At 40.4% G+C, this 112,073-nt stretch overlaps 2 protein-coding genes across 7 annotated transcripts; one reads left to right on the top strand and one right to left on the bottom strand.

Moving 5' to 3' along the window:
• Positions 1–7,282: 7,282 nt before the first annotated feature.
• On the bottom strand, positions 7,283–29,694 carry WRNIP1 (WRN helicase interacting protein 1). Of its 2 annotated transcripts, XM_057399369.1 has the most exons (7): positions 29,008–29,688; positions 20,370–20,561; positions 19,115–19,359; positions 14,736–14,965; positions 9,390–9,545; positions 8,523–8,602; positions 7,283–8,063 (listed from the first exon to the last, which is right to left on the bottom strand). In XM_057399369.1, the coding sequence occupies exons 1-7, from the start codon at positions 29,539–29,541 to the stop codon at positions 7,797–7,799; spliced, it is 1,704 nt and encodes a 567-aa protein (XP_057255352.1). In that variant the 5' UTR covers positions 29,542–29,688; the 3' UTR covers positions 7,283–7,796. The 2 variants fall into 2 exon arrangements, with proteins under 2 accessions (XP_057255352.1, XP_057255353.1); XM_057399370.1 differs by lacking the exon at positions 8,523–8,602 and having other exon boundaries at positions 7,858–8,063; positions 29,008–29,694.
• Positions 29,695–39,878: 10,184 nt separating this feature from the next.
• Positions 39,879–97,616, top strand: MYLK4 (myosin light chain kinase family member 4). Of its 5 annotated transcripts, none has more exons than XM_057399368.1 (15): positions 39,879–40,140; positions 76,354–76,420; positions 76,913–77,369; positions 78,195–78,214; positions 81,010–81,115; positions 81,949–82,042; positions 83,151–83,260; positions 84,406–84,547; positions 86,940–87,010; positions 87,745–87,873; positions 88,388–88,540; positions 88,894–88,966; positions 90,886–90,961; positions 93,235–95,403; positions 95,486–97,616. In XM_057399368.1, the coding sequence occupies exons 1-13, from the start codon at positions 40,003–40,005 to the stop codon at positions 90,931–90,933; spliced, it is 1,608 nt and encodes a 535-aa protein (XP_057255351.1). In that variant the 5' UTR covers positions 39,879–40,002; the 3' UTR covers positions 90,934–90,961; positions 93,235–95,403; positions 95,486–97,616. The 5 variants fall into 5 exon arrangements, with proteins under 5 accessions (XP_057255351.1, XP_057255348.1, XP_057255349.1 ...); XM_057399365.1 differs by lacking the exon at positions 39,879–40,140 and adding an exon at positions 64,889–65,732 and having other exon boundaries at positions 90,889–90,961; XM_057399366.1 differs by lacking the exon at positions 39,879–40,140 and adding an exon at positions 64,889–65,732 and having other exon boundaries at positions 90,889–90,972.
• Positions 97,617–112,073: the final 14,457 nt, after the last annotated feature.

Here is a 112,073-nt window from a genome sequence, read left to right as displayed (position 1 = left end):
CACTTGGTCTGTACATTAGTAAACATGTTCCCAAGTGTTGGCAATACCTCAGTTGCAAAGATCCTGGTGAAGATGTAAAGGAGAGTGTGTACTGCAGAGTGCAGATGTGAATGTAACTGTTTTTGAGTTGAATGCTGTGAAAACCCAGTGCTTTGCAAATAAGTCAGAAAAAGATTAGCACAAAACCCATGTGAAAATGTGGAATGCTTTGACATTTGCATTAGTATGGGGTTTCTGGGCATTTGTCTTCAGCCTTTTAGCACATAAGGCTTCTGCTGCCATAGACGTTTTTTTTACTTATGGCTCAAAAGCTCTATTGTAATTACATCCTTATCTTTATGTGCTTAAACTTGATTAATGCATGCAAGACACATGATGTCTGAAAGCTTTTAGGGCTGTGATTACTAGGAGATCAGAAGAAAGGTAAAACCTTGTGTAATAGTACAAATCACAGGAGCTTTATATACTCGTGTATTTCTTTATTACATTGGTCTCAGTATTCAGTACCTCAACTATTATACTGAGTCAAATTTGGCTTTCTTACAGACAGGATGCACAAAGTAAAATATCAGCAATTAAGACTCTCAGTAAATTCAGCTTCACATTCAGCTGTTAAAAAAAAAAGACAACCCAAACAACAAGCCTACTGACAAATATTACTCTCCCATAATTCAAGTCCCGCAATAAGACAGCTGTGAATGTTTTCCTTAATAGTTCTTTCTTTTCCTGCACTTCTGTCAGAACAAGTGACTGACAAAGGCTGACTCCAGCAGGGAAAACTGGAATGTCAAATGTACTCACATTTCTAAAAAATAAAATGCTGCTTCAACTAGCTCATGTGAAGGACTTTACAACAGGCTTTATAACAATCCAGAACTCAGAGCAGTATTTGCTTACTGTGGTGTGATGAGTAAGCCAGACTTTGTACAACTGCTTACATAGACTCTCTACCACAGCCCTTTGATTTCAGTAATTTAAAACAAAAAAAAACTTGCCATCCACCACCTCTTGGCTGCTTTCTGTCTGATTCATACAGTTTAACTTGCTCTTTCTAGATAGTAAATACCATAGTGCGGATAAGGAGGACAGATATTGCTGGGGTTTAAGTCACCTTGTCCTAGAGAAAAATTTACATAGATGATTTACATACTCAGGGGATGATCGGTGATACTTTCACTGTTAAATGGTTTTATGTATTTATATATGACCAAAATCCTGGTAAAGTACATAAACCTGATCAAGTGCCCAGGTGTCCTAGAGACAGATATTTGTCTTGATTTTTTTAATATGTTTTCATTAGAAAGGATAAGGCCAGTTTAATTCACTTGAACCTATTGAGAAAAAAAGGTACTGTTGAAATCATAAACAGGCTTTTGAGTTGGTTGGTTGGTTGTTTTTTTTTACTGTAGTGAATCTGTCCAGCTCTGTCATGTCACCTTATGGTACATATTCTTACCCATATTTATTCACGGGCATATGCAATCCCTGACGACTTAATAACAATAGAAGTCAAAAAACACAGCCAAATCCTGGAGAGCTCAGCCTGTCTGGAAACATGCTGAACATGCACAGTGGCTGCTGGCAATTCAGGTGATGAATTCATCACGTCAGCCAGAGAATGCTATACCTTCAGGTTAAATGAAACTCTAAACAACCAGCTTGTACAATCACTTTTATTTTTAAGTCATGTCATGAGAGACAATAGACAGTCATTTTGGCTGAGAACTCTTTCTCAACACGAGAGAAGACACTCACAGAAATAGATGCAACCCAGTGGTTAACAAGAATTTAAACTCTTTGTACATGAGAAAACAGTACAAGAATCTTAGAACAGAAGTCATGATTTCATGTAAATATTTAGTATAAAAGCCTGGACAACTCCATACCAGCCATATCATCCAGTTTTTTATCTGCGAGAGTCAAACTGACTAAATAATGGAAGCAATATTCATTAGAATCTCAGGCTGTTTCTCACGTGCACTGAATTGCCCAACATGGGCTATGGCATGGCCTTTCTCATGGTCTGCATTATTCCTTGGTGGAATGCCTTGTATAAGAGAAAAAGAGATTACGGTACGGCAGATTTTGGTGGTGCTCCTTACAGTGGAAGCAACTGTCACGTGATGGGATCCAAATCTCATCCCCAAGTTTGGGTGGCACTACAATATTTGTTCTTTCTTTAAAGCTCTACAAGCTGAAGATGAATAAACACACTGGTATTATGACTCTTCAGAAGTGACCATTCTTGCCCTGAAGTGAACTTCAAAAGGTAAGTGCCAGGGACTCAAAAGTTAGAAAACAAAGAAATATACTTCATTATTTATGGAGACTTTATACATCATCCTGAGAAGAAATTGACAGTTTTGCTTTGGGACTGTTCAGAGGGACTGGAAATGGTGCAGGTTGAAATGTCCATTTGTGAGTGCATCTGGTGCCAATGGACTTTTTAATGGGGCATGGAATTCCTCCAGCAGTGGAGGTGACCCTCTTTAGAGGGAGTATGAAAGAGATGAACATCAGCGGGAGAGAGAGAGCAGAAATTAGAAAATAGTACTTTGCTTTGAAAGAGGCCATAAAGCATGATGGGTTTGAAACTTTATCTTCTTGTTGCCAGCATTTTAGTAGGCCATTAGACTGGACTGTCTGATGGAGCTGTCCTGAGGGGCACAATCTCTTTTCATTCAGGACTGAGAAAAAACCGGGGGCCAAGGAATGAAAAAGCGCCTCTGAACATGTTGCCAAGCTGTGCTGCCCTCTGAAGGTGAGCACACACTACTTGGATTTACTTCAGCAGTGGAAAAGATACCCTGACTAATCCTGCTCTGAAACTGGGGCATGAGAGGAGACAACTGATAGTTTCCAAGGAACAGGAGGAGTAGGGGAAGGAGACGAGTACAAGGCAAACTACCCAGCATATGCAGTAAACTTAGTCACAGGGGAAAGTATTAGCCTGCGTCCACCTCATGTAACAGGTGACCTATTGGCTTACCTGCTGGCAATTGCCTGTGGCCTAGGACACATGCAGGCTCCTGTATCCTGTGTGTTAGCCACCCCAGAGCACTTGGTGAGATCCCTTTAACACTTTGGCTCGTCTTGTAACGTGGCAGAAAACCTGCAGAGCCCCAGCCATGCTGCATGACCTTCTGGTGATGGAAGAGACCAGGGCCCACTGGGGAGTTCATTGGCACAGTGAATAAAACTGACTTGGGTTCCTAGCCAGACTATTTCTGCTACTGGAAAATTATTAATGAAGTCTCCATAGTAAGGCCACCAAGTTCTATTTATTATTTTTTTATTTCTTCCTGTGGGAAAAAAAAATGGGAAACCATACAAAGAACCATGGGAAACACCATATACATGGAAAAAACAATTGTGACCAACGCAAGAGTCGCTTGATGGAACCTCCTTCCCCTCTTGCACATGAAATACACAACAGACAAGTTTATGGAAACCCAGGACTCTGTCTCACCCCATGCTATGCCTACTCAGCTCCCTTCTTGCAGGCTGAGCTCATCTCAGCAGTAGGCACAGGGATCAGCACTCCTGTTCTGCCCTAGTCCTGAGCGAGCTGCTTTGTGGAGACCCGAGCTCGCATCCCAATTCTGTGATTGCGGTGTCATGGTCAGTGCTGATCATAGTCCTGGCTGCTTGGATTATTCTGGACCAGTGTTTCAGAGGCGCCTCCTCACGCTATTACTCCTCCATGTAATTTCAGCTACATCTTGGCAATCAAGAGTCATCTACCCCTACTTCTACCTCAACCCACGTATTCCTCCACACAGTGCTCAAAAGCTCCAAGGTAAGCACTAGACAAGATCCCTAGCACAAATCTACAGGTTATCAAAACTCTCCCTAACCTGGACTTGTATACGAGTCAAAGCCCATTAACTTTTCAAGGTGACCCTATCATGACCACATCTTGCCTTATTTCTCCATGTGCCTTTCAAAAGACTACCAGGGTAAAAATACTACTCTAATTAATTCCTGTGTTAATTCAGACAACAAGAAAGTTCTAACCAAAGAGCAAAAAGAAGTGAACTATGGGTTAAAAAGAAAAACATGCAAATATACATAAATGAAGCTTATAAGAAATGTACTCAACTTTAGAAAGACACTTTGCTCACAGCTTTCAAAAGCTATCGGTACTACTGGCTTCTGGGCCTCATCACATGCTGCGAAGACATACCAAGCCTACTGTCAGTTTTATAACCCACTGCTTAGACAAGACAGGGCAGCTGTTGACCAAAACGTTTGACAACATGTGTCCAACCCCAGAATAGAATAGTTGTGACATATTTTACAGCTGAATTATCTTGGTAATTGCAACTTCTTGCAATACATAAAAGCTAACATTACCAAGAATAAGAGTCTGAAAAGTCTTGCTAGTAATTCTAAACCTGTCTTCACACTTCACGGCTATTCTTCATCACTAAATCCCCTGCCTAGCATCCTCCATAAACATGCACCCAGAATGTCCTCTAATACCTGACCCAAATAGCAACATTTTATGTCCTCCAGATACCAGCCGAGCAAAGCAAAATAAACCCATGTTTTTGATGACTGTCTTCAGTGTTTGTTAGTAAATAAATCCTGAGGTAAACTGGTCTTGAAAAAACAATTATAGCCCACTAGTGGTCTATAACTAACCAATGTGGCCTCTCTTCTAGACAATGACTTCTCATAGGCATGCCACAGAATGGAAATGGTAGTATCTAGGCCCTTGCAGATTTGGAAAGCCTTACTTCTAACATGCCACCAAGTCTTTGCTAAGTGCAGACCACCACAGAGGATTTTCATCAGGTCCACTTTGAATACTCCAAGCTGCTCCGAAACCGGAGTACTAAACATGCGAATGGGGCAAAACACAAGATTGCTGTTCTGTAAAACTTCCGTGCAACATTTGCTGTAACAGCTGGGACACAATTTGTTGCAACAAAGGAACTTTTATCACGTCTTAGGTAATTAAAGAGCTGTAAACAGAAACTGAAGGGTTTGAGTGAAGATTCCTGTCACCTGAAGGCAAGAAACTACCCTCTGGGGTTTCCCTTGGGTAAAACTTTATAGTGGATTGGATTTAGGCATTAGTAGGTTCTCACAAAGTTAAGAACAGCTGGTGAGGTTATCCCATTCTTTTAACTAACAGAAGAAAATAGGAATGGAAAAATACCTCAGACTTCATTGGCCCAACATTTCTAACTGTCAGTTGCATCAAAGGGAAGCACAACAACCTGCGGTACACCCGTAAGACAAAAAACATGTTTAAATTTACCAATGCATTGATTTGATTTGTTTTTCAAGCTAGGGTCAGCTTACAAATCATGGGCCACTTAAACATCTACATCAATTCTCTGTGTCTTAAGAATTAGAATGAACATTGACTGATAGCACAAGTAATTTTGCCAAGAGATTATGGATTAATGTAACACCCGTTTTCATCTCTATTCCCATCTTTCTACGTATCTTGACAGACAGACACAAACTCGGAGGAATAGTTCCTAGCCTACAAAACCATCCTACTGTGAAGAATAGTGGCACTTATCTGAGGAAGAACATGTAGAAATGTTTAAAGAATCTGACTCAAACCCTCTAACAGTACACAGCCATGCAATTGGTTTAATTTCTGAAACATTTCAGTTACACCATAGTCTTTGGTTTAAGTCCTACATTTTTGTCATGCAGAAGAACTTAATATGATCACTACCAAGCTGGAAGCCTCACAACAGAATGAATCTCTAATACAATTACCCTTTGGTCAAGAGAAGACAGTAATCAGAATGTTTTGCAGGTTGTATATTGAAAACCTTTGATCAAGGTCAAGGTCCAGCAACCTATCTTGAAATACAAGTAAGTCATCAGCTGAATTTCCTGCTGCAGGAAAGTTAAAAGTTGGTTTCTGGACTTGGAACCACATTCTCAGACCACAGACCTCCTGCTCTGTGAAAGTTGCTCTGAATAAGCTCCAGATGTGTGGGCTGTGGCAACCCCTCCGCACAGCACCAAATACCTCCGCTGTCAAAAAGTACCTGCCTGCAATTTGTGCGTACCAGGTAGCTGGCTGGATCATATCACAGGTATAGCTCCAGGGAGCTGCAAAAAGCCCCATACTGCTCCAAAGCAAAGCAGTTTTCTTTTGCCAAAAAATTAAATATTTATTTACAAATTAAATTAGGTAGCTGAAATTTTTAAAAGCTGTTAAATGCAATACTGTAAATGTGAAATGAAGCACCAGTTCAGGAAATGTAACACAGGAGAAAAAAAACGAAATGATTCAATACTGTAAAGAAAAAAATAAACCTGTGATATGTAGTCCTTTTGGAGGAGAGTTAGTAACCTTTTAACACTTCGCAGGGAAGTCAGCACAGCCACCTCCTTCTTTTAGCAGGTATGTGGCATTTTCAGCCGATCAGCAAAAAATCAGATGCTATACATAAAGCACTGTAACTTTTGGCCTCATCGCATTTCATAAACTAAGCAGGATCAGGACAGGAATCCTTGCAGTCCATCAGCTAATCAGTATAAACCCAGTAAAAATGTGTATAAGACACGAAGCAAGCAAATCCTGAGTAGTTACCAAGCAAATCCAACTGTAACTGCACTGCTGTACTGTGTAGGTGGCAATTTTCAGCCAAGACGCGTATCCTTATCACTAGTGGCCACTATGACAAATGCGGACAGTTGCCCCAGTGGCTGTCCAGCATGTCATTAACGAATATCTTCTCCACTAATTATCTGCTGTAATTCTAGCCAAACATAGTCCTATTCTGCTTCCCAACTGCTAGTTAGCACAGTCGCAGGCGGTTTTAGCAGTTACTGGCTTTTCAGCACACTGGACCACAGCACACTTAAGGAGGACTGAGGCGAAGAAAAGTAATTGCCACTTAAGTGAAGGAATGTTGTCAACATTAGGGACACTGCCATGACTGTACATTCTGCTTGGTGAAATGTTCAGCCAGCAGCTGTCTTGGATGGGGATATATTTTCAGTAGGAAGAGGAAGCTAAACTCTCCATTATAGCAACACATCAATTTGTTTCTCAGCCTTCCAATTCAAAGTTAATAGAATTCCCACTGCATAACTGAAAACGTGTGTTTTCACTAACAAGAATTTCCTTTGCGAAAGCACTTCCCAAAATGTCAGCACACAATAAAAAGTGTAAGTTCAAAAACTAACATAATTCCACTTCCAAAATCATTTAAAATTGCTCTGGGAGGTAGGGATGATAAAGGAACATTAAACTTTCAAAACCACAACACTGTCATACAAATATTTAAACAAATGCATAGACACTATGTTTAACAACTTTACTGGTTTAATCAATTTTGTACAAAACTTATCTCTGGAACATCACAAGAACAAGAATTACACTGTAATTGTATTTTGTTTGCTGTATCTTAGCAGAGGGGATACAATTCACTACTTTTCCAGAAAATAAACATTCACAAAACCTGAAGCAGATACTGACTTTAAAAAGCAGCACAATGATACCCCTCGTCTAACAGCAAGAGCCAAAGCCACAAGCCTTTCTTTTTCTCCATTTTCTTTGAATCAGAGGGTGACAGCACTGTACCGATAAAGCTTATTTTTGTACTCTCTGTTGCCTAACTGCAATTCTTTACAAAACACCTAAAGAATAACAGCAGCAAAAACAGAAGGATAAGAAAGTATCTGAAAGGCTTAGTGGCTTAATACGTTCAACCACAATAATAGATGGCTGAGACTGTAAGGGGAATTTCCATCCCAAACAAAGGTATGAGTCATAAAATCAAAACCCATTCTGAGCAAGGTGGTCATGTTTTTCATTCCTTGAAGAAGTCTGTTCCTTTCAACTCTTCTGGTAGATAGTCTTGCTCTACGGGTTCCTTGTATGCGGGGTTATATTTACAGCCTTTGCCATAGCCCAAGTTCTCCATGAGCGTTGTTGGGGCATTTCTCAGGTGCAGTGGAACAGGTGGCAGAGGTCCCGTGTGCATTCTCAGGCGTTCTTTGACTTTGTTATATGCCCTGTACACCTCTATAGACTTGGGTGCTCTGGCAAAGTACACTACACATTGTGCTAGAATCACCTGGAAACAAGAAAAAGGAAATTGTTAAATGTCTTTTTTTAAGTTGCTTGGGAAAAGATTGGTTATTTAGGTTTGTGTAGCATGACAGGGATTATGTGTTTAAACTGATCTCTGCCTGCTACTGTAGTTTGATTATTATTTAACAGCACAGCTTTTAATGATTTTCACTACTGGAAAATAACAGCAACTTTAGAATATCAGAATATATTATTTTATTTATAACAAAGAAAAAACGGATAGAGCAAAATGACATTAGTTAACATTTTAACAATAAATATGCAGTGAATTTTATTTCAAAACTACATCTATTTTAAGAGCTACAATGTTCTTGTCAAAAAAGGGGCATGCTGAATGATCAAGTAATTAAATTCACCTTGTCCTTACAATCTCTTTTTATAATTACAGATAAGTTTTACAGTTTGCAGTACTTCCAAATCAGTGAATTAACGAAGCCTTTACCTCACATTCTGGCATTCCAATAAAGTGACAACCTTGATAAGCAGCAACTGCTTGTGTTAAAGCCAGAGGATCTGCCAGCCCTACAAAAAGGGATCAGACAAAAGTGCCTTAAAGTCAGTTTAAAAGTCTCTCCTTTTTTTTTAACTTCTGTAAGATGGAAAGTTATTCATGCAACATTTCAAAGTTCGTTTCTCAGATGCTGGAACTTCTCTACAATACTTTGTAGTACATAAGATATACTCACTCCATCCACAGCCTTCCTTTTTCTTTCCACCCTCTCCCTCCTCCTCCAAAAAAGAAAGGTCTAAGTCATGGGTATGATTTGCAGACTGAATCTGTCGCCACATGGTGGCAGCCTGAGCAGTAGCTGCCCGTGTGTGATTCACTTTTTGGAACTGAGAAAGAAATGGGGAAATACCGCTATATTTTATCACGCAACTAGATGCAACTTTTCCAGACCTCATAACTCTTCACCCATGACATAGATGCTAAAAGTGTTGCTGCATCTGTTATTTTGGGTAAGTTGGTGTCAAGATGCCTTTACAACCAGGGAGCCAGTTACAAAGCTGAGGTTTGCAATTCAGGGTAGGCATTCACCCTCCAGAGTCATTAAAAAAACCCAGACATCCCTGAAATACACGTACACAAGTTTACTGGTGACCAGAGTAACAAACGCCAGAGCTTAGAAGAATCCATATCAATACACAGCCAAAACCTGACCTCAAAAATATCTTTTTCACACGTACGTCTCTATACATACAATGTTTTTGTTAGATATTATTTTCAAAAGCCAGTTTTTGAAAATCAGAAGCCAGAGAAATCTTCACTCAACATAATATTCCAACATGAAATACTGTGAATACTGACCTATATCTTCACTTGCAAACCTCACCAGCCTCCTCGCCACATAGAGTGGATCCTCACCACCTTCAAGCATTCGACCAAGCCAGTAAAGGGAAGCATTTTCATCTGAGCCTCTCAGAGAATGATGCAGGGCTGAGATGCAATTGTACTGTTCTTCTCCTATTTAGAATGGGAGGGAAGAGATGCAGAAAACCATTAGGAGGAAATTAAGTGAAATGCATTTAAGGGAACAGAATATATTTTACTGGATCACAACAGAAAAATATAACCTCCTTTTTCAAGCTTTTTTTGTGCATACATGATTGTGGAGTTCATTTAATGTTTTCAGCACCTTCATGCTTTGCCACACGGATCATTCCACTAACCATGTGAGCATAATAAAGCAACTGCAGATGAAAAGGAGGTGGTTTTTTTTTTTTTAAACACTGCAAGGAAAACAATTTCCATTTAGTACCCTGATACTCTTCCTTCAAAAGAAAAAAAAAAATAAAATACAGGTATTTTAAGCAGTTAGGAAGAGGACTGTATAAACATCTCCTAACTGACAGAGTAAAGTACAAGCACATACAAACCACTGACCGTTGCTTTTGGACACAGAGTTGTTGAAGATAACAGAAGAATCACAGAAATCCAGTACTATACACCAGTGGTATTTCAGAAAAACTAATTTCACACCAACTAAAACTCAAAAATAAGGAGTGTAGTAAATCAAACATGAGTTTGCTGTATTATAAAGGGAAAACATGAAATGTTGAGGTGGATATACAACGGTGGCACATTACACAATTTGAAGGAACAGCACTGCAGCACATAGCCCTGGCAAACCCCTAAGAAACATCGAGTTCAACACCTGTCCCCCTGGAAGGGTCCTGGAAACTGTAAGCAGCTGAAACAAACAAAACCTGAAACGCCAGACTGCTAATACGGAGTGGAAAGAGTGAACAGATTACAAGGAATATATATATTTTTTACATTAAAGTTTAATGTAAAATCTGATATGGACTCCAAGGAGAAACAAAGCCATTCCGCAGAGCTTTTAGCGCTACAGTCAACAGAAGGTCAACATTACAAATACTGAACGAGATCCTTCCTGCTTGCAATTTTTCTCTCTTCAGCTGGTTTTGATTCTTATGCATTTCTCTTAAACTTCTAAGAGTATTTTGCAGCAATATTGTTAAACTTTCCACATATTCTGCCCTTTTTATTTTTTAAAGTGCCTGGCATTCCTTGGCTCACAGCTAAGCATGTCTTATCAAGACAACTGGCTGCATGCACAGCCATCTGTTAATATTTCTCTTCTTCCTACAGCTAAAAGGATTTACAGCCAGAGGGCCAAAACAGAACACATCACTGTCACTTGTAAACCGTGCAGAATAAAAGGCTGCATGCATGAGTTTGAAACCCAAGGCCCAGATACCGCTGCAACTGTTCCTTTGATAGCCAGCAAGACCTCCGCTTCCCAGGTCAGAAACTGGGTCCATCTTGCTGCATCACTGTTCACGCTGCAGTGTGGTTCTCTTGGGAATTCAACACACGCGCTGCTGGTGTACGCAGGCTGGCAGACAGCTATTTTTGCTAGAACTCCACACAAAGAGCCGTGTGGTATGCAGTCATTACTCGTGCCAACACAAACAGTGTGTCTGTGCTCCGTCATAACACTTGAGTTAGTAGCAATAAACCCAAGCAGCTGAACTCATATAGTCCTCTTGGAAGAGGCGCCTCTTGGTCTCTTAAAAGTAAGGAAGATGGCCTTTAAATATCTCCAGAGCTTGCACTCACCTAGAGTTTTTTTTTCTGGAGTGCTTTTATACACTGTCTGGGCTACTGTAAAGTGTCATATTTGGGGAAACCAACTGAAGAGGAAATCCAGCAGATTGGCAGGGATGGCATATCTCTAGACCCAACCTGTGTTCAAGGCCAGGTTGGACGAAGCCTTGGGTGAGATGGTTTAGTGTGAGGTGCCCCTGCCCATAGCAGGGGGGTTGGAACTAGATGATCTTAAGGTCCTTTCCAACCCTAACTATTCTATGATTCTATATAAACCTGCAGGGGACTTCAGAATATGTAAGGTGAGAAAGGGGACAGCTTTCTCCCTTTATCGCCTTTTCTCACAAACCTAATGTTGGTGACCAAGTCATTGACATAAAGACAATACTTACACACTAGAGTAGGACTTCAACAAAATCGCAATTTTACCTTAAATGCAATTTTAATGAAAGGCAAAATAGTTACATGCATTGGACAAAGATGTCTTATGTGTTGTTTTTTTTCTATAGTATAGTTTACATATATTCAATGCGAGATACCAGAAGCAGTGAAAAAAAAAGTAGAACTTTTTAGAGACCTTTACTTACTAGCTCTGTCTCTCAGGCTGGTTAGCCAACACAGATTTTGGCCTTACTGATTCAGTGGAGAGGCAGACACATGCAAACTTATCTATAACTGCTGTTATGCATCCCAGATGCCTCTTGAAATCAAAACTCTAATAAATTTTTGGACTCGAAATACATTTACTCTATGCAGCTTCCACAAAGGCAAATACTTTCCTGAAGAGAAACAAGATAGTACACAAGAGGCTTTGTGGAGGACAGGCTTTTCTCATGTGTAATGCATAAATCTTGTTGATTTATCCCCCTAAACTGCTCTATGCGCTCACAAAGGGTTTTCCAGTTAATTTAAGATACTGATTTCTGTAAAGTCTTATTGGTAGAAGATGGGGAAAAGGCCTCATTCACTGACCATAATTAGTATCTGGACTCCTTAAGCAATCCATATTTACCAGATAGTGGGCAAAAGTAAAATCACATCCCCATCTCATTATTTCTGTCTTAGCCAAAAGTAAACATCAGCTGCTCATCGATAAAAGACAGAAAGAAAGCCTTGGAAGAAAGACTAGAGCAATGACATGGATAAAAAGACTTCTGCAGAAAACAATAAAGCTGGCAAAAAATATCATGGCATGAGATACCTTCCCTTTCCTCCTCCATAGAAGTGGAAGCAACAACCATGTTCCAGATTACAGAACAAATTAACCTCACCTTAACATATTTCCAGTCTTTACCATAAGTGGTAACATATGTTTACCATAACTGAAGTTATGTTACTGCACAGACAGCAAGACAAAATCCTACAGTTGTTTTGATATTTATCTTTGGTATTTTCTATAAAATCAGTGTTAGCTGATTTTATACACAAGAGGAAGAAGAGACAACACATCTCTATCTTAAAAACCTATCTGCTGTCCGTTTGCAGTTAAACTTTAATTTGGTTGCTGTGTAACTTTCTCCAAAAATTAAAATTCTAAAAACTGCAATTAAAAGCTAAAGTATGAATAAAGAGTTTTGTTTCCTCTCACACTGCAAGGGCTGCAGGCCGCTGCTGGCAGTGAAATTTGACAGAGCTGTTTCTTTGTCCTTTCAGCTAAAATGCATAGATTATCTGCAGAAAGATCTTGTCTTTAGGTGTTTGCACGCAGATCAGAACAATAGCCTATTGACTGGATTACAAATCATTTCTTTCCCAGACTACTTGGTGAAAGTACATAAAAGAATGCCCAGCTACGCTTACCTGGCAACTCTTAAAGAATGTTACAAAAAATAATTAATTATATAAAAATCAAAATTCCATATTTACACAACTCTGACTGAACACTAAGCAATTATTTGGTGCTTTCTACGTGAACACACTACACTCAAATGTACGCTGCTACTATCACGATTAGTCAGCATCATGTTCCTGTTTTTCAAGGTTGAAACACTTTATATTAGAGGATTGTAGACCCCACCACCACAAGGGTGATTCGAAACGTATTAGCTAAAACACGCTACAAAGATATTTACATAGTAGCCTCTATCCAGAAGACCTCTGCACATAAAAGGACAAACAGCTATCTCAGCCACAGACAAAAATCTGTTATCCAAGACATGACTACTCCAGGGAAGAGAGAAATTTTGTAAAGGCATGTACTTGGGCAACCTGTCACTGTGCCAATATCTGTGGCAGGCTCTCTGGCATTCATACCATCAAGAAAAACAGAACTGTCACTGCTCTCACCCATCTCTTGAAAATCTCTGACAAAAACCCCAAAACCAAAACACACTACACAGAACTTGAACGATTTCTGTTATGGAGAAAGAACTGACACATACTACCTACACTTGATATAAGCCTCAGGAAGAGGCAGTCTGTCCTATCTCTAGCAAAGCAAACAGTGGTAGGAGGGCTGAAAGCAACAGACACAGCCGAGAATTCTGTGTAACAGTGGACACAAGGCGACAGCAAACGCACAAGGGACATAACACTGTGCATGATGTTACTCGCACCAATAAACTGGTCAGATTTTCCTCTTCATCCTAATCTGAATTCTTCCTGCCACAGACCCCATAAAATTCTTCTTCTCCCTCCCCCTGCCTACTCTCAGCTTCTCAGCTGCCATCATACCAGTATCTGCCTGGCTGACTTTCCTGACAATGAGCCATCATTTCCTCTCTGTAGCAAGAGGGCTGCAAGCACGCATATGTGTTACAACCAACCTTGAGAGATGCCTCAGCACAGATTTTGAGTAGTGACAGTTAACTAAGCGTATCAGATACAGTGGCAGAACACAAGTCAATCAGTTCTCCAAATACTGCTTGACATAATCATTTGATACTACACTGCATGGTGATTCACGTGTTGCTGAAGAACTAGCATATGCATTCAAGCGGATTCACCTACTCTCCAAAATTCACTTCCCGATTTTTAACACTCACACAAAATGGCATAGCGGCCAACTATTTTGATGCCTAACATTGTTGAGTCACTATTTAGCAAGTGTGGTTATCACATTAGGAAGCTTTAAATGCAACTACGTTTATGTGACCTGCCCTAAGCAGGCTACAAAATTCACCACCTTAAAAAGCAACTCTAAAAGCAAACTGCTCAGGTTTTCACATAGCATTGTTGCAAAAGTAAGCACTTCCAAGACTTTCAAAGTGCAATGGAAGATTTCCAACCCCCCAAGAACAAATCACCTCATCCAATTACTTCTTATTCTTTGCACTGCAACCCTTGAAGATAATATTCTAATAACCTTGAAGAACAAATAATTTCACATGCAATTGTTTGCTGGGCAGCAAAGGTCTTTCACCCAACCCACACTTCCTAAAACAGTAAGTGGAAACCCTGTTCAGAAGGAATTTCTGGGTAAGCCCGCTACACCATAAAGGAAAAAGTAATTTTTAGTCCAAATTTCAGTACAACCACTGTTTCATCAGAGGAGCTAGTAGGAAAGGGGGAGAAGAAACAGGAATTATAGAGGTTATCAGTTCTTGAGAATGGTGCACATCAGAAACTGTATCAGGTACTCACCTGCTCGGTCATACAGGATGTGAGATTGCTGTAGCCCTTCCTTTACATCCTCTTCTGTTATCAGAATGCCATCTGTAGAACCACCTTTGGGAATATTCAACGGAGTGGTCTTCCCCATTGCTAATCTGGCCTGAACTGCTAACTGGAGTCCATTCAGTCCAGTCCTTGCATCACCGTCGCACAGGTAAGGTAGGGTTTTTAGAGCTTTCTCCTCTATGTACACTGGGAGTCTGCAACAAAATAACCATATACTGTTATTACATTCCTTGAAAATCAGGGAGCAACATTCACACCTCAGCACTACAGACAGGCACAAGATTTCTCTATATGCAATGAAAGAAGACAACAAAGAAAGCAAAGGCTATTTTTAAAAACCTGGCAGGCACTACACACAGACATCCTGCTACTAATACCTCCATCAGCAGGGAACAAAACCAAATAATGCTGCACACTGACCAAACACTCTGGATACAGCAGCAGGACAGAGTGAAGCGAAGGCTTCACCTGCAATGACTACGCTCTTTGCTTGCTTTTTCCAGAACACCACGTGCTTGAGGCTTCCATACACTGATACGCACAATTGCACTCAGCAACTGCAAGTGGAGGGGAAGAGTTGAGAGCACTAAAAGTCAGGTACTGTGCTTCCAAGCAACTAAGAACAGTCTTCTGTCCCAAAGTTGAAGCCTCAGGGTACTTTTACCGTTTATTTGACAATTAGAAGCTGGGAAAGAAAGTTGAGTGGTATTCCTGTCTCTTCAGTTTCAATCTAGGACTCTCCAAAATTAACACTGAACATCCACTGGATGCCAGTGTTCAATGTTGGTACTTGTAATTGGTGATACTTGGAGACAAAAACATAAACAAGCCACAAGGGATGCCATGGGATCCATCACTCCCTTGAGCTTAAGGAATGGAAAACGACCACTACAAGATAATACATCCTTCTTCCAGTTCCTTCTTATCGCCAAACCCTCAAGAGAGTTATGTGCCAAGAACCAACATGAAATCTATGATGAAGTACCCAGAAAACCTGTATAACACTGCAGTATTTGAACCAGTGACAAGAAAGTGTAAGCAATATCAGACAGTAAACAGAAGGAGGTCCAAGCAAGGAGAACCTGTACGATGAAAGATTTAAGAATAAAGAGCAGAACATGAGATAAAGTACCCATTGTTTCTTTTTCACATATAAATCAGTACTTTCTTACTTTCTCAGTACAATTATTCTCACACATTCACTCAACAGACTGCAACACTTTTACAGGCAAATACAGTTCTACACCTGAAATACTGCAGCATGATACGCATTCTTCCCTACCTTACAGCACTGGTTTTGAATGTTGCCTCTCATCTCAGCAACTCTATTTAATGCAAGGAAATTGGATGGATGTTCCAAAAACGGAATAATTTTCAGAATGGTATTGAATGGTCAACACCCAAAGGAAGCCCATCTTCAACACTGTGATTTACAAAATAGCGAATTTAAAACCTGTTAGTACTTGTAATACAGCCACTAACAAGGTGAACTGCATGATATTTGGGCTTGCCAACAGGAAACTAGGGATCCTTTCATTTCCCTCAGTTGTGCACCTTCTGTGCTATCTAACTTCAAATACTTTAATCCACCATCCAGTTTACTGTCCAATTTGAATTAGAGATACCACTCTTGAGGGCAGCACTTGAATGATAAAAATAAAAAGCCAAGAAAAGAAGAATTTTATGTCCTCCATTACTACCACAGTACAAGTGTAGTGTATCAGTGTACAGCTGGTACAGTTTGTGCTATTACCGAATGTAAAACTTCAGAAAGCACAAGCAAAGTTTCAGCAAAATAAAGAATATTTAACACTGACTTTTCCTTACTTCTTCACGAGTATGTTTCTTCCTTTCAAATTCCCCCATCTTGCTGCAGGCTTTGAAAAGCACAATTTGCTGGCAGTAAAGTTGAAAATACAACAAAAAGTGCATCTTATGCTAATGAAATCAAGTAACTAATACAAAAACTGTCAGAGAAGCTTTGGGAGCATGATGACATACAAAAGACACAGCATATAAAGTAGATACCACCTGCTAGTTCTATTTTAGCTTTCCAGAAAGAAAAGGCCACAGCAGGATGAAACAGAAGCCAGGTGACCTAACCTTATCAGAGACCTGCAGCAATGGTGGAAAATCAGGATAAGAAAAAGCCACCAAGAAAATGTAAGGGAAGAGATTTGGGTAGAGTACACTTTCCTTTTGATAACTGCTGCGTGTACACGGAGTGCAGAGACAATGAAACCTATTGAGTCACTCAGTGATAGCTGCATTCTCTTTGAGCACAGAAGATGCCTGTAGAAACTACAGAAGATTCACCCCCACTTATTCCTCAAGGTAACAGAAGAGACCACAAAGAATTATCCTCTTCAAAACCTCATGTAGATCAGCCATCATATCAGACAAGTGATGTGATACTTCAGTGATAAACTGAAGCCAAGCAGCACATTCACGACTTCATACAACACTTCCATGGTTTGGGATGGGAGATTCATATGTGAAATGAAACACAAAATTCAATGTACACATCTCTTGTGCCTTTTGGTTATATCCATGCAGCATTTTTAAAGTGGACATGCCACTTTCCAACTCTGGAACAAAGGTAAGCACAGCGAACAACCAGTTCAACTGTAATTGGCGACTTTCGTTCCTCACGACAACATAAACACTGTTACCTGTCTGCATGCAATGAAAGCACCGCTTCATAGAGGCAGAGAGGTAAAGAGGTAAAAAACAAAACACAGCTGCTCCTACAGAGTAGTAGGTGGAGCGGAAATGAAGGAACAGAAATGGTATGTACAGCGAAGCAAGGAATTAATAAAGAGCTCAAAACCAGAACCACAGCAAGGGACAGGATGGCTTATAAAAATACAAACTTACCAGCAACAATATAGATCAACTACAGACCAGAATCACGGGCAGGAAAGACAAGAAAGACTTAACACACAACAGCAACAAACGCTCCAAATTCTGAACAACCACATTTTTATTTTTAAATGGTTGGCTCCCATGTTATCCATTAGAGTGGGGCCCTCTCTCTCCATGGATAGATTTCTGAAACTGTGCTAGTCTGACAGTGTGACTGCCGTATTTCTTTCAGTCTGATGAAGCACCACACTGGGCTGTTTAAATCATCCATAGCTAACGGAAGGTTAAAGATACTAAGAGTCTAGCGAAACCCAAACCCAAACAACTGCATCTGAAACTATGCCTTGCACTCTAATCCTGTACAGAAAGGAAAGTCTCCGAACCCCAGTTAGGGTGTAGCCACAACCACAGCTGTGCCATTACATTAAGGCTGACATGCAGTACTGGCCTCCCTTCTAAAATTCACATTAATGCAATATGTAAAAGCTACAAATGAGTAAACCATGAGGCAGTGTACCCTAAAAATAAAAATGGAATAGCTTTCCTTCCCTGCCCTGACCTCTGTGTTCAGGTTAGCAATTCTTAGGGCTTCCATTCTGTGAAAAAGTTAATTACCTCTCACTTATTTCATATGGAGCACCCACCCAATTACCACCATGTCAATACACTACATTACCAGGAGTACAGGCAAGCAACAACATCAAGGAAGTATAACAACTTGCATGAAAGTAGCACAGTACCAAGCATTATTCTTATTTGGCAGCTAGCCATTTCAGAAGGAAGATAACATCCTTTACAGACAAATCTGGACCTTGCTTTTTCTAGAACTCTCCCAAATGTTTAACATGCCTTTATCTGGCTTGGGCAACAAGGAACTGAGAAAAACAAAGTCTCTCTTAAAACAGTCTACTAACACCTCACAGCAACAGTCCCCTCTTCCCACGGCATACTGTGAAACATACCACAGGACTTCTCCTGCAGCTAAAGAACAGTAGAATCCTTCTTGATCGTACCAAAAAAAAGCATTCTCAGGAAACAACACTTTCGTCAGGCACTTCCAAATTAAATTAAAAGGGGATGCCCCATCCACCACTTAATAGTAACATGATGCTTTTAAAACCAGTAGCAAGAAGTAACACACATTAGAATATGAAAATAAATAGTTAGAGGCTTCCTCAGCAAATCCTCAGCAGCAGAACAAATTTAAATATCCTAGGAGGGTGAGTCAGGAGCTACAGATCCAAGTATACAACTCTCTCCTAATCCAGACGGTGAGATTATGTTTTGGATGGAGAGAGCCAGTGCTTTGAATTCTCTCTCTCCTGTCACCCCCTGCCATATGCTGCCACTTTTTTTCTTTACTATCAGAAGTGGCTAGGGTTTCTCTTCCCACCCCCAACTGCTTCATTCTCTCCCTGGCAGGCAGTCAATTCCTCAGGCTGTGTGCATTAACACCCTGCAGCCCATAAAGTACTCACTCTGAGCTCTCACTGCTGCTGCCAGTCGCAGAGCTGCTGTGCTGATCACCCTGGCCCAAAATCTGGACCCCTAAGGACCTGACAGCCCGCATCAGAATCGCCTCAATCGCTTCAACTGAGAGCTTCTCCAGGACAATCACCCGGCATCGACTCAGAAGAGCTGCGTTGACTTGGAAAGAAGGGTTTTCAGTGGTCGCTCCTATCAGAGTCAACGTCCCACGCTCAACGTGAGGAAGGAAAGTGTCCTGAGGATGGGAGGGAAGCAGAAAAAGCTGATCTCCATCAATGACAATCTGAAACATACCATGTGAGTAGGCTGCATTTTTTGTGTCTTGAGTCTTTGGGTTCCCTATTGGTATGACAAATAACCTCACTGACAAGGCAGCTCATCAGCTCAGCTATCTAAATGATTTAATTTCATACACACAGCACATTACGGGCTGTTCACCTTAATAACTCACATTTGTACTGAGAATGACTCTACCAGAAACAGCATAAAAATCCGCAAATTTTTAGTTTGTTTTTGTGACTTTGGTTTATTGCTTGACAAACAAGATATTGTGAAATTGTCTTATCAAATATAACGAATAATAGGACTACTTCACCTTTAGGGCTACAATTCCCTACATAATTCTACAGCATGGCTCAGAAAACTATAGGAAGATTGCAGTATAGTTCAATAACCGTAACTTGTAATATAGAATTCAAGCTTTCCATGGTATGACTAAAGAAAACTTATACTTAGGAAAGGAAAAAGGAAAAAAACGAACACCCAAGTGATGGTTGCAGCAATGCGTTTTCCTGAAGTTCCATGCCATGCCTTATTTTTCTCACAGAGAAGAGGAGACAACATTAAAACACATACCCACTCCAGCACATTCACATTCCAGACCTTTTTTAAAGTAATGCAAAGTGCTACCCCCAGAGTGGAGGCTGAAATGAAGAGGTGTGCAGAAAACATTACCAACATGACTTCGCAGAAATAAATTTCAGAAAAACTTCATGTAAAGCCTGGCACATAAGTCAACTACAAGAATAGCTCAGCCTTCCATGTAAACCTTTGAATCACAGTAATTAAACACAGGCTGGGAGTTAGTTACGGAACTTAATTTTTATGTTTCTCCCCAATTCATCTACTAAAATACTTCACATTAAAGTCAAAAGCCCAAAGTAAGCTTTCATATTAAGGTAAAGGGAGAAAATTTTACAGCAGTGCTGGCAAAGGCTTTTTTCAAAAAGCAGTGTAGTACAATACCTGCTGAGATTTATTGAAACGATGGATCTCATCAATAAAGAGGATGGTTTTTCTTTTGAAGAGTTTTTTTTCATTCTGAGCTTGGCTGATGACATCTCGAATATCAGTTGTCCTGGCATTGGTGGCCGACAATGTCACGAACCACGTGCCGTTCTTTCTGCTGCTGTTGGCTATGATGTGTGCCAGTGTAGTCTGAAACAGCAACAGGACAAAGCTCTGTAAAAATCTTTTTGGACACAGAAAGTACTCATTTGAAGGAAGTATGTGAAGAACAAAGCTCTATATTCTGGACATAAGGGACAGCATTGACAGTTTATAAGTTATTTTAGTTCATACCATTCTAGAACACAGAAGACTTAAAAACTTCCTGCTAGAGCTAGCTGCCAATTCCACTGCTGCATTTCTAATGCCTGCACTTTTACGTACCAAACCTATTCAGTTTCAATACTGAAAAGGCCAGCAATGACAGCTGTCTCCTTTACCATGGAAGAAGAAATCTTTGCCAAATACATTTCTGTCACAGGAGACGGGCCGACTGTAATTCACAGTGCAGATATTCTGTCTACACAATACGTTAACAGATAAAGAGCTGGACTACCCCAGGACACCTGTAGAAGAGTTTACAGTGCAACCACATTTAAGAAATAAAAAGCCACAGTGTTGTTAACAAAAGTCTCTCCTATTTCCACTGCAGATAAAAATGAAATTAATCAAACAGCAATTCTGTACAAAAGCATGAGAATGTTAGCACTGAAAAATTATATGCATCCTTAAGAAAATATAACCCTCTAAAGTATCAACAGCAATTAAATGCTGGCCTAGGGAAGTAAAAGACAGCTGACTTAACAAACCACTGGCAGGTTTTAGTGAGCAGCTGTGTTGATTTTCTTTCCTTAAAGATAACTTTTGCAAATTAATTTATTTGTAGAGAATTTCACTAAGCCCACCAAAGCACAGAAGCAACCTTACATACTACCTCCTGGGCAGGTTTACTATACCTGAACGCTTCACAGGTGTAATTTTTAGACTTTCCTTCAAAACCTGAGTAAAGGCAGGCATATCTGCATCTCCCAAGCAGCGCACATCTCCATTGGAAAGTACTGCTAGAGAAAAACAGGCCATTTTGCCACTGAGCTCACTCTAAAGGAGCTGACCTGGAAGACTGAAGACAGGAGAGCCTCAGAAGATGAGAAGAGGGACAGGTGCTGACAAACCACTTCAGAAGATATTCCAAGTACCGTGGTTAAAGCAGCAGGTGCTGCTAACCTGATCCTCTTGCAAGGAGGCCGCAGAAGCAACCACCTACTACATAGCTACCAGTAGTGTTTGCAGCACTGCTGTCTCTTCAATGTATCTCCTCATCCCTGGAATGGCAACCAGCCCAAGATGAGAAAAGGGAGGCTAAGGGGGAGGATGTGTCACTATTTATTCTTGCTTTAGTTTTAGCAAGGGCTTCCTGATTGTGTTCAGAACAGGTGCCATTTCACATCCCAATACAAGACTTGCATCCTGTGTTAGATCCTCTTTCACCCCCTGGAGCTCAAAGCACCAGTCCTTCCCCTTCATATATATTGCTAGGAAGACATGACAGGAAAGACATGTTGGAAAGCATTTGCAGCAAAGCCTACAGAAATCAGGAAGATCTGGGAAAGTGAAAACCAGAAGTGAAATTATTTCTGAAACTAAACTATCAAAATAAAACCAAAGTTGGTGTTTCCTTACAAAAGCACCGAGATTCAGAATGCAGCCATGCCTTAAAAATCACTGAAAGCATGGAAACCCCCAATACATCAATTCTGAGGATGAAAAAGGAAAAACGTACTTCTTACTTCTCTAAAAGTGGTGGCGAATAATCAAGTGATTATTCTTGTAGCTAAGCCCAAACTGATAGCTCATACTGCATCCTGGCCCTCATTCACCAGGTCACAGATAGATTTACTGTTTCAAAAAGGCAGCCAGGAATGGTTTTTAAACATATGCACAGAAGTAAGTATTTCTACTCCTAATTTAGGAACAAAAAAAAAAAATGCAAAGAGGTTTGTTTGAAAGTTACTATTAGACCAAAAACCTACTTGAAAACCACTGCATAGCTCCCAACCAGCATGTACCTTCTGGGTCAACAAAGGTTGTAATAAGAATAACATACATTGCCTTTCAAAAGCAGTGCTCAACATAGGCATGTTCATGACCTCTATCTTCTGTTCTGCACAATCAGCTATTTAGCAAGTCAAACTGCCCATCGCATACAGGCTGAACTTTCCCTAGTCCTCTGAAAGCCTTTTATTTTTCATACACTCCATTTTTTTAATGCTGTTTTTTCTCCTACTACCTCAAGCAACGCTGTTTTCTTCCTTTTTGTTACTATCAGGTTACAACCTAGGGAACATATAACCCAGTGGAGACTTAAGCAGGATAGCCTAAGCAGGAAAGCACTAGCACAGAAGAAACACAAACTGTATGTTAAAACCCTAGTTTCTCTCCCTATATTCAGAAGCATTGTGTGTGAGGGATAAGAAGAAAACTGAAAATCTGATATGGAATAAGGTGTTCTGAAATGCAGAAACATAGCTACCAAGAAACTCATGAACCATTACTCACCAATGAATTAAGTCTATAGTCACTTATTTTCAGATCCATTACACAAACACTTAACTACCAATACTCTCCTCCACCATCCTGCAAACTTCTTCACGTCAGCCTGAATAAGAATATTCTTTCCCAAAGGCTGCAACTGTCCAAGATGTACAAAAACCCGCCAAATGAAAAACCAGCCCACTCCCAGCAACTATGCTCCCAGCTCTTCCAGGCTTCGATGGATCTGTGGATCAAACAACAGTAACTCACAGTGTGATTGGCTCTACACACCTCCTGCTGTCAGGGCGGTAAATTGATCATTTTGTTGTGTTTCGTTGGATGTTTGTGCTAGGAGACAAGAATTTTCTGTATATCCACAAGTTCCCCTGATTAAGCAACTTTGAGTGTAACGTATTTCCCTATTCTCTGTGTTACCACTAGTCAGTGCAATCTCGCACCAACAGCTGGAAGAAAACAGTAAGAAGGAAGTATAAACTAAGCCTGTCCTTCTGACGCTGATGTTCAATGACTAGCATTAACTGTAAGGTGGTCTTTTCATTTCTGCACCTCTTTACCAGGCAATTAAACTGCATCAGCTCACCAAAGCCCCTTCCAGGAATAAAGAGCTGTATTGCCTATCTGTCTTCAGAAAGGGGAACTGAAAAAACTGGGAAGACATTAGCGCATATGATCAGATCACAGTCAAGAAGACTCCAGTCAAGAAGCTGACTGTGAAACCTGAGGTCCTTCTTACCTCACTCTGGTGGAAGATCAGGTAGACCAGGTTTAGGGATCTATGTGGTTGCCTGTTCATGGAGACTTGTCTTATTCATTCTTAAAATAAAGAAATTTAGCAAAATTGCTGTTCTAGATATCAGCCACAGAAAACGCATGGTCTCTTAGCTTACATCTCTACTGTGCTCAGCAGTCATGTCGGAGAGCTCCTGCAATGTGCACAGGACAGCTCACAGTCATTCTGGTCCAGCCTCACAACCCTTTTCACCTCTCACAGCCTTTTTATCAGGAGCTGATGTTCATACCACACTTCACAGGAACACAGTGGTGTAAAAGCTGTCCTGGCACCTGCATGGGCCCTTCCAACATACATGCTTCTCCCAACAAGTCTGGAAGGTTGTATGGTCTGCTACCTTTAAGTGACCAAACCAGAACTGACACAGATCTGCACTAGCGCATAGACTGCGGCTCAACGTGAGTTAGTCCTGAGCGGGATAATATAGTTGCCATCAAGCTTCCCCAGCAAGCAACTTTGCTGGTTTGTTCCAGAGCAAGCCACAGCGTGAATTATGTTTGTGGCAGGGTTGATAAAAACTGTCAGCCTAGTGCAAAACACAAGCCCAATAAGCTAGCTATACCTAAAGACTTGTAGCGTCTAAATTACATTACTAGAGCTGTGAACTGGCATCCTGCTTTCTTCTGCTGCCCTCTGACCATGACTTTCCCTGTGTTTTTCCCTCTTCCCTCTTTTCCCTCTTCCCCTTTTCCCTCTTCCCCTGGCCAGAGCCAGGATTTCTGTATCTTTAGTTACACGGTGTTGCCTCTTCTCAACCTCAATCCTCCCTTTGAGGGCATTAGGGCCACACCGTGGCTGACAAGCAGTCAGGAAAGACCACTCTCTATCTCACAGCCTTCAGTGAGACACCAACAGCGCCATCATCCTTAGATGCGAGCCAGGGGAGCAGTTTCCAGGATGCAGCTTAAAAAGCTGGAGTCTGTCTTACACAACAGTGCTGAGCTGACTTCAAGCTACCACACTGCATCACAGGAGATGAGACACACTGTGTCTAAAGGAAACTGTCAAGATAGCTGATGGACAAGGCCCAGGGACACTCTCTATAGAGATAAACACAATCAAATGCGGCAGCAGTTGGCATTTATATAAGGGCAGATGCTATTCTTACCCATCCCGTTTGGTTCCTCACACCCCAAATAGCCCACTGGGAGACTACTAGAGGAATAAGGTGTCACTGAACAACAGCAACAGCATGTGGTTTACTGCACTTGCAGAATCCAAGTCCGACCAAGCATAAACAGATGCAAGGTCATTGCATAACGTTTACTGAAAGGGAGCAGTACCTCCGTTTGCTGTATCTAGATTCACCTCTTTTTATTCTAACTGCTTTGTACAATTGTAGTTGCTCTCACAGTTTTCTCCTCCTACAGAGCTACTGTAAGTTATTCTTGATTTAGACTGGCATAAACAGAATCAAGCATACCGATTCGAAGACTGCTCCCAGGCAACTGCAAAGACAATCACATTTTTCAGAGTTGTTCTGGACGTTCACTCTATACTACTGTAAAAGACGTTATGCTTTCTCAGTTAAAAATCTCATGGTAATCAGAGGAACTCATTATTTCAAATAGTTCAAATCAGGCCCCAAGCTATATGAGTAAGAGCAGATGAAATATACTCAAATAATCAAATAGCTATTTAGGTTGTCTCTTGAGTCAGCAAAATGGAAAACTCCGAAGGGAACAGATGATAAATATGCAAGAAAAAATATGTTAAGTTGGACTTGCTGTTTGTGTTTCAATGTGTCATATAACAAGTCTTCAATAAAAAACAAAGAAAAGAAATACAAGGGCATCCTAGAAATAAAATATAAACTCAGTGGAGACTTCATAGCAACTGCAGACCACCTACTGGGTGTTTTAATGTTATACACTCATATCAACCATGGCATATTTTACCTTAGTACTAGACTGCAGAGTGGACCCCAGGAAAGTATGCATGAATATTCTTTGGCTTATCTTGTGTAGGGTTTTGTAGGTTGCTGCCTACATGTTTTTCTTGATAAACAGCAAACGTAAAAGGGAATGTTTACAGTCTTTAAATACAGAATGTTCGGGTTTATAAGTCTTAAACCGTATCTGTGTCAGCAAGATTATTCAGTGCTCAAGTTTCACTGTGTCCCCTCTGCTAACTCTTTACTAAAATTGGTGCCCCACAACAGACAAGCAAAAATCTAAATCCCTGTATTAAGGCATCATAAATCACAGTATGGCTTACTCAGATTACACTAGGATTCATACAGGCTTTTAAAAACCTGCATAGTCAGTATGAACAAGGTAACTTTTCCAAAGCTAATAACCACAGCATCTCTTTGAGGCAGCATTTCTTCTGGCCTGTGTCTAGTCAGCTTCTTAAAAGCAGAAAATACGTTCTTGTGTTCAACACTTAATAGTGACAAAAGTAAAAAACAAAACCAGAGTCAAAACCTTTTCACCTAAAACACTTTGGCTTCCTAAGAAATCAGAATAATGAATTAAAAGGAAAGATCATGCTCCCTTAAAATGAGAAGACTCAATACAGATGGAAACTTTGAAGAAAATAAACCTACAACAGAAGTACCCGAATTTTGTCTTAAAAATTTTGATTGTGGTTCTTGAATATTCAAGTGCAGTTGCGACTGAAATCAGTTTGGACAGAGCAGTGCAAAGCACATGTATTTTTACTCAGGTACTTCTGCTTTATTACTTTCATAATAAAAATTCTCCAAAAGCACTCTTGACCTACAAAATGAAATCCTACATTTATAGCAATTTAATGCCCAAGATTAATCTCTTCTTTAGAAAACATCTGCTGAACTATTATTTCTTATAAAGGTTCAGACTGATAAGTAATACATCAATTAACCTGAAATTTAGCCAGAAGAATTAATTTCATCTCCAGCTATTATATCTTTTTTACTTAACCCTGCTCTACCTTTCTCAAAAGAAGGATTGGTTAGCATGGCACTTGGCTGTAAAAATGGAAGAAGACATAGATAGGCTGCAATAACCCGATTCCATGGGTAGCAAGACTGTGAAGAGGCTTAAGGAGACTATGACTATCTTATACAGCACTTCTGAATTTAGACCAACATACTTGCTTACATTCCTATTTTAGCACCTACCCTGTAATACAAGACAATTTTCTTTGATCAGCAGAACTTAACATGTGAGCTTTTTACATTTGAAGCTATGTAAAATGCAATTATTTCTTAATATTTCTCCCACTGAAAAAGACTGCACTTAACAGCAGTAGTTTTTGATTATCAGTCTAGCCATAGGTCCTGAGGAGGTGAGAATATTTCTTTCTCCTTCACAAGATCTTCCAACTTTCAAGCACTAAGTTTTGTGAATCTTCACATCAGAACAGAAATAGGCTTCCTTTTCATCTGCCCATCCTCACAGGCTACTTCCTCATGAAAAGCTTTCTTAGACACCTTATATACATGACAGTAAGTGAATGAGGCAGGCAGGCAACCACAGACTTCTTCCATCTTTAGGGAACTATGTTGCCTTGCATGTTAAATCTGTAAGGACAGAAATTTAACAAATGATACCCAAGTAAAAGATAGAGCCTTCAACTATTTACTCAAGACAGACAGTATGATTTACAGGATAGAAGGCCTGAGATGAAACCATACTCCAGCACCACCCTAGAAATACTGGTAAGTATAGGTGAAAGGGAAAATTCAACTTTTACAGTAGGAATTGCTGGTTCAGACAGTAATGGATAGTCTGTCAAGAGCTAGCTGAAAGCATGTAGCTTCAAGACTGTTCGCTAAGAAGGAGTAACCTAGAATGGAGGTAAGTTACCCAACACTTGAGTACGCAGAGAGAGAAAACGTAACCGATAAATTGTGGAAGTGTTCCTTGATGGGGCAAATGGCACAATCTTGATGCAAATCACATGACTGATGACAGCAGAATTTAAATTCTGTGAGAAGCGAGCTTACAACTCTACATTAGGCATATGGGTGAGCAAGACAGGTCACGAGAGAGTGAAACCTGTGTTATCACAGGCATAAAACAGATCACCTCTTATCCAAAGTCACAAAAGAAGACCTAAAGAAGACCTAAACCACAATCACAAGCTGGCACAAACTCACGAAAAAGCATTTCCATAGCCAAAAAATGAGTTCATCAGATCATAACCCAAAGAACACCAAATTCAGTTTTGTTATCACTGTAACATTTTTTCCTAAGGAAAAAGGTCTTCAAGAAAGAGCAAGCACACACTGTTGACACAGATAAAAAGAAAGCAAAGGCAGAAGAACATGGATAAATACAGTAGCAGGCCCCTGAACATGTTATTCATTCAATAAGGTTTATTCAAATTTATTAGAGAATCCAATTATACTTCTCTCTCTGGCCATCTATCTTCTGTCAATCCACCTCCCCTTCACAGAGTTTTTAGGAATAGCCCTCACCTCCTCTGATATCTTTCTTTCTAATATTACCTTATTATTTTAAAGGAAGCGGCAATTATGTAAGTTCACCAGCTGATTCTTTTCAGGTGTATGCTATCTAGCCCAAACAACCCACTGCATCATTGCTAACAGTACTAATCTATCAATTATTCTCATACCTGGTCCTTATCAACTGTGATTAACTGGCATTATTATTAAATATCATATATAGTCTCTTTCTATCTTTAAGTAAGAGAAGTACAAGGTATTGCTGTTCTCAACTTTTCTGCTAGTTGTTATTCTCTTCCCCATCCCAGATAACCCACACATGCTCTCACATATAGCAACTATATATATATATATACATATATACAGTATGCAAAACTCTGCACTGTGCACATACTGGACTGGCAGAGATAACCATGTATTTTGCTTGCTTAGTTTCCCCCACCACCTCCAATCTGAAATACAGAGAAAAAAAGACAATATAAAGGCAAGATCTTTGAGTGCTCCCTCCTCATCACACCTGAGGCATTTGGTTGGTCCTTCCTTCACTACAGCTGCGGATCCCTTCATTGCTGTGCTGCAATTACACTGCCTTTTGGGGTTCACCATTCTGCTCCTGCCATCTTAAAAGAGGCAGAACAAGACAGTACATCAGTCAGATCCTGCAAAGACTCATCAGTTTCAGAGTGTATGAAGATAAACAGGTCCCACTTTTTAAGTCCATCAGCCTCGAGAGCCACATGGAATAGAGAAGGGCTGGAGTATCCAACCCCACTGCACAGCGTGCACCCGTGGCTGGTCGCCAGTCGCCGCCGGCCCGGGCAGAGGAAGCAGCGGCAGCAGGGCCCGGCGGCGTCACTCACCTTGCCGCAGCCCGGTGGTCCCCAGAGGATGAGGGAGGGGATTTCATGGGATTCCAGCAGGCTCCGCAGCAGGGTCTGCGCTCCCAGCACCCGCTCCTGCCCCACGTAATCCCCCAGCGCGCTCGGCCGCAGCCGCTCGGCCAGAGGCTTCTCCTCCAGCTTCTGCGCCAGGCTTCTGCGCGGCGCCGGCCCGCTGCCCGCCGAGCCTCCATCCTCCGGCTTCACCGCGGCGGCCTCCTCCCGCCCCGCCCAGCTTTTCCTGCTAGGAGCTCCGGGGCTCTGCCCGCCGCCGCGGCCCTTGTGAAAGAAAGACGAGATGGTGGCCTGGCCGACCTCCTCCGGCTCCCCCTCCACCTGGCTGCCCGACGGGGCAGAGGTGAAGCGCTGCCGCTTGCAGGTTGTCGACGGGCCCGGCTCCACCTCATCCTCCCCGCCCTGCAAGCACGAGTCCAGGTGCGAGTTAATGTGCGCGCCGGGCAGCTCCCGCAGGCACACGGGGCACCGCACCAACTGCTCATCCTCAGCAACCTCCATCGGGAGCCGATGCGCCGCAGGGCCGGAGCAGGAAGCGAGGCCGCCGGCCCTCAGCTCCCGCAGCCCTTCGGGAGCTGTAGTCCGCCCGGCCCCGCTCCCGCCCCTAGCCGCGTGAACAGGCGGGTGCGGTTTTCCCGCTCCGCAGGCTTCGAGGTGAGGAAGGAGACGGTGTCACCACCGACATGGCGTTCTGAGGGGAGGCGGCCCTCTGCCCCTGGATTCCCAGAGTGTTCCTATGCCAGTTCCTCAGAGGCAGATGCTTTTTAGCCCATGTGTAGCCCATGCTACTGGTTTTCCACCTCGACATAAGACGGTGAAAAACCTATTTGGGATGTGCAGTGTCTCTGTGATTCTAGGGGAGTGGAGGTTGACACTGTGGCTTTCCGGTATGCAGGTTTCCAGGCAGTGTGGTGCCTCAGTGGTGGTGTGCAGGCAAGCCTGGGGAAGGGGTGGGAGAAGAGTGTGGCCACATTGGCCTGATTCAAATGGCCTGAAGTGTGGTGCAGCTACTTCGGGGTCACACTGATCAATATTATTAAGGTCTGTGTATTTGGGGGTCCACCTGGTCATTTGTTCATTGAAATACGTGGAAACTTCATTCTCAGTTGAAGACCTACCAGTACATTGTTTTAATAAAGAAAAGACATCTCTTGTATTACACAGAATGCAGGGCAGGTTGTATTTGAAAGAAAAGCATAGTGGTACCATTTGCATCCTTATTTAACACCTGAACGCTACCCACTGGCAATTCTTTCCACATTACAACTTGTTTTCTTTCTTAAACTGTATATTTAGTTTTAATTATATACTGTGACATCATTGTTTCCAGCTTGTAAAATTCAGGTCAGACTAATGTCAAGATGTATTAGGAGGTAAATAAGTCTGGCTACTGGCTAACAGTACTTGTCCCCAGGCTTGAATTTTGAAAATGGCTGTTTTGCAAATGGCCAATGGGTCAGAAAGAAAGTTTTTATTTGAAGTGGAGTCCAAAGGACCAAGCTTTGTGTGAAGAGCTTTACAGCCTGTCATGTAAACCTAGTTCTCGCTGTGAAGGGGTTACGGTCGAAAAACAGCTGATGAAAGAAAAAGGGGTTATATGTAGGTTCTTCTTTTTGGCTGATACTATTTGCCTGCCTGTTTTCATTTCTGACCAGTTTTAGAAACATTTACTGCATTGTCTATTTTTTTTTTTTTATTGTACAAATCTTGTTACTTTATATTTTTATTGTGCAAAAATATATATTTTTCCTGCTCTTGGGTAGCAAAAGCAGTAGGACTGTAGATATATACCCCTTGTGCATACAGCTGGGCAAATTTCTATGTTTTTATGAAGTGTCTCTGGTTTCTGAGTGTGTAAGTGCAGATGTATTTCATGAAGCAAGCTGTTTTGCTTAAAGAGAGAGATTGGCTTGCTGAAGACGGCCCAGAAGAAAGCATGTCCCAGGCCAGAGCTGGGGAACCTAAATGATGGGGGAAGGTTTTCACCCACCTTTGGGGAAAACAGAGCTCAACACCCATTTGAACTTTTTTTTTTTCCTTTTTCCTTTTAATAAGGTAGAGGGCCATAGCTTCCCATTACTCAGTGGCACATGACCAGGGTGGGTTTGCTTCTCTACGACTGTGAAGGACACACTTGCAAACAGATTTTGCTGTGTTTATCTCAGAAAGTTTCTGTTATTTAGCTTATTGTTTCAGGGATATATTAAGGTAATGATGGGGGAGAGGGCAGTCATGTTTGGACTCAGTCCTTGTCTCTGCTTGGTGACAGAGCCCAGTAATACCTTCAGGCTTTCCATCCCATTAATATTTTCCCAGATAACTGACCTATTGGTCAGCTTGAAGGAACAACATGTCCTTTCAGTAGGACATGTCATTCTCCTTAGATGGATGGCCGCATTTGGTGATCATAACCTAGAGGATGAAGTGCTCTTTGAAGAGTTATGGAAAGCCTGAATCAACTTTCCTTGGTTGCAGTCATGCCAGGGCAGTAGTAGCTTTCAGAGCCAGGTTGCTCTAAAACCCTGTGAGATTTGGGTAGCTGGAGTCGTGGAGTCAGCGAGCAAGCATCTGGAAACATCACGTGTTTTTTCTGACAGTTTTGGAGTCACCCCTGTGTGTGGAGTAGGTCAAAGGATCTGTAGAATAATGGCTGAAAGGTTAGACTGAGCTCTTGTGGTATGTCACCTGCAATTGTCAGTACATTTAAGATAACTCTAGAACCTGCTCTTGAGAAATGGGAAGAAAATCTTGTAAAGTGTCTTTTCACCTGAAGGGGATGGAAAGGGATGTCAGAGCATGAAAGCTGGTGATGGAGGATGGAAGCAGCAAACCTGGCATTTTAACATACCGGGTGCGTGACTTCTCCACATGATGGATGTCTTCAGACCCATGCTGGTGTCCCTGCCTTTCATATTAAAAGCATGCTCTAGGGCTGAAATAACATAATATCAGGAATCCTTCTGGAAGGCTCATTTGGAAGCTGCAGGGTTGCACTGTCTTTTGCTGTCCATCATCTATAAACATCACCGCTAGCAAGTCACCTCCTCTATCACATGTGATGGCATGTGGGAAGAGTTTGGAGGGCTAACTATAGGCAGTGCAGTTAGCTGATGTAGGTATACATCTAATCTGTTACATGTGCACACAGATGTGGGGTCAAAACACAGGAGCATTTTCTGTTGGAAGGTGTTCAGGTAAAAATAACTGATTTAATTGGGTCTCTGGTTGTACACTGAAAGCTGTTTCTCTGTGCTGCTAATGACTGTAAGGCTGTATATACATTCTTAATTAAACCACATAGTTTATGGTATTTATGCAAGTTAAAATGAAAAACAAGAGCTGTGTTATGAAATTGACCAGATTCAGCTTTATACAGCTAAAGCATTAGTACCATGCTTTTGTAGCTGGGTTTCCAGTACTGTAAAAGAAGGATTGCAGTAACAACAAAAATATTTTTGTCCTCTATTTCCTGGGTCTCCACAGAGTTGTTAAGTGAAATTTTAGAGTAGTTTCTCTTTTAAAATTAGTTGTGCAAAAGGACATATATTCCAAGTGTAACCAAGTGGTTACTTGGGCAGAGGAATCCACCTTGCTGTGGAATAAAAGCCCTTCTACAGAGAATTAATCGAAACTAACAGCTTGACTTGCAATAACTTTCTAGACAATCTTACCATTAGACAAGCCTTGATAATTCTACATCATAAAAGTAGTCCCCAAATCTTCGTTCGTGAAGTCAAGCTATAACAGTAGGAAGGAACCCACCTGGAGGCTTCAGTCTTTTGCAGCTTTTAACAGAGGACCGAAAATAATCACCATTTTGGCAATTACCTATGCCCGTGGTATAAGATAGTGGGAAGAGAGGGAAGGACTTGTGTTCAGGCCTAAACCACTTTGTTTAATATAAAAAGTCTTAGTGGACTTAATAACTGAGTCCTCACATGTCAACTTGCTGGAACTGCATCAGAGGGAAGAATACATTGAGCAACAGAGAACCACCGAAGTGTTTAAAAGGTGGTGCTTGATCCATGAGCAAGGTCTGCAATTGAATGTAGGTGAGTAGGTAGAACAGCATCTATGAACAGCTGATGCTGTTAACTCTGTGTTTGGGCATTGGTTCAGAAAGTATAAGGAAGGACAGTTGAAATACAAATTAGAGCAACCACTGGTTTTCTAAACTAAAATGCATGAATAACACTGGTACCTCTTATTTGTCTTTCTTTTGTACAGCCAAGAAGGAGGAGAAATCAGAAGTTATGAGTGTTCACTGGTTTACGCATCTAAGGTAGAGAGGAAAACAGAAAGTACATTAACTGGGCATAGTATGAAGCTACTTAAGATCAACAGGCTGGAAGAGATCAATACACGATACAACAGAAACCGACTGGAAAAAACAGCCTTTTTTCAGAGCATGGAAAAAATGGAGAGAACTAGCTTCCAGGAAGAAAAAGTCAGTGAATCAGATCCTGGAACAGAAGATGAAAAGGTAACTAACTAATTGCATGATTAATTTTGTCTTCCCAAAACACTGTCCCTTTCTTCTTTATGCTACTTAAAGAGCTTACTGTCTGTGTTTCCCAGTAGAGTTAAATTTTTCATTATCATCTGTGAAAATGTGTTGCAGCTGTGAGAGACTGGTCAGCATATTTTAATCTTTTGGATTCATAAAAACAAGCACATGTGCTTTTATTCTGGGGGTTTATTTATAGCTGGACATGTTCAGAAACTTTGAGGAAGCTGTGTGATTCTGCAGCTCTTCAAAATCAGAAGGTAAATACGAATTTTGTTGGATTCATGTTTTGAAAACCTTAGTCCTATCTAACAGCTCTGGAGTTAGTGGGTACTGAATGAATCCCATGGAAAGAGCATATTTCCCAGAGGAAGTCAGGCAACTTTGTCCTTTGCTCCCCATTAACTGGGAAGAAGGGCATGGTTATGTGCTTGTGCCATCCTTGCGGGGCTAAGTGTTGTCTGTGCTACACACACCTGTGTCCAGTAAGAACAGTGCTGGGCACCACAGTATGGCATCTCTGGCAGGGAAATGACCCTGTCATCAGCCAAAATATGTTTAGAAATAGCAACACATCTTCTTGTATTATGCTTTTTCTATGGGAGAGTTGCAAGGATCCAGTATTTTTATTGACACATCATTTAGATAACTGAGAAAATCTGCTTGCAATAGGGCAATGGTAAATTAACTTTAGACAGCAATTCAGTAAAAGACTTGAAAAATTGGTGCTGTGGCTGTTTGTACTGATATAGTAGAGTAGTTCTTCAAGTATTCTGAATGTTTTTGTGTTCAGATGATACCATGGAGCATTAGTATAAAGTAAATTTCATGATGTTTTCATTTCTATTCACAACTGAGGAAGTTGAACTTTTGGTATTTCTTACACTGCTGGTTCACTTTTGTACAAAATTATTCCAGCAAGCTACTACAACATTACAGTGTAGATAAAGAAAGTGATCTATATATTAAAACAAACTGAGCATAGCATGTCTCATCTAAGTGGGACATGTTAAGTCTAGAGAGTTTCATTTAGTGTTACAGTGAAAAAGAGAATTAAAAATAGATAAATCTGGGTGGTTGAGGTTTGGAGGGCATTACTGGCTCTTTTAAGATATTTTTGTTCCAGTGTGAAAATCACAACTTGCACAGGTAAGAAAGTAAAAACTTGTTGCTGTCAAGTAGCTCTCTTCCTCTGGGTTTTGTCACTTTATGGTCAGGGAAAAGGCTGTGAGAGCTACTTTGCTTTTGTGTTAATGTGTGTCAGTTTGGTGATGAATTGCAGGTAGTAGCTGAGGTGGTGGGATTCCCCCCACTTTTGCTGCAGAATCTCTAACCCATTGTCTTGATATTTGTTTCTTCAGTCTAATGGTTGGAATTTGCTGTTTGTTAAAGAGTCTGGTAAGAAAAGCCAGGGAGAATCTGGAGGTACAGGAGGAGAGAAAGGAATACACTTGGAAGACAGACAGCTGGTGGCTAGTTGCAAGCTGGAGAAATAGCCCTGTATTCCCATTTTAGCTCATCAGTCTCCTGGGGGCAAGACTTCAGAGGTGAAAGGCAGTCCCATTGGACTCTGGTAACGTACCTCACTGGAATGAAGTTTTGAGATACATAAACATCAGTTACATGTCTACTAAGTTTTTTGGAACTTAACTTTCCCAAAAGTTTTTAGGAATTGCTCAGTGGGATACAGAATTAGGCCCTGACTGTGCTGTTAATGTTTATGAAGGGAAAACCAAGACCTTCCTTTGAAAAGCCTCAGCTTGGTCTGCTTCCCTGACAAGCAGTTTTATTGTACGATCAGGAGAGGAAGGAAAAGAAATTGTACTGGCAGAAAATGCAGTAAACTTTGCTTAGGTGTAAGTGTTTACATGTGTATGCTTGGCATACGTATGTAATTTCTGTGGATGAAGTCCTGCTCCCTTTGAAAGTATTGACAAAATATCTATTTACTTCAGTGAGAGTGGGCTACAACTGAAGGGACTGTCTAAGAGAAAGCAGTCAAAGTGTGTACTTGCTGGAAGAAATAATGCTGTCTGAAACTAACTTATTATAATTAAAGAAGAATATTATCCCCTTCCTCAAAAAGTTTTCTAGATATATTTTTTTTTAAATAAGTAAAATATTTTTCATTTTTCAGCACAGTATATTCTGTAAAAAAAAAAAACCAAAAATCTAATCTAAACGACAACAAAAAAAGTCTTTCAGAGCCATTAAAATGCAACTACGGAAAGCAAACCCAGCACTTTACAGTGTAATTAATGTCCGTCTAGCTACTGTCAAGGAGCTGGGGTGCCTCTGTCCTCTAGATGGCGCTCTTTGCCACACCAGCTCTCCACCACGACCACTTCGCTCTTGGAGGCAGCGTGTCGAAATAGCTCATGACAAAACCACTCTTTCCCAGTGTTACATGTGTTTTGTTCAGAATGTCCTCTTGCCCCTCTTTTGTATAGTTGGCAGCACGTGCCTTTGTATCTCGGGTAAGTTCTGTCTTCAGGAACAAACATGAAGTTTTGCTTCAGATTATACATGAACAAGTGAAAGATGTTCTGTTTTATAGGAATGGTTTTCATGTGTGAGAAAAAAATTAAAAAAGGAATCAAAATCCAGCTCTGTCCTGACCTGTTGCACTGTGCTGGTCCAAGGGAAGGGATGGCACAGGGTAGGAACAAGCAGGTATGAGAAGGTGAAACCATCTCTTCTGACAACAGCACCAGTTTATGCAAAGGTGAATTGATAGTGAAACTCCACACAATTTGCCCAGCTGTATTACTTCCCAGTGAGCTCCACATTCGCCACCTAGACTACTTCTAATGGCTCAGCCAAAGCTGCATGCTGTTGGTCAGCACACCAGCAGTCTTTTCCTTCTAGCTCTTAGCTGGTTAATGATGGGTATAAGAATGCAATTCAGATTGTCCAATTTTGAATTGCTGTTGAAATTAGGACACAGACTCCCTCTCCTAAATGACTGTTCAGTTTTAAATGCTGTAAAGTTGTCTTCCTCACAGTCAGTGACTTGTTTTTAAACCCTGGTTCCATGATTCAGATGCATGCTGCTTGATTTTTTTCAGTTAGCAATGTTCAGAACTATAGAAGCTCCTAGGCTCCTGTTTACTTAGTTAATAACAAAAGTAACCCACTCATGTTGGAGAATAATTACATGACCACTTTGTCAGGAGATCAAAATTAAATAAACGTTTGACAAATCTTGTCCTAAGCAAAGTTTCAAAGCTTTCTGAACTCTGGAAGACCACCCAGGGAAACAGATTTGAAATTCAGAATCTTTCTGTAAATATAATGCCACTGTTCTTAAAGTTCTCACAACCTAGTGAGTTACAGCTACAACTGTAGTTCCTGTCGTTGAGGTTATTACTAGTTGATAGTGTAACCATAGGATTTCTGGATCTTACCATTTTGCATCTACAAGGCAAATTACCATTACCTTGGCTTACTGTCCATCTTTTTTCCTTATTTGCTATGTGGTGCCAGTACGTTCCTTTGGGCAATATGCTGTGACAGTAGAGATGCTCGCTGTGCCTGTACATGAGCAAGCTTTCCTTTGGAGGAGTAAGCATTGCAAAGGACCTTTAGCTAGAGCTCAGATTCAGCTGAACTATTGTGGGCAATGCATTACCTGCTGTCCACAGAGCGGAGTCGACTGATTGTTTGCACACTTACAGTCTGCTGCAAAATGGAAAGAAAAGCCACTGGTAAAGCTCATTGCTTTAAATGCTTCTTTTATTATGATTTTAGCTTACATTTGCAGAGTTGTACTCTGCTCATTTACTGCAGCTCAGTTCATAAGCTGAGATGTATTAAATTAGTTAAATCACAGTCTTATGTACCAGAATCAAGTTTTTTCCATTATTAGAAAACATAAATGCAAATCCTAATATTTGCTAAAAATGTGACTGTTATTTGCAGCTTACTGTTTCATAAGCAATAACCTCCAGTAGCTCTATTGCCCTTGCAGCCCTCCTTGAAAGGACAGAAGTGGCAAGAAGCAGAGCTACTCTTCCCTTACTGCTGTGTTTCAGGGCTTCTGTCCTGCTCTTTTAATGAGGATTAAACCTCCCACTAGCTAGTTTTATTTGAATAGGTATTTGGTGTGCCAATTCTTTCTTAAGTTCTGGAGACAGATAGAGACAATTTAGTTCAGGACAGGTATTAGTTTCCCTAATTTTTTTTTTTTTTTTTTAGGTGAAAAAATATTTTTTTTTGGTATTTTGATTCTTGAGTTGGAAATACAATTTTCCATGCAAAAGTATTCCTTTGGTGATATTCTGAAAGCAGTTTAAGGATCAATTATAAAATACATAACCCACCTGGAACTATTGGATATACTCAGTATTTGGTGTTCAGTTAAGCTAGTCCTGGGGATAGGTAATTGTCCACTATTTCATTGTCTCCAGTTAGAATGTGATCAGCCTTGTCTCCTTTGAGCACAATTCCTCTAGCAGTTACTTTCTCTGCAGCCTGTGTTGGTAACGATCGTGGTGGTAACAACACCTTTGTGAGTTCCTTTTGCAAGGGGAGGCCAGAGTCATGACAGTATTTTCAACAGGTTAAAAAATTCTCACTGTTGCATAATTAACCAAAAATAACTATCCTATTCTCCCAAACAGTGTTCAAGATATTGATCTAAATATTTTGACAAAAACCTATTTCTTCTTGTAAAAATTTAATCAAGAACAGCTGTTCAACAAAATCCTGCAAGAGATTCTCTGCGTTTGCAGTGAGACTCCTTAACTAATGAAGACTTCAAATGAATGATCAAAACCCTCAAGGCTTTCATCAGCCTTGAAGTCGAAGCACCGTGTCTAAAGTTTGGCTTGTTACGGGCAGAAAAGTATGAGTGGACTTCAGCCAGGTTTGGACCCAGTTTTTTTTTAACCAACCTCTTTTTCAGCTCCCTTGAAATGTTGTCATCAAGCATCGTGTTGCCAGCCTCAGCCTGTTGTAGCTTTGCAGAATATCCTTTCTGTGGTGCATTCTTCAGGTTCCAAGTTCATGGCACTCTGTTGTCATGTGGCATGATTTCAGGTGGCTTTTTTTTACTTAATACCCCCAGTTTCCTTGCTTGGAATATATATCTGTCTTTCTCAGAAAGAAAAAGAGAAGTATAAAGGTTTCCTGACTGAAAAAAATCCCACAATAAGCCCACCCTCTCCAACATAATAACTACATAATAACTTGAGAGTGATTTTGTTTCAAATGATGTAATGATTTTTGTAGTTTCATTTGTGAATTTTTAGGTCTTAAGATTTCTGGTACTTACATTTCTTCAGAGCGAGAGGGAGTGTTTTAAATTATTTGCTTATTCACCTCTGATCAGATAAATACACAAGCAGAGAAGAAATGGCACAATTTATTTTTACTGCTTCCTCTTCTACAATGACTGTTGAACAAAGTATGTATAACCCTTATATATAAGGATTCCTTCTTTATATATAGACCTACAACCTTACATAGTGGTCCTTCACAATCCTCATACATACATCTCTGTATATTAGACAATATACCATGACGCACTTTGTTCCTCAAATTTTTAGTTTTCTAACTCTAGAATTAAAAGAGCTTTCCTTTACTTATAGTGGAGCTGGTAGAAGGATTTTTTAATTGAAGTTTCTTGCCATTTCTAATTTAAAGGCCCTGTTTTCAGTTATTTAAAGATTTTCCAGGTTTTGGCTGCTCAAGCTGAAATTTTCCATGCAGAATTTGCATCACATTGAATTGCTTGGAAAAATTCAGCAGGAGCAGTCTATCTGTTTTTGGAAATTCTAGGGGAAGAAAGATACACTGATGATGTTGGAAGTCTCACATCTATGTGGTACTTCCATCCTTTCAATGAAGGACTTGATAGTTGGCAGGTGAGCAGATACTGGATATGAGATGGGAGAATAGCTAGGACTTGCTTTCTGCATAGTGGTGGTTTGGGTATGGGAGCAATATAGAGTGCAGGCACAGGAACAGAAGGGACTGTGGACAGTAAAGCCATGGCATTTCACACCAACCTTTCTCTCTATGTGCACCATGACACATTTTAAGTGATTGTCTTGAATTTTGCTCTTTGGTTAATTTTTGTTTTCCCATTTCTTGCCTATTAAATGGGGAGAGAAAAGATGACCAGTGGCCTCAGGTGGTAGCAGAGGGACTGAGCTAACAGTTTGCTTTCATTTGAGAAGTTCTAGGATGTCAGAGTAATTGCCTTTCGAGTCTGTGCAGTATGTATCTCCTGTAGATCCCTGCACCTGTTTCACGTTTGTCAGAAGGCCATCACTTCTTTTCCTTATAGGTTCAGGGAATGTGTTGAAGTGTGAGAAGGGATCCTGCTGGGTGTTCAAGCCTTGTCTAGTTAGGTAGTACTTACAGAGCTGGGGAGGGTTTTGAGGGTGCCTGCCAAATTGTATCTGCTAGAGCAGGAGAACCAAGTTAACCAGTTGATTAAAAATAAAAGGATGGATCTAGCCCTGCAAAGAAATGCTGCCTGGATTGCAGGTAGTTTCTGCTTTTTGGCTTCGTATATCTGGCACACCCTTTGGACTGTGTTAAGCAATGGAAGAAAGAAAGAGATCCCTGCATCTGGAAATGCACAGGTAGTAGATATTCTTTTGATAGATACATTTCACAGATCAGTATCGATATTGTTTAACTGGATGAATGCTGCTTGCGGTCGAATGAAGCCAGTTAAACATATATGTTCTTTCACGGAGCGACACGTATTCCTCTCTTTTACGAGAACCTGTCCGGCAGTAAATCTGAGTCAGCTGATGTGATTTTCAGGATGGCGCGTATCTCGTCTTGCTGTTAAGAGTGCTTTGTCTTGCCTAAAAACATGATGTTGCATCCTCTAGTGACCTCTGCTGGGTGATGTACAAGCGACTCCGTCACGGTCGCTTTGGCCCGAGTGGAAGCAGGGTTGCCAGTCATTCTTGTTATGGGACTAGAAAATCCCCAGTAAGGCCCGTTATTTTCCTGCTCTGGTCAAGTGAACGTAGCATTATCTCTCCAAAGAAGTCCTGTCACTAGTTATTACGTCACTGGATGTTGCAGCCAAAAATACTATATATGCTTCCTGTAATTTTCCAGAAAGTAATACAGTGCAGTGATTACCCATCATGTTTTAACTGAAGAGCTTTTAGGAGAGTTCTCAACTGGAGACATTGCTTAAACAAAAGAAATATGTGAGTTTAGAAAGGCAGAAAGGAAGACATTTGTTATAAAGTAATTCCAAGGATGTACATTCCCAGAATGCTTAGGATTTTAATTTTTTTCTGAAAATGAGATTTTTTTTTCTTTCTATGAAAAGATCCACAGACAGAATGTCAAAACTGATTTCATTTCAAAGGTTTGAGATCTGAAAAATCTGCAACACTACACTTGCATATTGTTCTAGTTCTATTAGCCAAAAGAGCCATGACCTAGTGTGCGAATACGTATTAGAATTTTTCACACATTGTGAGGAACTTGCAGAACTCGAGATTAATAAGGTTCATAAAGAAATAAAACAGCATAGAATTCTTTGAATACTCTTACATGATGACCTAAGAAGTTCATTATATGAATATCCTCTAATCCATCAGAAAAATTGTTCTTTCAGAAATCTGTTCTAATACTGTATTTTTTTTTTTTAGTAAAAACAAACCAGCCAGATTTTATTAAGGTTTTTGATGCTGTTTCCATTTATACTGATTCTGCTTCTATGACATATATGCATGGGTAATTATAAAGAAAGGAAAAAACAAAGGGACACTCAGAAAGTAAAAACATGTTAGAAATGTCTTTATACATGTTGTTAATTCATTTGGTAGTGTCAGTTAAGCACATTCTTTAGCCAGCTTGAAGATGAAGGGCTAACTGTTCACTACCATTCTGTCAAGGAGAATGTTATCCCTGACATGCAGCTGTGTTGAATCCGAACTTCAGTCACATTCAATTACTGAAACTGCTAACAGTGCAAGAGTGTCAAAGACTGGTAAAGAGAATATAAGCAATAAACATGTAAAAAACATCCTAGCGCTCTGTTCTTTATAGAAGGTGATGTCTGTAGTTTCACTGACAAATAAAAAAAATCAACTCTATGTTTGGTGGTTTGCATTTTGTCTCTGATGCAGTCTGAAGCTGTTACTGCACTCACAGATGAGATGGAAAAAAGGTCCAATTTATGCCTAGCTCACTAAGATTTTGCCTTTTTTTTTTCTTGTTTTTAAGTTTTTAAGGCAAAAAAGTTTATTTCATTCCAATATCCTATTTTTATTTTGCACTTCTACTATTTTGCTACTGTCTATTTATTTTCCAGTTTTTAAGACCTACGGCCAGTGTATCAAATTTTGTTTGTTAGCAAGAGAACTATAATCATTGCATTGCAAAGAAAGCAGATTTTAAAATGCCCTGTGTTGAGACTACCAGAGATTTCCTTCTGGTCCTTATCTGCAATAAAGTATTTATTTTCCTGAATTTTTCATAAGTCAGTGGCTGTCAGAGCTCTTTGCCAGTTTCCTTGCACTCACCATGAACCCACTTTGGAAATGTGAAGTGGTAACATCTGTCAGACATTTGGGTTTTTATTGCTCTGCGTATAAGTTACGTTCATTCTTTTGCGTTAAAAGGTCTCTCATGAAGTGCAAGTTTCCCAGGCTAGCTCATAGATCTTCATACATTGAAAGCTGTCATGGACTCAGAAGTATTTCAAGAGGAGGACAAGTGTCCTTGCCAGGGACTGGCAGTAGGGCTGTGCTTGTGCAGGGACTCCTGGATAATATGAATCCTTATCTTTGGGAGGAAATGAGCCAATGCCTGAGACTGCTGTGTCAGGTCCCCATGGCATTCCACTTCAGACACATCCTTCCCCCTCTTTCTAGAGATTATTGTCAATTGCAAGTAAACTGTTCCTAGAGCTCCCTTGTTTCTCTGCATGCTGATACGTGTGCGTCCTGTGCTTCTCACTCCTGTGAAGGTTTGGACACATGGCTGGAGTGATAAGGGAGAAGTAAACTGAGAAAAGGGTATAGAGATGGATGAAAGGTCTCCTCAGGTCATGCTCTCAGTTGGTGACATCTGTACAAAGACATCTGTAATATGGAAATGAAATTGCTGACTCTCTATCTAGTATCCTCTTTACATAGCTATATGCTGCGATCTGAGTGAAGGCATGCCTCCAAATCCTCAGACTGGTGGATCTCAGCCATTTCATGAATGCTGATTAATTTACAAAGGTCCTACACACCATTTGCTCCAGGTTCTAAAATTTCAAAAATCTCTAGCAGCTTCTTGATGTTTTCTTTATTTTTCTGGTGTCATTTACATAAATTCACTCCTTCCTCCCCAGTTCATTCTCTTTGGTTTTCATTTAGAGTCTATGAATACTGTGGTGAGGGGTTAAGCATAACCTTTGGAATATGTGCCTGTTGAAACATATGATAATCATGTCAGTTTTGATACAACAAAGGCATAGATATGTATTTCGGTGTAAAAAATATTGAAACTTGTCTACCTTCCCTTAAAAGCTCCTCTCTGACCTTAGATGCATGGCTTAACAAGGAATTCTTTGGGTCATGATCATTCAGAGGTGTCTTGTTACAGCTTACCTACCCAGCCAATTTGTAATACACACGGAGGTGCACGGAGATACATCCAGACTGACCCTGTGATCTTTCTTTTCTGGCACCGTTGTGAAATGTCTAGTGGACATGTTTAGCAGAAGTCATGGTGCAGTAAAAGTGACTTTCCAGTGCTGAGTGCAGCATGAGGATTCCGAACAAGGGCAATTGCATAGGAGAGGTCACATTTCTCTCACCTCAAACAGAAACCTCACATATAATGAATGTTTTGAGGGGCTAAGGATCTTCATTTCTCCCCTTATATGGATAATCCAATGTAATTCCTGGTGTTTGGTCCATCTGTGTTTGCTGGAAATTGTTGTTCACTCCTGAGTTAAACAAATCCCTTAACTGCTGATACTGAAAACATAACCGTTTGTTGGGCATGCATTGTATAGTATGTAAGTGGAGATTGTTTTTTTAATACTATGCACTCAAGTACTTTAAGTGCTTGATTGACATTTACAGATGAAATTCCTGAGAGAAATTAAAATGGGCTCTATAATATGACCTTGTGCTAAAGAAAGACACGGGATGTTGTTAAATACACATAAAGGAATTTGTTATTATACTAAAAAGAGAAGAGAAAGTATTTTTCCACATTTACCTGTCTTCAAGGTTAACTAAGCAGATATACTGGAACACAAGATCTCCCTAACTCCATGCCTGAACTAATCAGTGATGGAGCAGATAAATGGGCAGATACGTTTAATTTCATCTATGACCCTATCTAGTTATGAGCCTGTCCAGTTGACCTTGTATCTTCAACAGTGACTGTAGTTGAAGACAATAGGAGAAAATTACAGCCTTTTAACTACTGTAAGACAACAAGGCACAGGATGATTTTCTGGTGACCTTTGATGATGCCACAGCCCTTGATGTCATCATTACATTTTGAAGGACTTGTTCACCATGAGATTTGTTGCTTTTTCCAAACCAAACGCTTTTTACTGTCTTTCTGAAATTCATAGTAGTCCCATGTTTAGTAGTTGTAAATCTGAAGAAATTGCCTAAAGACTATTGGTCCTGGTTTGAGACCATCGCGGAGGTTTCCTAGATCTCTTATTTATGCTTACCCTTATATTTCTTCCAGCTCATAACAGGACTTTATTATGGTTACATAAGAAACCTATTCTGTAAGAATAAAAACGTATGGTATGGAAATGTAGCTTGCTTATGAGAGGATCTAAAGAGTTGGAGAGTCTAAACATAAGTCCATATAATACCGCTACAATGGATAAGCTAACAATATTATAGAATTATAGAATCATAGACTAGTTAGGGTTGGAAAGGACCTTAAGATCATCCAGTTCCAGCCCCCTGCCGTGGGCAGGGACACCTCGCACCATGGCACCCAAGGCTCTGTCCAACCTGGCCTTGAACACCGCCAGGGACGGAGCATTCACAACTTCCCTGGCAACCCATTCCAGTGCCTCACCACCCTTACAGTAAAGAACTTCCTCCTTATATCCAACCTAAACTTCCCCTGTTTAAGTTTTAACCTGTTACCCCTTGTCCTATCACTACTGTTCCTAATGAACAGTACCTCCCCAGCATCCCTATAGCCCCCCTTCAGATATTCAGAAGACAAATGAATCAGACAAATTGATTAAATCCATTAACTTCTGTTTCTGTAAAGAGGTATTTTTTTATTTCAGTCTCTTCTAGTCCTCTAAGCTGTCCTTTCAAGACAATATTCTAGCCATTAAAAGGCAGATCTGTCTCCCTGTTGTGGCTTTCCAGCACTACATCGAAGATCTGTATCTTTAAATTCTGTTGTGTACATGCTTCAATTTTAGTTTTATATAACTCACTGTCTGTTGAAATAGAGACACATACAAATGTATGGATTTATCCAAATACTTAAATTTCCCATGTTTTTGAATGTATATTCCCTTCATTGCCTTGGTTTCACATGCAACTACTACCTCTTCTGTCATGTTAATTACTGGGTCTGTTAAACACAGCATTTTCAGCACTTTCTTTCCTTGCTGTAAGGACAAAACCTTGTACACATAATGCTACATAATAAAATCTGTATTAGAAATCTTCAAATAAAGTTATTCAACAAATACAAGTTCTAAGTTCAAATGTAAGTCATTTACTAAAAAATGTTTACATTTATCAGGCAGCTACTCCAGAGAACAAGCGTAAAACTCATTAACTAGGAATTCATGATCACAATGCTTAACAAGTCAAGCAGATTTTATTTAATGATCTTCTTAACGAATCCTTCTGAAATATTTTCTAGCTGCCCCCAGTTGCCAGCAGATTGATTCAAAATATTTGTAAGGGCTAGTGTGCGACTTGTAAAGAAAGCTTGTGTGACACCGCTTTGAACTATTCCCGGCTCGTGTCTGTGCTGTCCCTCTGCTTCATTAGTAGTAACTTCATGCATGGTTAGATATCTCAGGAGGCCAGCTCAGAGATGGCTCCTTCTGCCCTTAGGCAACACAAAGTTTTGCTGCATTACTGATTATTTATGGACGCTGTGAGTGACATTTGTCGTGTCAGACCTGATGGTCTAAGCAGGCAGGCTGTTACAGAGCTAGATAGAGAAACAGGGTCTCAGAGGGATAGAAAGAAGCACCCAAGGTCACCCAGCGGATCTGTGACAGAAGCAGGGCTGTAAGCCAGACTTTCTAGCTTCCAGGCCAGGGCCTGAGGCATACTGTGAATTGTAGTGTGACCCCTTGCAATGAAAGAAATGTCTTCCTTATCAGACCAGTTACTTATATCTGGAATTGTGTTCTCTGACATACGTTGTATGAAAACCTTTATGTTATTAGCTAACATTTGCCAAGAATGTGGGAGATCTTCGTTTTCCTCCCCACAAATTCTTCAGTCATCTCCATTTCAGCATCATGTGACTGTGGCAGAGAAAATTGGCTTCTTAGCTATCTCTGGGCTCCAAAATCAGTGGAAAGCTTAATTGAAAGAACATGAGTTGGCAATAATGATTTAATCTCTATTTCCAGAACTGCAAGCCTACCATAGTTCCCAGGATCTCCTGCCTCTGGAATCATACTCTTAATATATGCACTATCTGGAACTTTGAATGGTTTTCCAAAATCTTTAGCAGACACCAAGGGAAAAAAATGGACTCTTAAAAATAGTAAAAAAGCTTTCACTTACATTTGACTTTAGAAACTGCGTTTTGTGTTTTAGCTTGGAAATCATAACAATTTATAGGGCTCCATCAAAGCAAAGAAGGTCAAGAAGAAACAAAGTGCATGTCTGTAGTGTTATATGCAAGTTTTATCAGCATGAGTTTGGAATAGGAATTAATTTGAATGTCAAATGAAACACTGAGGTTTATGCTAAGTAAGCATTTTATAGAAAAAACAGCCTGAAACATTGCTTTGGAGCATCTGTTTAGCCATTTTTCACTATCTGGATTTTGTTTTTTTTTCCTTCTCAGCCTCTAAAGGCATGTTTCCTTTGCTCTTTCTGGTACTCCACTATAGTCCACAAGAGTCATTCAGTATTATAAAGAACTAGATGAAACTAAAGTGTACCTTTCTGAACTGCATAAGACATTTAAAGTACTGCTATGTGTTGGTCAATTATAATTGTAAATAAGCAAGTACTGTTTGTTCCAGTGGAAGGCTGGGATTTTCTACCTTCCAGTGAGCTAAAATGACATGCTAGAGGATATGGATGGTGATGCTTCACTATGTGGATTACACATTACTTACAGTAAATCTATTCACATGCTTTAAGTTAAGCATGTGCTGAAATGCTTTGTTAAATCAGGGTTCTTAGGTATTATGTGTTGAGGTTGTCTGAGCATACATCCAGTAAAAATTCTTTCTAGAAGGTCATATTCTATGTGTAAATAAAACCAAAAGGAGAATGGGACACCAAAGCAATGAAGTTGCTGTTCAGTCAGCTTGTCATTGTAGCTAGTTTTTGCTTAATCAGTATAATGCTTTAATGCACAGGGTTTGTTTTTTGTTAGGGTTTTGCTGTACCATCAATAAGGCTTCCGTTGCTGATTCCTTGAAATAGGTTAGAGTGCAAAAGAATAAAGGGAAAGGTAAAAGATAAACCAGAGGAGCGGAAAAAGGTTGGCCCCATTTTAATTTCTTCTTAATTTGTCACAGACACAGATTGATTCTCTTTTTACAGAAGTTCTCCATTTAGATCAAACCAGGCCAAACTCTTTTGGAGTTATTCTGGTTGACACAAGCCAAGAATTGGTCTGTGGTGTTTCACTGAGCAGAAAATATCCTGCATTAGGATGATTCCTTTTCCCCACCATAAAGTGGAATTTCCGTAAATAAAATGTGCTTTTCAGATAAAACTACTCCAGCTGCCACTAATTCATTGTCAGAATTGAAGTCAAATAGGAGTTTCAGTTTTATCCCTGAAATGTAAATTCTTTGGTTTATGAAGCTGGATTTTTATTTTTTTCTTAACCTGCTGAGAACTAGCTGGGCTCATTTGTTTATTCTTTTCCAGTGGTTTTGTGCTTATTTTCCCTGTAAGTGACCCAGCGCCTCTGTTTTGTGAACGTTATCTGTTCCTTCTGATATTCATGTCAGTAGGACTCCTACAATATGGGAGACAGGAACTTGGACTAACATTCCTTTACTGTCTGAGGACCAGTTTGATATCTGTAATGCATATAGTGTATATGCATTGCTATCTGATTGAGTGGAGTGGGCTAGAAATTGTTTGAAAGATAATAGTTATCTGAATTCAGTGAAAAGAGAAAAGAAAATCTCTTTCAGACAAACTGTGATCTATGAATTACACAGGATGTAAACCCTTAAGCCTAGCAGGCCTATGTTTTTACTAGGAGGTGCTGCCAAACATTTGTCTTCTTTTAGAGATCCTAATGCAGATAATCATATGTTTGTTTTCTAAGGGGAAAAAAAAACGAAACACAAAACTCCAAACCCGTGATTTTTATGAGCTTCAGTAGTAGATCTCCCATTGTGTCCCCATCACCTTACCTCTTGTTAGCCTGCCAGTGTTTGGGAAGACTGTTTATGGGCAAGACCAGTGAGAGAGGCAGGCTTACAGATGCAAAACTGGTCCCTGTGTATATGCAGGCACACATCTAAACTCTTAGCAGTCTGCAAATGCTTTGCTTGGAATAAGTTGAAACAAGAAGAAGTATGTCTCCAGCAAAGAGAAGTCCTTACTAGTTAGCAATGTGTATTTTCCAAGTACCCTGCAAGTGATGTTTCAGTTCTGTCTCACCTCAAAACGTGGATGCTAGATAACTTGAGTTCAGTATGTTTTTTTTTCTTTTGAGTGACTCATAAAGAGCAACTACAGTTTACAGTGACCTCCAGTGGTGGAAAACCTTTTTGGAAGAATATGCTAGCTCCCGATTTTGTCTGAAAGTCGTTCCTCAGGGGGTTTAGGTGATGCAGCTTCCAGTCCTATAAAGCTTATTACATTCAAATTTCATTATCATGTTTAGTACCTTGTTTCTGATGTTGATTTTTTTGAAAGTCTTGGATTTTTCTTCTTTCTGCTCTTTCTCCTGTCAGGATCTTCTTGCTTTTTGGATCGACAATAGTTGACAATAATCATACTGAAGTCATAATGTACATGAGACTTTGCTGATTATGTGTTTCCTGGTATAATAGTATTAGATCAGTTCTGGTCTTCCTCCCCTCGGAAATCTTATTTTCTGTAGTCTCCTCAATGCTCAAAATTTCTTTCGGCTCCTTTCACATCTGCCTGCCTGGCTTTCCCATATATTTACAAAGTCTTTCATCTGTTGTTCATTGAGGACTTTTCTCATTTCACTTAAGCTGTCTTCTTCCGTGTTCTATGTTAAGGGTTGATTCTGACATGAATTAGCCATCTGGTTAGTCCAGACTCATAAATAGCAAGAAAGAGTACATTTTTGGAATTGGTGATGTTGGAATATGGCACTGGGGTTGAAGAGAAGATATTCCATGTTCTATGAGGCAGAATATTCCTTCATGCTTTAGAGTCCTTCTTAGCAATTTTGATAGAAGTCATCTTTGCCTACACTGACTTCTGTATTGTGGGCAGCACAGATTAGCCTGATCGCTGTCAAGTGACTGGCATTCTTTAATTCTGTTTCTTAGCATTACTGACCTTTCCCTGTAGAAAATAGAAAGCTATCTTCAGGAATGAAAATTGAGCTGGATTCTGTGGTTTTATAGGGGTGGGGAGGAAATTTTTGGGAGTTAATATGATACAGGAATCACTTGCCTTTCCCAGATGATTTTCATTCTTTTACACTTCATATACCAAGTAAATGTGCTCTGTGGTAGACACGCAAGGGATCAGAAATCATCAGGCTTCAGACAGCTGCTGTGAATGTAAATTCACATGTGCGTGACTTGAGTGTATCTATTCTGAGTTGCCAATGAGCTTATAATGGGAGTTGTCTTTTCCTGGGAATATCTAGATAGAGAAACAGAAAAAACAGGCATGAAGATCAGGTGCAGGATTTGCAAAAGAAGTCTTGTTTGCTGACTTTCTGAACCAGGTTTTGCTGATTATAATGGGCCTTTAATTCTCAGAGACTTTCTTTGGGATGATATTTGAGAGATTGTCAGAATGGGGTAACTTGATCTAAAATTTAGAAGCAAACTAACACAGCAGAGCAGCCCACTGAAAGACAAAGCATGAAACAGTCTTCTGCAAACTGTGCTTTGGCTGGCTTTGTCATTAATCCTTCTCAAAGGGATCAGCTGGGTACTGTTGCATTTCCTTTGAAGAGGCTTTTCATACCTTTTCCACAACCACAGTACCTGGGAGTGAAAGATCCTGGTGTCCTTGTAAAAGAAGAGGGGATGTCATCCTTCTTGACCACATTTCTGTTTTCCTTACTCTGGGCTGCAAGAGGGCAACTATGCTTGTAAATGGGAATATTCAAGTCCTAAAAGACAGGGAGTTTGGGTGCCATGCTGGCAAGGATCCAGTTAACATCCTGGGAATCTCTCAGCAGGCTGCTCCTTGTGAACTCTGCAAATTCCTGGAACTTGAGTGCATATATCTAATAACTGTGGAATAAACATGTATAAGAATAGCCCATTCGTTTGATTTTCCAGGCCAGCACAGGACTCACATTGGATTTGAGGTGAAGAGCTGGCGATTGACATTGGTTTTGCAGTGACAGGCATGTGCTGGCTACCATGTAAGGTTTAACTGGTAATCTTTGTGCAGTGGAGCACAGACATCAGGTTTCATGCCTCTCTGAGAGGCTGTGGACCTCTGAAGAGATGCTGATGGTGTCAGAGCAGCTTCAAAGGAGACTAGTTGACAGCAGCGCAGCGGGTGTTGGAATGACAAAGGTTCAGACCTGTGACACAAGATGTAATGATGTAACATCTGTAGCTGGCTCCTCTGTTCTGGTTTATAAACCATTTATATCAAAGCTAGCTGGAAACTGAAGTACCTGCAGATGGTGATGAGTCTTGTGAGCTTAGGAAACCTTCTAAACATGGTGTTCAGTGATATGAATGCTAACTATAACAAGTCCACCCCTCTCCAATTGTTTCTGCTCCTTAAATGGCTCCAGGAATATTCCTTTATCCCTGCTAATAATAGATGGGATTTACAGATGGCTCATATACCAGGGACTTAATACCAAGCACTATCAAAATGTGTCATAGCTTCAAACCAGAGTTTTGGATGTTCTCTGTGAACCTACTTGTGTCAGGTCTTTCCACGAGTGCCTCCTGAGGACAATGGTGTTTCCTTTTTTGGTTCAGCAGTGGTCAGCATCTTGACAACAAGCTGTTTTCTGAGGAATTCTTGATAATCGCAACATAATCTTTAGGAACTAATGCAAGCTCGTTAGGATACATGATTATAAGCTGCTCATCCTTCCCTAAAATCTTCTGATTTGTGACTGTATATCAGCATAAAATAAATAAAATAAAAAAAAAACAACATTAATGCTGCTTGCATTCACCAACCTTATTTCCCAGCTCGAGATGAAGCAGGGCAGAAACAAGATTTGTGCCTCCAGGTGATCATTGTCAAGGTGAGGAATGAATGATACTGTACTTCTGATGCCTACCTTAGAGACTGTCATCTATCCCACCTTGGATGAAGAAATATGCCTGGATTTTCCCTTGTCTCTACATGCATTAAGAATGTTTTCCTTTAAAAATACATAAGTAATTGTATATTGAACAATAAGTCAAACACATGACTAGCAGTGTCTGAAAAGATTAACTGCACACACAGTACTGCAGGTATTGCTTGCTCAGAGACACCCCTAGATGATCAAATCAATATTTGGCAAAGAGGCATTAGGGTTGCCCAAGAGAACAATCATTTAACCACCTTTGCTTTTGCTGTGTTAATCCTCATGCTCAGTGGTGAAGCTACAGAGACACAGTCCCTACCACTAAGGTCCAGGATGGTATCTGCTTCCTGCTCTGCCACACATGACACTTCATTCCTTGCAGTTATAGCCCTGATCCATGACACTTGATTCTGGATGGTGGTAATGCAGATATCTGATCCCCTGTGCTTGATCTCTGACACTGGAACTCTGTTAGGAAAATTACTGGTACCTGATCTGCCTGATCACAGCTACTTGATATATGGTGATGTCCTCTATTGTGGCATGTTTACCACTCAAGTAAATTCGAAACAGCTAGTACAGCAAAACCAAAGAATTCAAGGATTTGGCTGTACTCTGCAGATACTGTGGCCGAAACATGATGTTAAGAAACCATATCCTTCAAGGAAAATGGCAAGAAATAGTAGTACAGGGATAATAGAAGAAAAAAAAAAAGAAGAAATATTTAAAAAAAGCTGTGCAGATCACAATTGCATCTATTGTCAGAGTATCATGGTCTGCCTTAACTCAGCATGCTCTGTTCAACACAGGCTAGCATTTAAAACAAAAACCTCCAGCTGCACATAAAATAGTCTTTTTATGTCAAATTTAGATGATTCTGTTTCACATATTCAGTTCAGTCGCTAGGTTCCAGAAGCTAACAAAGCCTTTGACTAGGCAAGCTGGTTGAAATTAATTTGCAAAGAAATTTATAATCTACCTAATTTCCTAAGGTTTTCAGTTTTGTTGCAATCAGTCTGTGTTCCTGAAGAGAGGGCTGTAATATAAAAATCTGCACTGAAATGAAAAATGGAAATGCTTTATTCCAGTAGGGTTGCAAGCATTGCTTTTCCTTCTTCCCTAGTTAATTTTAGTTGGAAGTAGGACATCTTCATGTGTCCATCAGAGTCTTCTGTTTTCATGAGCCATCATTTTCCAACACATTCCAGTATTTTGTTTCAAAACTCTCTGGTTAGCTCCAGTGACAACTATTTTTAATTATCACACGATCATGAGTTGGTCAGAGACTAGAGACTTGTGCTCCTGGTAATCACAGTTCATTTTCCATAGTACCACATGAAAAATTTAGGTAAAAAAAAAATGCAGCAGTCAGGAAATCAAATGTCACAGGCAGAAAGGTGAATGAGGTCATGACAAGACTTCCAAATGTTCCCAGGTGCAAGGATGGGAGAGAAGCCAAAGAGCCTGAAATCTTCCATGCTCTGAGGTACAACAGACCTAAAAGTAATGAGTATCACCACTATGTTCTAGTGGCAGAAAGAAAGGGTTATGAGCAATTAATCAGGGGCATTTATGTGAATTTTCTGTGTTTAGAAGTCAGACAGCATCCCAGCTGCAGGTGGCTAGCAGCAGTATCTAAAATTGGGGAACATGAGGTGAGATTCTTTCCTGGTGAGACCCTCTTAGCTTCAGACAGTAGTACAGCAGCCTATGGCCAGTAGTTACATTTTCACTGTTGCTGCCAATGAAGCTATCCTTTGTAATTTTCTCCAGTGCCTTTTTACCTCTCCATTTACCCCACTGTCCTCACAATATCCTTTGGCAGTAAGCTCCACAACGAGTAATTAGTGTGAGAATCTGCTCTTTCTCATTTGAAACTGGTGTGCAATACCTGTGTTGAGTGTCTTCATCCTCCTGCACCAGGAGCAATTGCAGTCAGTCATTCCCCATTCATCTTGTCACAGCAATCACAATTTTCCAGAGCCATGAAAATACTTTCAGCGTATGTATGACTTTTCAGTGAGTATTGAGATTAAGGCAAAATCATTAGTTAGAAACAGCGTATTTCTTTAAAAAATACAAAAAGAAAAAGAGAGCAAGTGTGAGAGAGAGGAATTAACTGGTTTATGAGGCCATAAAACCAGCTGAGCAGACTAACAAGAACCTGAACAGCCTGGCCTGATTGCAAAGTGAGAGTGCTGTGTGAAATTGCCCTACCTTTCCAAAGAACATGTTTTTTTTTCCAGCTCATGAAGATTGCCTTTCCAAACAGTGAAAATCAGATATTTTGAAAGGAATAATCCTTTTGCAATGCTCATGTTGTGTAGGCAGAGTGAGGTAATAATGTGTGATTTCTGGTCAGCCCTCAAGCATTTCATACCCTTAGGGCAAGGTCTAATTCATGATTCCTGCTGATGCCAGTTCTCCAAGCAACATTCAGAAGAGATACATTGATAGGAGTCATGACAGAAATACCACCCGCTGCATCTACTCACAAAATCAAAGACTTGATGTTTTGAGATGAGAATAGAAGGTGTTATTGTTCTCTCTTAATTGGAACCTACCCCAACAGTTCAGAAGGAGCAGGGTTACAGGACTGGCTCTTGCCCAGGACAAGGGCAGACATAATTTTAACAATGCTGAAAGTTATAATTCAGGTTTCTATAATGATGATGGACTGTTGTCTATGCATAGTTACAACCGTTTTCTAAGTGAGGGCGAAAGGTGAGATTAGCCTTAGCCCTTGCCCATAGCCCTTGTAAACCTAGGTATCTAATTGTAGCTGGTCTCCTCCTTTAGTCAGGAGGGAGAGAAGTACCACCAGAGATAATTCCTCCCATTTGTCATCCGTTGTAACACGGGGTTGAACTGTCCTGTAGACATTGCTCACTTTTTCTATCCCTTGACTATAGAGGATGGTTACCTTGAACTAAACATCTTTTAGATGACTAGAGTTGAGATTTATGTGGTTTAGATGTTCTTTTCCTTGTGTTTATGTCCAGTTTTAACTACTGTTATAGTACTAATAGCTGGCTGTCCTGCTGAGGAGGAGAGGAAGTCTGGACAGGAGTATAATTCGGGCTTTATCTATGTATATATTCCCTTCAGATAGGTGATAGGGTGTGACTTGTATCTGTAATCCCAAAGTTTTGACAGAATTTAAAAGGGTAAAAAAGTGCCTATAAAATAAGCTTCCGCCAGCTGTGTGAGGTGAGAAGGAACCATTTTGATCCTCCACTCTGCCCTTCCACAAGGCAGAGGCCATGGACATTGGCCAGGCGGCTTCTGCATGGAGCCCAAAATCTTGTGATCAGATTAGAGCGAGTAACGTTAATGGAGTTCTGTAAATAGAAGAAGTGAGCAGATGAGGATAGGTCAGGGGAAGAGAGGAGAAGGCCTTTGAGGTAAGAGGAGAGTTTGTTTCATAACAGGACTGCTCTTCTCATGTTTCCCTGTCCTAGAACCAGAGTCACTAGACACTCTGGAATCCAGATCTGATCTTTCATTAACATAAATACAGCAAACTTATTCTAAGCATTATTATGTTGCTTTGTTTGTCTGTTGTTTTTTTTTTTTTAATACATAAAGTAGGTAACAGTTTAGTCTGAAAACACATGAAGAAATGCAAAAGATCTGGCTTCTAGGGAATGCGAATTTTCTTACATTTTCCTATTCATGGGGTTTTATTAAATGTTATACTGCTGCCTAACACAGGATGTTCACTGTGGTCATCTGAACAAGGCCACAAGGGTCCTAACATTTCTGTTCCCTTTTTCCTTGTATTTTAACAATGCAAAGTTAGAGTTAACCTATAGCAGGAGCAGAGGGAAGTTATGGGTGCAGGCAGACCATGCTGACTAAATATTGTCACCCCATTTTCTGTTCTCAGATGAGATAAGAAATCCAATTAGTGATTGGGCCAACTACATGGGGCAAGTGGAAAGGGTAAGGGTACAAACTCTTGCCTCTCTTCCTTTTTGCTGGACAAGCTTCTAGGTGAGCACTGAGGCTCTCCTGAGGGAAGTGCTTGCTCTGACCACCTGATTCTCCAAGAAACTAGGTTTGTTTACCAGTGCGTGCAGCTGGTGTCCTGCATGAGTTGCTCAGAGGATGACCTCTTCAGCTTCTGAAAGGTTCCCACTCCTACAACATAGCAGCAGTTGTTTTCACCTGCCTGATCCGCAGGCAAAACTTTTCCCCAAAGACCTTTGAAAGAGTGGTCAGAAACACTTCTGGATGCACATAATGATATCAGATGTTGAAGCATACCGAAAACATGACTGCTGTCAGGAAAGGTTGCCTTGCACCTGCTCTGGCCGCCTGTATGAAAGTTCCTTCCTAAGTGGATCATACTTCAGTTCTGGTGTCTTTAGCTTAAAATCTTCCTCATAAAAATAGTGCTGAATCCCATGGCATGGACTTAGCAAAGAGTTAAAGCCTCCAATTCAGTAGCCTGCAGGTGTGCACTGTAACTGAAGTTTAATTTGGAGCAGTTGACAACATGAAAGCACAATGTGAGCAAAGAAGTGATACAGCTGCTGAGCCAGAATAGGCAGATGGAGTCCATTGGTTTGGTTCTTCTGTACTTTCTGGGAAAAAATACCTGGCTTTTGACACTTGTGAGCTAGTTAAAGCTGTTTGCAAGCCATTCTGTTAAGACAAGGCTTTCATTCTGGACTCTAAAAAGGCTGACTACTGGAGTTCTTCAAAGTCTAATGAAAGACTGCATCACACTTTCTGGAAGTTAAAAAAGAAAGAGAAAACTCTGATAGTTGCATGAAATCAGGGGTTTAAGAGGTAGGACTGCAATTGTATAAGTGATACAATGTGGTAGTGAGGTGAGGCTTCTTGGCAGGCAGCGTCGCGCTAATAAGGTATTTTTTTCCAAAAAAAAAAGAAAAAAGTAATAATAATAAAAAAGATTCTTCAGCATTTACAGGCTGAAGCACACTGTTTCAGCAGTGGAATATTAATGTGTCAGTAATGCCAGACTCTGTTTTATTTAGCCAACTGCTGTAACACTGGTGTACTTTATTGTTTATGCAAACTGCAGCCTTATCCAGAATTACATGTTGATAAAATTTCTATGAAAAGAAACTTCTGTCTGGGAGAAGCTATGGCTGGCCAAAGGAAGCTCTCTTTTTGCTTAGCCAGTTGGCCCAAAGGCTGAGAACTTTAAATCTTACATGATTTTACTTAGCTTGCACATCAAAGTAGGGAAATAGTGTTTCAGTTATAAGTGCTGTAATTCAGCTGTGTGTCTTTTGGGTCATTGTGCTCATCAGATGCCCAAACTGACCTCTGAAAGCAGTTTCCCTGAAGCATTTCTATGAAATAAAAACCTAACTCATCTTCTTTACAGTATGATGCAGCTGTTATTTTACTGCTGGCCTGCCTTAAGGAACACTGCTTCCCAAGAAGAGCACTGAGAAGATGAAAAATGTGCAATATCAGAGTTTCTCCCCTGCAGTATCTGCTCACATACTACTGTTTTGGGGACCCTCCTGGATATTAAACGGGAGCTCATTCACAACAACTCAATTTCTCGGGACTCCTGATTCTTCCCATTGAGCGCATCCTACCTTGTATTACTCACTCAGCTCCATTTAAGCATGTTTGCTGATTCTAGACTGCCTGAAGGGTGTCATAGACTGAAGTGAAAGCACAGGAGAAAAGACATAAGCGTGCAGGGGTGCATCTGCCAGTGCTATGGCAGGCTCTTGAAGGCAAGAGAAGCATCTGCAAGGTAAATTCTGCCCAGACTCCCTGCATCTGCAAGGGAAGTCCTCCCTTGACTCAAAGGCTTGCATGTAGCTACAGAAAGACTCTATGAAATCTCTGGTATAAGAGCCTTCCTTAGAAGTTGATGACTTCTGAGTGACTTTTATTCAATTAGCAAAGACAGGTAATTGTCAGCAAGAGTTCTCTCCCCAGCTTTTGTGTAAGTGGTGATACAAATATATTTAACACACACAAAACATATTTTAAGTTGTTGTTGTTTTTTGTTGTTTTTTTTTTTCCTGTAAATAGATTAATTTGAAATTTCTCACAACGTTAAAGCCAAGACTGATGTTTTTGGAATTTTCAAGATGAGCTATTAAAGCTTGATAAATTAAAACAAAAAGGCTTTATTAAAGAAGATATTGGGTGAATCTCAGCTTGGTTTATATAGTGGTGTCCTGCCAGGTACCATAACACTTTTTACATCTCATCAGGCAATTGAAAATTGAAAAATTGCCTTAGAGGATGATTGTAAAGGCTGGGCAATGAATATAGCTAATCTTTACAGCCCGGTGGCTGGGCATCTGGAGTGATCATTTAGTTGAAATATGTGGGAGTTAAAGGAGACAAAAATAGGTGGCAATTCTGATGGCTTTCAAAGTTCATCTAGAAGGCTGAGAACTTGTTGTGTTTCATTTTGGAATGAACATTCTAGGGGGAAGAAAACAGCTACAAAAGAAGACACTTAGCTAAAAGGCATTTCTGCTCTAAGAATATCCACCAGTGCCATGCTATTAGTATGTGCACCCTGGGCAGGATAGGAAAACAGGAAGGAAGATTTCTGTGACCTTTATTTACTTCATGTCCATCCATTCAGTCATATGAAATTGAGCAGAATGAACTATTTGCATTGATACAAAACAAGCAGATCAAAGTGGAAAAAAAATGTAATACTTAACTTCCTGGATTTTAGGGCTTTTTGATATAGAAGTTTAATTTTATGTAACAAGCTTCCTTTGAATTCTTCATCCCCAAAGCATAAAGGTATGCTATGGAAATTTGCCAGGAAAAAGATACAATCTTTTGAAGTATCAACAAGTATTCACCAGAATTAGCCAACACCACAAATAAAAACAGCTCAAATTACCTCTTCCCTAAAAACACTGGTCTCCAGTATGTGCATCTCATGGTGCTTTTCCTTCTTTTAAGCAGTCCTGGATTCTGACGTTCATGCTGAATACGAATGTGCCAGTTATTTAATTTTTTTGACACTAGACTTTCAAGAAGAAAAGATGGATCAGGGTATTTCCTACATTCAGCTTTTTCTGCTGGTTTACTTACTTAGTCTGCTTAATTCCAACTCTGGCTGCAGTCATACGGGTAAAAAAAAATGCTTGCTTCAGCAGAGCCTGCCTGGATAAATAACCAATGTCCTGGCTCACCTACAGAATGAGTGGGTTCCTGGTTTTGGTGCAGTGCCTTAGCAATGGAGCAGGATAAAATAATTTTGAAGTGAGGATATGATGGAGAAATAGGCTAATAGTAGTCATGGAGAGTGTTTACTGGTATTTAAAAAAAACCAAACAAACAGAAAACCCCAAACCTTCCTTCCCACTTCTGCACTCCTGTAGCTGGTCTTACTGTAGACGGCAGCAGGAGCAAACCCACCACAACTGAAAATGAATCAGCAGTAATTCTGCAGAAGAGCACTACATTCCCCTGGCTGCCATACTGGGCCTTCACTAGCCTCAGTGTTATCTTTGCAGTATTCTTACAGCAAAGAAAATAGGTTAACACATAATAAACCCAAAGATAATTGCCTTTACTTTTTAAAGGTTAGTTTCAGAAAGCTGGGTGATCACAGACTGACAGCCCAAGACACACGTGGATTTCAACTGCTCTTTCTATTGGTACTGCCTGTCGAGTAGGCAGCCACCCCTGAGGATGTCCACTGTATCTGACCAGGGCTCTGATATTATGGGTAGGTAAGATTTGCAGCTTGACGGAAGCTGAGCTATCAGTATGTTTCTTCTGGAAAAGATAATACATCCTTTGTAAAACTTCTGCCTCCCAACAGGCTAGGCAGCTTTGGGGCTCTTCTCCACAGCTCTTTTAAAGATCTTTTAATCAATACAGTTTCCCTTTCTCACTGAAATTACATTTACTGTATTTTTAGTATGTCCTGATGGAGCGAAAGGTGTTACTTACATCCAATTTTCCATATAACCACTTCTGATGACTGCCTCTTTCAAGTCTTTTCAGCCTATCCATCCTGAATTAACTTTTTTATAAGAAAAGGCCTTTCGTGGTTTATAAATTTTAATACAGGATGCTAGCTGCCAGAAAGTTTTGGATTGCAACCAAAGATTTTAACCAGTCTACCCAGCAGATGAAATGAGGTACAGCTCCTGCTGCACCTGGAGACAGTACTTCTTTCATTGCTCTGTTTCAGAGTTATGACACCTCTGCTTTAGCCTCAGAAAGTCAGGAATTTTCCTTTAAACAGGCTTCCTGGAAATAGAGTTTTAGGCTATTAATGGGTAATTTATCACACAGTATTTTTCAGTCGTAAGAAACTCTGGGTTTTGAGGTTTGTTTTGTTTTTCATATAGTAAATTTGGGACAGCTAAGCAGAGGTGATACCCTTGATGTGATATCTTGACCACAGGAAGTGATGATAGTGTGGACCAACCCACAGTGAAAGAACATTGTGTACTTTGGTGGTGAAGTGCTTTGAACTTCAGCTGTTAAGCAGACTGATGCTGACTATGGTGGCTGTGCAGTTCTTTTTCACCCAAAGAAACCCGTTAATAGTGGGAAGCCATGTGTGAGTGAGTTGGGCTTGGCCTAGATAAATGCTGCACCATGCAGCTTGCAGGGCATTACCTCTCCTGTGCAAATTCTTTTCCACATGAAAGAGATCTGCAGAGCTCCAGAGTACAAGGAGTATTAGCCCCCAGAACATAGGTAGTGTTTTCCACTGTGATTTTCATCTTCAAAGATCTAGATAATTTCTACAGAGACATATACAGATAAATTAACTTTTATTTTTTTCCTGAAAAAAGTGGTCATATGAATGCTTGCAGAGAGGCTGAAAATTTGAAGGGGACAATATATCTAAAAGGTCAGTACATGGCATCTGCAGATTGATTGCTGAACTGTAACTGGGATCTCTCTGCAGTTTGTTTCAGGGACTTGCTCTCATCATTTATCACTAGGGTATCTCGAGGATACTTGGCTACCAGGGACATTATAGTAAAGGAAGTCAGAATTCATAATTAATTAACAGGTCGTAGAGTAGTTGCATGCAGAGAGCCCTGTGGAGCAATAAATTCCCTAGTCCTACCTCATGAAGTTCGGTGCCAGACTTTTCTTGCTGTATGCTCCTGTCCTGTATAAAGCTGTTTCCTTTTCTGACCTTAAGCAGAGTTCCAGACTAGTGTTTTGGGCAGACCCCAGGGGTGCCATAAAGTTGTATCACTTATGACACAGTATGTTACTTAATCTTAGGCATACAGTTATTTCAGCCCCCACAGTCCAACATGACTGCTGATTGTAGAAATGCATCGTTCTGGATAAATTCCCTGATCCATGTTGATGCTTTTTGGTTGGAAAGGGTGGGAGGGATGAGAGGAGAGGGAAGAGAACGGTTTTATCTGTTTTACCATCATGGACGTCTGTGAACTTTCAGTAAACAGCATGACTTTCTGAATCTGGTTCATAGCTTTCATGCTTGCTTTCTAATCTGTTTCAGAACAGAGCAGCTGTAAGCTTGTATTGTTTCATAGGGAGCTGTTGTTTTGTACTAGAGAAAGAGCAGACATGCTTTAACTTTCACTTGTGCACAACTGTGTACAGTAATTTCTCTGCTCTGTGACTAGCATATAACAATCCTAGACTATTTTAGATAGTGGCTTTCCTGTTCTCCAAGTCTAAAACTGTTTCTTGTTTGAGGTTTATTGAGATTTGAATCTTACTGAGATGTGTATGGAAATATTCTGTAAATGATATAAAGGTCTTCCTAAAAACAGCTTACCTGTAAATGATTAAAGGGGACAGCCTTTGCTAGGGATGTCTACAGTGTATGAACATTATCACAATGGGGAAATATATAAAGACATGATTTATCTGTAAAGCATAATTGATCATTCAGATATAAAAGATATTATTGGAACTTTTCTTTGGGTCTTATGGCCAGTCTGGCCACAAAATGTGCTTCTCTATGGCAAAATCTGCATCTCTCTTGATCAAATTTTCAGAAAAAGGTGGGGTTTATTTCTGCTTATTTGTGAAAAATGCAGTATTAGAATTATGAATTTGAACTAGAACTTCATAAAAGTAGGCTATATTCCCTGCCATTTCTTAGTTTATGGTGGAGTTTTTATTAAGGGGATGAATACAGATGAACCATAGGATAAGTACTGAAGACAAGAAGATGGTCAAGATCGCTGGAGAGGATTATTTTTTAAGGAAGGAAGAGGAACATGGAAGTTGCAGGTATATGGGGCAGGGATATATAAGGCACAAAATAGACACTGAAAGGAATAAAAATAAGTGAAAAGTCAGCAGAAAAGTGAGTGAGTGGTATATAAGGATGATCTTAAGTCATTAAAATATAAACCAGTAGTTCTTAAAAGAATTCAGCAGCAAAAAAGCAGCAATTGTATGGAAGAAATAAAACTCTTTCAGCAGGTAATTAAATGCCATCCAATTTCACAGTTGAGTAACACTATACTGTATAGTGCAAGTGTTTGTTAAACCTTTGTACAAAAATGTCAGCCTTTGGGCTGATATTGTCACTGCTATGGTGGAGTGGTCTAGTGTTAATATTCCAGAATGTAATACTAAGCAGTGCTAGGCATATGGGGAATTTCTACAGTATTTTGGTCGGTTGTGTTTCTTTGTTTTCAATTCATGAAGGTTAACTACTGCTGCAGCTTTACCCTTATTTTTCAACAGACTTTTTAGCAGTTTCAGTGCTGGGCAAATCCAATGATCATTATAGGGATCTGTGAGTTGAAAATAAGAAAGTTGTTATATGGGCTTATTTTTTTCATTAATGATAGTTACAGTTGCTATAAGATTCAGTTATTAGAAAAAATCTGTCCAGGTATTTGGTTATTAAAAATATTTCAAATTATTTGCATATAATATTATTCAACTTCATAAAGTGGCTGTGGTAATAATCCACTGCCCAAAGAAATAAATGTTCAATACTTAAAATAATACTATTTTTTGCGGAATACTATCCCTTAATTCATTCTTACTGAACTTTTGAAAGTTATCTGAATATGAAAGATTATTTCCAGTTTCCAGAGCAGGAGGCAGGATTCACAGATTCCCAGCTGTGAAGAAGTTACTGGCAAGAGCTTTCTGAGCCCAGACAAAAAGCTGATGTTAACTTTCTTTCATTTATTCTTCTTTTCTAGCCCCTAACCAGCAGTTCTTTCTTCCAGTTCACTTCAGCTTCAGACAGAACTACTAATACATACTGATGAGTTTTTAATGAATCATTTTTAGTTTGCTTTCTACATTTTAAAAGTGTCTGGCATTTTTGTGTGTCGTGGCATAATACTAAATCAGTAGGACTTTACAGATGTTACTTGATAATAGGATCTTAACTCACAGAGCTTAAAATTTTTATTAGTGTTTATAGTATTGGTTTGAGGTATTTCACATAATGTTTCCCTAGACAACTGTTAGGAGAGATCTAAATGTTTAACATATGTGACTGTTCACTAATATAACACATGATTTTACCACTGCTATCTGTATGTCCTGTCACATTCCTCCCCCTTTCTCATTTTTACAAAATAGTGTTCCTTTTGGAAAGAATCCTTGTGGCTGACAGGTTTCACCTATGAAAACCCCCAGAGCAAGAATCCTATCTGGATGGGTGGCAAGGTCTAACTAACCTCCTTTTTTTGTGTAATGAGTGTGAGGGAGAGGGGGGAAGCTCACTGTGAACTCCTACAGGGATGTTTCATCAAAAATAAATGGTTGTTCAAATCTGGCTATTTTACAGACATGCAAACACCTCTCCTGGACATTTATGTCTAACGGGGGCTTCTGCAGATGTGAAACTGTCAGGAGGGTTTAGTTTATGCTTCTGACAGAGATGACCAGAAGAAGGCAAATGCATTCAAACATAACTGCTCTCTGCTAGAACTGTCATGATGATCTTTGCTTTGGGATTCTTTTCTTTTTTTTTAACTGCTGTCTTGTATATTATTCTACCCATGAAATAGGGATCCCTAAAATCCCCATTTTTAATTTCCCCCCCCAACACCCAATTCTATTTCCTATTTAAAAATCATTTAACCTTCAATCCACTCAGTGAATATGCTGTGCACAATAACACATGATGATCACTCTTGGTAATGTCTGTTATAGAAAGAACAGATTTCAGTCCATGTTTTATGGTTATGCATGTTCACCTTTCACTCAGAGTAACATAAGGTGACAAATGTACCTAGGAACCTTTTTCCTGTATTAACTTGTGGTAACTGGAGAGCAACCTCCTGAATTACCTTATCAACACTGCTCACATGCTGAGCCATAAATGACTGTGGGAGAATGCTTTCGGAAACTTGAAAACTTCAGATGTGATTGACTCCAAAAGACATCTTTGGCACCTAAAAATAAAGAGAAGACCTTTCATATTCTTCATTTAGTGAACAGATGAAATTTTGAAAGGTTATTTTGTGTGTTAAATACTCAGAACTCACTATGTGCTTTATTTAATTATCCCTCGTGCTCCGCATTTAAAGGATGGAGAAACTGGGGTTGGCAAAAGAAGTAATACACTGGGATCACAAAAGAAGCTCATGATCCCTTCAGTAGAGTAGTAGTCTGGCTGTTTTCCAACGAGCTGGCTGACTACATGTTGATTTCTGTAAGAAGTACAGCGCAAGTGCAGGTTGACCTATGTGTGGTCGGTCAATCTATGACTGTCATTTGTCTAAGGCAGCCTTTTCTTTGTATTTCTTCACAAGATGATCCATACCGGTTTACTTTTTGTTCATTTGTAGAGTGTAGTTGACTTGAGATGAGAGGTTCTGGTTTTATTCTTTCTGTAATTCTGTTTTTATTTTTCTAACCAACATGAAAAATGTTCAACAGCTCAGACTTATGCCTGAGAGAATCCTGTTCCCAGTCATGACATTTCTTCTTTGTCCAATGTTGGTTTTTTTGAGAGAAATGAAGGTCTTTTGCAAAAGCAAAGCTTAAACCAACTGTCTGAGTGATGAATACTAATCACTGGTTTTGAGATGTTTACTGGCAGGCAAACAAAGCAAAGAACTGAACTCTCTCTATCAAACTTTGTATTTGTGAATTTGTATGACCAGATATATACAGATAATAGTAAAACATAGAGCTTCATTTGTGGCAAATTAGTACAGTCTCAATAAATACAGAAATAAATTAAGATACATGCTATGAAGAGAATTGCTAGTGTATGAAAAGCTAGCTGTGTGGTCACTGAAATACAGGGTAGAGAAAGGGGCTCTGAGTTTTTCAAATATCTTCATTCTTTTACTTTCTTTACTGTATTCATTTTTTAACAACTCTATTGACTTGTTCCTTGACATGAGGCTTTTCCAGCAACAAAGGTCTTCATCTGAAAAGCTCACCTTAAGACATAGTAATTTCAAGCAGTTGCATTTAAGGTCCTTGTAAGGACCCTTATTCTCTTCAGAGCAGGGATCACATTACGTACTCATACTACTTTTGAAAACCAACAACACCACTGCCAAAGCATCTACCCTTAGAGACTTCTCATGTATCGTGTAGCCTTTTTGCTATCAAATTCCATTGCAGTGCAAATAGTTCAGTCCCTGCTAGGGCTGACGTCACTGAACTGAGTGCATTTAGGATATGCATTTCTATATTCACTTTATTTGGAAACTGACATATATATATTTAAAATTATATATTGATACATATAGGAGGAAAAAAAAAAGGATCAAAGGCTTTTTTCTTCCTAAATAATTTGGGTGTCTTTTTCCTCTGTTTTAGTCAAATATATGAGAGTAGTTTAAAAATTGTTTTACCTGGAGTTGCCAAACTTGGCTGTATATCTGAGCAGTCTGGATGAGAAGCCTTTGCAACTGATATTGTCCTCAAGCAGCTGATCATCAGAGCATTTCCTTCCCCTATCCAATCCAGCAAAATGAGCACATCCAGCAGGCAGAGCTCTTCTACGTCTATGGTCAACAACTTGGCCAAAATATTTGATCCAAATGCTTTGCAAACCCAAGGGCCTGATAATGGAACGGAACCCCCCCAGATTCTTCATGTTGAAAGCAGTGATGTCAGCACATCTGAAAGTTTTAACATCATGGATATGAAGTTTGCCTCCCTTGAACAGAAAATAGATAAGCTGTTGATTCTGCAAGACAGTGTTCTTAAGAAGCTTAACAGCGTTTCCCAAGAAATCTGTTGCATTGAAAAAGACATTGAGATTGTAAAGGCGGAAACAACTGAACCTGAATCAAGGATGGAAAGAAACAAAAGTCTGAGAAGTAATGACATGAAGAGGCTTTGCCTTAAAATGAAAAAATCTCTTTCTGATATGAACAGGAATGCAGAGCAGCAGGTTAAAAGACTAGATGGACTGGAGCAAAGTGTTTCTGGATTACAGAAGCTTGTAGGGCCTCTGGTGGAGAAGGTTAAAACATTAGTAATTCGTAATTCGAGTGTAAAACACCATGTTCAAAAACGTAAACTCTGCAAGGCAGGTGATTATACAAAAGGAGCTGGACATGTTTTTAGAATGCACATTTTCTCAGAGACGACAGCTGATGCCCTGCTCAAGAAGAAAAGTGAAAAGGTGAGCCCAGGTTTGTGTTTCATCCTGTTAGGAATTATTGCAAGCTAAAGATATGTTCTGCTATGCACTTAGCTTTTTTGTTTCACTAACACATAAGAGGAAACAACCAATAACCTCTAAAAATGCAAAGTATTGGAAAAAACTGTGGAAGTTTCACTGGAAAAGATAGAAAATCTGCTGAGTGATAAATACTTTCATTTTTTTCTAATTAATTCTTTAGAGTTGTCAAACATAACTATGGGTCACTGACATGGGTAACAAAGATTGACACACAGCTCAGGAGGCTGGGGTTCTCACCATACATTTTACTATAATCCTCTCTGGATTTATAATTATCTGGGGGACTCAAGTTGCAGCATGTTATTTGCAGTGGGGTCTAGAGCATTGTGAACCTACTAAAAATCCTTCTTGGGTCAGGGTATGTACATATGAATGTTGTTTATTTCAAAGAACATCTTAAGTGTGCTGTTCTGATCTGGTATTTCTGTGGCCATTAGTGGGGAGGGGAGGACTTCTAAACTAGGATCTGAGGTAGGGTTACCGTAACTGGAGCTGCAGCTTGTGTAAACTTCCTCAGGGGAGGAATGCCTGTGTCACCATAACAGAAATTTCATCATATTCTTTACAGGTCAGATTAAAAATCCACAAAAATCCCTTGAAAGGCTCTATTGATTATAATAGGCCCTTATAAGGCAGCTTGACTATTCTTTGTTTTGTAAAGAAGCCAGATAGCATTTGAAATTTAAGGGATTTCTTCTGACAAAGTACGTTAATATTTTATTAACCTACAGTGAGCCAAAAAAGTTGTCTTTCATATTTTCTTCCACTTTGCTTTGCCTCCCTTTCCCCCCGCCCCCTAAAAAGAAGTCACAAACAGGCTTTACTCTTTGATTAATTTAAAGAATAATTGTTGAGTTTGTTTTTCTAAAGTTTTTGATTAGGAAAACATCATTTGAAGGTATTATTGGAAATGGCATTTCTTGAACAAAGAAGCACCCAATATTACTTAGACTGCTCAGGTCATCAAGCCAGGTGCTTTTCAGCTTGGCTGCTCTTAATCAGCCCACTTCTCAGGTAGACCAGAATCATTTGAGCCGTTGTAGGCAACTATAAAAACAGAAGTCAGCCCTGAGTAGCAGCAGAGGAGCATCTTGTAAAGCTCTGTCAGCTGAACTGGCTGTTCTACCACTATGTAAACATATAAAATGTGCAGCCTTATTTCCAGAGCATCATTAACTGAAGGGGAAAGCTGCTGCTCTGCCAAAGGAGACAACAAAAGTGGTTTCTACAGGCCCTTCTTGAACATCAGGTTGGACTGGTTTCAATAAAAAGAAGTTTTCTTGGTTTGTACCATTACTTTGATGAGAAAAATTATGTACCGTAAGCATCTGAGTTTAAGGCTTCTTTTACTTTTCAAAGCATCAATGAAAATATCTTCCATAAAATACCCATCGTAATGAGACCCACAGGTCATCTCTGTAGTGCTGTGATCACTGCAGTTTGTGGTAGAGCTCTATCTGTCTCTGTGAAATTTCATGTTCATCTAAACTATTTATAAATATAAACTGAATCAGTCCTGGAATGATAATGAAACGGCAGCTCCTGGAGGTCTGAGTAGGTTCAAGGCTCTCCTTGCTAAAAATTCAACATAAGAGAAAGGAGGGGACTGTGCAGGATTTGCCAGTGAGTTTGTGTGAGCCAGTGGGTGTAGTGGAAGAGGCAGGTCAGAGGAGGAGGCCATGCTCCTGGCAGGCCAAAGGGGAGCCAGAATGGCAGGGATGCAGTGCCAAGTGGAGAACTTAGAGCTACTAAGGGCCTGGAAGTAGAACATGATGGAAACAGAGGCAGCCTACCTACAAGGACTCAAAGAGGAGAGGGACGAGCAGAGTCTCTGTGTTTTCCAACAGCAGCTCCATTTGTAATCCCTTCACTGATTCATTTTTGTTTAGGCAGACTCTTGGTGATGTTGAGCAGACTTCGTAGAAGCTTGTCTTCCATGTGGGCTTAGCAAAGGCGTCACAAGCATGTCTGGAATCACGCTGGTGATATTATTAAGTTGTTAATATTTTGTTTGTTTTATGAGATAGCATGCATATGTTAGCTTGTCATTACCTTCCTCTCTGTGCATTTGATTTACTAGTAAAGGACCATCATAAAATTACCAAGCTATCTTGTGAACAACAGCTGGCTTTAGTAAACACTTAGTCATCTTGGATTTAAATAAAAACAGACTTGAAGTCAGCCCTGCATCAAGAATAATGCAGAATGGTATGATATTCTTTAGCAGAGACTGCTGAGCTTGGCTGCCAGCTTAGTAGGAGCCCATATTTACTGGTGTTCAGGGCAAAGAATGTCTCCTTTGTGTAACGGAGTAGTAACAGCATTTCTGAGCACGTTAGTGAAAAAACTGTTCCATGAGACACTGTGAAGTTGCTTGTGCGTGCCTCTGCCTGCCGCATACTCAAACTGGATTTACAAACAAAGTGTTAAATTGTGAGAAAAGCAGAAAAAAAAAGCAAAGGAATAGAGAAATAAGGATTTCACCCTTGCAGGGTTTTACACCTGAAATGTACCACTGATACCTGGTGGCATAACAATGAACAAATCTGTCTGATTATGCAGAATTCATTCCTTGCTTCTGTTAACACAATCCTTATCACCATTTCCAGTCCCCCGCTAATGACAATTTTGACCCTGCAGAAATGCAGGCTGCCTGGCAGTAAGACCAGTGTCTCTTTTATCCTAGGTAAACTCCACATGGCAACACTGAGCAACCCTTCAATGACTTTAAACATACACAGTCCTATTCTGTTTCCTTACAGCCCTGAACAAGGTGATCCATTCACTACAGTTAATTTGGAAGGACAGTACCCACTTCAGTGCATTGCTTGAGTTGGTCAGGTGTTTTGGATGATGTGTCTATTTGTCATCTACCCTGCCCCAGCTATAAGCAAATTGCATCTTTTAGTTCTAGTGACTTAAGATGTCCGAGAAAAACTTGGCTGTCCCAGCCCAGTTCTGGAAAATCATCCACTAATTCTTAATTACTAGTAGATAGCGCAATAGGTGGTATGGATACATCTGGATAAGGAAGCGGATTGTGCTTACATACTATTTAATCACCTGCCTTCCCATTCTTTCCTCTCTAGAGAGGTGCTGCTTTATGCTTTATTAATGGTAGGATTCTTTTTGAATTTTTCCTATCTGACTCGTTTTACAGAGCTGAATTAAGTAGAGAGCAGTGGAAAAGGCAGAATAGCGGGAAGGGAAGAAGAGGAATGGGAGAGGGGTAAAGAAGGGGTGATAAGCAGCTGGAGTGTGTAATCTCTCTTCTGGCTTCAGCAGCATTGGGGCAGTTTCCCAATCATATGCTCCACTTTTTGTGCTCTTGTAACATATAGGGATCACTCTCCTCCGAAGCAAAATTTCTGCTTTCCTGCCTTTTACTGCCGTCCTGAAATACCTTCACTGCCTTGTATAGGAGGTTAGTTTATTTCTGTCTTGGGTTGGAGTTACAATATTGTGTAGCCTGCAGACACTTCATGCTTTGTCAGTGCTGCCAAATGTCTCCAAGCCGTTTTCCACTGAGCGCAGCGTGACCCTATCACCACATGGCTGAGAGAAGTAGCATGAATTACTTGTCATTTTAAGTTATTTTCTCACTACTACCACCCAGGGAAATCAGCAGTTCTACAGTAAGGGTCTTTAAAAGTCTTGAGGTTTTCCTCAAATTCACCTTTTTAAGTAGTCTGTGATAATCCTGTTGCAAAATAACTCTGTAACTCCATTTTCAGTCTTATTTCTTCCACATATAAAGAAAGGGGTAAAATAATAATACTTCACTTATTTCCTCCAAATTAAACCATTTAGAGATTCTACACTATTAACCTGCAAATACTCACCTGGAGGGTCAGAAAGTCCCTTTTTTGCCATCATAGATTTCTGTTGAACTTTCTGTAATTGCCTGTGTGTTGTTGTAACTTTGGTCTCCTGCCATTTCTACAGGCTTTGCCATATGACTAGTAACTGTTAGAGGTTTGAGGCTGTTTCCCACACTAAAACTACACCAGCAGTAGGAGCTGTGTTTTCTGCTTGAACCCTCTGTTCCTCCCATGTAGTTATCACACTTGAATTGCAACTCACTGTCTGCTTTAGTAGGAGTCTGGAGTGAAACTGCTGTTTGCCACCCTTATTTTAAGATCCATTCAGCGTCGGTTCACAGCTGTTCTTCCGATTCTTTCACTTTGCCTATAAATGCTAAAGGGTCCCATATGCATTCTTCAGAGTCTCTCTAGATTGGCTGTGTTCTGTGTATTTTTCATATTCCAGCCAAATAGTCAGTAATTTTCATTTTCTGTTTTTATCTGTCTTCAAGAGTTGCTGCTGTCCTTGGTGGTTTTTGAGGGTAGGGGCTTTCTGCAGAATCTCATCAGATGGGTTCTCTGCTGCTTGGGCAAAGCATGCAGTCAACATGTTCAGCTGTCATTATTCCTGGGGATGATCTTCTTCCCCTCAGGACTGATGCCTTTACCTAAATATTTTCTTGGGAGAATTATTCCAGTTTTGAGTGAGCTACAATATGTTAGAATTATAATCCTCTCTCTGGCTTTCTCTGTCTATAAAACCGGTATATTTTCTCCAGATGACATTTTCATCACATTTTGCCCTGTTCTCAGTGTAAGGGAACTGACAGCCATAGGAGGTTTTTCATGACCTTCCAATTCATAATGCTTTTTAATTTTGCTTTCACTTCCCCTCAGAATTTGCTGTGTTCTCTACAGTGTTCTCAGAGTAGGATCCTGCCCTGGGCACTGTTGTTATGGTTTTGCTGTCTTTACAACTCTGAGGAACATGTGGAATCAAAGCAGGCACATCTGATTTCTACATGCCTGCACGCCACCTTGGGTGGGTTATGAGTGTGACATTAATGCCTGTGTGTTTAAGAATTCATTACGATTCCTTTACAAAACTAGGGAGACCTCATGATGAAGATGATAACTGGCAAGTGCAGGAGGGCAAGACAGGGCAGGTCATCAGAGAGCAGTCCAGTAAAGAGGTGAGACAGTGGCAGGGAGTGGCAGGAAGGATTTGCCCAGCCAATAGGTCTTTGCCCATCCAATAGGTCTTTGCCCACTGCAGGCATCTAAAATCCATCTTTTGACATCAGATATCCTAGCCATTTAGTCAGTTTCCAGGTGAGAACTCCAATCAGGCCCTATCAGAAACCAGCTATGTCTGGCAGTATTAAGGGTACCATGCTTGAATGCCTCCTCTGGTAGGAGAGTGTCATTACAACTAAATGAGGGGTCTCCGACGTGCTTTTGATGGCAAGAGTGGCTGTTCTGGAGCACAATTAATTTGGTGCCATCCTCTGGCATCACTCTGGATTTTCTGCACATGGTTACCAGTGAGAAGGAGCAGTGATGGGTGGCTGGGCAGCAGCCCCAGCAGAGCCTGGGAGGAGTCCCACCACCTGGTTTATGCCTGTGGTTAAAAAGATCTGCCATTGATTTGGCTTTTAAGTTGGACTTTTTAGCTCCTCTCTCAGACTGTGATAATAGTGGAGCCCACTTTAGAGGATGAGCCATTTAACGGCAATAAGGAAAATGTGGAGAATTGCACACGGAAAATGTTAGAGTTATGGTACAGGTGCATATGAGGCACATGCACCTGTGAAGCACATGGGCAGGCATCACATATGTGAGTACACTGAGCAGTATAGAGAAGGGGTAGATATGAGGCTGTCCAATATTGACAATAAGACAAGCAGCCACAGTCTCCAGAGGTTGTGTTTGCCTGACATTGCCCCTGATTTGTTCAGGTGAAAAACCCAAAATTGATAGTAACAGGTTGATTTGATTTCCCAGATACAGTGAAAGGACATGTATCAAAGCCAGGTAATGCTGAATGCTTTGGTCTTAGGAGGTGGATTGGTAGCCTCAGATTTGTTGGTCATTATTACAGGCCTCTGTGTATTTGAGAAATATTAAAATTATACCAATTGATTTGAGTTAAAAAATATCTACCTGCAAAGCTCTTCTTATGCATGATGCTGATTCTGTTAAAAGACACTGACTAAACCTCAAGGCAAAAGTAAAGATGTTAAAAAGCAACCTGTTAGCACAATATGCTGTGTCTTCACCGTAGCAGGTGGCATGCTCAAGGCCATGGGCTCCATCATAAGCCTGGTTGCATGAAAGCCTTTTTGACTCTTCAGTGTAAGATTCCCTGTTTTGAGAACAATAGCCTGGCAGGAGGAAGCATCCATCCAAAACATGTCAGGCACTGCTTCTCCAGTGAAGCAGGTGAGAAGTTGGCAAAGTGAAATGGGGAATGGACAAGGCTTTTGGCTTGGTTGATCTTCAGTTTCTTACCTAGGATGGTGTTACTCCGAGGGATTTTTCAGTATTTAGTATGTGTCTTCATGCAGAGATTGTTACCTCATTATGAATGTATTTTCAAGTCAGCAGGTCACATAAAAATTCTCTTGTATTTCCTATTGGGGGAATCACAATTCTCATCTCAGATGTTATTTTTGTGAGTGTTCAGAAGATACTTGTGACTTGAGTTTGCAGAAGTAACTTGGTTAATGCAGAAGAATGATTTCTTTATCTAGTTCAAGAAGCTCTATGAAGATTATGGAAGAGTCAAAATCTTTGCCTGAAGATGCCAGCAGTTTGTGTAATGTAGCAAAAAACAGTGATACAGAAGCAGATGAACTGCCTGACAGTACAAAAACAGAATTCCCATGTGTACATTCTGTACCATTTACAGGTTTGAAAAAAAAATACGTTCAGTGAATATTTTGCATAGCTAGTGGGAAAAAAAGGGTGTATATTGAGGAGGAACACAAAAGGGAAGGCAGGGGGTGGATTCCAGCTTTGAGGGATAGCACAGGAAGCACCACCATGCATGCTGTTGTCCCCAGGTCTCTGTTGTATGTGATGCATTTTCCTGTGTACCAATGTGGAGATAACTAGGAGCAATCACAGTACCATGCTCAGGTGGCAAGGTCCCTGGCTAATTCCTGTCAGTGAAATGAATTCATTGCAAAGCGCAAGTAACTTAATCATCTGGATAAATGGATGGTGATCAGGTCTTACACAAAACCAGGATATCCTGCCATAACAAAGCTCCTCAAGGTATCTTAAGAACATGAGAAAAAGACACCAAGTAAGAAATGGGATTTAGGCATATGCAGTTTTGTGTCTCAGTATCGTCTGATTGAAGTTGAGAATAATGCCTTGACATCAAACAAAATGTGATGAGGTGATAAAGGACCTCTAACTAAAAAGCTGGGACTGTGTTGTGAGGCCATTCATTACAAAAATTTTTGCAGTAGGAAAAAAGAATCAAAGAGTTTTATTAGGTGAATAAAAAAATTTGAAAGTTAGCTAGGAAAACATTCCAAGGGTAGGACTGGTACAGTATAAAGAAGGAATTTAACTAAGTATAGGTCATTAAAAAGGAGTCAGTTGTCTATAAAAAAAACATTGATTTCATGCTGCATTTGAAATGTCTGTAAAAATTTATTATATTTTTATATATAATTGCTTATTGCTTAATTTCTGCAGGTTTCTAAACTCAATTTAAAAAATTTCTGAAAGGCTTTCTTTTCTTTTTTTTTTTTTTTCCAATTTGTCTATACTGAAGTTTCAGTCTCTGGAAAATCTCTCATTATTCTGTTATCATCAAGTGGGTTTTTATTCTGTCTTTATTACTTAGGGTCTAGCAATGCTCCATGTGAAAGTATATGTTTAAGTCTGGAAAATGTATTTTTGAAGACACAATACCAACTAGTGTAGGCACAGACATCTTTTTGCTTTGGTATATTTTGCAGGGTCACAATGCAACCTTTCTTATTTAACCTTTTGTGGAATTAAAATGAAAACTTGATTGAAAGCTTTTGGCTTCTACAAATAGAGAAAATGACTGCAGTGCCATTAACCTTATTGCGCATAATCAAGTCATTAAAAAAAAAAAAGGAAAAATAAGGTGGAGGCGTAATTTCCGTTAAGAAATACTGATTTCCATAATTTTAGAAATTACAGACTAGAAAAAGTCATGTCACCAAAATTCAGGGAGAATGATACATAAATAAATAAAAACTCAATAGGGATTATATCAAAAAGACCCTTAAGAAGACACTGCAATCAGACTGAAGAAGAGGGGTGTTATAATGAGTAGTCAGGTGGGATGGATGTCCTTAACAAACCACTACACCTTTCGGATGAGATTTTCAGAAGAGCCTTATGGCCTTGGGTGCTTGCAGCCTGTGGGCTCTAATTGCAGCTGGCCCAACTGCATAGGGTCAGACGCCATAGGAGCACATGCCCTGGAAGACCACCAGGAGGGCTTTGTGCCTCCTGTGGCCTGGCTGGGAGGGGCATGTTGATTTCTGTCTGCTCCAGACAACCTGGTTCAATCCCACCCTTCACAGGGAAGAAATAATGAACAAAACTTCATGTTTTTTATTGCTGGGTTGAGGTTTGACAAGTTGAAGTCACATGTTGCTACAAATAGCAAAACATGGAGAAAACTGAGATGCTCATGTGTAGATTATGTGTTTCTACAAATAGTCCAATGTCCAGTCCTTGTATCTGTAGTTCTTATTCCAGTGCACTGTTGACACTATATTTTTTTTTGCAGATAGCTACATTTATTGTTTCTGAAGGATACCAGTAAATGTTTTATTTGTATTCTTTTCCTTTTTTTTTCATGTAAATTAGTATGAGCTCTTGCTGCTGTTAAAAAGTAAGAGATCAGAAATGACGCTTTAATAAACACTGCAGTAATTTATGTAACACTAGGGCAATTTCAGTTATTCAGCATCGTCCAGTGTTCCTTCCCTTAGACAGATTTTCAAAGCTGGCTTCTGTATTTCACACCTGCAAAATACAGCAGTGTTTAGTAGGAAGTGCTGTGTGCCTGCAATTAATTCTGAATGCAGAAGTGAAAACTGGCCCCGTTCATCAAAGAGTCTAGAGGCCACTTCTCTCTGGTTATTTGCTCAGCTGACTGTATTTGATCTGAGCTGATGTGGTACGGTGAGGCTGAAATACTTACAGGAATCTGAGTGCATTACTAATTGAGGTCACACTGCAGAATGTATAAGTCTGAGGCTTTTTCCTACTACTTTTAGTGATTTTTCACTATTAAAAAAACAGAATGAGCATTATTTGATTCCCTGTGATCTATCTGGAGCCATTACATTTATATTTAAGCTCCTTGTGAGCAGGGCTCCAATTTATGTTTCAAGGGTACTTACCAAGTTGTATTTAGGCCTTTTTCATTTTGTGTCTTGCAACTTCCTGGGACCAACTGCATCCCAAATAGTTGTCAGTTGCAGTTCTGATGCTCATATTACAGTTTCTTTTTCCCTTGCAGATCAAGGTTTTCCAAAAAGTCCTGCCGAAATCCTTTCATGCTGTTTCATCCAATTTTCCTCAACTCTTTTTGTTTCTTTGCTTTCTTTCCCTTGAACAATTTGTAGCTGACACACATTGCTTTAATTTCATGCTCATTTTCCATATAGTCTGATGAAATTGAAACAAAAAAAGAAAGAAAGAATCATAAAAAATGCAGAAAGCTTTCCAGAACAAATGTTTAGTAATAGGACTGTTTCATGCTCAGAATACAATATGAATAAGCTGTGGGACTGCTTGCATGATTAAAACACTCAAAATTAAGTGCTTGGTCCTGTATATTTTGTTGAAATATGTATTACACTGCTTCAGCTGGTAGCTCGAAGACCAAAAGTAGTCTCTCTGGAAAATAATTGGAGGTATCTGCATTTTTCACACCATGTGGATCTATTACTAATAATGATAGTGCCAGTTTCATAGTACTATGAGAGGAAGAAGGCAGGTGGAAAAGGAGCACTGAGCATTAGCAGACACCATGGTTTACTGTGGTCAGTGTCCTACTAAAAGTTTAGGAGCAGCCAATTTAAAAAAAACACACTGAGCAAACAGCATAGGAATATGAGTAAATGGCCATAAAGGTAACAGTAATAGCAGTTTTTATGAGGAGCTGGCTTGGTATAAAGCACCTCTAGATGTCACTGTAGCATTGTAAAATGTGGGTAAGAGAGCCCTACAAAACTGACATCCTGGTTTATATGCTCCACTTTCTGGGAACTGTTTCGATCAGCCTGTAAGAAATTATTGGATCATTAAAATTGCTGTAACCAGACGTTGATTAACAGCAAAACTTTTTGAAATCTATCAGTAAGACTGTTACTGAACATTTTACTAGAACACTAAATAGTCCTAGCTTTGGTTTAACTAACCTAATTTTCAACAGCAAAAGCTAGTGCAGGGCAAAAGCTCACTTCTGGATGTTTTTTGCTTTAAGTCTCTGAGGCTCAATCCTGATCTTTTCTGTTTTTATGCCAACACTGATGTCTATTACAATTGAGATCATTTCTCTTGCTTTACACTGGTACCAATCTGCTCAGCTTGGTAGTGATTAAAATAAAGATCATAATTTATAAAAAGAACACGAATTAGAACACCGAGTACCTGGATTTGACAAAAAAGAAATCAGTCTGCAATTTCATGAGGAACAGTGCAACATGAATGCTGTATACTTGGATTAACATCAATTGCCTTCTCCACAGGTCATCAAAGAAAAGTCACATGTTAATGAAACGGGAACAAAAGAGAAGAAGCCACCAGATTCAACAGGTTAGAATATTTTTTGTTTCTGATCAGTTTCTAGTTCCTAAGGGTACAACTGCACAGAAATAGCCATTACTCTTCTGAACAGCTCCAGTGAAGTTCTTTGGGTTATGGGTGTGCCCATCAGCATGGGTGAGAATTGTTCAAGCAGTATCAACCTACTTTTCACATGCCTGTGTACATAGTGGTAAACTGCTCAAAAAATGCTTTGCCTTAGGAGTTTATCAACCTTCACTTGGCTGACAATAAATTTGAGTGAGAAAAAATGTTTTTCAATGCTGTGTCTAAAAGGAAGACTTTATGACCCATGATGTCCCTGTTTTAAAGAAATAGTCTATTCTTGCTTAGGAGAACTTACACTGACCTTGAAAGTGGGAGAGAATAGCAAGTGTGCCTGGCTCAAAATGCAACAGCAGTTATGCTAAGTATGCAACCCTACTTTGTTACTGACTATCAGAGAATTACTGACAGATTCCTTTGTAATCTGTTTGCTTACAGAGGGGGCCATCCAAAAGAGTCAGTCCTGCTCTCAGGAAGAAGTTTGTAAGCTCAACAAGGAAAATGCCAAGAGGGAAAGTTCTGTTCTGCTTCGAATGGATCCTTCCAAATGTCATAATGAAGGGCCAGAGGATAAAGGAGAAAGTTTGGCTTTTGAAAGCTATTCCAAATGTAGGAGAAGCTCTGTTCAGAAATCCATCACTGCAGAAAAGCAGCAAGAAGATGTTGTTGATGCTTGTGAAAGGATAACGGGGCAGGAGGTAGAGAGTGAGCCCCCAGCAGATGGGGAGAGGAAGGAGGAACATCAGGTGTCTGGAGCTGAAAAACAAGAGAAGAAGGAGAAAGAAGGGGAGAAAAATGCCGATAAGAGTGAAAAAGATGCTGAGGAACCACCAGCTCCTTCCCAAAATGAAGATGAGGCAGGACAAAGCGATGATGAAGAGGTACCAGAGGGAAGGTAAGGTCTGAAGCTCAGGCTGCACATTCTTAAGAGACTCATGCTCTAGAAAGTGAAGTTCAAGTTTCGAGTCAAAGTGGCTGGTTAACGTAAATACTAGTGAAAATCCAGCCCAGTACAAAAGAGTAAAATGAGTCTATGTCTCTGGTCTGAGCTCTAAGCTGAAATTATACTCTTAAAACAATCTACCATACATGGTGCTAGCAGTGTGCTTTGGTTGTTTGCTTGGGAAAAACTTTAGGAACATGGGAATTGTGTTGGACTAGTCTTCATTTCTGAGGAGAATTCTCCATTGTTGTATTTGTATACTGCAGCATCATATAACCTATGAGCAAAGCAAGGTTAGATCAGGCTGTGTATCAATTGGGAATTAAGTTAATACAAAATGCAGTTACTTAAATGATCACATAAACCCATGAAACTTTGCTCAGGCAATTAAACTGATAATTTTTTTACTGTAATTCTTCACTGCAATGATATGTAACCCTTCAGTGATGAACCAGTTTAAGCTCTTACAAACCTATATGTACAGAGTGAAATTCCAATGCTCTCCCATTGCTCTAAAGATGAGATTGATAGCGAAACATTAAAGTTAGAAGAGCTTAGGTGAAGATTTTGGTACTGGGGAAACATTTTGCTGTCATGATTAACTTAGGGGTAATTTTTATTACTGAAAGTGAGTATTAAAACAATTTATTTTGTACCATGAAGAAAAATAAGCTAATGTTATTTGAATGCAATATACTGTAGGCATTTTTTACCTATGTTTCTAAATTGCTTTGATTTAAATGTACCCTGCACTAATGCAATGTTTTGTCCTTGCAGGTGTAAAGGCTGCGAAAAAGGTACAGGAAATTGTAGTTGAGTCACTGAGCAGACCTTCCAATTTGAGTATAGTGGTAGCAGTAAGCATGGATTGAATGTTGAAGGCCTAATCAAAGATGACCATGAAAAGAGCAGGGTAGATGCAGAAAGTGCTGATGGCACATGTAAAACTAAAAAAAACAAGCTCTTATAGGAAGTATTCCTAAAGGCAAAGCATTTGATTCCACTGTAATGATCAGAGAGATATCTGTAGAAGAGAATGATTTCATGATTGTAATTAGTAGGGGGAAAAGGTGTGCATGGTATCTCTAACAGGAAGCAATTGTTCATGGGCCATATCCTAAGCTGATGGGAAATAACATGGTTCTATTTGCTACCATCTTAGAGGCTTCAGTTCTGGCACAAACTAGTCATAACTGACATGCTTCTGCCACAACTAGTCCACTAATACTATCCACTTTCCCTCTTCTTTTAACAATAGAGCTAAAAGTCCTAAGTTTAAACTGGTGGGAGAAATTTTGTCATCTGTGGCAAAATTGGTTGACCTGTGGAAGTGCTGAGAGCATGAGTTAACACAGAATCTGCAATGCTCTGGGTGTAGCCTGCAAAGCAGCTTGGTCATATTTGCACTTCTGCAATCTGAAGTGAGAACAACTGCAGCCTATAAAATAAAGAAATATATATTTTTGTGTGGAAGCCCGACTGAAGCTGTTGAACACTCAGAGAAATGTTGCTCGTGCACCAAACTCTGAAGCAGTACTCACCAGCATAAGGCAGAGATTTCTATTATTAGACCTCCAGCTTGAGAATTTCACTGCCTATCCTTGTATATGAAATGATGATACATGAGAGAATGGCATGAAGGATTTGAAGTTGTATGTGTGTGCATGTGCATGCATAGGACTGAAAATAAATTGCTTTGCTTTGGGAATGGGGGGAGAGTAGGAAATGGAAACATTTCTTAAATGTTTGTGCTAGGCTCTTTAGAAGGAAACAGTAGATAGCGTATTTAAAATTTAAACTCCATAAGCTGTCCCGAGCTCTGCCACATTATTAAGGATGACATTAAGGTTAAGAGTGTCTCTCTTGGAGCATCTTTAATCTGTAATAGGAATTCATAGTTGAATAGAGAGAAATCCCTTCTGGTGTGCAGGAAAAAAAAGTAGAGGGTCTGTCACTGGGAAAATCTTGAAGCTTAAAACTTAGACATAGTTTCAAAGAGGCACTCTGGCCTCTTTAGAAGAGCACATCCTTGCTCAGATTTTGGTAATATTTGGGAGCTGAGCTTTCAGAGAGACATTTTCTTCTGTCACTTACATGCCCTTACAAGGTCTCTTGGAGTTTGTGTATGAAAATTCTGCCTTTAGGGTAGAGGTTTTCTTGGCATTTTGTGGGTCTCAGTAATACACAAAGGCCCATACTTAAGGTTGTGCAGTTCAGACTGTGCAGAATCCCAAGTAAGTGGCAGACTTCCAGAAGCCCCAGCTTTTCACAATTCCTTGACCATGAACTAACTTCCTGACCATGTAAGTTATTAACAGTCAAAAAAAAATATTCTAGGTACGCAGCTGGTGTCCTGAAAAATGGACATTCACTGTGAATAAGGACAATCTACTGCTCCATTAATGACCAAAGTGTTCCTGCCAGCTACATGCTGTCATGGGTTATATTTGTTTGTGTTTTTAATCATTTTCACGGGAGTAATGAATGGTTTTAAAATTGCTCAACAAGCCTCTCACAAAAGGGAGCCGGCATTCCAAACCAGAGAGCTCATGTTGAAACACTGGGGCTCTAGCCCTCCCAACCAGTTGAAGAAGTATTTGTCACCTTGGTCAGCCAGAGGTCACTCTCGGGGATATCAATCAAATGCAAAACAACGTGGGTATGAAATTGAAGTCACAACACCCTGCAAAAAAATCCAAAGAGAAATTAGGCGTGGAGGGCTGGTCTCCAGCAGGGATTTTGACATCAGGAAGTCAGAATGGTCCAGCATGTGGAGGTCCAGACAATAATACCAGAGACCTGCATTTGTGCCGAAACTCCATAGCTGCTGCAATGTGTTCTTGGGAACCTGTCCCTTCTCTGTGCTCCTCCTTACCTTTTTACCTGCCATCTTTTTTTAACGACAGAAAGTCTTCAGAGCAGCATGTGACAGTTACCATGTGTCCTACCATACCGGGTCCTGAGCCATACTGGACATCCCAGGTGCTGCCTGCCAGGGTGAAACTCCCTCCTGTTCACAAGCAATAAATGTGTTTTTAAAGGTTTTGACCATGCTGTGGAAAATGACAAGTTGTGTCAATCAGTAGAGGAGGGGATTCTTCACTATGAAAAGCAAAACCTGGAAAGTAGCCTCTTTTAGCTGGCCTAGAGCAGGTCTCTTCCTACCTGACTGGAGAATTGCAGTACACAGTCAACTACTAACAGTCCCTGAAGGGGGATGGAGGGCTAATCAGAGAAAAAGCCGAATTCCTTCCAAACAAATTGCTGAGGCCATTTGTGGACATGAAATTACATTGGTTTAGTCTAGCAGTCTTCATTTTGCCTCTTGCTACTGTTATGCAGAAGATGGCAACTTAATAAAAAAGTCCTTGTCTTAGTAGTGTAGCTCCCCAACAGCACCCTGCCTTCTGAGCCAGAGCTCTTGCATTAAGCCCCTTCTTCAATAACGGAAAAAGACTTGTCTGTAAAATATACAGGAGGTGTATTCAGTTCTTAAGTGAGCTTAGCTGGGGAAAAGAGGGACTAAAATATGAGGTAGACAAGTACTGCATGTGACCACTATTATGCTATCTGTCTGTTTTTTCTTTTGTAGACAATAGTCCTACTCCACCAGCACCATTTGATCACCGGATTGTCTCAGCCAAAAGGGTGGGGATCAGCAGTTATTATAACGTCAGTGAGAATGAAATCCTGGGAGGGTAAGTCAGATGAAACCAATCAATACGGAAAACAGGGCACAAATTTACAGACAAGCATGCTGGAAGGTGAATGGAAACAACATGCCTCACTAGAGCCAAAGTCATCAAAGTCTAAGCTCTAACAGTGCTTTAGAAAGGGGTGAAAATGGGAGGCTGATTTTACTGTGTGGGTGAATTTTGGCTTAAGCTTTGGCATCAGCAGACTTGGTTTATATTGGGTATTGTTCTAGGTCAGCCAGCTGCCCTCAGGCTTTATGACAGTGCTCCTAGGATGCTGTAATGCTTTACCTCACGTTGCAGCCTGCAGGACGTAGAGACATGTTGTAGTCTTCTTTCTCTCAGTAGGTTCCATCCCTGAAAATGCATGCATGTTTTCAGATAGATCAGCAGGCTAATCTGACAGGCCATGTAGTTGCATTATCTCTCATGCTGACATTGTTTAGGAAAGAGTAATATTGACATTTCTGATGGCAGTATGGTCTTGGGTAAAGCTTTGTTTCATCAGAAGATCACAGATTGCTCACATAAGCAAGTTGTTATCCTGACATTATGTTGACTTCTCCAGGATTAGTCATTGCATGTTATGAGGTGAGTAAAGTGAATCACAGAAGTGGGATAATATCAGCTAGCACAATGGGTGATTTTGGTGTGCGTAATTGAGCAGTAGCAAATCTAATCTACACAACAAAATAGCAATAGAGTAACTGAAAATGGAATTTAGTAAGGAGAGGATAATTTCTGATGTTTATAAGCTAGTTTACATTCAGGGATAACATCAGTACCACTGGCTGATTTATTTTTTTTCCCCTCTTTTATTTTTTTTTCTCCCTCAGAGGACGATTTGGTCAAGTGCATAAATGTGAAGAGAAAGCAACAGGTCTCAAGCTAGCAGCCAAAATTATAAAAGCAAAAGGTCCTAAACAGAAGGTTGGTAGAATGTGACTTTAGTCTTTTGTTCCCCAATGGATCCCACATCTTCAGTGCATGTGATCTACACAACAGACCATGGGCAAGTGGCTCACAAGCCATCACACTCATAGGAGCTCCTGGATTACCATTGGCTCAAGTTCTATTTCTCTTCTCCAGAACTTCTACTAACTCATCAAAGTCCTCTTTTGGATTTTCCCTCTTATGTTTTCCAGCTTTCTTTTCAGCATTTTGTGTCATTTTGGCTTTCTTTTTTAACTTTCTGCTGTTAATTCTATTAGTGTTTTCCTTAATGGCGAAAACATATGTCAGGTCTGTGACATAGTGTTATTCCCTCCCAAGCAGACTGCAGCCTTTGCTGCAAAGACTCGATGTCACTGTGAGAGATGCTGATAACAGGCATGATCTGGGTTCCTCACATCAACACAAATACAGATGAGAAGAATCCATCTGGCTTGTTTTGCAAACTGCATAGCCATCTGGGGCTTGCTTTCACAGGAAAAACATTCATAGCATCCTTCGTGTGACAGCAGTGACACTAATGGCACTCAAGGGTGAGATTTGTCTCAGCTAACTGGGGTTGCCAAGGGCAAAGCTGATCACCAAGAATCCCCTTCTAGTCAACAGAGTGAGATTGACACACCAGAGAATGATTCAGCCCATCCTAAGCTGCACATCTGAAATAGGCTGAATGGAGGTAGCAGTCTCTCACCTCTGACTGCAAAGGGATGTTTTGAGGACTGTTCTGGACTTTTCCTACACAGCTTGATTTTGTATTCCTACAGCTGGTTGAACCAAGTCCTATTCTGCTTCTCTCTTTTCTTCACATCCCTGAAAACCCGCCACTTGTCCTTATGGTCTCTCCCTTCCTTTTCCCCCCAGATAACTTATTACTGGAGCAGTCCCCCACTTGAGCTCTGAGTTCAGCCTAGTAGTTCCTATAGCCTTGACATCTACCACTGCAGGAGTAATCAAAGCAAAACCATGTGTTTGGTTGCCACGAGTGAAAACACAAAGATAATGTAGATGTCTGGTTCAAACTATGTCCTGTTTCATGCAGCTTTCTTAGAGAAAAGCTTTCTGAAACAATACTCATGACTCTTTACAGGATGAAGTAAAGAATGAAATCAGTGTCATGAACCAGCTGAATCATGTGAACCTCATCCAGCTCTATGATGCCTTTGAATCTAAAAATGACATTGTACTAGTCATGGAATAGTAAGTGTGTTCTTTTCTTTCCCATTCTGTCTTTATCATTTTTACTAGAGTTGTCAATTTTCTTCTTACTTTCTTCAGAAATTAGAGCTTCTTACAGGTGGAAAGAACTTATGAAAGATGTTCTCCGGAACAACAACAAAAAAATTAAAGGGAAAATTTTTCCAAAGCAGCTATTTATGCATTTTTTCCAGTGATGGTCTCCATTCCTGGTGCTGTAAAACCACTGCTCCATTTGAAGATAGAGCTGTGTTATGTATTTTCTCTTCAGTTTCAAATTTTAACTTTAGTTAGCTAAGGAAAGGACTTGTCAGAATATCTCCAGTTCTGTGAAGCAAACTAGAAGATGTCTTACAATGAAGAAGAGCCAGCTGTAGTTGTGCTTAATCCTTATACTGGGTGCCAGAATGGATAAACCTATTTTTCATGTTGGCTTATCAAGCTAATTAGGCACAAAATAGTTGCCTTAAAGTCAAGTTAAGCAGATGTTGTCATAAGGAAGCCAAAAAAGGCATAACTAAAAGATAGAAAGGCATGGCAGAAGGTTCAAAGTTCTGTGAATGTGGCTCTTTGGGACATTCAGATAGTCCTCTGAATTTGGTCTAAATGATTAACATATCAGAAAAGGGAAATGCCTGTGTAGCTGTGAATGGGGAAGCTGGAGGCATTCTGAAATGTGATGAGAAATTAGAAGTAATTTTTTGTTGACTTTAGATAGTTTCAAATTGAAATTTTGGACCTTGTCTTTCTTAAACTCTGATGAATTTAAAGCCAAATTAAATACATTTTTTGACAGTTATTTAAATGCAGATTCTCCAACATATTATCTTGGTTTTGCATGTGACTTCATTAATTTTACTGGTATAAAATGATGACACAAGATAGCACAGGGTTCAAATTTCCAGACGTTCATGGGTATCAATGGATGGGAGGCTGGGCTCTCAGACCTTTAAGAAATTCAGGCCAGTAGGTAGCAGAACCCAGTTCTTGAAAAGTTCAGGTCAGAGTACAAGCTCATATCATATACCTGCCTTACTGAATTTGACTGTAAAGTATTAAAATAGTCAGTAGCATAAATGCTATATTACTCTAACTGTATGGGATTGGACTTGGACTTGGTTACCAATTTACTGTCTTTCTCTCATCAGTGTGGAAGGAGGAGAGTTATTTGACCGAATTATTGATGAAAACTGCAATTTGACAGAGATGGATACTATCTTGTTCATAAAACACATCTGCGAGGGAATTCAGTACATGCACCAAATGTACATTCTTCATTTGGATCTCAAGGTAGAGAATTGAGATGTATGTTTTGTGCAATGACAGCTGTGGAAATTCTTATTCTTAATGGTAAGCCATACAGCTTAGATTCCCATGGCAGAAACTACAAAGGACCTTATTCTGCTTTCCTTAGACCAATGTGTATTTACTTTAACCACATTGAGATCAGTTAAATTACTACAGGAGTAAGTAAATTAGACAAGAATTGTGGTCATACGTCATCAAGCCTCATAGCGCTTGAATTTTCCACAGACTGATTTTACAGAAAGCCAGCAGCTGACAAGTATCCTGCTATTTTCAATTTTGATATTTGGATCTCAAAATAGCATGCAAATCTTATTTAATTCAACTGCACAAGATCTGTTTTACATGTAGGCCATAGGGTTGCAATTATCTCCATTTTTTACCATGCAGAAACCAAGGCATGAGTGAGTGGAACTAAATTCAAGGGTCATTCAGGATCAGTAGAAGTCCTCACATGTTTTTGAGGACTATACTATTCTGTTGTAGTCATGAAAAGGCAGCAATAGATAGCCAGCTTAAGAGAAAACACATTAAAATGTACTTGCTGAAATTAAAGAAATAAATAAAAATAGTCAGTGGCTGATGTAACAAATGCAGAACATCTATGTTGGGTTAGGCAATAATTGCTACTGTAGCTGAAAGCCCAGGGAAGGGTGGCAGGTTGCCATGTACTTGCTTAGTTATCGGAACTATTTCACTATATACACGAAAAGGCCCCTCACTTATTTTTAAAAAACAATCCACCAATTGCAAATTCTTACTTTGGTTGACTGCTAATGGTTAACTGCCCCCCCCCCCCCCCCCCCCCCTTGGAAAACATTTGTTGTAAGGGTATTTTTTCATTAGGCTGTATATTTAAGTTGTCTCTTTCTTCCTTAACCCAAGTTTTTATCAAATAGTAGGCTTATTTCTTACCTCTGTTCAGTGCAGGAATAAAACGGGATGATCTCTTTAGTTTTATGACTGGCTGTAAAGCTTCCTAGTGATCCCTGAGCTTTGCAACAAAGCAAAAATAAACAAAAAGTGCACTAGATGGTTTTCTCTTTGGTGAGATTTTTATTACAGCTGCTGGCTTTGGCTTGTAATTACTGGGTTAATATAGTACATCTTTAATGTTATTAGCGTATATATTATTGCAGTGGTTAAGCAAATGAGCAGATGCTTGCTGGGACCTGCTTAAGTTGCTGTTCAATGACCAGACTCACTTTTCTCTTTTTTTATAAACATCCAGTTACCTAGAAACCTGTCAAGCAGAAGTTTGCATGGTTCTTTGGGACACATTAAGTATAACCTTGGAGATGGCACAGTTTTAATATGAGGTCAAACTACTGACAAAAGGATACATATACAATCCAAGAAATTCTTCCCAGCGACCTCTTTTCGTGTGCTTGCCAGCTATGGCTTCTCCCTTCTGTTTTGCTTGTTCATAGATTGCTGTCAGTAACAAATGAGTTTGGGAAAGAAAGCTTGAAATTGAAAGAAAATCATCCTGACCATAATCATCCAGATCTCAGAAACTATGGACATCTGGTGTTTAAAAGTCCTATGGTGTTTAAAAGTCCAACATGTAAAATGAATTAGCAATGGTGGCAAAGGTTAACTAATGTTTTAAGTGTTGAGGCCTGTTTTGTTTCAAAGAGGATTCAGTGAGCAACAAGACAGAGTAGCTATAAAACTGCTGGCAGTGAATATGAGACTGTATTTTAGGTATTTACATTTCAAAGACAGTTGGCTAAATTCTGTTCTCAGTCCCTTCTGTATGAATTTGGCGTAATTCTAGGAAGTTAATGGATTCCTGCCAGAGAAGTGAAGAACAACACTTGACCCTATGCAAATCCCCAGAAGGATTTAACCTGTGAATCCTACCTTTTGCTAAAATATCTGAGAAAAGCATAAAGTTGACGTGACTAGCTTAATATATCAGTGTTCAATCAATTACTGTCAGAACATTTGTGAGCTCAGAAACTTAACGTTGTAAGATAAACTTCAAAGCCCAAGAAATTATTATATTTTTTTTAATCAGTGTCAGTTTATTAAGGTCTGTAAAACCACAGTGCCAGCATCCTGATACCCGACTTTGGAAGTCTGCAGGCTCTATCTTCCCTCCCCCTATTTAGTTCTTTATCTGAACTGCTGCCTTATGTCAAATTGAAAAGACAAGGGGAAGAAAAAGCAGTTGCAAGGCACAGAACACACAGCCCCAACTGTTGTGTGATAGCAGGGGGTACCTATGCAGAAAAATCTGAACAAGAAGGAAAGCAAAAAGTGCTTATAAGATATTTGCTGTGTTTTTAGTATTTTTCTCTCTACAGTTTTCTAGAAACCCATTTTTTGACACTCGTTTCTCATTAAAGTATTTTTTGCTTTCTCTTTGCAGCCTGAGAATATCCTGTGTGTGAACAGAGAAGCAAATCAAATAAAAATTATTGATTTTGGATTGGCAAGAAGGTACGTGCATGTGTTCCTGCTAATCGTAAGTGAATTAGGAAACAATGAAAAAAGTCTTGCATCTCTGCAATGAAATTTGATACATAACGATCTCCTGCTGCTCTTAGGACAGATTTAGCATGTCTCTTTTAACCAGGGTTATCTTTTAATAAGGATTGTTTGGAGTAAAAAAGATTCGTTTGAAGCCTTTTTTTTCAGGTAGAAGGTTGAAAGAGGGCTGATTCTGACTTAAGCATGCACATAATTATCTTGGAACCGCTAAAATGGACAGAATCAGTGGTACATCTTATCTGGTCTCCTGTCTCCAATATTATGAGATTCTTCAAAAAAGAGTGTAAGAGACCATGAAGGACTGTTACAGCATATCCCATGCTATATCACTTTCTAGTTTAATTAGGTACCATAACTTCAGTGAAGGATTTACTGGTTAAAAATTCCATGCCTATGATATGGAGAAGTCCAAAACCGATGATAACAGCTGTTCTGAGGAATCCTTGAAATCTGAATGTCTTCCTTTGTTATAGGAGTTCAGGTTTGCCCTAAAGTATGATATGAAGCTTGCAAATATTTTTCATTCTATATATGGGTATATTTAATTTGTACCTCTGTCTGTCCTTGTTTTCCTACTGAATTTCTTGTATGCTTCTGAAATCGCTCCAAGTACTAGACAAATTATGAGATGCAACTTAAATTAGATCTGTAACTGATGTCCTCTGTTAATGTTCATTTCCTAGATATCAACCCAGGGAAAAACTTCGAGTTAACTTTGGGACTCCAGAATTTCTTGCTCCTGAGGTTGTGAATTATGAATGTGTCTCCTTTCCTACAGACATGTGGAGTTTAGGAGTCATTGCTTATATGCTGTGAGTAGGATTCAGTATTTGCTTTGTGAGCTGTTTCTGGGTTGAACTGAGTCAGTAGTCCAAATTTGTTGTTATATTGGAAGATGGACAAAATCTGTACCCAAAATAGAAAATGTAGGCTTCTTTCCAAATCCTGTATTCAGTGTTCTCTCCACTTTTTTGGTCATGATTAAGTTTTCTTCTTTGTTTCATTGCACATCTCTCATGACTGTTTGAACATCACACTTCCAGAATAACGTAGACTGCTTGGTAAGTTCTCAATAGGTATGTGCAAGAGTGGCCAGAAAATATGACCCACCATGAAAGACAGTAATGCTTGGTTTATCAGGGAAGAAGGGTGGTTATTTAAACAAGTGAATAGAAGAGAGAATGGGAATGGTCTGGAGACTTTTTTAGACAATAATATGTTGCAAGATAGGCCAGGAATGGCAGAACAGTCATAAGTGACACATTGGAGGTCGTGTACAGGAAGGGGAAAAGATAGGGGGATTGAACATATTCCTTTTTACTTTAGCCTCAGTGGATTGTCTCCTTTTTTGGGTGATGATGATAATGAGACCCTCAACAACATCCTGTCCTGTAGCTGGGATTTTGAAGATGAGGAATTTCGAGGTGTTTCTGATCAGGCCAAAGATTTCATCTCAAAGCTTCTCATCAAGGATAAATGGTATATAATCCCTATATCTTTGAAATGTGTGTTCCATGCCATCATGTCATGGTTGTGTCACTTGTGCTGCTCTATTGCAGTACTATCATGACTTAACTATTTTTTTATGTCCACATACAATATCACAATGCCACTTCATTCATGTTGTTCATTGTGTCCATAAAATGCTCTAAAGTTATCTGAATGCATTTTTGCTGTGAAGCGAAATTTACTTACTTCATGGATTAGCTGTCATCTGGCATAGTATCCTGAAATGACAGCGTTGCATGATGGCAGAATATATGACCTGTGGGAGATAATTGAATTGTAAGATTCTGGGAAAAACTCTTAATAGAATTCTGGTTTTCCTTTAGCTGGAGATTAAGTGCAACTGCTGCCTTAAAACACCCATGGTTATCAGACCACAAGCTCCACTGCAGACTCCAGGTCTCTAAATTTAAATATCCTTGTGTATTGTAGATCTGCTGTTGCCTTCTTGTGTTGCCACATCGCTCTTTGCTTTAACATTTAACTGTTTTTGAATCTTCCTTGCTGCTGCATTTCTTGCCACTGTGAGCCACATGTGTCCCTTTGCTTTATTTTTTTGTTATGATTTGCATGCTCATACTTGCTCATCAGTTCTTGCACATCTGATAAGAAATATAAGATCATGCGATTACTAAGTGGATCCATTTCTTAGCAAAATTAGACCTTTTACAAAATAAGCACTGCATTACCATAGGAAAAGAGTTTTCCAGCTGGGGATGATTCTGAGTCCTGTTTTGAAAACCCTTTCAGACTCTCCTCAAGTCCCCCATGAGTACTGTTAGATTTCATCCTACCTCTTCCCAAGGGATACCTATCCAACAGAGCTTGGGACCTCACCCCGTATGTATCTTTGTACCTAAGCAGTGTCTTGCCCTTTGAGGGTAGCCAGCTTAGTGGCCAGCACAAAAGAAGCAGTTGTTTGTTCACACAAGCGATTCAGTTGGGCTGAGCTGGAGGATCAATAAGTTTTAAGTTGTTTTTATTATTCCTCTGTAAAAGTAGTCAGTGAGTTCAGGAGAGCCACACTGTTCATGAGCTTCCTGTTGGCTGATTTTAAGTGAGTCCACTCTGGTTTGGTGGTTCCTGAGGAGATTAAACAGGTCTTGTGGTGTAAGCCCAGTTTAAGCCAGGTGTCAGAATCTTTACAGCATTTGAAGCGCAATATTCACTTCCTCCTTTGTTGCAGACAAAGCACACCTATGTTAAATAAAATGCTGCCTAGGACATCTATAAAATCATAGAACAGTTAGGGTTGGAAAGGGCCTTAAAATCATCTAGTTCCAACCCCCCTGCCATGGGCAAGGACTCCTCACACTAAACCATGTCACCCAAGGCTCTGTCCAACCTGGCCTTGAACACTGCCAGGGATGGAGCATTCACAGCTTCCTTGGGCAACCCATTCCAGTACCTCACCACCCTCACAGTAAAGAACTTCTTCTTTATATCTAATCTAAACTTCCCCTGTTTAAGTTTGAACCCATTACCCCTTGTCCTGCCATTACAGTCTCTAATGAAGAGTCCATCCCCAGCATCCTTACAGGCCCCCTTCCAATACTGGAAGGCTGCTGATATATATCAAGGTGCCTTTTGAGCTGCAGCCATCATTAAGAATTAAGATACCATATTATTCGTTAAAAAAAATAACAGCAAACTTTATGATGACAATAAAGCAGTAGTACCTCTACTGATGAGGCGGTGTGGGTTCTGGGCAGGATGGACTGAGTAGTGGCCTGACAGCTCTGTCCTTGCAAAATGTTCCTGTTATACAGTGTAAGGATAACAAAAAGCAGTATAAAATGGGAAATAATAACAATCAAATAAGTTATCACAGTTTTCACTAAAATGTAGTTTTCATTAAAATCTCCCAGAACAGCTATGCCCATGAGATTGTTAGAAGATCTGTAAGTGTACATGCACAGTAAAAATCAGAGAGTTTGTCACGGTTACATATCTCTTCAGGGAGTTTCATAGGGTACAATTCAAATCCTTTAGCTGGACTCCAGTGAAGCTCCAATTCCTGCCACCTGGGGAAGAAGCTATCTTTTCCAAATGCTGCAAGAACACAGTCTGCTTACCTGCTGTGCTTCTTCCCATCACCAGTTTTCTTCTCGGGGAAACCCTACCCTAATAGAAACCTTACAACTCATGTGTTCCTTTTTAGCTCCTCCCTTGGTATGTTTTGCTCATATTTCTTGTGCAGCTTGAAAAATAGCTTTGCTAAACTTGCTGATTTTGCAGTGTTCCAACATCACCTTAAATGTGATTGATCTTCAATTAATACTGCAGCAATGGCATCTTTCTTTTTTTTTACCTCCTAGAAGGCGGCTAAAGGTGACTCTGCGTCCCAACCACCTCCGGCTCAATAACCGTTCTCAAAGAGCTGCCAAACAGAAGGTTTGTTTCAGGTCTCAAACGTTTCTTCAGATGTAAATACTGTATCCTCTGCAGAAGGGATCAGTGGGCAGCTGAAAACATGAAAACAAAGCCACTGTCCAAACTGTATTCACCACCACCATCCCTGCTGTTGTCTGGAAAGTATTCAAAATGTAAACTGGCCCTATCACTTAAACCAAGTTACAGCAATGCGCAAAAAACTTCATATGTATGAAGCTATATGTGCTGCAAAACCTGGCCATTTTAGAGGGAATGGTTATGCTCCCACTGGCTCTCACGAGGCAGGGTTTCACCCAATAATTTTTCAGTGTTGAAAGCTTTCAGGTTTTCATGCTGTTAGGAGTATGGTTTAAAACGGGTAGAAATATGAAAAGTAATTACTTTTTAGCAGAGACACGAGCCAGACCCTCAGGGCAGCTCCACTAACTGTAGAGAAATGAAAGCAAGGTGTCCCCTAAAAGAAGCCGCTCCACAGTTCTGAGGACCCAGTTCTAACAGAGCACTTCTCTGTCCTTCGAGCCTGTAGCAACCCAAACAATTTTGGTAGAGCATCTCTCAGTCTGTCCTTTTTTTCTGGCTGCCTGTCTTTGCCCTTTCATTAACAAACACTTCATTAGTGGTTCTCAGGCAGGCTTGGTTGCCTCCCCTGGGGATCAGGGACACTCAAGTCTGCTCTCATGTTCTGACTCTGGTCTTTGACCAAAGCATACTCACTTGGCTGCTTTGAAATCAGGCTGCCTCAGGCGGTACAGTATCTCCATAAACCAGTACACTAATTCCCACAGCAGCTTTTACTGGCTACCACAGAAATTGGTGCTTCTGTTGAAGGACCATGGGAACCTCTCAAATGTTATGGGGGCATCTCTGTCCAAAACTCAGTGGAGGGTCAAGATGTGAATTAGGCTGAGAGCACACATACTGTAAAACCATTTCCTTTCTGTTGTGCGTCATGAGTAACAACCAGGATGCCAAAATAAAAGTAGTCCACTTTCCACCACAAGCAAGTTTTTAATGCTGCCATCATCCATCATCTGCTTGGTAGGGCAAGTGATATACTGGGTTTTGTTTGCAACGGGGTTCGTCCAGAAGTGTAAAAAAGTATTGTGAGAGGTTGAAATTTCAGTTCTGTTTTGAGTGAGATTAGAACAGATTTCATGCAGTGTAGTATAGTTACACAGAAGTTATAGATCTTTCAATGAGCTATCTCAGGGACCTGAAACTCCATTTCTGTGGTACACTGGAGGTCGGTGAGATTTAAGGTGCCATTATTATATCCTGCTTGCTCTCTGAAGCCACATAAATTCCTGATATGGTATTGTCTGAGCATCAGCCTCTGTCGTGGGAACCCAGTGGGAATGAATACTTCTCTGTGATGCTCAGCATTTGTCCCCACTTCACTGGTGCTGGGACAGGTTAGGTGAAGCTTTGGTCTGCTCACCTGTGTGCTTCTGCGTAGTAGTTTTCTAAGCAGGTTTTCCTGACTGTTACAGGACTAGTGCTTTTATCTGTATTTCCCATTTCAGCCATGAACTGCGCAGCAACCAAATGGTGAAAATTCTCCCTCTCTAATGCAGGAAGCACCATATTACACATTTTTCTATGACAACCAAAATCAACTTTGAGATAAATTGACCGTCCAACAGCAGTCAAAATTATTTTTAAATAAACTTTTTATAGCTTTGTAACATAGTAACCTACCCATGATCTAACTTGCAGGAAAACCTGGTTTTGGCTTTTCCAGTGTTATTTCCTCTGCATGTGTTTTTCTTTTTGGAGTTTATTTGAGTTTACTTAATGAGTGGATCTAAAGTCATAGCAATGCTTTATTTTTAAAGAATCCCTTTAGCTATTTTTATCAGGCAAGTAGTATGGTTACCACATTCAACCCAAAATAATACACTCAAGTGCCAGTTGATTTAGACCTGGCTTTATAAATGCTTGCAGTGGTAACACAAATAAATGGAGAGGTTTGCAGCATGCCTTTTCATGCTGTGATCTGTGTGACAAGAGAGGCAAAAAACCAGAGTAGCTGCATTTCAAGAGAGACCTCCAGGACTATTTCTCCGCACAACAAAGAGGCCTTGTCTTTTTAATATTGTATAAAACATCTCACAAATAGGTGGCTGCAAGAACCCTTTGTAAGCAAGAAGCTTCAGCGCTGCTTTTTTTTCTTATGCACGAAGAAACCACCATGTGGTTGTCCTAGAATGCTTAACCAAATAGAAAAAGTATACTGCTGAATTAACTGGATTCATGTTTTGTTTATTTTGCAGAAAAGCTGCTGTGTGGTTACTGCTGCTAGGAGATTTGAAAATATCAGCAGTCTTGGTGCTTTACCCCACTGCCGTGACTGAGACTTCTAAACGGACCAACAGCACTTTAGCCGCAGAACATTGCTGAGCTGCTGCTTCTCTATTCAGCTGTTGAAAGAAGGAAAGTATTTCTCCAGGTCACAGGAAGGTGTTTCTTATGGAGCACCATGTTCTTCATGTCTGGGAGCACTACATTAGCTTGAATTTGTAACGAACCTTTCACCTTACCTTACATCCTCATTTACTTATTGAAGGCTCAAATTATAAGGTTAAATTGACTGTTTCTCATGTCAGCCTAGAAGGCAGTCTGTCACTGTGTTGTATCTGTATCCAAGGTTGATTTGACACTGGAGTCAAATAATTCAAAAAAAAAAAAAAAAAGAAAAGAAAAGGAGAAATTGCAGCCAATTTAAAGCTGCCTTATGTAGAGGATTTGAAGTTTGTTTTTCCTGTCACACTAAAATGAGCTAAGGATTAGCTCAACCAAAGTTAAAGCTGTGTTAATGTAACACCAGTGGAAGTGAGAAATGAGGCTTTCCTTGCACATAGGCGAGTTTGCTGCAGCCGTGGTATGACACACTTCAGGATTTTTTAGCCTGATGAATTACTGTTCCTTTAAATGCATTTTGATTAATTAAACAAGAAAGAGAACAAGGCACTATTCACTTGTACCTGTGCAGACTGTCTTTTCCAACGGGCAAGTATAATTCGGAGTTGTTTTAACAGAAGGTGATTTTATACCAGCTAATTTGTTTAATGCTAATAGGACTGATTAAGACTATTGGCAAAGAGAAGATTCAGTGCTCTGCTCATTATAACCTCTGGACACAAATCCAAATGAAAATACTCTGTTTTCTAAAGTTTTCTTATTTTGCTCCCAGACTTTCTGATTATTAACTAGATAAAGAAATGGGAGTCAAAACAGCTGAATTCTTTACCTGAGATTGTCTGTGTATGGCTCATCGTTAGATGAATCTGAGTCTTAGTTGCCTAGGTTGTGAGATTAAAATAATGAGACTTATTCCCTGCTGTATATGGCTTTCTAACTGCTTGGTTTCAGAGCTACATAAATGCAAAGTATAGTGAGTATTCTATTCAGTAATGCTGACGTATTGTGGTGCCTTTAGATTTCCTTTGATTAATCCAGTTCTGATTGATTACATATTAATATAGCTATCTCTATATATTTATCTATACATTTCATATGTATTTATATTTAAATTATGTCTTTTTTTTTTTTTGAAGGGGATCAACATAAAGACAAACCAGTATTATTCATAATCACCCAATGAATTGTTTTCCATACCTTTGTCCTTTTTGGATAGTATTCATGTTGAAATAAAAGGGGCCCATTAATGGGACATCATGGCCATAACATTCTCTACAGCCAGTTTGATCCAGTGTTTTAAAGCCATCGTAGTAGATCTCTTAAGACTGCTCCTGTAAATGAATAGGGCTTCTTACAGCTGTGGAATCTAAGAAATACTGATGTGTTGTACTAGTGGTTGCAAATATATGAGACCCATTACTATTATCACACAATGACTCACCATGTAACTTTGATACCATGTAGAGCACTGCCACCTTCAAGTGCTTATTTGTAGTCTTAAATAAAGTAAATTTGACTAGCAGGAAGTTTCTTTGGGAAAAGACTAAGCAGTCTGAAAGGAAGAAAACGAACATATGACTTTTAGGTAGAAACAGGGCTGCTTATTGTTAGTTACCATTTATGTTTGCCTGTGCAAAATAAATAGAAAAGCTACTTTTCTGTCAGGGCTGGAGTTCGCACTCCTGTTCTGACTGCCCTCAAGATGCTGTAGCTTTTTGCACAGTAAACAATTCGATGATCCTATTGAAATGCAGCAAACCACTTTGGAATGACAAGATCTCATTATGCACTTTAGTGGCAGTATTGTAGGATTGGGTTGGGGGTTTTGTTTTTCATGTGGTAGATTTTACATGGGTGTGAATAAATTGCATGTAATTTTGAATCTTATTAACTATACTAAAATAACAGTGTGACTACAGTCTTATCTGCTTTGTTGCTCAGTTGAATTAAGAGGATTTGTAATTTATGGATATATACATCTGAGTAGTAGTTAAGAGCTTAGTGCTATAAAGGTCAGCCCTGTGCTAGAGTGTGTTGTTCTGAGTCAGGCACAAATCTTCCAGGAGCTGTAGGAAAATGTGGTCTTGTTATGCACGTTCAGAGCTCATCCGTAAAATGCTCTGTCAGAAATACACACACGTGAATTACTAGGGAGGTTGGAAGAGCTTGGCGTACTTCACACACCGTGAAAGGTTAGTCCCTTTTATAAGGCATGAGTTGAGGAGAAGGCACCTCACTAGCTTCTTGCTTGTGCAACAGGGCGGTGTGCTAATGTACTGAAGGGATTTAACTTTCATACTAACATGGATAATGATGCTCACACTCTTGAGTCTTATCTGTAAATTGTCCCACTGTTTCATCCTTGGAACAGCTCCTGTGAGTGGGGGATGAAGTTGAGGTGGGGACAGTAGGAGGAGGTTGGACTGAATGAGTCTCTACAGTGACTGAAGGTGCCATTTGGTGCCCAGTGTTAAGCATAAGCATAGGCCTTCAGGTGTCCAGCGGAGGAGTTAAAAATCCCTAGCATACTTCTTGTTACTGCTCCATAGACTAGATTTGTGGCACTGAGTCAAAAGGGAGGCACATTTCCAATATCATTATCACTGTAAGGATAAAAAAAATATACTGCTGTGTAATTATCATTGCTATGTATAGCAATATGCCTGAGAAAAATGTTTCCAGAGATGTTTGTTTGTATCTTTTCTGGCTGTTGTAATTTTAGCTAAATAATAACTTGACACAGCTTCTTTTTAGTGGCCTTCTAATTCTGTCTCATTGCACTTTGAGCAGCATGCTGTTTTGTGTGTCTGTTGGTGTGTGGAAGTTTGCTTTTGGTTCTGTTTTACTTTGTCCCATCCCTGGAAGTGCTCAAGGCCAGGCTGGCTGGGGGTTCTAAGCAGCCTGATCTAGTGGAAGATGTCCCTGTCCATGGCACGGGGTTTGGAACTCAATGATCTTTAAGGTCCCTTCCAGACCAAACCAGTCAGTGATTCTATGATTTAAATATGTTCTCTAATGACTAATAGCTAGAGATTGCTATATTAAATTATTGTTTTGACACATAATTATTTATTTTCTACTAGGTAATAACAATAAATTGCCTAGGTTCTGATATGTCTGTGCATCTATGTGAGTTTGCTCATTATAATTTTGTTGTGTATCAGTTTAGGCAATTGCATTTGGAAACTGTGAATTACTGTGCTTGAGAGCAGATTTGGGTGTGAACAGCACTGTACTAACTGTCATTACTCCATTTACCTGTATACCTACATGCAGTTAGAGATGGCTGCATGTACAAGAGTGATACAGAAATATCACTTGTGGAAGGGATAAAGTGTCAAGATGCGGTACTGGGTCTGTGTACACCACTGTATTTTTTCCGATGTGTAAAAGTTAAAAGCCATATCATGGGAACATAGTGATTTATATTAGGAGGTGGTTTGACCTCCAGGTTTCCATACAGACTCCCTGCTGGACTGCAAAAAAAGGAGAGGTCTTTCTGTTTGAAAAGGCAGTTTTAGCAGTATTGTTACAAAGGGGATGTTCTGCAGGCAAAACCTGCAGGAAGTCACTGGAAGTTGAAGGCACCCTGTGACTGACAGGTTTTCCCAGTCACAGATGTAACTGTACTCAGAAAAGCATGTCAAGCACTGAAAGACAGGTGTCACATGGTGCTCATGAGGATTAGGATGCTGTTATTCCCATTTCTATAGATGCAGCAGAGAGATTCAGCTAGAGGAAACCTCAAAGAATTTTGCCCAAGGTATGCTACAGTAGTCTGAATTTAGCATCTGGATTAGAAGCGAATTTATTTGGCTCAGAGTGGGACACTCTTGGCTTTTCAACTCTTTTTACATAGTGAATATACCAGATGCTCTGAAATGGGTAAAAACCTTTACTGCTGAAAGACGTCCATATTATCATGTCCATGTTTGTGAGCACCTGCAGCCAGTTGCTTCCCAGAGTACCTTCACAGCATAAGCAGTTGGCAGTCTGTGGTAATCCACTCTGCAGACTACAACAGAAGCTACTTCTTAATTTCTTTTTCATATTCCTTCTAATGTCAGAAGCTGAATAAAGTTAAAGCCTAAGCTAAATTCTGCTATAACTTGATTCCAAGCAGAAATAACAGTGTAGCTCCACAGAATTAAATAACTGAAGTGCTTGGTTTAACTTTTGTGATGTGAGTAGTACAAAAGCTCAGCTTAATCCACAATCCCTGTCAAAAAAAATCTACTTTCCTGACCAGTAAAAATAAAAAGAACCTGATTTTTTTTTTTAACAGCTAAGGAATCTCCATCGACATACGGTTTTTATGCAGTGGTTAAACTGCTGCAGTAGGAGTCAGGGTCATTTTAGCATCTTCAATTTAATGCTGATATTACAAATCACTGACAGCATCTTTCAGCTGGAGTTGTGAGAAAAGTAGGTGTTTGTCAGCTCTTTTCTGCTGATGGTGACCTGGAAGCATCCCATCCCTTCCTGTGGCACCACCAGTAAGCAGGGAAATTCCTAGCTTGTGAACTCTGAATATGTGTTAACACTTGAAGTTTTGCTTAGTGTCAAACCTAGAGTAGTGGTGAATGAATGAGCACCGATGCTCTAAACTCCTTCCAGTAGGATGCTGCATCTTCACATACTAGTTATGTCATCACCAATAGATACTTGTCCTTGTGTCTTGTGTGAATCAAACTAAACATTGCATGAATCCATTTAGGGACGTTAGACTATTTCACCTTCCATGAAGGCTTGGTAGCTGAACAATTACCTACCTGTTTCAAATCTTAGAGGAAGACTGGTAGAGATAATGCTTTGTAAATATGTTCTTTAGCTTTGTCCTTGGAGTTAGTGATCACATTTTGGTGTGGCAGAACTAAGGTTTGGGTACCCCAGAGCAACTTCTCTTGAATTTAGATGACAGGCATGTGAATACAGAATTATGAAGCATGTGAATATTCATGTACCATATCACTTTGGCTTGCATATCTGGTTTTGTAGATTAACTCATGTACCTCTGGTATGAATTCTTTTGTGAAAAACGTGAAGCAACCTTGTAAAAAGATGACTGAGGAATAAATGCTGATTTTGTTTACTCCAGGGTTTTTGTTTGCTGTATTTAATGTGCCTGTCATGTACAGTGTGAATTATAAATAGTATCATATTCAGTAAGTAATAGAAAGAAACATGGCCTTTTCTCCAGCTGCTGTCTCCAGATACGTGAAGATAAAAGAAGAGTAATTTCCACTGAAACAAATATACTTAAGTCAAAGGTTTGCTCAGACTCACAGCTTGTGCTCACCTGTTGTAAGAAAGCAGCTTGCTCTGAAAATAACTAGGACTTGAGGTGCTCTCAGCTGCAATTGTGCTGCAAGTCCTTAGGCCAGGTCACCTGGGAGGAAAGAAGAGATTACTGATATTTCTGGTGCTCTGTCACTCAAGGAACCTGGTGTCACTCTTTTCTTCCTAAATTGTCACACTTGGAACATTGGCTTGTTACTCAGTATTGCTCTCTGGGGAATGTACTTTAACCTTACCCCATCTAGGAGTTCATACTAATAAAACAGCCTGAAATCAGAAGGAATGTTTCCTGCAGAGTTTTAAATCAACCATAAATTGGGCTGGCTAATGAAAAGAAGAAGAGCAAAGGAAAAAACTGAGAAAAAAATTGCAGGGTGAGAAAGCAGGAAAGAATCTGACTGGCACCAGCTTGTATTCAGTAAGTAGCACTTTTTTCTGCATGATTATCCACAACTCTGGTTGCAGCACTTGAGACATTCACCATGCTTGAGGAGCTTCTTAAACTGGAAGGCTCCCTTTTATATCAGCCTGTGTTGGATGAGCCTGAGCTTTGCAGGTGTAAGATCTAAGTACACAACAAGACACCCCCCTGATTAAGCCGTAAGTTGTATTGACCAAAAGGCAGTTTGGTGAGCTGAACTCACGCCCCAAGCAGCCCTATGCTCCCAGCCAACATAGAGCAAAGCCATTGCAATCCAGCTGGGAGGAAGTTAAGAGACCAGAGAACAATTCTACAACAGCCAAGCACAGGGCATGCATCTGCTGCTCCTTTGTACCCGCTCAAGACAGCCCTGAGACCACCAATCATTTAAACAGCGCTGTGCCAGTTAACTGAAGCAAAGCTCCTTTCTTGGTGTCCTTCCTATGCAAGTAGGCAAGATAATTGCCTTCCAAATTAGAGGCCTGTATCACCTTCACACAAAGGCTTTGTTTCTTCTTTCTTCTGAAAAATGTCTTCTAGTGGGGTGCCTAATGTAATCAGTGTTGGTAGCAACACTGCTCTGCTGGGAACATCGTGGTACTGTGACCACATCTTGAGCTTGTAATCAGGCCCCAGTCCATGTCTGTACGGGGCCCTAATGAGTTCCGTAGGTATTCAAAAACCTGTTCGGCTGAAGCCCCAGAGTGAATTCCTATGCATAACCAGGCTCTTCATCTGCATTTCTTGAAGCCAGTCACCGTGTTCTAGTTTTCAGTGCTTCTGACCCTAGCGTAAGAGTTTTTGTCCTGAAAATATTAGCCTTTGTGCTTTATAGCTGGTGGGGAAGACTTTGCCATAGGACCTCAGTCCTCTCAACAGCTCCGGCTAAATGCATGCCACTGGTGAAAACAGAATAAATGGGGATAAAATAACACTCAGCTCCCTGTATGTGTCTGTAAAGCAACTCCACACTTTTAGAATGTGTTCGCTCAGTTCATGTGGTTAAAAATATGTTGACTACAAGAAAAAATTCCAACAAGGGACGTTCATAATTCTCCATTAATTAATAGTCAAGCCTTTTTCTCCCCCAATTATTTCAAACACCTGCTCACAGTAAATTTCCTTTGCGATTTTTTAATGTTACTTTAATATTACCCAGGACTTGGAAGCATTCACTGAGCTTCTCTGATTTTTAATTATTTTCAAATTAATTTTAATTTTCTGAATATTTTCAGTGCTGCCCATTTGTTCAATAAAACTGAATTTCAATTTATTTTTTTTTTTCTTAAAGGCCTCCTAAAGTTTCCAGAGGCTGCTTTTATGGGCTGTTTTAATGAAAGCTTTTGGAAAGGGGCTGGAGATTTCCAAATTCCTTTCTTGAAGCCTCCTCATCCAAAAAAAAAGGGTGAAAAAGAAAAAATCACTTCATTAGAGATGACTCAAATCCCCTGCGTACAGCAGGGTTTCACCCAGGAGCTAAGCCATCTTGTACTCCGAGTACTGGCTGGTGTGGTATAAGGAGGAGAGGGGCCAGACCCCCCTTGGCTCTGGGTGAATGCAGGGAGAAGGAGGGTGTTTGACCACAGGTAGAAACACTCTTGCAGCTCCAGGCTATGCTATTTGAAGGCCTTCTATAAAGCTTTCAGAAAGCAAGGAGCACCTTTACCCTCTTTGGACTGTGTCCTAAATCAATGAACGCCTTGGCAGGGAGTGCAGTGTGTGGGGGTCTGCCCCCACCACTGGTGATGGCGCTTGCTGCAAAGGGAAGCAGTGCTGGAGGGTTTGCTCCATGAGTCATGCTTTTCAGGCTCTACTGGGTGCAGGAGCAGGGCCATCACCCCCAGCAGTGCTGCTCCTGTGCTGAGCTGGCCACATGCACCCTCAGGCTCACAGCTTGCACCCGTCAGCAGTGGGTGACCAACAAATGTAGAATCACAGAATGGTTTGGGTTGGAAGGGACCTTAAAGCTCACCCAGTTCCAACTCTCTGCCATGCGAAGGGACACCTTCCACTAGACCAGGTTGCTCCAAGCCCCGTCCAACCTGGTCTTGAACACTGCCAGGGATGGGGCAGCCACAGCTTCTTTGGGCAGCCTGTGCCAGTGCCTCACCACCCTCCCAGTCTTTAGTGAAGTCACAGCTTCACTGCTGCTGCCAGCAAACCAGATGTGAAACTGTCTCTAGGGCACAACATACTGTTGTCTGTTGTGGACACACATCTGTGCCCATCGCAGACATAAGGAAGAGGAAGAGATAGGGAAAGTCACCTTTTTCCAGAGCTGCCTACTCCTCACTGGCTAATTGAAATGCACGTCCTCTCTCTGCTTTAGGTGTCCAATCACTGTTTCATAAACTCTTCTCTTTGGCTATCTCCATAACACATGTAGGTGTGATGTCTGACCACTGAAAACAAGTCACTGAAAACAAGTGACCTTCAAGGTGACCTCAGTCCTCCAGAAACATGAGTACTCTTACAGATAGGGTACCAAAACACCCTGCACTGGACCTTCAATGGATCAACCCCGTATCAGGCTGTGTGATCTCAGGGGTCAGAGAGGATTTAGGTGACAAAGCCTTGCATCATTAAAATGTGGTGGCCTCAACGTGGCAACTGAGCATTCCTGCTGCAGCGCCATGTTGCCTGCCACTCGGTACTCCTCTGCTTTGTCAGATGATTAATAATGGGTTTCTGATCCCTCATTGACAAAGCTCACTTCACAGGTAGCACTTGAGCAAGGCAAACCACCATAGTGCTGAAAGGAGCTATTTAACTGACGCTGACAATTGCCAAGTTTCTTCATTTTGTTTTTAGCTTTAAATTGCTATGGTTCACTTGTACAAACTTGTACAAACACCCATTGTGAGGAGTGCTCATATACTCTGCTCTTAATCTCTGCAGATGTCCGTGTTTCAGTGACTGGAAGAAGCTTTCTAATTGTAGGAGGGTTTGGTTTTTTTTGGAGGGTAGAGGGTGGAAGTGCTGTCTAAGAGTTATTCAGAGGGCCTGAAATGTTAGACTTAGTCCACAGCCATTAGTATGTAGAGAATAAGGCAAAGTTTAAAAGCAAATGTTGCATTGCAATTGTACATTCAGCTTCAGCAGTACTTGGCCATGCTCAGTGCTCCCTAATTGCTCTCCTCCAGATATGTCACTGTTCAGCAGGTAAGCAAATGCGGGCAGCCAGTTTGACTTCTGTGCCATAGCAGCACGTTGGGTGCTGGCCTCAGGACGGGTGCCCTCCTCAGCTGGGGCCAAAATTTGCAGGCAGTCATTCATTCATTCATTCATTCAGTCAATACCACTGAGGCAGACCTGACAGCAATGGGAAGGTGATGCCCCCATTCTGAGAAGCATCTCAAGAGACGGTGTGTGGGTCAGGTGCCAGCTCCCTTTGCACCTCCTCACCAGGGCCAGGGAGCCCCAGTTGTGCTGGTACCCGGCCGAGCCTGCCAGCTGTGTACAGCTGATGTGCGAAGAGGCGCTTCTGGTACCTGCTGCAAGCGGCTAGTGTGGCCACGAGAGGTCAGCATTGTTGTTTCTTACTTAATGGAATGGTCGTTTCCATCTCAGCCGAGGAGCCGCTTTGGAAAGGCAAGTTACATACAGAACTGCCAGTGCCAGCTGGGATATGTAGTGCTGTGGCACTCCCAAAAGCCGGTTAGAGACCACCTTGCCAGCCCATGCATGTGGAGACAAGTGGCCTTTAAAACATCTTTGGCTAATATAACACCGCTGATTTCCAGGCACAAACTGCACTAAAAACAGCTTTTAACTTCTCCCACCCCAGGCCTGTTTTCAGCACACCAAGTAGAAGGACCCAGAGAAAGGCCTGTAGGATGATACCAGAAAAGGATCAGAGAGCTTGTGCAATATGCTACTGGCCAAGGTGAATTCAGGGAAATGGAGCTGGGAGTGCTTCTCCCTGCTGTTTTATGCCATTCTCACTTTAGCAACAGCAGTACTTTAGCTCCTCTGCAGAACACAGAAAACAAACGTGATTTGGGATTTGCACGTGGATCTTCTGGCGTGCATAGAAGAAACTTGCACACTCCTGTTGAAAATAGAAACCTCCACACCATATGGTTTGTGTGTTGAGAAAAAGATTCTGTAAGAAGTTAAACCCATCAAGTGAGATCATGAGTACTCTCCTGCTCTCTTGAATGGGGTGTGAGAGCATTGAGTGACAACTAGGGTTGGTCCTTTGTGTACTAAAATACCTATTCTGTCTTTGCTTTGTCCTGTTGGTGTCCTGAGGGAAAGCACAAGAATGGAGGTCTGAAGTTCTATATATCTTCTCTATTCATATGGGATCTGAATGATTTTTCATTAAATAGAACCAGAAATTATATGGTCAAAGGAGACCTCTGTGATGGCTTTGCCTCATCTGCCGTACTTTAGATGATGTAAGACTTCATCTAATTAATTTCATTTTGAACTATAGCACATTAAAAAAAAAAATCTTACCTCATGTCTGATGTTGTTCACCTTCTAGCCATTGGTTCTTGCTTTACATTTGCCAGGCTGAACAAATCTCTACCAGCAAAATCTCCTCACATAAGTGCTTCTGAACTGTCTGTCCAACCCCCCTCCCTACCTTCTTTTTATGACAAGCAGGGTAGCTCTTTAATTTCTTTCACCACAGAAGGTCTGAATCATTCCCATGAGTCTCTTTTGTATGTATATGTTGGATTTCTGTGGCCATTCTTATTACTGTAGGCACTGTAATACAACACAGCACAACAGTAGCTGTCAGGTGTAACAGGAACGTAGGGTCCTTCCTATTCATTTGCCAGTTGCCTCTTTCCATGCTCTTGATCCCTTTTAACCCCACTGGTCACTGAATTTCAGCTATGACCTGCAGGTTCCCAGTGCCTGGCTTTCACTGATGGCCAGGACAGAAGTTCCCAGCCAATAAACAGGCCCTGTGCTCCTTTGGCATCTGGTTAACAGCGTTGATAATGCAGGTGGCAGTCACCGGACTCCAGAAATAATGTCAGTTTGGCCTGAGTGGCTTTGCTCTCTCTTGCTTTCTATCAGCAGAGGACCCTGTGTGACAACAGTGTCTCAAGTCCGACCAAAGATTTCACCCCAGCCACCAATGGCTGGAGCTACATATTTGTTCAACCAAAGCTTAAATTCCAAAGAGACCAGTAAGGTCAGGAGAGGAGACTTGCTATGGAAATGTGGTATAAATCAGGGAAGGGCATGTTTGTGAGGGCCAAGGGAAGGAAAGTATCCACAGGTAGTAAGGGAGCAATGTAGAAATAATCCAATTTTAAGAAAAGTCTGAAATCTGGATCTTTGTAAGTACATGATGGTGAATGGGGATAGGAGTGAGGAACTCCAGCAGTATTATATTGGCCACTGAGGAAAAAAATACTCTTGAGGGTTTAGCAGAATGTTTTAAAGTAAGGCCTAAAAGAACTGAGACAAAATTAATTTGCTACCATTCATTTTGATCTTCCAGCCCATAGCTAAGAGTGTGTCCCTTGCCTGCACAGTTTACAATAGAAGTAGACAAGCAGGCCAAAGGCAGCAGGGAGAGCAGAGGTGCTAAGTGGCTTTATCAGAGTTCACTCTTATTCCAGGCTTGGTCACAGTCTCCTCTCAAGTCCTGACTAAACAAGTTACGTCTGCAGCTGCTGGCCACCACAAACCCTTGCCACCCTGGTGTGCTGTTTCACTGCTAATGTGAGTGTTCCCCAGCCTTTCCCAAGAAAAACTGAGCTCGGGCAGTCAATCATTGCTAACCCCACTCATGCTGACAGAGAGCAACTAATAAACACTCAAAAAGTAACTCTGGCAGCAGCTCTGGCAGACGGAAGATAATGAACAGCCAGAGATGGAGTGAAGCTCCTCATGTCCACAGCTAGCTAGGCTGCAGCCCAGTGGACCAGTCAACACCTTCCATGGAGGAGCTTCAACTTGAGTCTCTGGTGCTTATCCCAGCTGCAGCTCGTGCTGCCTGCACAAATCCCTGGCAGAGACAGGGAATGGGACTTGCTCCCCAGAAAAAAAGTGAGTGTGAAGCCCCAGCAACCCAGTCAGTCAGTGGTGAATCTATTAGAGGATAAAATGGGTAAAAAGGACGGCAAAAGGCTGCAGAAAGTAATTTGCTAAAAATGTGCAAAACCAGATAGCAGAAGGTGGAAGACACAGATCATCCCATTCACACTGCTTCCTGTCGTGGTGATCATCACTGAAGTTACGGCAATGTTACTGGTGATTTTGATAGACAGGGGCAGGGCCTTTGGTGGTGCTCTTCTGTGGGGAAGGATCCCACCCCAGGACTACGAGACATCAGCCATTGGCTCATTCTCCTGTGAAACCCAACTCTGTGTTCATGTGGGCCCATTTAAGTAACAAAAAGAGCTCCACATTGTACAAAATGCTGAGATGTGATGAGTATCTAACTGGCCAAGGCATGAGGGATGAGAAATCTCAAATGGCAGCGAAAGTGAGACAAGCTGTGTCTTCTCTCTTTGACTCCACTTGAACCAAGAGAAAAAGAAGCTGAGAGGGCTGACCAAGCAGATGGAGGGAGTCCTTACTCTCAGTTTTTTGAGCAAACTCATGCGTGGTGGCACTCCCAGCATAAAGGCAGCATTGTCAATTTTGAGCATCAAAGCATCACGCCTTCCAAAATCCTGAGAGTGGCTTAAAGATCCTGAGACTTCTTAAAACCAACAAATGTCAATTTCCTTTTATTTTCCTTTGGGGGTTGAAGCCTTTTGGGGAGAATGTACTTCCTCTGTTGCAAAAGTAAAGGTTTACCTTTTACTCTGAATGAATGCACGGAGCCTTATGGACTCCCTTGATTCCAGCTTCTGGGTCTTTAAGGGAAACACCAAAAGTCATTAAGATGTGCAATTAAATCACAACTGTGGCTAACACAGCAAATATAAATGCAAACCCTGCCCTGGAGAACAAAGACCCATTCATTCTGCTTAAATTGGTCTTGAGGCTTGATTGCTGCTTCTTTTTTTTGCTTCCTTTCCCCCCCGTCCTTATTTCTTCAGAAGGAGGGGGAACTTTCTTGGCTTATGCCACACCATGGATAGTCAGAAAAGCCTGTGCTCAGCTGCCTGAGTCTGTCTTGCCTCCTGTCAGCCAACCCTCTAGAAAAGTGAGGTTACAGGCAAACACCGGTAAAGAAAGAGCCTTGATAACCGAGGTAAAGTGGCCATTATGCAACTATGAATGATATGGGTAGAAAAATAGGAGCCGGAAATGTCGAAAGGCAGCTGAGGTTACATTCCTCATTGGAAGCAAGAGGTGAAGGAAGATCAGTTGGCGGCATGCGCTCTTGCTCCATACATTGAGAGGGATTTGCCAGTAAAGGTTATTAATGATCTGAGAGTGAATTGCAAGTCCACACGGGAAATCTGAATTGAAAATGGAAATGACAGAAAGCTAGGTAGGGGGATTTGTATAGGGTTAAAGTGTCAACGTTTAGGGATGGATGGATCACTGGAGCTCAGACTAGGAGCAACAGAAAAATCCCCATCCTCTCAACAAAGAAACCAAAGAAAACAGCAAAAAAAACACCAGTGTCTCACTTTATCCCAAAATGAAGGCTCTGCCAACCTGACCTTTCTTCCTTGGTCATATTTGTGCAACAGTACTGGCTCAGAGGTGAAAAGCGGTAGTCTACAGAAGGGAGCAGATTGCCTCTGCCAACTTTCAAAAAACCGGTTTTCTCCATTTTCCCCACACCCCACATTTTTTAACTGTCAAAAGCGTCTCTGTCTGTGCTATTCAGTGAGATTTACCCGACAGGATCTCTGTTACCAGATGAAGGGCATTCAGAAGCTAATCCATCTAAATGGATTGTTGGCCAGAAAAATGGAAAGGCCTGTGGTGCAATATATGGGGATTCGATTTTTTGGAGACCACGGTTTGTATTGGATTCCTGTTTTATAATCCTATCTCTGCTCCTGTCAAGAATACATTACAAGATGTGAAAGACATCAGCGAAAGACCTCTTTTTAAACATGAGGACCACACATTTGAAATTTTAAGTAAACTCTGTGCTAGTGCTGCAAGTTACAGGCTAGGCTGGAGCTTTGATTTTTGTTGTTGTCATTTTCTGGTTTCTTCTTAGGAGTCAATTGAGTTCCAGGTATTTCCATGACTATTTATGCCTGTTAATCCCTAGAAACTGGCTGAGAGCCCTGGAGTTGTCTTCTTCATTCTGAAATGAGTCATGGCCTGCTTGGGCCCTGTAGCTTGCTAATGAAAGAAGTGGCAAGGCATGAACCAGGTGAGGGGTCGGGGGGGATGACAGGGATCTGTGCTCCCCCCTCACGCTGCCCCAGCACAGAGCAGGTCACAGAAGAGCCTCTCCTGAAGAGGTAATTAAGTTCTGATCCAAAGAACAACATACAACTGGCACAACATTCCTTTCTCTTTCGAACCACAGGATTTCTTCAATCAAATACAGATTTTAGCAGCAAGATGTGATTTTTGGCTGCTCGTTAGGCTTAAATTATTATCAGTTTAATCCAAATTTTCAGGCTATTATCCAAACTTGTTACTTTGCATGGCCAAACTAGAAACTGGTCCTTGTTTTATCGGAGAAAGAGATTCTGTATAGGTTCCCCAGGATGTGTTGGTTTCAGATATCTGAGAAGTGCAGAACCACCAAAACTATTCACCCCCCTGGTTTTACTCTCTCTTCTTCCATTTCTAAATGTAAGATATGCTGAAGTGTGTGAAAAACATTTGCATGCATTTCCCACACTTTCCCAAAGCCCAGACTGTATTCCAGGGGAACATGTGAGCTAACTTTTTCCCAAAGCCATCCAGCCTCCACTAAATAACATAAAAGAAGGAGTCAGGCTACTTCAGGATCTCACAACATGGCATTATGATTTTTGATTTCCATATTTGCCGGAAACTGGTAAAAGCTTCCTTCATGTTACCTCTCTGATGATACTTCCCTTTAAATCCTTAGCTGTCCCCAAGAAGCATTGTCCCATGATTTTTTCCTGACAGCTTTTCTAAGGTTGCTTTACTAATTGCCTTATGGAGCTGGTCAATGATGTTCTGTCTCATCAGGATTTGCAGATTGTTTAAAACAAAACTAAAAAGTTGACACAAGCAGTAGAAGTGTTTTCTATGTATTTTTGTTGCGTTTAAGCAAATAAGTTGATTAGATAAAACAATTAAACAAGGTAGGATTGAACAAGCCCATTCCCTGGTTCTTGCAAGAAAGATGTAAGACATTAAGAAGTCAAATCTATGAGAAAGGCTCCCAACTTTCATCACTTAGCTCAGTGAATAGTCAATTAAATCTCCATGGACTAAAGAGACTGCCCTGCTTGCTTCTCTTTTATGGCATCAAGTTAGCAGCCATACATTTTCCAGGACACCCAGCAAGACTGGCTCATTTCTGGAGCATTTCCTCCGTCACGACATGAGAAAGAACAGAATATTTGTGAAGGGTGAGTTTCAAGAAAAGGGGACTATATTTATTAGCTGGCAACCATAGCAGAAGGCCAGAGGAGTGAGCAGGGAAAGGAGGTGGATGCATGCTCTGAAGAAAATCCCCTTTGCAGCATTGCGGTGGGTATCTCTGACGCTGCTCTTCTTTCTGTATTTTTGTTGTTGTTTAATCTGACTTTTAAAGAAGAATTGTATTTTCACTAGCCTAGAAACTGCCAGCCGATAGTTAAAATATACGCTGGGTCAACAGATAGCAAAGCACAGTTGCACACAGGCTTTTAGGCACCTCATTTGAAAGGAAGTATCTGGCTTCCAGGCACTGCAACTCAGGCGTGGGAGCTGGGGATGGGCTGCCCCTTCTCACCCCAGGGGCCAGAAATCTACTGCCAAAAAGAGGAGCCACACTGCTGAACTTCACAGTAACAAGGAGCCACAGGGCACAACCGGAGGAAGGCCAAGGGGGTAAACCCTGGAAAACCTTCACCTGAGTAAGAGGTATATAGGCATGATCTCTCCCGAGGCACCTGGTGAAGAAGGAGCTGTCACATCCAGCCAGGACTGGCTCTTGGCTTTTGGTGGTGCTGACTGAGTCACTGCTGGCAAATGGTGTCCCAAGGAAGTCACTGAGACTGCCTCGTGTGAGTAATTGCTCACTGGCACAGACCTCCCAGCCTGTCTGTCCTGTGCTCTTGGCAATGGTGCTTAGAGTGAAAACAAACAAATAAAACCAAAACCCCTCCTTCAAGCCCCCAGCTAGTGTTTTCCAACGTGTTCGGAGCTTTTAACAAAATATTTGGAACCTACTTTCAGAAAAAGCTCCAAAGGTTTCTCAAAGCCCAGATTTGTCTAGACTCTCCCATCCTCAGTGCAGGGAAACAGGGTGAATGGATAGGGTGTGATATGGATTTTTTTGAAAGTTTGTTTGGATTTCAGGAAGTGAACAAGATAAGCCAAATGGCCCTTTCCTGCTTTTGCTCTTTTAATATTATTTTTCCCCTCAGTAAGTCCTGACAAGAAATGTTTGAACTAAAGAAACTCAGATGAGTTTGTTGAGTTCCCCTTGCCTCACCTCTCTGCTAAAAAAACACCCACACCTGTGACTGGGAGATAGCACCAAATCAGTCTTTACAATCTGAGTCCCTGGGCACATATGAAAACTGTTTCCTTTGTCATTTCTGCAACATAGAAAACTGGTTTCCTTCGTTTTCCATCTCATTCAAAACTCACAGAGAGACAGTGGGAAATAATCTGCTGGGGACTTTGGGATGCACCAGAGGCATGGAGGATCTGCAAAGGGGAAGAAAAGAAATAATCCTCATCACATTAAGAGTTGCAGGTGCTGATGTATGAAGGAGCCCTTTGACATCATATCAGTCCTGCTGCCAGAAAAGCCTGAGCAAAGAGAAATAGGAGAGACAGGTCCCCAGCCCAGCCACCCCATTCTGCATAACAGCCAGAAATAATTTCTCCTCCATACAGGTTCTTTCCTCGGCACCCTCATTTGCTTGGCATAAGGTCTGGTGAAGGAAGCTTCATGACACCTCCATTTTTACATAGTTTAATGTATCCATGGATGTTCAGCTTGCCCATAGGTGACTGACCTAAACACAGCCCTTCATGAACTAAGCCAGACAGACATACTGCTGAATTTTAGATGCAAGAAATCTGGATGTGATACTGATGAACCTACATCCACAGACTGGTTTCTGTGAATGTCCCCTTCTAACACAGCACATTTATAAAACCCCAGAAAATCAGGTGTCCCAGTATAAATTAATTCTCTTTCCCCACTACTGAACTCCAGCACTACTATGGCACTCTCCTTTGTCCCAGCTCTCTGGCCTTGCTCCTGTACAAAATACAAACATTTGCAGAAAGCACAGTTTTAGTATGTGATTGCAGAAAAATCTCTGCAATTCTGAATATTATTGTAACTTTGAGGCTGGGGAAAAAATATCTGCTTCTCTGTTGGAACATACTGACCTTCCTCCCCTCTTGTTTATTTGTATGCTCTGAACTAATTTCTTATTTGAAATCTCCACCACCTAAAAGCATTTCCTAGAACTATGTTTTTAAAGCAGCTTGCTAAACTTGATGCTAGAAGTTGGTTAATGGCTGTTGGGTATGTGAGGGTCATTTACCATAGTAGAGACTTTTCCACCAGCAGATGTTACCATAGCGTAACAGGAACATGGAGAAGGACCACAACAGGCAGGATATTAACGCAACTAAAGGAATGTAAAAGTTTAATGCACCAGACAGACAGCTTTTGAAAAGATACATGATAAATGCTCAGAACACTTTGAAATCTGTAGCAGCCATGTGAGCAGCACGTCATATAGGGTCTATAATGACAAGACAAAGTTTCTCTTTGCAATATCAGAAAATCTGTATAATATTAAAGAGTTTCTCATATATATATATTTTTCACAGGCCACTGAATCATTTCCAGATAGTTGGTGGTCCTTCTTTTGAAGATAAATCCCTGTTGTGAAAAATATAAGTACTGAAAAAATCTTAATAAAGGACACATAGCAGTATAAACACCTGACCTTCTAAGGGGCTTCATCTCAATTTTGGAGATTTCTAAACTGGCGTAAGAACACTTTATTTTCCACATTTCTCAGCCTTTTTGATGAGGCTGTGACAGTGAATTATGACAGTTTGATGATATATAGGTTCCAAAAAGGCTCAGCTTCTCTGTAGTTTCCGGAGCATTTTTCTGTATTTATCCCTGTCAGCCTAACTTGTTTCTTCTAATCTGCCCTTAATTCAGGAGGTTTACTGGCTCCTAATCTCTTAATCTCTAAAATAGAACTAATTTTGTGCCTATAGTGTGCCATAAATTCAAGAAATGATAATATGACATAATTCCAAGACTGCCAGGTAAAATTCATGCTCGCTGTAGTGTTCCCACAGTGCAGGTAATGCCGGACATGTTGCAGGTTATGTGAGTATGTATGTGTGCACGGCTATGTGTCTGTATGGTGCTGATACCTCTTTGCTAAGAGGCCTTCCATGACAGAAATACTGTCAGATCATTAAGCTGTGACCTCCCCAGCAGTCCAGTTCTTTGCAGATGCGAACTGCATTGCTATAAAGTGCTTCCGGACAAAGCATTTTCAAAAACCAGTATGTATGTTTCATCGCTCATTCTGCTGCAGCTGCTATTTTTGCCTTTACCCTCATTTTGTTTCTCTCAACTATTCATTTCTCTCCCTGGTGGGAAAAGAGATGAGACAATAATGTAGGGAAACTAAACAGCCTCACTTTTAGGATATATGGGACGAAGAGATGTCATGTGGACAGGCTGAGGTGGTCTACAGAAAGAGATTTCCAAGGATATTTTCAACCAAGTGTCAAATGAAGGAAATGTTATTACTCTGAATAGCTCATTACCATGTGTTTTGGTCTTCCCAATTGCTAGTAACATAGGCTTGGCTCAGAATTTAGAAGAAGTGCATAAAATGCATGCACGGGATGCCACTGAAACATCTTCCTTCTACATTTACATATCTCATTGCA

The sequence above is a fragment of the Pezoporus wallicus genome, unplaced genomic scaffold, assembly GCF_028554395.1.
Source record: "Pezoporus wallicus isolate ANWC-B61680 ecotype Strahan unplaced genomic scaffold, APGP_CSIRO_Pwel_v1 contig_818, whole genome shotgun sequence".
NCBI classification, from domain to species: domain Eukaryota; kingdom Metazoa; phylum Chordata; class Aves; order Psittaciformes; family Psittacidae; genus Pezoporus; species Pezoporus wallicus.
Note: the sequence above shows the minus strand (reverse complement) of the source record. Positions and strands in the feature narration are given on the sequence as shown.

Excerpts from the sequence above, each read along its gene's own strand:
- WRNIP1 (XM_057399369.1), bottom strand. The coding sequence starts at position 29,541 with ATGGAGGTTGCTGAGGATGAGCAGTTGGTGCGGTGCCCCGTGTGCCTG. Across the intron at positions 20,562-29,007 it reads GACCACCGGGCTGCGGCAAG|ACTACACTGGCACACATCAT; the intron begins GTGAGTGACGCC and ends TTGCTGTTTCAG. Across the intron at positions 8,064-8,522 it reads TTGGAATGCCAGAATGTGAG|GTGATTCTAGCACAATGTGT; the intron begins GTAAAGGCTTCG and ends TCTTGTTTCCAG.
- MYLK4 (XM_057399364.1), top strand. The coding sequence starts at position 65,073 with ATGAGCACATCCAGCAGGCAGAGCTCTTCTACGTCTATGGTCAACAAC. Across the intron at positions 78,215-81,009 it reads GTGTAAAGGCTGCGAAAAAG|ACAATAGTCCTACTCCACCA; the intron begins GTACAGGAAATT and ends TTTCTTTTGTAG. Across the intron at positions 88,967-90,885 it reads AGCTCCACTGCAGACTCCAG|AAGGCGGCTAAAGGTGACTC; the intron begins GTCTCTAAATTT and ends TTTACCTCCTAG.